The sequence below is a fragment of the Anolis carolinensis genome, chromosome 2, assembly GCF_035594765.1.
Source record: "Anolis carolinensis isolate JA03-04 chromosome 2, rAnoCar3.1.pri, whole genome shotgun sequence".
NCBI classification, from domain to species: Eukaryota; Metazoa; Chordata; class Lepidosauria; order Squamata; family Dactyloidae; genus Anolis; species Anolis carolinensis.
This window is the reverse complement of record NC_085842.1, coordinates 72070898-72215076: the sequence shown is the minus strand read 5'-3', so window position 1 is coordinate 72215076 and position 144179 is coordinate 72070898. Positions and strand designations below refer to the sequence as shown.

General features: G+C 40.9%; 1 protein-coding gene and 1 long non-coding RNA gene across 3 annotated transcripts; one reads left to right on the top strand and one right to left on the bottom strand.

Annotated features, from left to right (window-relative positions):
* Positions 1-60706: 60706 nt before the first annotated feature.
* Positions 60707-126681, bottom strand: wnt7a (Wnt family member 7A). 2 transcript variants are annotated; one of them, XM_003223969.3, is made up of 4 exons: positions 126127-126681; positions 122840-123066; positions 89625-89896; positions 60707-65119 (listed from the first exon to the last, which is right to left on the bottom strand). In XM_003223969.3, exons 1-4 carry the CDS (start codon positions 126195-126197, stop codon positions 64640-64642), a joined length of 1050 nt encoding a protein of 349 aa, XP_003224017.1. In that variant the 5' UTR covers positions 126198-126681; the 3' UTR covers positions 60707-64639. The 2 variants fall into 2 exon arrangements, with proteins under 2 accessions (XP_003224017.1, XP_062826033.1); XM_062969963.1 differs by lacking the exon at positions 126127-126681 and adding an exon at positions 124010-124142.
* On the top strand, positions 123055-128649 carry LOC134296063 (uncharacterized). The gene is made up of 2 exons (XR_010002633.1): positions 123055-123192; positions 128232-128649. It is a non-coding gene; the product is annotated as an uncharacterized LOC134296063 (long non-coding RNA).
* Positions 128650-144179: the final 15530 nt, after the last annotated feature.

Here is a 144179-nt window from a genome sequence, read left to right as displayed (position 1 = left end):
TTGCTCCTAGGCTGCAAGGATCAGGCCTTCTGTCTCCTTCTGCAGGGTCCCATTCATGAGCCAGAGCCAGGTCTTCTCCTTATCAGCTTTTCCTTCAATTTTGTCAAGGAACTTTCCATTGTTGTGCCACTTTTGTTGTGCCAGCTGTCAGCTCTAGTTTGTAGTGCGGCTTTCTTGTACTGGTTTTTTGTCTGCTGTGCTTTGAGGAGTTTCTGATTTTTGACTTCAATCAAAGCAGGTTCTTCACTTTGCTTTACATATTCTGCCAGGGCATGTTCTTCTTTTTTGACTGCTTGTTTTACTTGTAAGAGTCCTCTGCCACCTGATCTTCTAGGCAGATATAGCCAGTCAACATCACTGCGAGGGTGCAGTGAATGATGAATGGTCATGAGTTTTCTTGTTTTTCTGTCCAAATTGTCCAGTTCCGCCTGTGTCCAATTTATAATGCCAGCAGTATATCTTATGACAGGTATGGCCCAGGTGTTTATGGCCTTGATGGTGTTGCCTCCATTGAGCTTGCTTTTGAGCACCTAACCCATTAGCATTATGGAGAATCAAACCAAAATGAAGTCTATACTGGCTTGGTCGTCGCCCAGGATAAAAAGGACCACGGTGGATGCTGCTGATTCTGGACATCCATCGACAAGTGAGCTACGGAATCAAAATACAAACGAACAGTCACAGAAGAGGCAAAAATATACAGTGCCAGAAAACCGCACAATTATTATTATTATTATTATTATTATTATTATTATTATTATTATTATTATTAGGAGCCCCCAGATGGCGTACTGGACTAAGTGACTTGAAGGTTGGCTTGCTGACCTGAAAGCTGCCAGGTTCGAATCCCACCTGGGGAGAGTGTGGATGAGCTCCCTCTATCAGCTCCAGCTCCATGCGGGGACATGAGAGAAGCCTCCCACAAGGATGGTCAAAACATCAAAACATCCGGGCGTCCCCTGGGCATCGTCCTTGCAGACGGCCAATTCTCTCACTCCAGAAGCAACTCCGGTTGCTCCTGACACGAAAAAAATATATTATTATTATTATTATTATTATTATTATTATTATTATTATTATTATTATTATTATTTCTTGCCCACCTCTCCTCACGGTTCGAGGCAAATTACAACATTGCTAAAACACAAATTTACCTAAAAACATTTTAAAATACACATATTAAAACATATTTCCACAAAACACATATTAAAATACACAAAACAGAGATTCAACATGAGATGCAAGTATAACACAGACTCAGGTTTCTCATTACATTCCCGTGACACACTTACATACTGCAGACAACACACTAGCATGTTGTGACGCACAATTTGGAAAGTTCCAGTCTAATCATTTTGGCAGAGTGAATCAACAAATTTGGGACATCCTGAGAGGGCAACAAAGGGTAAATTGCTAAAAAAAATTGTTGCATCTTTACTGCAACAAATATTCACAGAGTCATTTGCTTCACATTGCATTACAAATGGGCTGGCTTTATGCTTTTTGCAACTTGACTTAGTTGAGATACCAGTCATGATCCTTGTCCTAAATTTTAAAAGGCTGTGTAAGATAATGCATGTCTTTGCAATGCTCAGTTACAACTTCATCAGATGGGGATAAGTTAGTGTCCTAGGAGGCTGACACCGAACATCACACAACATTGTGTGACTTCCGGGATAGGCCCCACCCCCAACCAGGATGAAAGCATCGGAGGCTTGCCGAGTTGTGTTGGCTCCAATAAAAGACAACACTTTCCCTATGTGACAGAGAATGTGTCATGAAAGGGGGATGCACGCGGGATGAGAGATTCACCCCACTGCTCCCTCTTTCCTCACCAGAAGCCCGGCAAAGTGGGATGCTTTACCTGGACTTTCTGATAGGGTTGCAAGGGTTGATGTGTGAAAACAATAAATCTGCTTACCAAAGTTTCCTTGATTTAAAATATTCTCTGAGAAGATTATTTTCATTGTGTGAGCAGTAGCAAGGACTCTTGTATAAATATATGTAGCATGCCATGAAGTCATCATCTTTGCTTATACCTCTGTTAATGGATTGGAATTTCATTAAGTTCAGTTGTTTCTCTTTCTAGTCTTCTTTGTCATTTCCTTATTTAAGAACTGTGACCAATAAATCCTGTATTGTATGTCCAGGCAGGCTTAAATGTCCTGCAACTAGTTTTTGGATATTGCCATTTTTAATGTCAGATTTCTGTGCATACATTTTCTTGTGGAGAAACTCTTCTGATTGTCCAATATGGAACATAGATAGGACTTTATCGCACAAAGATAGCAAACTAGCATTGAAGCATGATGCTTTGCATAATCCATTACTAGTCTGCCAACTCCCTGCAATACATCTGTCACTGGCTATTGACAGGAAAATCCCAGGTACAATAAGGCCATTTTGCTTCTATGCCACCATGGCAGCACTGATGTCAGGAGGTAGGATTCTCCTTGTTTCCCACTCTCCCACATTCCCTCATACAAGAATTCAGAGGTTTAATTTGTTTGTTTTTAAACTAACCTTTGCTGAAATTATGAACTTTAAAAAGATATGGAGCAGCAGAGCTCTGGAAGGGTGAAGTTGTGATGCTAACTGGTAAATAGTTGCAGAACCATGAATTGACAAATCATTGCATTTGTGGGACTAGTAAGTAGTAAAAGTGATAATCACAGTATGTTGATACTCTCTATAATTGCATGAATGTCCCAGGATAGCAGCTTTGTGCAATAAAGTCCATAGTGGGGCATTGTTGGCATAGGATATTTAGTCTTCTCACATGCTCTGGGAGGTAGTATTGTTTTGACCTAAAAAAAAAAAAACCTCCAAGTCTTAACCAACTACTCATAACAGAAAGGGGTACATAACATGGGACAAGACCCTGCCACAAACTCAGATGCCAACATTATTCCCACATCTATTCTGGGAATACATTTACAGGAGGCAATATACACCCACATGAACTAAGCCAGTATCAAGCCCAGCTTCTTTTTCATTTCTGTAAAGGGGAAAACAAAATAGAAGTGCCTCCATACAAATTTTGGTATGCTGTTTGTGAATAATTTGAAAGCATCATAATCAGAACTTGAAAAATTACTTTTTGGACTACATCTCTGTTCTGTTCTATTGTCTCTCTTCCCTTTGTTTCTTCTTGCAGACTGAGTTGAAAGTGCAAAATAGTTTGGTCTCGATTAATTCAGCAGGGCTAAACAAAACAGGGAAGAGCAAGAATATACCCTTCCCAGAAGGCTCAGACAAATGCTATCTCCTGCAAATACTATTCTTCCTCTTCCCCGTTCTTTAGCCCTGCTGAATTAATTGAGTCCAAACTATTTTGCACTTTTAACTCAGTCTGCAGGAAGAAACAAAGGGAAGAGAGAAAGCAGGGTAGAATAAAGATGTAGTCTAAAAAGTAATTTTCCTACCTTATATGTTCTACCTCATTTATTTGCCATCTTTACCATACTCTGATGTGGCTTAGGACAACTCCTAGTTTTTATCTGTGAAACGTTGGAGGATATGCATCTCCCAGAATCTCCAATAGGCTGGAGTGGGGCAGTTCTGAAAAAGAAAGCAGATTCACTCATATGAATACCCTCTACATCAGGGGTCCTCAAACTTTTTAAACAGGGGGCCAGTTCACGGTCCCTCAGACCATTGGAGGGCCGGACTATAGTTGGAAAAATACCTATAAACAAATTCCTATGCACACTGCACATCTCTTATTTTGAAGTAAAAAAAAAAAAAAGAGAAGAAATACAGCCTCAATGTTAATAATAATCATAATAAAAATAAAAGAGGGTTGGAAAGAGACACCTTGGGCCATCTAGTCAAAACCCCTACTATCTTTGTGCACCAAAAGCACAAGCAAACCACCCCTGACAGATGGCCACCATGCCTCAATGTTGTTAATAATTTTATTTGTTTATTTATTTTTCAAACTTATATGCCGCCACTCCTCTAGGGCTCGGAGCGGCTTACAAGAACCGGCTAAAATCAACAATTTAAAAAACATCTTAAAAACATCTTTAAAAAACATCTTAAAAAACATCTTAAAAAACATCCTAAAAGCACCTTTTAAAACATCAACAACAGAACTCAAAAGCCTGTCGAAACAGGTGTGTCTTACATGCCCTGCGGAAGGCCAACAAGTCCCGCAAGGCACGAACTTCAGGTGGCAAGGTGTTCCAGAGAGATGGCGCCACTACTGAAAAGGCTCTGCGTCTAGTTGCAGTTAATAATAATTATAATCATCATCATCATCATCATACATCACACAGTCCTAAAACACCGGGGAACTTGTGGTTTTGTCATACGAAATCCAGCATATATATCATTTTCTGTGTTATACTGTGTCTTTGAGTGAATAATAATAATAATAATAATAATAATAATAATAAAGGATTGGAAAAGACCCCTTGGGTCATTTAGTCCAACCCCCTTCTGCCTTTGTGCACCAAAAGCACTGGCAAAGCACCCCTTAATAAATTATTAATCAAACAATGATTAAAATACTATTATAAACAAGCAAAGCTTTGGAAGGCACGCAACAGGTGAGGGAGGAGGGGGGAACTGCCGTTGTGAGGGCCGGATAATTGACTTCAATGGGCCGCATGTGGCCCCCGGGCCTTAGTTTGGGGATCCCTGCTCTACATAATCTCACTTTATGAAGCCACAGACCATTGTACAGAAATGTACAGTGAGAAATTCCTCAGCAGCTAAATATATTATGACCAGAACTTTAAAAAAGCTTGTTTTTGAATAGCCCAAATTATTCAGTTGTGCTCACTGGAGGATATAAGGAAAAGTTGTCCAAAAACTTTTCCAAGTTCTAATCATGACCACTATTGCTCTGGTAAAATTTAGTTTCCCCAGAGGGAAAAGAGATAATTTTACTCCATCCTCTACCTTGTGCCAGCAGATGGCATACAGAAGATGCCATTTCCTTCAAAGGGGGGGGGGGGGGTTCCTTTCTCCCGAGATCACAGAAATTGAAGATCAAACAATTCTGAGGTGAAAATGCCATCTTGCTGAAAGGCTGGCTATCAATAATTCATCATGAGCAAGCAAAATGCTGTTTGCTTACTTCTCTGTCCAACAAAGTTTTAAATCACATTTCAAAAAACTCCTGAAAGTAATCCAAAGCCAGCCTGCATCTCATTTAAAAAAAAAAGTAAGAAAAGGCACATGCTGTCAAGGGTGCCTGGACCTTGGCCTTTTCGGGTGGTTTTGCTTCTTGACAGTGGTGCTCCACACACAAAGAGGAGGGAGAATGGCAGGAACTATAAGGCACTTTGTTATGGCTCTGCCATTCCAAATTTTTGTGTGACAACAGGTCAACAAGCTGACTGCCACTGGTAACTATGTGTGGATGAAAGAAGAAACTATCTGTTTTTGTTAGTAGCCTTATTACACATGTCTGGGTTTAAGAAACCTCTGCTTCTCCCACATTAGCACTCTAGACAAATCTTGAACCACCTTTGTGGCAAGCCCTAACAAACTCTGTCACTTTGACCTAATCCAGTTTTCTGCACAGCTGTGCTAAAGTCACCTTTAGTTTTATCACATTTTAATGCAAACAAGGCCGGAAGGGTTCTTGTTTGGATTGAAGAAGCTGTGACAATTCATCTGAATGGGAACTTCAGTAACTGGGAAGAAAAATGTGACAGGGAGCTTTATCACTGCATTGTACACAACAATCTGAAAATTATTGCTTCTTTGGGAGGCTATTCTTTTATTGAGGCCTCGCCTAGTCTATGCTAAGCAGCTAGACAGAACTCTGAATGGTTTTCCAGTCTTAAAGACAGATTTTTAATTCTATTGTTTGTGGGTATCCCTGACTTTCCTAAGAGGATTCAAAGGCAGAACAAGGCAGCTAACACAGGACTTTGCTGAGGTCCAGGCCATCCACTTTAGATTTTTTTTAAAGCAACCCAAAGCTATTTTCCTCAGGGCTTCTGTTGAAAAATATGAACTTTCTAAAATATAAAAATATGTGCATTTAGAAAACTGTTTTGAGCTACTAAAAAAGCCAGAAATAAGCAGAATAAACACTGCAGCCAAAGGAAATATTAGTCAACAATGATAAGGCAAGAAATGGACACATTATTATACAAAAAACATAGATTTCATTATGAATTTAGTCATAAAGCTGACTAATTAGTAATGGAAATTCCGTAATTCCATATTTGGATCGTGTAGCATTTACTATATTTCTTTTAAACAGCTGACCATGCAAATTATGTTTATGTGTAAGTGGAGTAGCTGCCAATCTATACATATTTATGTTATCTTGGGCAATTTGATAATGGTGATTATTTAATATCACAGCAGAGAGTCTTGCTTATTTAATCCAGGCAATGTATATCTTCATCATGTATTTATTTTATTTCATTTTTGTATTTTATCTTTCCTCACAAAGCTACAAGAACGAAGGGAGACATCCATATGTACACACATATGTGCAGGTACTAGAGGGTTAAGGGGACAAATTTATGGGGAGACAACAACATGTGTTTATGTGGATGACTGATTTGTTTGAATAGCTGGCTTGACCAGCTCATAGCAGTGAGCTAAATTATCCAGGCTGCTGGTAACTGGAACAATTTACTGTCTAATGTATTGGTATAAACTGCTGTGCTGGCACAATATCAGGCTGACCTACAGAGATGCTCAAAGACCATTGGTGCTGCTCTCTGCAATCAGGCCTATTCACTTGTGACCTGAATAGGGCAATAGGTGGGATTCTGCTCTGAGTCCTATTGCAAATTAGTCTTTTGGAACCAATGGCAGACACAGGACAACCCTGGGGTGGATTAAGGTTATTTATTCCTGGTTTTTAGGCTGGACTGTTTCATCCTGCCCTTGTTATATATGTTAGTGGAGTCATTTCAGTCATTTGAATTATTTTTATTGTGGGTTTGTGATTTGTTGTATTGAGTTTATTTTCTATAGAGTACCATGTATTTTAATGATAAATGCAATACCACTGCACTGTCCGTATAGTTCAAACCACATTCAAGACATAGTAAAAAACAAGAATTGGTTCAACCTTTAGATTAAACCTTATTATCAAGTCCCTAGTAAACATCCTTTGTGTATACTAAGGAACTTATCACACATACTTGTACACCATCCCTGGCACTCTTTGCCTACAAATGGCTATGGGTTCTATCACATAATGTAAGGTCCGTTTCATCGAAAACTCATAGGAACTCATAGGCAAAGAATTTGCCGTGACTCAGTGCTCTTTGTAAAATGGGAAGCAATTGATCTTTAATTTCTCAGCACACATCAGAAGTGTGTTTTTGTGTGTGTGGTGGTAGACCCGACTGCAGTCTGTTCTCTGTGCCAGTGATGTGTCTTTCAGGGTATGTTTGGGGGGGAGGGGGGGTTGTTTCCTCTTTTATTATTTTAATGTTGGAACTGCACAACTTTGAAGGAACAAAAATATGTTTATACATTGGGATGGAGGCTACAAATGTGCGTGATTGCACAAGGTCCACCAAAAAAAGGAAGGCAAAGACATAGGACAGGAATTCTTAAGCTTTCTCAACTCACAATTACTTTTTATTCAAGACATTTTTAAGGAGAGGCAAGAAGACACATGTGTGAGAGAAGGGAAGGTGACTCCAGCATAGACAATCCAACTGGGTCAAGATAACTATGGCCAGTTGGGACATCATCTTACTGTCCCCATTTCCAGACATCCCGTGTTGATATCAGCTAAGGTTCCTACACAATCACAGAGGAGTGCCAACCTTCCCTAGTCACAGGTACCTTTGCTGATGTCAACACAGGGTGCTCACGATGACTAGGGGCTCTCATACAGCTCTGCAGCCATCTGGCAGCAGCAATGATGACATGGACCTAATCTGTCTTCTTTTCCCTATTCTAATGAGTTCAAGGAAATGTGGATTGTGATGGTCCATGTGGCCAGCAGACTGGTCTGCATCAGACCCCGTTGTGCTGTCCATACTATACCCAAGCTCTAAGGTTACTCAAAGCTTCAGCCAAATTCTGACATATTCCCTGACTTAAAAAAAAGTCAGGTAATATGCCAGAATTTGGCTGAAGCTTTGAGACTAAAGTGGATTAACCTGGGATGTCCCGTAATAAGGACCAGAAGTCCCTGGACACCATGAAGACAGCCAGGAGTGACTTTACAGTCAATGTGGGCCATTCAATCAGTATAGAAAAGGCTTTCGTTACATTTCTATGGTAATAATCATCAATGTTTGTACCCTTTGAAATTCCTTTCCCCCACATCCAACTATCATCCACTTCATATATCCATATTCCCTGAAAATTCTGTTACCCTTTTTTTCCTTGTTGCAGTGTGCTTTCTTTAGGATCAAACTACTAATCTCTCATTTCTTTAAAATATCACATTTCCAAATATATATTATCTCAAAATGATAATTAAAAAATTAAGCTTGCCGATGAACGAGCAGAAGAAGAAATCAATGAAAGGTGATAAGTGTGGTCGAGACCTTACCTAAGACTGTCTAGATTGCAAAACTTTCTCCTTGATCTGCTGGTAGCTTTAGAGTGATTCTAATCTTAGATGCATCCACTTAAATTCAGTCGATTTTATTTAGTGGGAAGAGATCTGTATGTGTTGTGCCCACAGCTTTCTCAGTAATTATGTTAGGTGGACTATTAACTGCCTGAGCACTGGCATAGGTACCTCAGGTTTAGTGCTGTGTAACCTTAATAAATCAACAAGGTTTTTGTACACAAACCGCTGTTGGGGACTCTGGAGAAAGATAATTGACCACAAAATGAGTTATTCATCCCAAATTGAAAGTACTTATTGTGCAGCAGGAGACAAGGAGTCTCTTGGTAACGAGGCTGCTTTCTGACTGTAATCTTGTTTTAAAATTTGCTGTTTTCAACATTTGAAATTATGAAATGTTTATTAAAGGTAAGCTTAGAACCAGCATAATTTAACTGATTTTTAAAATTCATTGGGAGTTTCTATTTTTATCTGAATTTTTGATGAAGCTGAAAGAATGTTTGCAGTAAATGAAATTCCACCAGTCTGCAAACAGATAATATCCTGAGTGCATTGCTGAACAACAAATGATTATTGCTGTGCTATTTTTATTTGACTGCACTTTGTGCAAGCAACCCCAATAAATAGGAATGTGAGTGTATGTGATGGGGGAGACAGGGAGCTCTGGCGTGGACTGGTCCATGAGGTCACGAAGAGTCGGAGACGACTAAACAACTGAGCAGCAGCAGCAGTGATGGGGGAATCAAGATTGTGCATAGTAAACTGTAAATCAATGGATATTAGATAAGCTGAAACTGCCCTAACATCAGTGAAACTTGAAATTAAGACAGAGTTAATCACTTAAATAAATATAAATAATAAACAAACTTTATTTCTAGACTGCCTTCTCTCCCCAGAGGGACTCAAGGCAGTTTACATACATATAAAATGGAAAACATTCAATGCCACATCACTTAATATCAAAACATGAAAAATAATAATAAAATACTTAATACAATAAATGTTGAGATAACATAGTAACAATAAATTTTGAGATAACTGTTAAACCAATAAGAACATTATTGCACAGAGTACATACCTGGACCAATTAAAATGACCAGACTGCAGAGGGTGTCCGGCATTAGTTGTAATTCAACACTTGAGACTGTAAATTCTATAAAGCACTTACCTGAGGGTAAACCTTGGAGAAATATATGGGTATTATTTCTGACTAGTGCTAAGCAAATTAAGGTGATGTCTAAAATACATTGGTAAAGTGCCTTGAATAATTTAGGAAATTAAATGATGAGGATACATTTCCTTGAGAAAGCCTAGTACAATTTCCTTAGGAAATTGTATAACACTGAAACACTGGTTTTAAACAAATGCTCTGACTTCACAGTGATGTGAAATAGGCAGATATGAATCCTGCTAGAGCTCCTCATGCTATGATCAGCTTTGGCAAACTGGATCATTACTGTTGTGTTTTATAACAAAAAGGGAAGAGATTTCTTGCATTGAACAGAAATGCCTGGAGATTCTCAGACAATACCGTGAGGTATTGGCAATCCAGTAAAGCAAATGTGTCTTCAATTGTTCTCTTTCTGTGTCCACTGTCTGATGACACAACTATGAACCACAGACAGAATTAAGATGAGGAACAGAATTATGAGAGTTGGGGAAAAAAGCTGTAGTGGAGGGGAAGAGAGAGAGATATTTGTGTCATGGTTGTTGTGTGTTTTCCGGGCGGTATGGCCATGTTCCAGAAGTATTCTCTCCTGACTGTGCCCAATTCTGGGCACTGCAATTGAAGGGAGATGTTGACAAGCTGGAAAGTGTCCAGAGGAGGGCGATTAAAATGATCAAGGGTCTAGAGAACAAGCCCTATGAGGAGCAGCTTAAAGAGCTGGGCATGTTTAGCCTGCAGAAGAGAAGGCAGAGAGGAGACATGATAGCCATGTATAAATATGTGAGGGGAAGTCATAGGGAGGAGGGAGCAAGCTTGTTTTCTGCTGCCCTGGAGACTAGGACACAGAACAATGGCTTCAAAGGGAGATTCAACCTGAACATTAGGAAGAACTTCCTCACTGTGAGAGCTGTTCAGCAGTGGAACTCAATGCCGTGGAGTATGGTGGAGGCTCCTTCTTTGGAGGCTTTTAAGAAGAGTCTGGGTGGCCATCTGTCGGGGGTGCTTTGAATGTGATTTTCCTGCTTCTTAGTGAGGGGTTGGACTGGATGACCCATGAGGTCTCTTCCAACACTAGGATTCTAGGATTCTATGCTGTTTTGCCCACATCTATGCCAGGCATCCTCAGAGGTTGTGAGGTACAGTAGAGTCTCTCTTATCCAACATAAACGGGCCGGCAGAACGGATAAGCGAATATGTTGGATAATAAGGAGGGATTAAGGAAAAGACTATTACACATCAAATTAGGTTATGATTTTACAAATTAACCACCAAAACATCATGTTTAACAACAAATTTTACCGAAAAAGTAGTTCAATACGCAGTAACGTTATGTTGTAATTACTGTATTTACAAATGTAGCACCAAAATATCACAATGTATTGAAAACATTGACTACAAAAATGCGTTTGATAATCCAGAACTTTGGATAAGCGAGTGTTGGATAAGTGAGACTCTACTGTATATGGAGAAACTAAGAAAGGAAGGTTCATATATCTGTGGAAGATCCTGGGTGGGGAAAAGAACTCTTGTCAGTGTAAATGTTGTAATTAATCACCTCAATTAGCATTAAATGACCTTCCCAGCTTCACCTCCTGGCCTGGGGGGAATCCTTTGTTCAGAGTCGTTAGCTGTCCCTGATTGATTCATGTCTGGAATTCTTCTGTTTTTAGAGTGTTGCTCCTTATTTACTGTTCTGATTTTGGAGTTTTTTAATAATGGTAGCCAGATTTTGATCATTTTGTTCATTTCAGATTTTGAGAGAGATATATTTGTGCCATTCTTGCATCCCAAATTTCTTATGGGACCATGGAAGGTCATCTCTCCATTTCATTCTGCTACACATGAATCTCTAAAAGTGTGGAAATGCTTTTTACTGTATTTAATTTTGTAAGTTTGAGTCACATTATTAGAGAAAGAGAAAATATAAATGAAATAATAACAATTACAGACGTCTATATTTGGAAGGTCATCAGGTCTAACACCCACCATCCATACAACTTAAGCATTCCCAAATGATGTTCACTCAACCTCTGTTTAAACACCTCCAAGGAAAGAAAGTAATGGCATAAATGGGATAGTATGATCAAACATAGCTTGGCTACAATATTTTTTAAAAAATAATCTTTATTGAAAGTTTCTGAACCAGGTATAATTAAAAGGTAGGGGAGGTTGGAAAGGGGGGCGTTAGTATAAAAATAATATTTCAACAAATTGTATTATAGTCTTCTAAATTTATCTTAATGTAGACTGTAAAAATTGAGTGCAATGCAATTTTGTTCAAGTTTACTTTTAATTTCACTGAGACTTATTCCCATGTAGATACGTGTAGAATTTTAGTCTTTTGTTCCAAGACTGCTCATTGAAACACTATGAAAATGTTCACTGGCTATTGAATCACATTGAGAACATGTATCATCTGTTCACCAAATTACTACCTATAAATCTTTTTCTAGTTGCTAAAATTGTCCATGCCCTCCCTGAAAATCAGCAACTTTATCTGCAATTAAGCAATGGTTGATAAAAATGCTTAGGACTACTGAAATGGATACCTTTGCAGATAAGATTTATTCTCAGAATGACGGGCAGTGTTGACAACACAGAAACGAAACCCACTTACAGTCCATTATAACATAAATTGCAATGTTACAAAAAGATAGAGGAATACATTTCTCTAATCCTTTCTAGAATAATAAAACATTTGTTAGGGGTTTTCAGACATGTGTGCGATGCCACTTCATTCATTCCTTTCAAACCTCTCCTGAAAACCAACCTTTTTCCATGAAGATTTTGGCACAACCTCTTGTTTCCCATGTATGCTATGCCACAGTGTAAGTGAGCATGTAACCAAGACTGAGGATGTTGCATTGAAATGGATGGAGCGTCTTCCTCTTTAGTTCTGGTTTCAGTATCATCACCTTAATTCTAGGCCCTGCATTTTGTATCTTGAATACTGATGGAACTATATCAATCAATCAACAACAATTGAATATTGAAATATGAGTTTTCTTAGTCATAATAATTTACAAGGTGGCCCTGAAGTATGTATACTATTTAGTGGGTATCTGATCCACATCTAAGTATATATTGTTGTTATCTATTTTAGGCTGACTATAAGTGTAGTGCTGCAGTCCTTTTATGATGGATGCTGTTTTTCTTTCATGAAACTGCATATGGGAGAAATTGGAAACAAATTGATCCCACTATAAATGTTATCCTGTTTTATGATATAGGGTTCCATGTCAAGAGATAACGGCAAGATTATAGTACTCATGCACTCGCTCTTTGGCTTTCTTTCCCTGACATGGAGTATAATATATCATTCAACACCCATGTTTGGGGATTTTAACACATGTGCAGTGAAAGTTAAAATGCTCTCCTGATTAATATACAGCACTAGAGAGCAGCCTTTTCTTATCTTATCGCAGCTATCTGTCATATATATATTTGGCAAATATAAATTGTCAAATATTTTAGACCAGGAGCTTTGGAAAGTATATAGTTTGGCTGAGGTGCAGATATGTTAGACCTAACTGACAGATTTCCAAGATATTTTATCTAGACAATCTGCCAGATGAACTCTGTCTCTGTTTAAAACTCATATATTTCAAGCTCATCCTCTGAGCATCCCTCTATACTGAATTGTAACTGTCCTTGCAACTCATAATCCTCATATGTTTCCCTAACCAATTTGGCAAGCCGTGCTATTTTTCCAGACTCATGGTTTTAATTTAGTCACAGTTAATATTCTGTCTTTCTTCTGGAATAAATCCACCCTGTCCTTCTGTCAAAATCTCAACTCCGTTTATCAATTTGTGATAGCTCATGTGAGACACCAGGCTTTGCAACTGCCTTCCCAAGATGATCTGCCCTTCCTTCTCCTCATTGGCTCTCCATTGTGGTAGTTAAACATTTCTCTTTCAGAAAGTCTTTGGGTTTAAGACTCTGAAAGACTTTTACCCTTTCATTATTATATTGCACTTCATTAAATATTTTAAATCCTAAATCCAAGGAAACACAGTAGCACTTGGATTTTTATCCTCATCCCTCTGTAGTGTTCTCCACCAAAAGCTGATCCAGAGATGTTTCTGTGGTAAAAAGTTTAGGTTGTGGGAACCTTGCAACCCTCCTCCTCCACCCCCTGACACACACTGGATTTTGCTATTGCCTGAGTGGGAATTCAGCATTGGATATGGATACAGCTCCTTAAATTGCTCTGTCTGTTTTTTGTCAAGGTTATATATTCCAAGCCTGAAGTTTTATCCAAACCAAGCTTCTAGTACTCTACAAGTCAAAACAGTTCTTCTAAAGTGACCAGTGTTGAAGACTAACCGCTTCATTAGCATAATCCTTTGGAAAGACAAGTTCTTTGAATCTAGAAACAGTGTGTGTTTAGGTTTTGCTATGTAAAAATACAGAGAATAGAATTATGATGTAAAGGAGGGAGTGGGGGTGTATTAAATGACAGATCTACCTTTTAGTTGAGGCAAGTGATTTTCAAGTGTAAGCAAAAAGTATTTTTGGCGCCCCCCCCCCCCTCGCCAAACCAATCCCTGAAAAATAAAAGGTAGAAGATAGAGGTGAATAGAATATGTGTGTGTGTGTGTATGTAATGATATATATATATATATATATATATATATATATATATATATATATCCCCCCCCCGGATGGATTGTCACCTTGCTGTGGTGAGGGGGCTTGCGTGTTCCGATGAACCTGTGGGCACAACCACTGGAGTGATGCACTCCCAGGAGTGGTCGCAGGGGAGGTTCCAGACCAAGCACAATCCGAAGACCCAAAGACCTCAACGGCAGAGCAGGCGGAGGATAACATGGTACATGTTACAACGGCTGTGAAGGTGGAAGAAGGCTGCAACAGACTGAGAAGCCACTGTTGTTGTGTTAACCACACCACTGCTGGAACTTCACTCTGTGAAGACTGTGTGTTGACCGGCCGTGCACCGACCTCCACACATTTAAAAAAATCACGCACAGGCGTCTTCTAACAAAAATAAAAACAAACCTACAGAAGTCCCATGGCAATTAACGAGTGGCGACGGGGGCAGGACTGTGAAATATGGAAGCCCCTAGTCACAGACTGGCACATGGGCGGTGGATATGGACTCAGTCGTTCTACCTCAAGGACCGAGGCAGTTGAGTAGTCCGGCAGCTGTATCCATGACTGAGCAGCCCTTTTTAGGATCCGCGCTGCTCACCCCACACGGGGAAGGGGCTAGAAAAGGTGCCCTAAACATAGTCTGCCTCTCCTACCCTGACTGGACTGCCGCGTCCAGAGGGGTCACCACTCTGCGGCCAAAAAAGAAAAATGAACTTTGGAACATGGAACGTACGGACACTGTTGGATAACACTGACAGCGAACGCCCCAAACGCAGGACTGCTATCATTGCAAGGGAGCTGGGACGCTTTAAGATCGACATAGCAGCCCTTCAGGAGACCCGTAGAGCAGGAGAGGGGCAGCTGAAGGAAGAAAAGGGAGGCTACACCTTCTTCTGGAAGGGACTGCCTGAAGAAGAGCGAAGAATACATGGAGTTGGCTTTGCTATCAGAAACAACCTAGTGAAGCACCTGACTGAAGCACCCACCGGCATCAATGAACAACTTTCAACCCTCCGAATTAACCTTGCCAAAAACCAACAGGTAACCATCATATGCGCCTATGCACCAACTCTAGATACTGACGAAGACCTCAAGGAAAAATTTTACTGTCAGCTGGACACCATCCTATCGGAGATACCTAAGGAGGACAAAATCATCCTCCTGGGGGACTTTAATGCCAGAGTCGGAAGGGACTCCGACCTGTGGCCAGGAATCATAGGAAAAGACGGGGTCGGAAACAGCAACTCAAATGGCATCTTGCTTCTCACCAAATGCGGAGAGCACAACCTTGTCATCACCAACACGTTCTTCCACCAGAAAAACAAGCTCAAGACATCATGGAAGCACCCTCGGTCAAAGCATTGGCACCTCTTGGACTATGTTATCACACGTGCCAGAGAACGCCACGATGTGCTTCTCACAGGTGCCATGACAGGTGCTGATGACTGCTGGATGGACCACAGGTTAATCTGATCCACGATGGCTATCAAGATCGTCCCCAAACGCAGTCTCCAAAGAAGAAAAACAAGGCGCAAAATGAACACCCAAGCCCTTCAGGAGCCTTCCAAACGAGCCCTTCTCCAAACAACACTCAAGGATCATCTACCCACAGAACACGCCAAAAATGTTGAGGAACATTGGAACAAACTGAAGACCTCCATCATCACAGCCTGCGAAGAAACCATTGGATACCAAACTAAGAAACATCAAGACTGGTTTGATGATAACGACAAAGAGATCCAACAGCTAATTGATAAGAAAAGGAAAGCCTTCCAAACATGGCAGAGAGACACCAACTGTGCTGCCAAGAAAAAGATCTGTGCCAGTGCAAAAGCTGAGGTCCAAAGAAGGACCAGAGAACTCAAGAACAGCTGGTGGACAAAGAAGGCTGAAGAAATCCAACACCTTGCAGATACCCATGACGCTCAGGGATTTTTCAAAGCCACAAAGATCATCTACGGACCAAGAAACCATGGCATACAGCCTCTACACTCATCAGATGGAACCAAAATTCTGAAGGACAAAACATCAATTGCACTACGTTGGAAAGAGCACTACCAGAACCTGCTGAATCGCAGCTCCAATGTGGCCGAAGAGACCCTCTCACAAATCCCGCAACAACAAACCAGGGATGAGCTTGCAGCACTGCCTAGTTTGGAAGAAGTCAGCAATGCCATCAGCCAACTAAAAAACAACAAAGCCAGCGGACCTGATGGGATTCCTGCTGAAATCTTCAAAGAGGGTGGACCTGAGCTGATACAACAACTCCACCAGCTCATTGAAAAGGTGTGGATGACCGAGAAAATCCCAGCTGACTTCAAGGATGCCATCATCATCACCCTTTTCAAGAAAGGGGACAGAACAGACTGCGGGAACTATCGTGGTATCTTCCTTCTAACCTCTGCCGGGAAAATCCTCGCAAGAATCCTTGCAAACCGCCTTCTCCCTGTTTCAGAAGACACCCTCCCAGAATCCCAGAATGGCTTCCACCCCTCCAGAGGAACAGTGGACATGATCTTCACTGCACGACAGCTCCAAGAAAAATGCAGGGAACAAAACCAACCTCTGTACATGGCATTTATTGACCTTGCAAAGGCATTCGACACAGTGAATCGCAGCGCTCTCTGGACCATCCTCCAAAAAATCGGATGCCCTGACAAATTTATGAACATCCTGCGGCTCCTCCATGATGACATGATGGCAACAGTCTTGGACAGCAACGGCTCCCAAAGTGACCCATTTAAGGTGGAATCAGGTGTCAAGCAGGGATGTGTTATTGCCCCCACCTTATTTTCCATCTTCATCACTATGATACTTCACCTTGTTGATGGGAAGCTTCCCACCGGAGTGGAAATCATCTATTGGACAGATGGCAAGCTATTTAACCTCAGCAGACTGAAAGCCAAAACCAAGGTCACCACAACATCTGTTATAGAACTCCAGTATGCTGATGACAACGTAGTCTGTGCGCATTCAAAAGAAGACCTACAAGCCACTCTAAACACCTTCGCAGAAGCATACAAGAAGCTTGGCCTCTCACTGAACATCGAGAAAACCAAAGTGCTCTTCCAACAGGCACCAGCTAATCCCTCTGCAAAGCCAGGAATACAGCTTAACGGTGTAACATTAGAAAACGTTGACCATTTCCGCTACCTTGGCAGCCACCTCTCCACAAAAGTCAACATCGACACTGAAATACAACACCGCCTGAGCTCTGCGAGTGCAGCATTTTTCAGAATGAAGCAGAGAGTGTTTGATGACCGGGACATCCGCAGAGATACCAAGGTGCTTGTTTATAAAGCCATTGTCCTCCCAACTCTGCTCTACGCCTGCGAAACGCCTGCAAATCTCTTGGGAAGACCGGCGGACAAATGTCAGCGTGCTGGAAGAAGCAAAGACCACCAGCATAGAAGCGATGCTCCTACGCCATCAACTCCGCTGGACTGGCCATGTTGTCCGAATGCCCGATCACCATCTCCCAAAGCAGCTACTCTACTCCGAACTCAAGAATGGGAAACGGAATGTTGGTGGGCAGGAAAAGAGATTTAAAGATGGGCTCAAAGCCAACCTTAAAAACTGTGGCATAGACACTGAGAACTGGGAAGCCCTGGCCCTTGAGCGCTCTAATTGGAGGTCAGCTGTGACCAGCATTGCTGCGGAGTTCGAAGAGGCACGAACGGAGGGCCTAAGGGTGAAACGTGCCAAGAGGAAGGAGCATCAAGCTAACCCCGACCGGGACCGCCTTCCACCTGGAAACCGATGTCCTCACTGCGGGAGAATATGCAGATCAAGAATTGGTCTCTTCAGCCACATAAGAACCCACCCCCAAGATGGAAGACAATCGTCCTCGAGCTACGAGGGATCGCCTAAGATAAGATAAGAGATAAGATATATATATATATATATAGAGAGAGAGAGAGAGAGAGAGAGAGAGAGAGAGAGAGAGAGCGCACATATGGTCCCTGCATATATGTTTGTATGTGTGTGAGTGAATGTGTGTGTGTGTGTGTGTGTGTCTGTATCTTATATATACATAGACATACACACAATGTGGAGAATATGTGGCAAGGTAGAGCAAGGTAGGGAGCCACAGCGGAGGAACCTTCCCGGGAGCAAGGCCTAATAATAATAATAATCAGAACAAATGCAATTACGGCCAAGATCGAAAAATCAGCTGATGACCCAAAATGCAGACTGTGCAAGGAAGCTGATGAAACCATTGATCATATCCTCAGCTGCTGTAAAAAAATCGCACAGACAGACTACAAACAGAGGCACAACTATGTGGCCCAAATGATTCATTGGAACGTATGCCTCAAGTACCACCTCCCTGCAGTAAAGAACTGGTGAGATCACAAACCTGCAAAGGTTGTGAAAAATGAACATGCAAAGATACTGTGGGACTTTCGAATCCAGACTGACAAAGTTCTGGAACACAACACACCAGACATAACAGTTGTGGAAAAGAAAAAGGTTTGGATCATTGATGTCGCCATACCAGGTGACAGTTGAATTGATGAAAAACAACAGGAAAAACTCAGCCGCTATCAGGACCTCAAGATTGAACCTCAAAGACTCTGGCAGAAACCAGTACAGATGGTCCTGGTGGTGATCAGCACACTGTGTGCCATGCCAAAAGATCTCAGCCAGCATTTGGAAACAATAGACATTGACAAAATTACAATCTGCCAACTGCAAAAGGCCACCCTACTGAGATCTGCACGCATCATCCAAAAATACATCACACAATCCTAAACACTTGGGAAGTGTTCGACTTGTGGTTTCATGAAAACTCCACATTCATTTTATTATTTATTTTATTTACCATACTTATATCCTGCCTTTCTCAACCCCGGAGGGGACTCAAGGCGGCCTTACAACAGGCAGCAATTTAATGCCATACACATATATCAAAGAAATAATTACAATTAAAACCAATAATTAAAACATGAATTATTAAAACATCAGTTAAAATCACACCATCCAAAACATAATCCAGGGCCATTCCGTTCGTCAATCACATTGTTTCATAGTCATATATTGCACTGCTCCCAATTACTTGTTAAAAAGCTTGGTCCCAAAGCCACCTCTTGAGTTTTTTCCTGAAGGTCAGGAGAGAGAAGGCTGAGCTGATCTCACTGGGGAGGGAGTTCCATAGCCGAAGGACCACCACTAAGAAGGCTCTGTCTCTCATCCTCACCAATCGTGCCTGTGAAGGAGGTGGGACCGAGAGCAGGACCTCCCCAGATGATCTTAATTTCTGAGGTGGTTCATAGAGGGAGATACATTTGGACAGGTAAGCTGGGCCTGAACTGTTTAGGGCTTTATAGGCTAAAACCAGCACTTTAAATTGTGCTCGGTAGCAGATTGGCAGCCAGTGGAGCTGGTGTAACGGGAGAGGGGGTGCTCCCTGTACCCCACTTCAGTGAGAAATCTGGTTGCCACCTGCATCACACCAACACCACTATGATCAGGAACTTTATGGGGAGATCAACTCAAAGGTAGACAACTCTCAGGCTTGGAAGGAGGTCACCCATAGAAAGAGACACAGGACCAGGCAGCCTCCACAGAACTCCTCTGCTCAGCTGCATTTGCACAACAGATTCCAAATTCTCACACCATTAACAAACAATCAGGAAACACATCTTGTGGAGGACCACAGTTACTTAGATCAGTGGGCCACTCTTGATCAATGTGCAGGGGATAGCCCTGACGGGGACAATGCATCGCCACATTCAAACTTATGTAATCATGCAAATGCTCCATCCCCAATTGTAGACGAGGCACAGCAGGAACACCCTTGGGAGAGTGATCTTGGACGCATCTCAATGGATTGTCATTGATGAATGCACTGGGGATGTCGAGGAGGAGGGCAACACTTTACACCTACACAATTCACTCCAACAGGAACACACTTCAGGGGACATACACACTGTCTTGCACAAAAGGGACCCTGTCAATCCTCAAAGGAAACAGGTCTTGGTAGTAGGTGACTCCCTCCTTAGAGGAACGGAAGCCATTATTTCCAGACCAGATGGGATGGCTAGAGAAACATGCTGCCTCCCGGGGGCAAAAATACACCATATCACTCAGAGGCTCAGCAGGCTCCTAAAGCCCCATCACCCTCCCCACCTTATGTTGATTCATGTAGGTACCAATGACACCGCTAGGCATACTTTTCAAAAGATCACAAATGATTTTCGAGCCCTCGGAAGTAAGCTAAAACTGTGTAATGTACAGGTGATCTTTTCATCCCTCCTCCCCGTTGTAGGACACGGCTCTACAAGGGCCGGAAAAATAGTACAGGTCAATAACTGGCTCAGAAAATGGTGTCAAGAGGAGCATTTTGGCTTCCTTGACCATGGTCTACTCTTCCATGAGGATGGCCTACTGGCAAGTGATGGGGTGCATCTCACACAAGTAGGAAAACATCTTTTTGCACACAGACTCACAAACTTCATCAGGCGCACTTTAAACTAGATCCACTGGGGGAGGGGAACAACAGCCTGGCAAACACTATATTACCCACGACCACAGGGAACTGCCAAAAGGCTAAATGGAGGGCTGCACAAACACAGCAAGGACCAACTACCGAGAGCACAATAATCCCAAATAAACAGCTCAAGGGGAGGTCACAGGGGCTTACATGTCTTTACACTAATGCACAGAGCATGGGAAATAAGCAAGACGAACTCCAACTTTTAACACAGCACCACACGTACGACGTCATAGGCATCACTGAAACCTGGTGGGATGACTCCCATCACTGGAATGTAGCCATTGAGGGTTATAACCTCTTTCACAGAAATAGAACAAAGGGGAGAGGAGGGGGAGTAGCTTTATATGTCAAAAACAGTTACGTTGCAGAAGAAATGCAAGACTGTAATCTGGGAAACCAGCTTGAAAGCATCTGGATAAGAATCAAGGGAACCGGGACTCAAAAAGATCTCGTTGTGGGTGTCTACTACAGACCTCCGAACCAGGATATAGAACTTGATGAAGCCTTTTGTCAACAGCTGACCAAACAGGCACAAAGAAAAGATATAGTAGTCATGGGCGACTTCAACTATCCTGATATCTGCTGGAAAACAAACTCGGCCAAGAGCACAAAGTCCAACAAATTCCTCACTTGCCTTGCAGACAATTTTATGGTCCAGAAGGTAGAGGAGACAACAAGGGGATCAGCAACTCTTGATCTAATCTTAACAAATGTGGAAGACCTGATCAATACAGTAGAAGTCGTCGGATCCTTAGGGGCAAGTGACCATGTGCTCCTGCAGTTTGTGATACAATGGAAGGCTGAAACTAAGACAAGTCAAACACGCATTCTGGACTTTAAGAGAGCTGACTTCCAAAAAATGAAGGAAATACTGAGCAGCATTCCATGGATGCCAATATTAAAAGACAAGGGAGTTAACGATGGATGGGAATTTTTTAAAAGTGAAATACTCAAGGCGCAAATGCAAACAGTGCCAACAAAGAAAAAAAATATGGCACATGCGAAGAAGCCAGAATGGATGTCCAAAGAACTTCTAACTGAGCTAAAACTCAAAAGTGACATGCACAAGAAGTGGAAAAGGGGAGAAATCACCAAAGAAGAATTCAAACGTATAGCCAACTCCTGTAGGGAAAAGGTTCGCAAGGCTAAAGCGCAAAATGAGCTCAGGCTTGCCAGAGACATTAAAAACAACAAAAAAGGCTTTTTTGCTTACGTTGGTAGAAAAAGGAAGAAAAGGAGGCGATAGGGCCTCTGCGAGGAGAAGATGGGGTGATGGCGACAGGGGACAGGGAAAAGGCAGAACTGCTTAATACCTTCTTTGCCTCGGTCTTCTCACAAAAAGAAAGCCATCTTCAACCTCAGCAACATGAAATGGATGAAGGATTTGGGGAAATCCAACCCCAAATAGGGAAACAAGTTGTCCAGGAACACCTGGCCACTCTAAACGAATTCAAGTCGCCAGGGCCAGATCAACTACATCCAAGAGTACTGAAGGAACTAGCGGAAGTTATTTCAGAACCACTGGTGATCATATTTGAGAGTTCTTGGAGAACGGGAGAAGTCCCAGCAGATTGGAGGAGGGCAAATGTGGTCCCTATCTTCAAGAAGGGAAAAAAGAACGACCCAAACAATTACCGTCCGGTCAGCCTCACATCGATACCAGGCAAGATTCTGGAAAAGATCATTAAGGAAGTGGTCTGCAAACACTTAGAAACAGATGCAGTCATTGCTAATAGTCAACACGGATTTACCAAAAACAAGTCATGCCAGACTAATCTGATCTCTTTTTTTGACAGAGTTACGAGTTGGGTTGATACAGGGAATGCCGTAGATGTAGCGTACCTGGATTTCAGTAAGGCCTTCGACAAAGTCCCTCACAACCTTCTGGCAAACAAACTAGTAAAAGGTGGGCTAGACAAAACTACGGTTAGGTGGATCTGTAATTGGCTAAGCGAACGAACCCAAAGGGTGCTCAGCAATGCGTCGTCTTCATCTTGGAAAGAAGTCACGAGTGGAGTGCCGCAGGGTTCTGTCCTGGGCCCGGTTCTGTTCAACATCTTTATTAATGACTTAGATGAAGGGTTAGAAGGCACGATCATCAAGTTTGCAGATGACACCAAACTGGGAGGAATAGCCAACACTCCAGAAGAAAGGAGCAGAATTCAAAACGATCTTGACAGACTAGAGAGATGGGCCGAAACTAACAAAATGAAGTTCAACAGGGACAAATGCAAGATACTTCACTTCGGCAGAAAAAATGGAAATCAAAGATACAGAATGGGGGACACCTGGCTAGACAGCAGTACATGTGAAAAAGATCTTGGAGTCCTTGTGGACAACAAGTTAAACATGAGCCAGCAATGTGATGCGGCTGCTAAGAAAGCCAATGGGATTCTGGCCTGCATCCAGGGCCGGTCGGAGATAAATTTAAATATTAAGCGGGGGCGCTGAAAAGCGCCCCCCGCCGGCCCCGCCTCCTGCGCCCTGGCCCCGCCTCCCAACCAGCGTGCCCTGGCCCCGCCTCCCGCGCTGCGTGGGAGGCGGGGCCAGGGCACGCTGGGTGGAAGGCGGGGCCAGGGTTGGCCCCGCCTCCCATGCTATTCGCCCTGGCCCCGCCTCCCACGCAGCGTGGGAGGCGCGGCCAGGGTTGGAAAGAGGGAGGCTTCGCCGCCCGGGGAGGGGAGGAGGGATCGCCTCCTCCCCTCCCCGGGCGGCGAAAGAAGCAGGCTTCGCCGCCCGGGGAGGGAAGGAGGCGATCCCTCCTCCCCTCCCCGGGCGGCGAAAGAAGCAGGCTTCGCCGCCCGGGGAGGGAAGGAGGGATCGCCTCCTCCCCTCCCCGGGCGGCGAAAGAAGCAGGCTTCGCCGCCCGGGGAGGGAAGGAGGGATCGCCTCCTCCCCTCCCCGGGTGGCGAAAGAAGCAGGCTTCGCCGCCCGGGGAGGGAAGGAGGCGATCCCTCCTCCCCTCCCCGGGCGGCGAAAGAAGCAGGCTTCGCCGCCCGGGGAGGGAAGGAGGGATCGCCTCCTCCCCTCCCCGGGCGGCGAAAGAAGCAGGCTTCGCCGCCCGGGGAGGGGAGGAGGCGATCCCTCCTCCCCTCCCCGGGCGGCGAAAGAAGCAGGCTTCGCCGCCCGGGGAGGGAAGGAGGCGATCCCTCCTCCCCTCCCCGGGCAGCGAAAGAGGGAGCCACAAGGCCAGGGCGCACTGGTCGGGCGGCGGGGCACCGTCAGAGCGGTGCCCCGCCTCCCTCCTAGCCTGACGGCGCCCCCCGGGACCTGCGCCCGAGGCGGCGGCGTCACTGGCCTGTATGGTGGGGCCGGCCCTGCCTGCATCAATAGGGGAATAGCGTCTAGATCCAGGGAAGTCATGCTCCCCCTCTACTCTGCCTTGGTCAGACCACACCTGGAATACTGTGTCCAATTTTGGGCACCACAGTTGAAGGGAGATATTGACAAGCTGGAGAGCGTCCAGAGGAGGGCGACTAAAATGATCAAAGGTCTGGAGAACCAGCCCTATGAAGAGAGGCTTAAAGAACTGGGCATGTTTAGCCTGCAGAAGAGAAGGCTGAGAGGAGACATGATAGCCATGTACAAATATGTGAGGGGAAGCCATAGGGAGGGGGGAGCAAGCTTGTTTTCTGCTGCCCTGCAGACTAGGACACGGAAGAATGGCTTCAAACTACAGGAAAGGAGATTCCACCTGAACATCAGGAAGAACTTCCTCACTGTGAGGGCTGTTCGGCAGTGGAACTCTCTCCCCCAGACTGTGGTGGAGGCTCCTTCTTTGGAGGCTTTTAAACAGAGGCTGGATGGCCATCTGTCGGGGTGCTTTGAATGCGATTTCCTGCTTCTTGGCAGGGGGTTGGACTAGATGGCCCATGAGGTCTCTTCCAACTCTACTATTCTATGATTCTATGATTCTATGATTCTATGTTGGACCATTTTTAAAAACTCATTGCCATCTTTAATTAACCTGCTTTGGAAGTTGCATACTTTCCATGATAAAATGTTCCCAACCTCAGCTTCACAGAATCATACTGTAGTTCATGAATGCCAAAAGTATGAAAAGGTCTCTTCACATGGAAAACAGGATCAAGAAAGCAACAACAGAATCAAGAAAGACAGAAGAGACCCATGGCTTCAGACAGGGAAAACTCCAGAATAGCATAGGAGAACAACTGCTGATTCAGGGATGAATTTCTTGTATAATCAATAATTAGACTCCCGAAGACTGTTCCAATACCAGCACCAGAACCAGCCACTCCTATTGTGGCAGCACCAGCACCAATAAACTTGGCAGTAGTGTCAATGTCCTTGCTGATAGCACTTGCTTGAATTCATGATCACAGAGTCACCAAACCTAGGGCAAACTCCTATTGTTAGTCTTGAATAGAGTTGTTGTGTGCCTTCAAGTCATTTCAGACTCATGGCAACCCTACGTCAAACATATCATAAGGTTTTTAGAGGCTGTGAGTGTGTAACTCGCCAAGGTCTCCCATTGGGTTTCCATGGCACTGGTCTCCAGCACCATAATGCAATGCTCAAGCCACAATACAGCACTTTAGACCAGCTGAATCAATTAGACTTATATAAGTGTTGTCTTACAGTTCAGCAATTAATTCACTGAGTCTATTCTAGACAAAATTAATGAATATGATGCCAGCCACAGTGCTTTTAATGCAGAGTTTCTCCAACTATGCTCCTCCAGATGTTTTGCACTTCAGCTCCCACAATTCCTAACAGCTGGCTGGGATTTCTGAGCTGGAGGAGCACAGTTTTAAAAACACTGGGCTAGTGCTTCTAGTGCTTTTATGGTTTTAACCTGATTTTTTTTAAAAAAAAAATTAATGAAATTTAATACTGTTTATATTTGTATGTTTGTATATTTTAAGTTGTATTGTAATGCTTTTAGTTGAGACTTTGTTTCTCCATATGGAGAGAAAAAGCGGGATATAAATAATCATAATAAATAAACTAAATAGTGGAACTAAAATAAAAGCCATAGTAAGGTTTTAGACATTGAAATTCTTCATTTTTAAAATCATGATTGCACTTTTTCCTCTGAAGCTTTCTGATTCTATTTCACATGGATTTTTGTGTAAGACAGATTTTAAGGACTGTAATTGCTACTACTCAGATTTTAACCATTTTAGTATTAGGTGCCATCTCAGGGATCAGAAAGCAAAACGATAGTCATATGGAATAATAACATAACAAATTAAATAATTTAATTCATATTAACTAAGGTCATTTAGTGAATTCACGAACCTAGGCAATACATATGAAATTTCCTAGTGCCATATACAATAAAAACAATATAGCAATTGCAACAGGAAAAGTCAGTAAGTTTAGTTAAAACGATATTTTCAACCAAACTTCTTCAGATGAACCAGCTTAAAATTTATTTTAGGGTTGGGGAAAAGTTCCTGTTTCCATCTGAAGAACACTACATTCAATATCTAGTTGTGATACCATTGTAGCACAGGCAGCTTTCAATCATTATCACTCTGAACTTTGGATGGCTTCTATCACTCAAGCAATCCTTCTTACTGCTTCATTTTCACAGCCAAAAAATGATCCTTACAGGATAATGTTACTTGCAGTTCTATATCCAGCGAGTAAAATTAGGATTTTCTAAACTCTCTAAATTGAAACTACAGAATGGATGTCTACCAAGCAAAATGGAAGGATGCCACATTCCCTCCTGCTGCACATTTTTATTCTTGAAAACATTCTAGTTTCCAAAATAACAACTTTAAGGCATAAGCAGAAACAAAGAATCTTACTCCTTTTAAGCAGCTTTTCATGTCACCAAGTATTATTTATTTATTTATTTATTTATTTGCAGCATTTCTACACCGCCTTTTTCACCCGAGGGGATTCAAGGCAGTTTACAAAATCTGGCAAAATTCAATGCCAATAACAAAATAAAATAAAATAAAATATAACACATTTAAAACAGTTAAGCATTACATAATAAAATCAGTATACAAGCTTAAAACATAAATACTTAAATCCATTCATCCAGGAACCTTATTCATTAAATGCTTGTGCACACAACCATGTTTGTAAGTTCTTCCTGAAGCCCAAAAGAGATGGGGCCTGCTGAATATTGCTAGGGAGGGTGTTCCACAGCCGAGGAGCCACCACTGAGAAGGCCCAGTCCCTCGTTCCCACCAGTCATGCTTGCAAGGCAGGTGGGACAGAGAGCAGGGCCTCCCTGGATGATCTTAAAGTTCTTGATGGCTCATAGGAGGAGATATGTTCGGACAGGTAAGTTGGACCAGAACCGTTTAGAGTTTTATAGGTCAAAACCAGCACTTTGAATTGGGCTTGGTAGCATAATATAGGCAGCCAGTGGAGCGGGTGTAACAGAGGGGTAGTACGCTCCCTGTATGCTGCCCCAGTTATTTATTTATTTATTATTCAGACTTATATGCCGCCACTCCCCTGGGGCTCGGGGCACCTTACAAGAACAGGCTAAAATCAATAGTTTAAAAACATCTTTAAAACATCTTTAAAAACATCTTAAAAACATCCTAAAAGCACCTTTTAAAACATCAATAACAGAACTCAAAAGCCTGCCAAAACAGGTATGTCTTACATGCCCTGCGGAAGGCTGACAAGTCCCGCAAGGCACAAACTTCAGGTGGCAAGGTGTTCCAGAGAGATGGCGCCACTGCTGAAAAGGCTCTGCGTCTAGTTGCTCTTAGACGCAAGGTCTTAAAACTGGGGACTTCCAACAGGTCTTGGTCCTCAGAACGGAGGGATCTCTGGGGTTTGTAGGGGGTGAGGCGGTCCCTCAGGTACATTGGCCCTAGACCATGTAAGGCTTTAAAGGTAAGCACCATCACTTTGAAAGTGATCCAGTGCTCAATTGGTAACCAGTGCAGCTGCAGTAAGATTGGTGTTATGTGGCATCTCATCGGGACTCCCGCAAGGAGCTGGGCAGCTGCATTTTGCACCAATTTGAGCTTCCGGATCACCAACACAGGAAGGCCAATGTAAAGAGCATTACAGTAGTCCAGTCTTGAGATGACCGTAGCCTGGATCACCGTAGCCAGGTTGTCCCTAGACAGATAGGGGGCTAGCCGTCTAGCCTGCTGAAGATGAAAAAAGGCGGTTTTGCTAACGGCGGAGACCTGGGCCTCCATCATCAGTGAAGGGTTCAAGAGGACTCCCAGATTCTTTACCAGTGAAGACAGGCGTAGCGCTTCGCCATCCAGGGTTGGCAACTGGATATCTCCGCTGCCTGGTCGACCTAGCCATAGGATCTCTGTCTTTGCTGGATTCGCCCTCAACCTACTGGAACGCAACCATCCAATAACGGCCTTGAGGCACTGATGAAAATTGTCAGGTATAGAATCCGGTCGGCCTTCCATCTTTAACACAAGCTGAGTGTCATCAGCATATTGATAACACTCGAGCCCGAAATCTCGGACCAGCTGAGCAAGTGGTCGCATATAGATGTTAAACAACAGAGGGGAGAGAATGGCCCCCTGAGGAACCCCACAAAGTAGAAGGGACCTCTCAGAGACCAGGCCTCCTCTCTCCACTCACTGTCCACATTTGTGGACAGCCAATTTAAAGCTGTCCCTCTGACTTCAGCAATGGCAAGGCAGTGGGTCAGAAGATTGTAATCGACTGTGTCAAATGCTGCTGTGAGATCCAATAACACAAGCAGCACCGACCCGCCCTGGTCAAGCTGGCATCGAAGATGATCCCTGATGGAAACCAATACATTCTCTGTCCCATGCCCCACACGGAAGCAGGACTGGAAAGGATCCAGTCTGGCTGTGTCATCTAGGAACTGCTGCAGCTGCACCGCTACTGCCCTGTCAATCACCTTGCCCAGAAACAAAAGATTCGAAACTGGGCAGTAGCTGGAGGGAACCAAGCAACCTAAATCTGTTTTTTTCAGCAGAGGGGAGACCACCACCTCTTTTAAGCTCTCTGGAAATACTCCTTGCTCAAGGGAGCTGTTTATTATCTTCAGCAGCGGGTCACGTAATCCCTCCAGGCAGGATTTCACCAACCAAGGGGGACACGGATCAAGGGAGTTATCAATCTGGCTGCCACCCATTGTACTAATTGTAGCTTCCAGGCCATCTTCATCATCATCTTCCTCCCATCCCTGGCAGAAGACCAAGTCAAGTGTGTGCCCCACTCTGTGGCTGGGACCAGATAGTAGTTGGGACAGCCCCATAGTTACCATGGTGGCCATGAAGTCCTGAGCCACTCTGTAAGGATGGTCTCAGCATGGACATTGAAGTCTACCAACACAATAAGCTGTTGGGACTCCAACGCCAGGCCCGAGACCACTCCCACTAGCTCAGGCAGGGAGACTGTAGTGCAGCGGGGTGGTCGGTACACTAACAGAATCCCTAATCTGTCCCGGTCACCTACCCTCTGGTGAACACATTCAAACAAGGTTGACTTCAGGATGGAGTGCCTGTTCAGGGGGATAGAATCCTTATAGACCACTGTGACACCACTTCCCCACCCTCCAGATCTTGGTTGGTGCTGCACAGCATAACCTGGCAGACAAAGCTGGGTGAGATTGCCCCCCCCCCCCAGCCTCATCCAGCCAGGTATCCGTTATACATGCCAGGTCTGCCCACTCAGCCAGGATGAGGTCCTGGATAATCACCAATTATCCATTTATAGACCTGGTGTTCAACAGAACCACCTTTAGTCCGCAGGGACCACCAACCTGGGTATCCAAGTTTACCATGTCAAGAGGCCATTTTAAATCTACAAGAACTCTTTTCCTTTCCCTAGGCCGAATGAATTTAGACCTCCCTTTCCCCTGAATTACTTCTATGCGGGCTCCTCGGCTAATGGAAGACCACCCTCCCTCTAGATGGTCCATCATAGAGTTAATGTTCCATGAGGCCTCTTTATATGTGATTTGACATGAAGTAGATCCTTCATGTCAAGTCACATATGTTTCGTCAGAAGACAACTGATTTTGTCTTGGTGTACATGCTCTATATCACCTGTCTTGTGTAAGGAAAATAATATCTAATATGTCATTTTCTGATAATAAAGGGGTAGAATTGTATGCAGTTTATTAGTCTTGAACCATTATGTCTTGAACTTGCCAATTACAGTGGTATTTGGTGGCATTGCAATCATTTTTCAATGTATTGTCACTCAATTTGGGAAGTAATTGAGACAGTCATCTAGCCTATATAATAACTATATATTTTCTCTCTTTTGTATTATAGTTTTGTGCCATTAGAAGCTACTCTCATTGGCCTGAGATACAAAATAAACATAAGCAATTAGGCAATATATCACCCATAACTACAAAAGAAAGTAAACAGTTAAATTATAAAACGAGTGCAGTCATCCCTCTCTGCATAACAATCTATGTCACTTAGTTATATCTCAGTTATTACAAAAATGAATTTCAAGTAACTGATGTGCAATGAGTTACTTCTGAGCTGTGTGCTGTAGTAATCGGGCCCTTCTCTGTAGCTTTGCATTTTAGGCACTGCTTTTCAGATATTTTTCCCTTCTCCAGAAAGATTGCCTTGGCATCTATGCTCAGTGTCAGCCCAGTAGCTGCAACAGTGTAACCAGAGATTAATATTCTAGAAAACCACAATTTATGATAGCTAGGATCGCACAAGTATCAGTTGACAATACTGTGTCACATTTTATTTCAAAGAAGTAGCATTAACAATGGCTTATAGTAATAACAGTAATGCTTCTTCCCCTCAGGGAAAGGCAGAGAATGCTATCTCGCCACATGATCTCATTTCTTTTAAGCTTTGCACTAACCGCTGACATATCACATAAATGCCTCCTTTATTACCTGCCAGTGATTGTCTTCTGTGTTGGGAATAGCCCCTGGAACCTATGTCCACATGCCAGCAAAGTGCTTCACTTACTCCATGTGAATTTCTCTCTGTTTAGTGTTCCGTGAGGCCTCTTTATACACCTGACCATTCTTGCTCACTCAGGTAGCCTAAATTACACTGACTATGAAAGGCCTTTGTTCCACTGCCTCAGTAAAACTGGGTCTGGGAGCTGGCAGAGACTTGGGTTATGTTTCTGTATTTGCCAAGTAAGTAATTTGCCATTTCAGTCCATTTTTTTCTGTGTCCAGTAATGCAGCCTGGACACAGATTTCTATAGGATTTCAAACCTTATCATTTCAATTGCTTTTGAGACAATGACACCTTTCAGTTTGGGGACTGCACTTATCAGTTTCTGGTGGAGAAAATGACAGACATGTCAAATTGGCTGTATACCTCTTTCCACTTTTGATGTATCTATATATAGTTGCATTCCATTTACTCTTCTGCTATTCTTTGCTCATGCAAGTTAATCTATGTGATGCAATGATCAGTATAAGATGCATCTGACAAAGAGCAATGGTGATTATTTAATAGTAATCCCATGTTTTATTGGTAAAGTTTGAAATGCAGGCAGTTGTCATTATGAATTGTAAGAACTGCAATCCTTAAAATTTGTCTCACTCCCAGTTCCATGTAAAATGAACACAACAAGCTTCAGGGGGTGCGGGGGAACAGTTTCTCATAAGTCACAAAAACACACAAAAATGCTCACAATGTCAACCTGAGTCCACATATCAAATTCAGTCAAAATCAGTTAATAACAGTGCATTCAAGATTTAAAAGACCCTGCAAACACACAGGAGCCATGATAAAAAAAACCACTACCAATCATGGAGGAAACACAGAAACTTGAGTGGGGAGGCTAACCAACCAAAAAGCTGTACCAAATATTCAACAGTGGAATGCATTGCCTTATGGATTCTCTGTCTTTGGACGTCTTTCAACTTTGTGTGGAAGGACATCTTTCAGGAATTCTTTCGTTGTGTAATCCTGCAAGCCAGAGAGCTGGAAACAGGTGGCCCCTGTGGTCTCTTCCAACTCTAGGATTCCATGGTTCTATGAAACTGACTTGTTATCATAACAAGACAGATAGCTAGGAAAGATGTCAGCTCGGCAGAGAACAAGCTGGACATGGCAAAACATACAACCCTGTTATAAATCAATATATTTGAATTGTGCCATGTGTCTTAAAATTAAACTGGATGACTCCACTTCTTATATCTTGCACTGCACTGTAAACTGTCAGGCTTGCCAGTGGAAATGCCACACATTCCCTAAAATACAGTGACAGGAAATCCTCGATGCAGGATTTCTTTGATGCTCCTATAAGCCCTGCCAGCTTGGTAAATGATGGTGAGGGGTTGCAGACTCTGTAATACAAAGCATCTGGAGGAGCCCTGTTACAATGCAAAACTAGCATGGCCACAGAGGGCAAGAGACCCCTTTCACTGTTGGTTCATATTGCTGACCCATTTCAGAAATAAAGAGACCAAATACAGAGTGTGGGATGATGGATAAGGACCACTTTTTGTAAATTTAATCCATCATTTCAAAAGGGGACACCTAATGTGGAGTATAATGAGGCTGGACCTCAGCCTCAGACCTCCTCCTTAACCACGCTTCAATGAAGCACTTGAGCATCAGGAGCATTTCATGAGACTGGATTCTTCCCAGCCTTCACTGGCTGAAGAAAGACCAACCAAAGGTATCCTCACCCTTATGTTACACAATATTTAAGCAAGGCCAAACTTCATGCTAGCCCAAAAGAAGTCTCTTTCTCATTCGTTGGATCCCGTGGCCAGAAGAGACCATTCCAGAGACCTGCCCTTTTTCCAAGTGGTGCCTATTGGTGCTCACTGGGTTCAGCAGCATAACAATAACAGCTAGAAATGGTTGCGTTCACATGCACACAGTTTTTACTGCAATTTTACCATAGATTTCCATCACAATAGAATAAAACAGGCAGGCCTATCTCATTCCTTTATGCTACTGTCAATCTACATCGCTGGATACAGTTTTAAATGTCTTTAATGAACATTATTTTTGAACAAGAAGGATTTTCCTAAGCCTTATTAGAAAGTATAATAAGAATATATTAATGACCAAATCTGGAATATTTTATGCAGAAATAGTGGAAGCGATATGGTTTGTTCCCTTGTCCTTTTCCCTTTGGGGGTTGTTTACTTGGCTCCAGTCATGACTCACGTTTTCTCTGCAACTCTCTGTTCAATGAATCTGTACTCTGCTCCATCCACACTCCTGGGCAGCAGCTCTTAGTGGCCAAAAAGGAAATGGGAGATACTTTTGGCCTCCATCTTGTTCCATTGGCAGTTATACCACTGGCCTCAGGAGACAAGGATCAGTTTCCATTTCCCTCTTCTACTGTTTTTGGCTGTTGTGGCTGATAAACAGCAATGCCACAAAACCTGTGCTCTTTACTATTATTATGGGATATGAAAACCTTGTTATTCTAAATTGAAAATGTTGGTGTTGTTGTGCACCTTCAAGTCATCTCCAACTTATGGTGATCCTAAGGTGGACCTATCATAAGGCCTTGTTCAGATCTATTATAAGGCCTTGTTCAAGATTTGTTCAGGGTATTACCCTGTCCTTTAAATATTCTACCATCAAGCAGTTGCTTTTGAACTAAAATGTATTTTAATTATTTGAAATAGATTATTCATAAGTAGGGTGACAAATCTGGGGTTTTTAATTTCTATAATGACACGTTTTTCCAAGCACAAATTTCTGTTTCAGTTTGCAATGTTTAACATACACATGAAAATTCATGTACATTGTCAAGTCCATCAGTCCAAACACACACAAAAAGAGTATGAATATTTATATGCAGGATTTCCTAACATTCCCCTTTTTGAAAAACTTTATGATATTATAGGCTTTTGTGCACATTTTATTCAATTGCATTTTGGTTCCATTGGTTTACTACTTTCTACTTAAAGAATGACATTACGACATTTAGAAAAATGGGGGGGGGGGGGAACCCAAAGGATAATTGTGTTCTGCTTTGTGTGTTCATTTGGGACAAGATCAATTTGTATTAAAATAAAATAACCCACCCCTGTTTATAATATAGATTAAATATGAAACCTGCCAAATTTTAACACATGAGCACATGCAAGTGACACTACAGTTACTATAATCATAAATCTATAGTTATAAATGCATCTATTTAAAAGTGGTTCTGTTGATTATACTTTGGAGACTATATCTAAGCATGTGTGGTTGTGATTTTATCTTTTGACTTTTTAATTTTGCTATAATAATCCTGGCACTGAAAGCATTTTAGGAAGATATTATATTTGCTTTAAAATATTTGCTGAAATGCTGAAGTGACACAGAATGTGTAGTGACTGCCAGAACCAAATGTTACTTTTGTGGAATGCATCTCATTTTCTTCAGTTTTGTATATTAGAACAATAGACACAAGATGCATTTTATGTGACATTTTGAATGCAAAAATACCACTGCCCTGCAAGCTGTCTAAACAATCATTGGGAAGGACAGTAACTACTAAAATGGAATATCCCTGGGAAAGTGGAATAACGCAAACTTAGAATGGGAGATGAGGGGAATTGCCTTATTTTCTTTGCTCCAGAAATATGAACTTAGCTCCCCCATTTGTTTGCTTTAGTTTGCAGATTTGCCAGGTGCAATGAGACACTAGGACAGGATGCATTCAAGATATTTGTCTGGGTGATTTTCTTTCCCTTTCTATTTTCCTTCGAATCCTGTTGCATATATTAACACATCCTCTTTTCCACATCTGGCCATAAATTACTGCAGTGGCTACTTTCATTGAATGCTTCTGTTGATTCACAATGTTCTGAAGGCAGGGAACTCAAATGCGGTAAATGTTTATATGCCAATAACAACATTCTCTTCATTGTACAATAAAGCATAATTTTCTTATTGACTTACGATTGCATAGGTAACCCTATGTGTTACAAAATTCTTATTTTTCTTTAAGCAATTTCTGTTTGTTTGTTTGTTTGTTTGTCTGTCTGTCTGTCTGTCTGTCTGACTGTTTAAATAATTATATGTCCCCTCACATGCATGGATCTCTGGGTGGTATACAATATCACTTTAACAGCTTACTACAATTGAAAACAGTGAGTGATTTACATTAAGAGATACTAAGCAATATGACAAGTTAAAGCAAAACATTTTAAAGTCAATTAAAACAGTTTAAGGCAATTTCAAACCATGCACATGTGCAGATTCGGAATGAATCAATTGGACCAAAAGACCAAAAAAGGGGCTTTAATAAAATATATGTTTTCTTTCTGCATTAAGAATACCAATTTTGACAACTTGCGAAGGATTTTGGGATACTTCTGTGAGGACAGATCCATGTTTTCAGCTATTATGATGACTGTATTTAATACAAAATTAGTTTCGAACCTCATTTGACACTAATAATAATGACCCCCACAACTAACCAAAAACAGCCCTTAGCAATAGAAATAGTAAGCTGTAGAGGTGACCATGGGTGTCTCTCCACAGAACTGCTTTTCCTGGCAGTTCTCCAAAATTTACCAGAAGTAATGTTCAATAAGTAGTTTGTCTCAAGTGGTATTTGTTAATCTTTGTATAGATAGAAAGATCTGTTTTATTATATATTTCTGTTTCTATATTCAGGTTGATTATGTCTTATTTGAAATGTTTTGGACCAGCAATGTTTTGTATTTTTTTCCCAAATTTTGAAATGTCTATATTTATATATAGGTAGGTACATAATGAGGTATCCTGGCAAAATAATCAAAAATCATGCAGGAGATGAAAAAATGGCAATTTTTAGAGTCACAGGCCTATATTTTCATTTCATGTTGTTCATTAAGATGCTTTTGAGGGATATCAATTCAGGCAAAGGCCACTTCCCCTTTTTTTGCCCATTTAGAAACCATGAAACAAGGATCAGTAAAATCAACGTAATCAAATTTCAACTTTTCTGTTGCTAATGTAGTTGAAATTTGATTACAGGCAGTCCCCAAGTTATGAACAAGATAGGTTCTGTAGATCTGTTTTTTAATATTTCTTTTCATTAATATTTTTCCAAAGGTTATGGTAGGATATGGGGAAGGGTAGGTGTGTTAAGATTAGTGTTAGGAAGTTAATACATCTTAACAAAATCTAATTCATCATCAAGAGAGAGGAGAGTGATATGGAGGGGAAGGGAAAAACATTATATAATAAAACATCCAGGTTTTTTTTAAAAAAACAACAACTAGGTTTCTTCTTTAAATTGAATTTGTATGCAAGTTGGAACAGGTACATTTTTAAATGTAATTCCAGCCTACATACACACACACACACACACACACACACACATGCTTTGGATAGCACAAGGAAGGGAATTAAATACATAAATCAATCAGGGGCAGCTAACACCTCAGAACAAAGGATTCCCCCAGACAGGAATGAAGCTTGCAAGGCCATTAATGCTAATTAAGGTGATTAATTACAACACTCACACTGGCCTCCAACAAACAAGAGTTTTTTCTCCTACTCTGGACCTTCCACAGATATATAAACCTCCCTTGCTTAGTTCTCCAATATACCTCACATCCTCTAAGGATGCCTGCCATAGAAGTGGGTGAAACATCAGGAGAGAATGCTTCTGCGACATGGTCATACAGCCTGGAAAATGCACAACCACCCAGTGATTGTGGTCATGAAAGACTTCAACAACACATAGAATTCTCCTCACGCTCTTTACTGCGATGCTTTTGTGGTGGGGAATGGATAACTGGTAGCTTTTTCAGTTTAAAGCTTTCAAAGATATTTGTACTTCATCTATTCATAGCGTTCTCAGTTTTTCACCTTTTGACAGAAGCATATTTCCAGATTAGTGAATAACAACAGTTAAAGTAGCGTAGGTTTTCACTGGGTTGAATTTATTTTCTTATTGGAAGGAAAAGGAAGAAAGATACAGAAAGGCTAGTCCTGCTCATTAAGTACTGAAACTCTATGCAACTCATGTCTGAAAGCAAGTGGGGAAAGAATGATGAGATTTGATACTGCTTTGGCTTTTTGGGGGGGGGGGGGGGGAAATCACAGCATGGCCCTAAAAGGCCAAGAACAGCTCATCTAATTGCTATGAATTTATCTTCCTGTTCAGATCACCCGGGTAGACATTTAACATTCACACGCATTTTTTTGCCAAGCATGCTTTCTAATCTGACCTCATTTTTATTTTGTTGGTAAATTTGTGGAGTTTCACACTGATCACCATTGGCTGCCACATCACTGGTAGCAATGATTCACGCTGCAATTTTTCTCCTTGCCAAATAAAAGATGGCAATAAAGGCCACTTCCTGTTTAGAAATTAAATCTTTAAGATGTAATAGTCTGCATTGTGAGGTTTGGGGCGACTGATAATACAATAAAACGTGATTGTTTCATTTGGGGCCAATAAAATAGTATGAGGTCTTCCTGATTATTTCTGTTTTTAAACAAGGCTGACAGAATTTTGTTAGAAACGTTTATGTCTTTGCTGGTAAGACTGTATCAGATTTTCTCCAAGCAACATTTTGGGATAAAAACGAGGGCTCCAGGGGCTTAAAATTTCCCAAAAGTACTCAAATTATATTCTTTCTTTTGTCTCTGTGTGTCTGTTGCCACTGAGTTGCCATTTCATCTTAATTTTTACAATAGGAGTTGCTTCTTACTCACTATCCAATAATGGAAGCCATGTTGCAGATATGATGATGTCACAACACCATGGAGTCAATCAGAATGCTTACATGGCAGCATTGATGAAAGAGCAAAGAGCATCCCATGAGTCACACTTCCTCCCAATCACTATTTATGTATATGTCAAGTTTTACTAAAATTGTAAACTTGAGCCCAAAGACTGATGAATTGACTATTTATGCACTGCTATGAGATCCACTGTGATGTAGTAGTTTGAATATTGGATCATAACTCTGGAGGGTTTAAATTCACACTTGGCCATGGGTACCCACTGAGTGATCATGGGCAAGTCATATTCTCTCAGCCTCAAAGGAAGGCAAAAGTAGACCCACTTTGAAAAAATTAGCCAAGAACCCTCTATGATAGGTTTGTATTAGGGTCAACATAAGTCATAAATGACATGAAGTCACACAACAACAACACAGTTTAAATATATTTTTGAGAGATACATAAATATTTCGAGTGCATATTGATGTATTTCTAACTACATTCGCTCTACAGTATAGATGTACCCTGAATAGAATTATTTTGGTTTTCATCCAGGATCTCCTGTTTATCTGGGTTGTAGATCTGGGACTTCCCTTCATTTGGCTTAGAAAAACTCATTGATGTATTCAAGCATAGAGCTCAACCTTTTTAAATGACAGGCTCAACTCAGACATTCTGGACCACAGCTCTCAGAATAGGTTATTGCCTATACTGTAGTCCAAAAAAAAGAGAACCTTTCCAAGCTCTTAATTAAATGAGTAAGAATGTGAGATGCAAAGGAAAAGACACTTCCGGTGAGGTGGGCCATTGAGGGTCGCAGTAGGTATGGCAACTGGAGAGGAAAGGAGAGCCAGGGGCATTGAGAGCGACCCCTTCCTTTCAGGCCGACTCAGTCACACAGCCCAATTAATCTGAAGTGACTGGCTTGGAGCCAGGCTCAGCATCAGTGGTCAGCATTGTTAGGCACCTGCTGGGGCTCACAGACTGGCAGAGGGCCCAAACCTGTGCAAAGGCAATATACAACACTGCTTCTTCCTCCTCCTCCTCCTCCTCCTCCTCCTCCTCCTCCTCCTCCTCCTCCTCCTCCCCATTGCCGGGGCTTCACTCCTTCTCCCCCACCTGAAACCACAAGACTTCCATCCATAATGTGCATGTGTCCTGACTGCCTTGGCAACCAGGCCCAAACTTTTTCCTTGTCTGTATTACAACTGCTCCTCCTGACTTACCCTGGCAACCACAGAGGAAGGTCCATTCCAAATTTGTAAGATTACTGCCATGGCATTTTTTAAAAAAGAAATCTACTTTCTATAGTTTTTTTAACTATCTTATATACCATGTCAACAGAAGAGAGACAACAGGAAGTGAGAGAAATCTGCCCCTGAGAAGAGAAATTCACTCCTGAAAGAATTATCATGGGGAAAAGGTGTCTCAGCTGAAACTTTATCACCAATCATTGTTTCCACAATAGGCCAAATTTTTCAAAATCCATAGTTGGAGTTACATTTCAAAATGTACCTGTTACGATTTACATACAAATTATTATTCATAACTTGGAGTCTGCTTGTAGATATTCAGTTTCACTTATATGTATATGGTTTCACACATATAAGTGGCAGAGGGTTCTTGCATGGCAGGAGGTTGAACTAGATGGTCCATGTGGTCTCTTCCAACTATTATTTTATTATTCTATTCTTCTATATGCAGGTATTCACTTAAGATCTCCTAGCTGTGGTATCTCCATTGAAGATAAAAGGGTTCATTATTATCCATAGTTTCATGAACCCACGCAAAGTCCAGTAACATATTCCTTGTGAATACAAGGATCATACTGTACTTAATTTACCAAAATGGTATTATCCATATGTTATGATTTCAGCTAGGAATGCAGTTAAAGGGCTTGTGTATGGTGTGCGTACACAAAACCCAATTAGCCAGGACAGAGAAACAGACTCAACAGGTTGAAGGTAAGCCACAGAGGTTTAATACAATTTGGCCAAAAAGGATGCAAGTACAAGCAATTTTCTTCCAAAGGTACAAGCATAAACAGAGAAATGCAAGACATCTTATACAGTTTTGACAGCTATTTAGACTTCCCACTCTCTCCCCTGATTGGCTGGAAAAGAAACTGGCTAGGATCTGTGCCAAAATTGGCTGGGAGTTCCTTCGATATCACAGCCTACAGGTGGGGATTGCCATGGTGGGAAGAATGCCAGCCAGGGATTGGTCTATTGAATGAGTCAATCTGCTGAAGATACACCCCTTGGGAGGGCACAGGCTAGGAGGAAACAATGGTTTAGATATAATGATGGGTTTCTGATTAAATCAAGTGTCCAGTTCTATACAAGACAAAAGTGTAATACTCTAAAGACAAATATGTTTTCTCCAGATAATCAAAGGCTTGACTGCTGGCACTGAGAAGTAAATGAATCATTATCTATGAAGCCCCCTCTTCTGTGGGAGCAGCAGACTCTCACCTTTAGTTTAAATGAACAAACATACTGAGCTTATTCTGTTGTTAAAGAGAATCATCTATCTACATATATACAATGCTTCTGATGGTTATCCGTCTTGGGAAAAAGCTGGGAGGCCCTTGGCTATGGTCCCCTTTCCTAAGGGATTATGCAAACTGAGTCATGAAGAGATGGCTGCCTTCAGGTTATATTTTGATACATATAGTCAGAGCCAGCCCTAGGTATTTTTCAAGTGTAGGCGAACAGAATATTGGCATCCCTCCCCCAAACCAATCACTGAAAAATAAAGTGTTGGATAAGCGAAAATGTTTGATAATAAGGAGGGATTAAGGAAAAGCCTATTAAACATCAAAATACATTAAGATTTTACAAATTAAGCACTAAAACATCATGTTTTACAACAAATCAACAAAAAACAGTTCAATACCTTGCGGAGGCAGGCCCCAGGAGATAGGAGTTGCCTCGATGGTGCCCCCAATAAGATGGTGCCACAGGCAACTGCCTAGTTGGCCTGGTGGTTGAACCGTCTCTGCATACAGTTAGAAACAGTTTATACAATTCATATAAGGAATTGACACAGTACACAGAATATAAAAGATACAAGTTACACATAATTATCAAATTGATACAGTTTATTAAAGGGTTTAGAATTGATAGAGTTTGTAGGATACAGCTGCTGCTAGATCCGCCCCAAAACCTCTAAAGCCTCAGAATTTCACAACTCCAAACCTCTGGAAAAAGTTTTTTTAATAAAATGATATATTTGCTCGTAGTCTCTTAATAATCTATAAATCTTTTGGCGGGTTTCACAGTTTGATAACATTTGCACAAGAGGAAGGTATTAGTTGGTTTAAGTGAAGGTAAACCTGAGAATTTGTAGCAGTAGAAGAAATGTAGGAGGCAAGGACAGGGGCAGACAATTTCCACATTTCTATCCCCCAGGACTATAGAGAACTATGCTCATGTTGAACCCCAGCTCACCTGATCATCCCCACAATTCTCTACATTGGCAAATAGCATACACAGAGTTCCTGTAGACATTATGGTCCAGGCTAGCCTATTTGTGCACCCTTTGATTTGCCCAACCCTGCCATAATCAGGCAAATGAGCTCTGAACATATCCAAGAGCCATGGAGCACTGACTGGTTGTTATAGAGAGGGACTGGGAGCTGGAATGGAGTATCCAGAAAGAAAACATGGGTAATTGGCAGGATCCCAGAAAAAGAACATTCTGTTGCAGGTCCTCTTTGATTAATATGAGCCATGAAAATCACCAACCAACAATGTACAGTTCAGGCATCACCATGGCTTGGGCATAGTAGAAAAGAATGTGACACAAAAACTGCATTGATCTTGTTCTGTTACTTGGAAGAAGGAACATTTTATTCTTAGTGAACTGGATTTAACAGATCATTCTGTTTTGCATAGACACCACAGAAAGTATGTCATTAAACTCAGTTGAAACAAGTCTGACTCTCAATTGGTAATTTTGAACAAGGAAATGATATTTAAGTTGTTGCTGTTGTTATTGTTTTCACTGTTGTTCTTTTAACCAATAGCGGAACTCAAAGGAACTTTAAGAAAAATAAGGAAAAAGCATTTACAGTGTCACAAATGAAGACAAATAAAATGCTATTATAGAAAAACCATTACATTTCCCATAACGTGAACAAATTTAAAAGAAATCTATTAATAACAACCCAAAACAAAACAAAACACAACAAGGATTGGATTGGTTGGTGAGACAATAGCACTCTGTAAAACTACAACTTCCATGATTCCCTAGCATTGAGCCATGACAGTTAGTGATATCAAACCACATTAATTCTATAGTGTAGATGCACCCCAAAGTGTCATATCATTAAAATCCCTAAGAATCAGCTCCTCACTTGCCTTTTTTTGTGTCAGGATGTTGCCCAGGGGACCCCTGGATGTTTTGATGTTTTTACCATCCTTGTAATTGATAACTAGCAAATAGAGGGAGAAAATGTGGAGGCAGTGACAGACTCTATATTTCTAGGTGCGAAGATCACTGCAGATGCAGACTGCAGCCAGAAAATCAGAAGATGTTTACTTCTTCTGATTAACCTTGATAAAATAGTGAAGAGTAGAGACATCACACTGGCAATGAAAGTCTGCATAGTTAAAGCAATGGTATTCCCCGTAGTAACCTATGGATGTGAGAGCTGGACCATAAGAAGGGCTAAGTGAAGGAAGATAGATGCTTTTGAACTGTGGTGTTGGAGGAAAATTCTGGGAGTGCCTTGAACCACAAGAAGATCCAGCCAGTTCATGAACTAATGCCTGACTGCAGGGAAGGATATTAGAGGCAAAGATGAAGTACTTTGGCCACATAATGAGGAGAGAGGAAAGCTTGGAGAAGAGAATGATGCTGGGGAAAATGGAAGGAAAAAGGAAGAGGGGCCAACCAAGGGCAAGATGGATGGATGGCATCCTTAAAGTGACTGGTTTGACCTTGAAGGAGCTGGGGGTGGCGACGGCCGACAGGAAGCTCTGGCGTAGGCTGGTCCCTGAGGTCATGAAGAGTCGGAAGAGACTGAATGAATAAACAACACCATCCTTGTGCATGTCTCCACACGGAGCTAGAGCTGATAGAGGAAGCTCATCCACACCCTCCCCAGGTTGTATTTGAACTGGCAACCTTCAGGTCAGCAACCCAACCTTCAAGTCATCAGTCCTGCCAGCACAAGGGTTTAACCCACCACACCCCACTTGCCATTGAAAGAACAGAAAGGAGAAAGCCATCTAACCTCTCTGGGCAAAGACTTCCAAAGCCTGGAAGCAGACGCCAAAAAGGACCCATCTCATGTTCCCAATAAACATGCATGGGAAGACAGTGTGGCCAGAGAAGGGGCATCCCAAGAGATCTTAGAGCCCAGGCACACTTATATTGTAAGTCAAAGTCAACATTTGACATTATGGAACACAGGGGTTTGTTTTTGGAAGGGATTTTTGCAAGATTTGTTCAGGATGAGTTGCCAATTGCTCATGAAAGTATAACTTGCCCAAGGTAAGTGGGTTTCCATGGCTGAGTGGGGATTCATACTTTGGTTTCCTTCAGTCCTAGCCTAACACTCAGAGCACTAAACCATGACCTCTGTAATATATTCCTTTATTGTTTTTCATTTGTCTCTCCAAGTATGGAAACTGACAACAAATTCCAACAACCAGTTGACCATCAAATTGTGTTGCCTTCATTTTAATGTACTGTGGTCTGGAAGTCTTCAATTTTTTTTCAGTTCTCCTTACTTTTAGTAATATATCAGCTACCAGCCTTCCACCTGGGCTCTCATCAAGCCTTCTTTCCTGTTCCCACCTTAATCTCTTACCTGTGTAGTAGATCAGGTACCTTTCAATGGAAATTGTTTTTCTTTGACAGTCAATTTAAGAGCTAATAATTTATTACACTTTCCATCATGAGTTTCCCCCTCACTAAACTTGAGCCAACTTATTTCTCTTTAGATCTCTTTCCCAACAGCCAGTTCAACTTCCAGCATTCTTCCTTCCTCACCCTGAAATATTCTATATTTGATGCTTCAGCATGCATAGAGCTCTTACAGACTTATGTGAATGAATTGAAGACAAAGAAGTGTTTGCCCATGATGGCATTTTGGAATGTTTGCACAGATTTCTCTCAAACCCTCTCCCTCCCCTGCCTTCCATATCCCTCTCTCTCCACACACCCCCTCTCTCATTACCAGATTCTGTATTGCGTTTAAGATCTGAGTTGAGATAGTGGCCTCATGCAGTCATTAACACAAATTTATAAGGTTTAAAAGTATGGATTGAAGATGAGGAGGTGCATGTGTTATTTTTTCTGCCCCCACCATCCTTATATATGCTGTCTCCATTGTTCAGCAGCAACCTGATCATATTTAGTGTGAGCATCAAAAGAGGGTTTCTACACATGTTCTGGTAAATAAGCTTAGATGCTCATCTGTGATTTTGAACTCTCAAGAAAAGGAATCCCTGATGATATTATGGAGCCCTTCCACTCCAATTATAGCATTATGATATGACCTTCTTGCAAACTAGTCAAATGTGGGCTAGGCAATGCTACTATTAAGTGGATCTGTAACTGGTTAAGCAACCAGACCTAAAAGATGCTCACCAATGGTTCCACTTCAGCCTGGAAATAAGTGATTAGTGAAATGCCACAGGGTTAGGTCCTGGGTCCAGTACTGTTCAAAAATTTTATTAATGACTTGGATGAAGGTTTCGAGGGCATGCTTAACAAGTTTGTAGATGACACCAAATTAGGAGGGATAACTAATACTCCAGAGTAGAGGTTCTCAAACTGTGCTGATGCATATGTTTTGGACTTCAGCTCCCAGAAATCCCAGCCAGCTTACCAGATGTTAGGAATTGTGGGAGCTGAAGTCCAAAATATCTGGAGGAGCACAGTTTGAGAACCTCTACTCCAGTGGGCAGGATCGAAATTAAAAAAGACCTTAACAAATTAGAGAGTTGGAACAAAACTAACAAAAATGAATTTGAACAAGGACAAATCTAAGATACTACATTTAGGCAGGAAAAAAATGAAATGCACAAACACAGGATGGGTAATGCCTGGCTCGACAACAGTACATGTGAAAAAGATCTAGGAGTGTTGTCGAAGGCTTTCATGGCCGGGATCACAGGGTTGTTGTATGTCTTTCAGGCTGTGTGGCCATGTTCCAGAAGTATTCTCTCCTGACATTTCGCCCACATCTATGGCAGGCATCCTCAGAGGTTGTGAGGTATGGATAAACTAAGTAAGGAAAGGAAAGAATATATATCTGTGTAGAGTCCAGGGTGTGGCAAGAGTCCTTTGTCACTGGGAAGCCAGCATTAGATCTAGGAGCCTTCATGGACAACGTTGAACATGAGCCAACAGTGTGATGCACCAGCTAAAAAGCCCAATGGGATTTTGGGTTACATCAAAAGGAGTATAGTGTCTAGATAGAGGGAAGTCATGGTGCCCCTTTATTCTGCTCTGGTCAGACCTCACCTGGAATACTGTGTCCAATTCTGGGCACCACAGTTCAAAAGAGATATTGGCAAGATGGAAGGTGTCCAGAGAAGGGCAATGAAAATGATCAAAAGTCTGGAGACCATGCCATATGAGGAGCATCTTAAAGAGCTTGGGATATTTAGCATGAATAACAGCCTGCAGAAGAGAAGGTTGAGAGGAGACATGATAGCCATGTATAAATATGTGAAAGGATGTCATAAGGAAGAGGGAGCAGGCTTGATTTCTTCTGCTCTAGAAACTAGAACTTGGAGTAATGGGTTCAAATTACAGAAAAGGAGATTCCACCTGAACATTAGGAAGAACTGCTTGACGGTAAGAGTTGTTCAGCAGTGGAACTCTGCCTTGGAGTGTGGTGGAAGCTCCTTCCTTGGAAGCTTTTAAACAGAGGCTCGATGGCCATCTGTTGAGGATACTTTGTGATTTTCCTGCATGGCAGGGGGTTGGACTAGATGGTCCATGTGGTCTCTTCCAACTCCATTATTCTATGATTCTATTATTCCATTTTAATTGCTAAGGATGGATTCTGTAGGATCCTGGAACTTTTAACTTGGTGAGGTACTAATACTCTCTGACAGAGACTTCTAAATACTCCTCCCTAAACTGCAAATCCCAGGAGGCCACAGTATGTTGTTGTAACACTCCTGGGCGGCGCGAACACTGGGAACCAACACAGAAGCCAATAACAATATAATATCTTTATTAAAGCAAACAAAGTTCCAAATGGAAATAAGCAGCAAAGTAAAAGTAGCAATTGACCTTCCAGGAAAGATCAATTTTAGTCCAATAAGATAAAGTCTTATGTCCAGTATTAGAGTTCAAAATCCAGAAACCGAAACACACTCAAACTCTGTCTGAGTTTTGAGTGGGGAAAAGAGCAGGGAGCAAGAAGAGTCCTCTAGAATAAATGTCCAAATCAGGATTTCAGGGCAAGGCAAAACTAGATGTTCAGGAGCTGAAATGCAGTCCCAACTTGGCAAGAAGGTAAACCGACACCCGGTCTATTCCAGAGTAAGTGCACCTGCTTGGAGCTCAGGATCAAGAGACGACGATGCTTCCCAGTCAGAAGTTAAGTTGACACCGCACCGAAGGTTTTCAGCGCAAAACTTTTATGGAAGTTCATAAGCTCCCCCAGAGCAGGTGCTGGACTCCCCAATTCTTCCCAAGAGAACTGGTCCGCCAACGACATCGCACCAGGTGCCTGCCTCCCTAATTCTTCCCAAGAGAACTGGGCTAGCCATAATCACCTCGCTCCGCTAATCTGGCGCTTCATCGCAAACTTTGCTTCTGAAAACGGTCTGTTTTTAGAAAAGCCCTTCGATCAAACAGTAAACCATCCGGAGAACCCGGGAGAGGCGGCACTGTCTCAAGGGCATCCTTAATTGGCTCTGGCATGGAAATGTCAACAGTAGGCATCTGGAAAGGAATTGAATCTTGCTGACTTGGGAAAAAACCCAAGTCTTCTTCAGTTTGGTCAGCAATGGCCGCAGGGTCAGGGGCCAAAGATGCCTGAGACATCACAGTTGTCTTGACAGTTAAAATGGAATCACACCACTATAATTGTGTAGTGTCAAACAGTCAAGCACATCCACAATGAAGTTTATTAGGCACAATTATATAGTCCCCCACAGGTCTTGAAATGGATTGGAAAAGGATAAGGAGGTTAGAATAATCTGTTGTATGAGCAGCTACCTACTTTATTTGTTTTAGTCCCTGCAGATTCATGACAATGCCTAAACTCGCATTATCTTGATAAGTGTCTTAGAATAAGAACCTGGAAATGCCTGGAATTAAGCCCTATTGGGCATGAGTTGTTGTGTGCCTTCAAGTCATTTCTAACTTATGGTGGCCATAAAGGGAAACTTTTATGGGGTTTTCTTGCCAAGATTTGTTCAAAGGTTGTCTATTGAACATAGGATGGATTACTTCTGAATAGACATGTATAAGGTTGTGTGATTAGTGTTGTGTCAATCAAGAAACATTTCATCCTCACAGTTCATTTAAACCTATGTAATCTGATAAGTTTGAAGGGCATTTGAAGATCTGAAGTGTAATACATACTCCGATTCTCTCTTTCCACACCAATTTGTTGGATTTGGCTCTCTTCCATTCTCCATGTACTGCCTAAAACAGAGCTTTCCAAACATTTCATATTGGTGACAGACATTTTAGACATGCATCATTTTGCAACACAGTAATGGAGTTTTACAAGCAAACTGGAGGTTAACCAACCCCTTATAAGAGATACAGACACATACATAAACTGTAATAATGAAATGTATGAAGACACAACATAGAATCATAGAATCATAGAGTTGGAAAAGACCTCACGGGCCATCCAGTCCAACCACCTGCCAAGAAGTAGGAGAATCACATTCAAATCTCATGAAAACATTTCATTTATATATTTGAAATTATATGCTATATTCATATTTCACGTAGACTTAGAGGTTTGTCATTAGGTTCAGGTGACACACGTACACACTATAGCCAATACACACAGTTTGGAAAGCTCAGTCCTAGAGGATTACCAGTTAACCTTGTCCAGGGCTGCTGCACAGTAGAGAGACATGCATCGTTTTTACCACAACCTCATGCTTTTGAAAGACTTCACAGGTGACATAGAATATCATCTTACAATCTTTAAATTAAGGTATGTAACTTTGATTTCAGTACCCAATGATAGGTGATTTTATTGCAATGGGATCAGAGAAATTGTAATATTGATAATGTTGGCCTACCCTATACACAGCTATTGTTTGAATCCAGACAATGTTAATACTTTGGGAAGAAAACATGAAGGATGACAATTGATGATGTAATGGAATGTTGACTCAAGGAAGTAATCACATATATCTCTTAAAAATAAATTTAAGTGCTAAATAATATACTTAAGTTGCTCACTTGACTGATGTGTTGTCTTGACCCGACAGGGCATAGGAGCAGACACTGATTTAGGCAACAAAAGCAGCAATCATCTGTATCCAACATAAATCATTAACTCCTGTCTTGTTCCAGGTGTACACAGGTACTGTTAAAAATAGGTAAGGAGATTTATGTTTGTAAATGTAACTGTCAAAACTAATCCCGTGACCTGTAAATTAAGCTGTTATCCATAGTTTCTGTGTAAGGGAATACATGTATTTTCATAAAATAATGCAGAAGGTATGTAATTAGTTTAAAATAGCAAACTACCAAATGTGACATCCATTGTGCTTGACATTGTCTAATCATAAAAAAGCAGAAGAAATCAGGGCTGTTAGAAGTCAATGGACAGATAATGAAAGCAAATTTGCTTTGGTGGGAGTCCAATATCTTGAAAGACATTGGGAGATTCTACCATCTCTAGACTTTCCTTTCATCCTTGTAAAATGTATCATGACAAATGCTAGCCTTCTTCAAATACTGTTGAAATTCCTACCTTGTGATCTACCCTATGTTTAGGCACCAGATTAAATTTCATAACAGTGCAATACTCCAAGTAAAGCTCTCCAAGTATATGCAAGGTTTTAGATTTGAGAGCATTCTTAACTTGCAGGATATGCTGTAAACAACAATGTGCTAATATTTATTTATTTATTGCTCATTGAGGTACATAACTAGCTGCATTCACTCTGAGAAGTGCATAAACACCAGAATGGTGGGACAAAAATCTTTGTACTGATTGTACACATTACACATCAATTCTATGGTTCATGTCCAAAATTGTAGAAGGAGCTCCAACCTTTAAAAAGTGGAAGGAGCCATTGTTCTTAATGCTCCAATGATGAAACTGATAAAAGTGGGGGCAAAGATCTCCCAGTATTCAAAGCAGGGAAGTTAAGTGGCTCCAGTCTTGATAGATCAGTGAAACTACTCCAGGTTTTAGTTGTAATTTTGAAGAAGTTATCTCAAGTGCTACCTCTAAATTAGGTTCTGCACTTTGAACAGCCCCTTTACAGTTCAAACTAAAACCTGAGGGAGCATCACCATCCTACTGACATCAGAGACACTCATTTCCACTATGTTCTGGAGATTCTGGAGAACACTAGACCTGTTCTGGAAAAATACGCTTAAAAAAACAGAAGTAAAAGATTGTCAAAAATCTTTCTTTCTTTCCATCCTGGTGGCAGGAGACAAACAGGGCACGGGAAAGATGTGAATATACTAACAATGCAGCATTATCTTTCAGCAATAGGATTCTAGACCTCTAGTAATAGACTTTTTATATTATTCCCATTGTAGCTGAGAAGATAATTTTGGGAAAATAGAATGCAAAGAATGTTCACATGCATATAAGATAAGAGTCATTATGAGAAGTAATGTTAGTATTTTCATATTGGTTAAATAGGGTTATTAGACAGGCAATTTGTTTTGTTGAAATGTTTAACATTTATCTAAAGTAGTACTGGACAACATAGACAGACTTGGTATGAACTATGCCCAACTCCCAACCATTGTTGCCCCTTTTGCAGGCAATATGATTCTATATGGTCATTGGCTTTGAAAAATTGTTGTTGTTTTTAACAAAATTGGCTCCTTAAATTTTTAATGTATTTTTACAATATTTTAATATTTATGAGCTCTGGCTGTAAGTAATCACTGCAAAGTTTTCCAAGCATATATTTACGAGTATGAAGGCAACAAATGTGTTCATGGGAACAAACTGCATGCAAGGTGGTAAACAAAGCCAGTTGGCAGAGAAGGGGGGCATCTGATCTGACTATCAGATCAAACTATTTATTATTTTCAGGGCACAGAAATGTCTCATTTAATGTACATGTGCCATATTATTATGTTTATTGGATTATCAGGTATTGTCAACTGAAATTTTGGATCTTCGGCTATATTGATTCTACCTAAGAATCCAGGAGCCAGTGAAGTACTATTGGAAACAGTGCTGTTCTAGCTTTTTGATATTGCTGTTGTGATACATCTATGTGATTTACACGTTTTGTTGGTCTGTTTGATATTGCTCCCATAATACCTATCATGTCTGGAAACAGAATTGCTCACTTTTCTCAGAGGGTCTCAGTTTGTAGGTTTCAGTATCTCTTGATTTTTTAATTCTCTTTGTCTTTGATTAAAAGAGGAGGAGAACGGATGGGTGGAGGAATCAGTGCCTAGAGATCTTCCCCCAGACACTCTTATGTTTCATCCACTTCCTAATATGGCTCCTGCTCCCATACCACCTCTTGTTTATACCAATTCTCATGGTATTTCATTGTAATTGATCATGGCTATAAGACCGCAGTCTGAAAAGATGCTATGAGCAAATGACAAAAGTAGTTCTATGGCAGCCACATAACTTTTCCCACATAACTTTTTGTCAAATTACAAATCTGAAAATTGTCAAAAAAGCAAAGGAAAACTTATTATCAAAGAGCTGCAAAAACAAGGTCCCAATAAAAATTGGGGGAAGAGTCCTTGGCCTCTCCTGCTGTAGACAAGAAGCTCCTCCCTGGAAGATTTTCTTGTTCTTTCTGTTTTAATCATCTTATATCTTTTCTCTTCTTCCCTGACCTTTCTAATGAATTCTAGGGGAGTATTTTTGAATCATGGCAATATCATGGGTTAACTCTGCTCCCTTTACTTTTTGAATGTAAATTCTTCTCTTTTTTTCCTTTTTTTTTCTTCCCCCTCAACATTCTTACTTATTGCCCAGCATTGACCCCCTCCTCCTTTGACAACAAAAACCAAACACTCTTTGGTTATGCATAGTTAACATTTTGCTAATGGGAAGCCAAGATTCTCTCAGCAGCTCAACAACATTTTCTAAAGCACACTGGCGTTGTTGTAGCAACTGGTGGCTGATCTGTGAATAAAGCAGATGTCATTGTGGCCGGATAAAGAGAGAACAATCTATCACCCAGATACTGCCACACCTCCTGCCCAAACAAGTCATCAAAATGACAACGTTGGTGCCACAGTCATCAATTAGGAGCTGTGCATCACCTTTACTCTTCTCGTTATGAAATAAATTGGTGTTATGCGACTAATCTGAAGAATGCATCAGCCGGCTGCCAGTAGCTTTTCCCATGGAGGAGGCAGCCGACTTGCTAAGGCACTGACTTTTTGCCAGCTTCCTTTAGGCTTTGATTGATTTTGTACTTTCATTCAAATGGCTTTGGCCTAAATAAACACAATATATATTCTAAGAAGTTTTCCTCTCCAGCCTTAAATCTGAATTCAGTTCATTAAACATGCAATTAGACATGGACAAGCATTGAAATAATCTGACTGGTGCCCATACTTTGTACAAAAGGAATGAGAATAGTGAGATAAAATGCCTTTCTAACTCTCCCTGTGCCCCCACTACTACTAAGAAAGTTCGATTTATTTGGCAATTCTTTTGCTCTGAGACTCTCAGTGCTTGTCCTTAGATCAGGCATAGTTACCCTGAATGAATTACCCCATTGTGTTTCTCTATTTTGTACTGTGGCCATGTCACACTGAAAAATATTTAAATACTTCCTGAAAACAATCTGTCATTGCTCCACTGAAGAACTTTCCATGGAGAATGAGCCCCAAAATGTAAGGATGGAGAAGACCCAATAATCTCAAAGCCTCAGGAGCACAGTAAACTATAAACAGGTGGAGGCAGTTTAGCACTGGGCTCAGAAGAAAAAGCTTGATCCATTTTCAGTTTCTAGGGACAGGAAGATATGGATTTGGCTGAAGCTCCTAGGTGAGGGGTTGGGCTCCTCCTGTTGATGATGGAAGTTTTCTCACCAGAAGTGGCTCCCTTGTGAAAAATGGAAAAAAAATCATCTTCCCAAGAAGACCAACTGCCAAAATGGCTGCCAAATAGAAGCTCAATGTGCTGTTTGGCCCTGCAAGTGCAACAAAATATATAAGACTCTAAGGTTGTTGGAAATGAAGGCCAGAGTTGGCAGAATTATATTTATTTATTTACACTATTTATATTCTACCATTCTCACCCCGAAGGAGACTCAGGGTGGATTACAATGTACATATAAATGGCAAACATTCAATGCCATTAAATATGCGACATATAGACAGACATAGAGGCAATTTAACATTTTCCAGCTTCTGGCTTCATGAGGGTATGCTCGATTCTGGCCACAGGGGGAGCTGTTGCTTCACTGTCCACTTGTGACATCGATAGTAGTACTTCATCATTCCTTTCCGCTCACTGTTGGCAGTTTTATGGTGTTCTAAATTAGTTAAATTAGCCTCCCTGCATAAAGCGGTACCTAAATTTTCTACTTGACAGATGCAACTGTCTTTCGAGCGGCTTAGGTCAACAGCAAGCTAGGCTATTAATGGTCGGGAGCTTAATCTGACCTGAGCTTCGATCCCATGACCTCTTGGTCAGTAGTGATTTATTGCAACTGGCTACTAACCAGCTGCGCCATAGCCCGGCTCTTATAGTTGGGAAGTACTGTAAAACCTGTATCTATTTAAGGGCTGCAATTACATTACTACATAGGAGAGGCAGCAAAATGACCAATGTTCAAAATGGTTAGTGGGCATCGGAAATGATGCTCATGGAAGTGCTGATGCAAATCAGGACACTCTTTCTAATGTCCTATTACACATATACACAACTGACTAACAGAGTTTCTTAGTGTCTCTGCTGCAGCCTAGTTATATGTAAAGTTAGTTTCACCGTGATAGAAGATTCCAGCCAATGAGATTTCGGATCACCAAATGCTATCTATTATTTATTGGCTCGTGTGTTGATAGTGCCTGACCTTGGCTTGCCTTGACTTCGTCGCTTGTGTGTTTTCATGTATTAGACTAGCTAAACACTGTCAATGTTACTTGACTTTGGTTTTGGGTCCTCTTTACTTAGAGTTTGGCAGTACTCTGAGTTTGGGGTTTAGTCTTTCCCTTGGCTCTGTTCTCTGATTCTGCTTTCCAATTATTCTTGCCGAGTTCTTCTAGTTTTGTTGCAGGTCTTTATAGGTGTTTTATCTTACTACAAAACCCCACCTATCCAGGTGCAGGATACACTCCCTGCATGAAGATAAATTCAAAACAACTTGTGGAGTGATTATGTTGATGTTGTATGACAATTTCCTAGTTAGAGGCAAGAGGAAGTGGGATACTGATAAGAGTATAAGACACAGCCTTAGGGCATGATTTCTAACTTTGAGATAGCACCTGGCAAACCACTTATTTTGACTTTCAGTTCCCTTCTTCACCTATGTAGCAAAAATCCTTGATGCTAAAATTAAACCAGCTAGAAACAAAGAATTAACTATTAGGTGCATTTAACCTCCACTAAAATCAGTGGATATGAGTTATCTAGTTAAGTGATCATGTCCAATGGATTTAAACAGAATACAAGCAACCTTAAATTCCTGCACATTTTAGAGGAAACTGCAAAAATATCTCAAATTCTGTGGTAAGTTTGGGAGAACTGATGAAGTGTGTGTGTGTGTGTGTGTGTACACACACATACATATACACGTGTGCATGAATGTTCCATCAAATCACCTGTTATGGTAATTCCATGAATTTCATAGAGAGCATGCATACATATAATGCATGCATTGTACAGTAAGGCTCCTGTAATTGTGGAATTTATATCTACAATGTCATTTGTCTGGCCTGGGTGGAAATGATTTCCCTAGGAATTTGCTATGCCCTCCAGATGATTATATGATGTACTTCCCCTGAAAGTTACCATGGAAATGCCAAGTTAGGATAAAGTTGCATTGGAAGTCCAAGGAAACACTAAGTCCTCCAACACAACTCTACAGCATGCTAGAATTAGAAGTGAGACAATTTAATGTGCTGATCCCTATCTGTGATTTCACATAACTGCAGTCTGGTCAGGAACATATCTCCCATGATAGATAGATAGATAGATAGATAGATAGATAGATAGATAGATCGATCTAAGTCTGCATTATATAATATAGTAAGTACTATTTCTCGTATATATGTTATTTGTTGTATTCCATTGGCCAAAAAGTTGTGCATATTTTGAGCATGAGTGAGATATAAAATTAGAGGATGAAGTTCTTCTCTTCTGGGGAGAGAATATCAATGGTTGGCCATAAGTGTAATAATACTTAACAAAACTATGAGTGAGATACCATTGAATAGTCTGTCATTGATACATTACAGTGATTAGCTTTCTTCTTCTTCTTCTTCTTCTTCTTCTTCTCCTCCTCCTCCTCCTCCTCCTCCTCCTCCTCCTCCTTCTTCTTCTTCCTCTTCTTCTTCACAACATTCCAGTTAGGCTGTTTTCAGGAGTACATAGTGTACAGAAGCTCCTGTTTTCTCAAAGGTGGAGGTTTCCTCACCAGCCATAAAGTTGCTGGTCAAAAAGAATCTTTTCTGGAATGATAAGGGTGAGAGAATTGGCAGGCATAGAGGCTTTGGCAACTTTTCTAGACAACACAACCCCCATCTGCTTGAAACAACAAAAACATGCATGGTTACACTGAAGCTAATTTGCTGCAAGCCATTCACTTTTGTTTCTAAAATGTTCTGCTTTATTTCTGCTTTGATATTATATGCATGGAATGTGAGGGAACACCATACTTTGCCTTGAAGTAAACATTCCTTAGTTGCCAATTAAGACTCTCTGTGTTGAGATTTTTTAGGCTAACTCTGTGCCAAGAGGGTCATAAGGTTTGATAAAACCCAAGTACAGGGATAAATAATGTAAGCTACCCATTGGCATGTGTTGCATATAAATACTGGCTAGTAAACCTAGGGCCAGCACAAATAGCATGTAGAATCTGCCTTCCTTATTCAGACTACTGTAGATTATGTGAATCCGTCTCTAAGATTAGCTCTGCTTTTTAAAGCAGTAGGCTTTGAATACCCTTAAATGAATATTCATAGCTGGTGTTGAAAGATGCTGCTTTTTAAAAGGTTCACAAACTGCAAAATCAAAAGACTGCATTCACCCAAGTAACTGGTCCTTCAAATTCACACTACTGTGTTATTCACAGTGTTGTTGAGCATACAAACTATCTTAACTGGATTATAAATGAATTATGCTGAATGGTATTGTTTATTAAACAGAAGGGTTAGGAGTCATTGTGTTAAGAGTACGAATTTAGTTTCCATAGGTTGATGATATCAATTTTAATCTGTTGTGTTTGATGGATTTTTCAGAATGACTCATTAACTTTTCTATTGGAATGAGGAAGAATTCTCATAGTTGTATTCAGATTCTAAACTTGTGGGGAGCAAAGAATTTGACCAAAATTAACAAAATGAATTTCAACTGTCATAAATGAACGGTTCTGTATTTGTGTTTGGGCAGACATTTTCCCCAGTATGATGAAATGCACATGATCACTAAGCAAAGAATGGAAACAAAATGGGGTTTTGTGTACCAGTTCTCTCTTGCATTGTGTTGCTTATATCATCCAGACAAACTGAGGCCTCATTATTCCACTTTTATGAAATAATCCACCTTTGCCACTAACTAGGAATAGGTTGTATTGGCATGAGTCTTTGCCATTCCACTTGAAGGAATAATGCAATAAAGTGGTGCTACCTATTATAGTGACATCCTGAGGAGCGAGGTTGAATGGGCCTTAAGAAGCATTGCTAATAACAAGGCAGCAGGAGACGATGGGATCCCAGCTGAGTTGTTTAAAATCTTGAAAGATGATGCTGTCAAGGTGATGCATGCCATATGCCAGCAAATATGGAAAACACAAGAATGGCCATCAGATTGGAAAAAAATCCATTTATATCTCCATACCAAAAAAGGGAAACACTAAAGAATGCTCAAACTTCCATACAGTGGCACTTATTTCACATGCCAGTAAGGTAATGCTCAAGATCCTGCAAGGCAGACTCCAGCAATACATGGAGCGAGAGTTGCCAGATGTCCAAGCTGGGTTCAGAAAAGGCAGAGGAACAAGAGACCATATTGCCAATATCTGCTAGATAATGAAGGAAGCCAGGGAGTTTCAGAAAACATCTATTTCTGCTTTATTGACTACTCTAAAGCCTTCGACTGTGTGGATCATAATAAACTATGGCATGTTCTTGGTGGTATGGGGATACCAAGTCACCTTGTCTGTCTCCTGAGAAATATGTATAAAGATCAAGTAGCCACAGTAAGAACAGACCATGTAACAACAGACTGGTTCAAGATTGGGAAAGGAGTGTGGCAGGGCTGTATACTTTCACCCTACCTATTCAACTTGTATGCAGAACACATCATGCGACGTGCAGTGCTTGACAAATCCAAGGCCGCAGTTAAAATTGCTGGAAGAAACATTAACAACCTTAGATATGCAGATGATACCACTCTGATAGCTGAAAGTGAGGAGAAGCTGAGGAGCTTTATCACCAAGGTGGAAGAAGAAAGTGCAAAAGCCGGGCTGCAGTTAAACATCAAGAAAACCAAGATCATGGCAACCACACCTATTGATAACTGGCAAATAGAGGGAGAAAATGTGGAGGCAGTGACAGACTTTATATTTCTAGGCATGAAGATCACTGCAGACGCAGACTGCAGCCAGGAAATCAGATGTTTACTTCTTGGGAGGAGGGCAATGGCCAACCTCGATAAGATAGTGAAAAGCAGAGATATCACACTGGCAACGAAGGTCTTCATAGTTAAAGCAATGATATTCCCCATAGTAACCTATGGATGCGAGAGCTGGACCATAAGGAAGGCTGAGCGAAGGAAGATAGATGCTTTTGAACTTTGGTGCTGGAGGAAAATCCTGAGAGTGCCTTGGACCACAAGAAGATCCAACCAGTCCATCCTCCAGGAAATAATGCCCAACTGCCCACTGGAGGGAAGGATATTAGAGGCAAAGATGAAGTATTTTGGCCACATCATGAGAAGACAGGAAAGCTTGGAGAAGATCATGATGCTGGAGAAAATGGAAGGAAAAAGGAAGAGAGGCCGACCAAGGGCGAGATGGATGGACAGTATTCTTAAAGTGACTGGCATGAACTTGAAGGAACTGGGAGCAGGGACGGCCAACAGGGAGCTCTGGCGTGGACTGGTCCATGAGGTCACAAAGAGTCGGAAATGACTGTGTGAATGAAGAAGACTTATTATAGCAAAAACAAAAGAACAAGGCCACATGAATATTTACTGCTCTTATTCTGAGAAAGCAATTTATGCTTCTTCAAAGGCTCTCGGATACTAATAAAATGAACAGATTGCAAAATAGATTGCTGTTCTCACTCAGCAATAAGTTTCACCTAACATAGATCACCAAAAATCTGATCAGCATGGTGAGAATTGGCAAAATTAATCACATGTCCTATACTTTCTTCCTCAGATGGACTCAGGAATGGAATGAGTGTAGACATAAGTGCCTACATATTTGCCACCTTGTCAGCAATAATAATTAACCCAGTTGAGTTAGTGGGAGGAAAGCACAAAAGGACAACAGCAGGTGCTCTTGTGAATTTCAGGAATGAGGTCCAAGTTGTCATAGGAGCATCTGAATCATAGTTCTTGATGTCATTGCAAATAACAGACATCCTGGTAGTAGGGTAAATCACAACCATACAAAACATAACTGAATACATGCTGGTACAAGCTTATCTGTTGGCATTTTCAGCCAGTGCCATGTGTATCTTTAGAACTAAATTCCTCCCCACGTTCTATTTACTCTTATTTTTTCCTGTTCAGGGTTACAACTAAAACACAGACTGTATTTTGTATGTTTGACAAAGCATTTCTCTGTCTGGTACCTATCAGGTACCTTTTCCTAGTTTTTCTTTGAAAAAGAATATCAGTGATACAATAATGCACCATATTGTTTATTTTGTGTGTAGTGGCAGTGGTGGTGAATCTCTATGGTACTGCAGTTCCCTATGGTACTGAAAATCCTATGTATATTCACAAATGTGTCCTAGGCAAAGGTTTTTTTAGGATTGCAGCATTAATTTGTACTTCATCAATCTTTATCAAGGAACTGTTAAGGTATGCTTAAAGAATGTGTAGACCTTCTGACATTGTGGAACTACAGCTCCCATCAAGTCTTACCATTCATACTCCCATAACTAATGCTGGGAATTGTAATCTTGAAGAGCCACTAATTCACCATTCTGTGCTCAGACACAGAGCCGGTCCAACAATGAGGCGAATTAAGCAGTCGTTTGGGCGCAAAACATACGGGGACGCAGTCGAGGCTTCTTTTTCTGTTGATTTGTTGTAAAACAGAATGTTTTGGTGCTTAATTTGTAAAATCTTATTTAATTTGATGTTTAATAGGCTTTTCCTTAATCCCTCCATATTATCCAACATTTTTGCTTATCCAACGCTTTTATTTTTCAGTGATTGGTTTGGGGGGGGGGGCAAAATTCTGTTCGCCTACACTTGAAAAATACCTAGAGCTGGCTCTGCTCAGACACGTGAAGAATCAGCTGGAGCAAGAGAAGAGTCAACAAAACCATAACCAGTACCTCTTCTTCCTGATTATTCTTCATCCCATTCAGAATTCCAGATTCAGGGATTGGATTGGATTGGCTTTCATAAAATGTAGTGCATTCTCCTTATTGCATAATTAATAGGAGTACTTATTGTAAACCAGTTAAAATATAAAAAGCAAGTGAGGCAATAGTCAGATATAAGAGAGATGTAGGTACAATTTAAAACCATACTTTTCAAAGAGTTACTCAAATTCAAACATATTTTTGAAAAATTGAAATTAATGCAAAATTTATGTAGCAAACTATTCATTTTCCTAATCCACTATAATTTTTCTCAAAATGCCTTTTGTTTGTACATCAATTTCTTTATTGTTGCAAATAAATCTGCCTAAAAATAGTAGATCTTTGTTAGTGTGCTAGTTGTACCCTGTGTATCAGCAATACGTTAAGAAATTCAGAAAGCAGTCATTTTACAGGATGTTTTTGTAGACTAAAACATACTGCAAACATAACACTCAGAATTCTATAAAGTCCATGAATAACAGCAAAACTCTTGAATGTGATGGATTCATTTTATCAAGTCCATGGCATATTTTACATAACAATCAATCCACAGTTAATTAATTGCCCATATTATTAAGCCTTACGTTGTCCACCGCTCAGTACATGTTTCACTAATGGCAATTCATGGAATATAGCAAATTTTCAGTTTTTTAAAAAAATTATTTATTTATTTATTTATTTATTAGACTTGTATACCGCTACTCCCAGTTTGGCTCGGAGCAGTTTACAGAATAGATTAAAACCATACACTTAGCTTTAAAATAAATTGTTCATTGCTATTAACACAGCAACTATAGAAGTATGAGGGCTATATATTTCTCAATTTATAGTTTGTTCAAGAACTGTAAACTTGTCAATTCCCTCAATATTTAGCATTCCAAAGTGAGGTCCTTCTCTGTGCTTCTGGGACCACACACTGGAAACTGAAGAGGATGTGTTAAGTATTATAATTTTATAACATGTAACACTATTGACCCAATCCACTCAGGTATCTTTATACTGAGGAAATTGAGTCTGTTCCATGTCTGCTACAGTATATAAGCCACATCTTCCAATGATGAGGAATAGCATATTCCAGGAAGAGAAAATGTTATATCTCTTAAAAACTTTTAGCATGATGGGTTAAAATTCCCTTGGATTTTGATTTGCTGTTGGCTGTCTTGCTTTGGTCAACTCCCTTCCTGCTTTCTTGGTCATAGAAAAGTCTACGTTCAGTTGTTCAAAAGTGAAGACCCTTGTCCCTTTGATGATGGTGCTGTTCTGTCCTTTCTAATCTCTTTCCCTTGTCTTTACGTAGTTTAGAATAACTCCATGTGTCTTGTCTCCTTTTGCGCCATGGCGGTCATGGCATGAATCCCGTCTTGATTAGGGTTCCCAGATCTCAAGGACTGACCTTGACCTTTCTTCCCCTGTCCACAGTCAAGGAGAGACTTAAAATGTGTTTTTGGAATGTATAATGTTTGAAAGGATAAATTCCACAAATGAGACAGATGATCTCATACCCATACCTTGTTTCTCCGCTGTAGACATGCTATTGATTAATAGTTTTCAAAGAAGTGACCATATAATTCACTTCTAGCATAAAAAAGAAGCAGCAAAGGAAGGAAGGGGGAAAAGGAATGTGGCATCACTTTTAAGGCTAACTGTATTTTATTTTAGCATGAACTTTTATAAGTATAAGCCCACTTCTTCAGATGCATTATGAAGCCTTATGCCATATACATGTAGCAACAAGGACTCCTGCATTAATATATATAGTGTTCCACGAAGCCATTATCTTTGTTCATACCTCTGCTAATGGACTGGAATTGATAGTTATAATTCAGTTCAGTTGTTTCTTTTTTTTTAGTCTTCTTTTGTAATTTCCTTGTTTAAGGACTGTGTCTGGCAAATCTTATACTGTATGTCCAGGAAGACTGAAAGGTGAGATTCCTGTCCATTTATCTTCTTGCACAGATGCTCACAACATGATACTATCATAGATGGTAATACAGGGACAAGACTCTGCATAGACATATATTAAGAGCTAAAAATCTGAAGACAGATTGTTATATATCAAAACTCATGTTAATGTTATATATGTAAACTCATGTTAATATTTTAAAAACAGTTCAGTTTAATTGTGCTGCCACTTTCTCTTTTTTCTCCCCTTCGCTTCCTCCTTTTTACAGTGATTATAATGAAACTTATTTTGTGTCATTTGGATATAACTTATCACATCTGAAGAGTGAATGTATTTCACAGATGAAGTGAATTATTTCACATGTGTGGCCAGCAACATTTCAGTGCAGTTAAGATGGCAAGGGTTATGAATGAGGAATAAGAAGCCATTTAGGACAGGCTGCAGTACCCTGCTTTTGTCTGATATATCTGAACAGGGAAAGATCCTGCCTCTCCTCTGATTTGAGTGGAAACCACTTTTCAACAATAGAAGACAAAGGGGGGAGAAGAGAGAGAAATTGGGACATTTAATTGGAAAAAAATGGAGCAACAGAAAATCACTTGGAACAGTCACTTTCAAAACAGAGCATTTGGAAGGTGTGTGAAACATCTCGTGAAGTGCATAATGTGATTATCTATTTATTGTTGTTTTATAGATATAGATATTATCTATTGATTGAACTACCCAACTTTTCTTATATCCTTGGGATGCATCATAACAGTTCACATCTGTCACCAACTGCCAGGCCCTGTCTTTTTAATACAGAAATGCAAAACAGGCAATCCATGTTTTAAAATGCACCATGTGGAACAACAAGGCTCTTCCCTTTCCCCACAAAAATGCCTTGAAAGCTAGAGACCCAATATAGCAGGATTCAGTGTGACTTGAGAAGCTATTGTCAGAAAAGGACATTGCCAGGGCAGCCTCTTCACATGCACAGACAAGTGCCGTAGAGTTGGGATTCAGCAGCCTAAATCCAGTTCTTAGTCCCAAATAGAATAGATACAATAGAGTCTCACTTATCCAACATAAACGGGCCGGCAGAACATTGAATAAGTGAAAATGTTGGATAACAAGGAGGGATTAAGAAAAGCCTATTAAATGTCTATTTATGTTATGATTTTACAAATTAAGCACCAAAACATCATGCTTTACAACAAATCGACAAAAAAAAGCAGTTCAATACATGGTAACGTTATGTAGTAATTACTGTATTTACGAATTTAGCACCAAAACATCACAATGTATTGAAAACATTGACCAAAAAACATTGACTACTAACAAATTGACTACAAATAAAGATAGAATTGCATAAAATGAACTTATAGTAACAACATTGTTGGAAATTAAATCCATTAAAAGTTCAATCCCTGCTTCTGTGGATCCAGACAGAAGGCAAACTGTGTTGGATAATCCAGAACGTTGGATAAGCGAATGTTGGATAAGTGAGACTCTACTGTATACAGACTCAATTGCTGGAGTCAGTACCTAGACAAATCTCAATGAGTCAAGATGTATCCTCTTGCTGGAACTAGTTGTTGGATCAGAGATACATCTACAGAAGTAATACTTTTTTGACCTCATCAGATGGATTGATTTACCCGTCGTACGCCACTTTTTCTCCTCTTTCAGCACAGAGACCATCTTACAATGAACATCAACTTCCGACCAGGCTCCATGATGAAAGAGAAGAGGAAGTGGCGCACACCGCCATGGCGGCAACACAGGAGGCTTCCCATGTTGCCTTAGGAACAATGCAATGGGGGTCCAGAGAAGGCTAAAGATTTTTTTAAACTACAACTCCCAGATTCTATAGCTTTGAACCATATGTGTTAAAGTGGTGTTAAACTGCATTGATTCTACAAAGGAGATTTAGAATCATAGAATCCGAGAATAAAAGAGCTGGAAGAGACCACATGGGCCATTTAGTCCAACCCCCTGCCATGCAGAACAAGCACAATCAATTTACCCTAGGTGTCTGGATCACTGCAAGAGGGTACATGTATAAGACCAAAAAAGATTTCCTTTTTTCTACATAAGGAATGTATGGACATTCAAGTCTTCATTTAAATAAAAGAGCTCACACCCACGAGATAATGTAGGTTTGAGACCTCATCACACTAGAGTATGGATCCACTTTAAATCCAGTTTCTGTCTCCTGCAGAATTACGGAGCCAGTAGTTTAGGGGAGGGGCCTTTAAACTGATCAGCCAGGCAGGTCCTGGGCCTCACCAAATTACAAATCCCAGAATTCTGCAAAAGGCAGAAACCTGATTTAAAGTGGATCCATGCTCTGGTGTGATGAGGCTGTCTGCAAGCAGCTGGTAAAGCAATGTAAATGTTGTCCATGGGATAGAAGTTTCCTGCACTATTGTGCATATAGTGTGGAAGCTTGGTTTCAGGGCGTGGCACAGCCTGGGCAGAAATTGTAATAGTAAATGTGGGGATCAAAACCTAACAATCCTGGCAGAATGATCACAGTGATTCCACAAAAGCAAACTATTTAATTGAACATAATTGCAGGATAAATTCTTAGGGATAAGAAAGGAAATGCCAAAGTGTAGAAACTGAATGGTACAAAAGAAGGAAGGAAAAATGGATTATTGAAAGCTTGTCTAAATATGAGTTGATCTTTTCAGCTAAAGGGTTTTTGGCAAGGGGAAGGGGAAGGCAAATGGCAAAACTAGTTGGACAAAACCCATAAGCATTGTGTCTTATCTATGAGAATCAAACTCTGCATGTCATGCTAGTTTTTACAGTCATAGTCTACAGTCTTGCAGTGATAAAATCAAATTTGACAGTAGCACAATATAGAGGTTTAACTGACAGCACACACAGCACATTTGCTAGTCATAATGCCACAGTTTAATGACTAACGCATATGGGAAGCTAATTCAGATTTTTTCCTGAATGGGATAAAGGAGCATCCAGTTAATTCCAACTATGAATTCAAGCCATGTGACAACACTGATGCTGCATACCCTGTTCTTATTCTGCATATTCTGCAAATTGAACTGCAGGAAAAAAGCCACTTTGTACATACATCCGGGGAGAAAATTCACTCTGTATTTTGTACATCCACCAGTATCTTGCTACTTTCGTTTCAACAAAGCAATCAGCCTTTACCTGTTAAATAGCCTAAGAATTACAAACCATGTGCCTGTTTTGAGAAAAAGTACAAGTTATAGAATTATACAAGCAGTTATAGTATAAATAAAATATTCATATAAAAATAGTCTTTTAGAAAATATATTCTTTTATCCTATGGTTCATTTTTCCAAAGAGGGAAACTTGTCTGGAGTTTTGCATTTATATGTCGTGATACATTATTCCCAGCTGGATTTTTCTAATATTCCTTTTATTTTTTTTAAAAAAAGAGGGGGAGATTATGTACTGATAACTATGCAGAGATGAATATCAGTTTGAGATTCCAGACAACTAGCAGCAAAGAGCCAAGAAAATTATAAAAAAGATGCCTGCTTTTGTACTTAACGTCTATTACTGCAGAAAAATATCCTGCAGTTATAACTAGTAGAAATATCTGAGTAAACAACAATATATACAACTCAAGGGTTTCTTTACCCTTCCACAGTTTCCATATCTACAAATTTATTCCACAAAAAGCAGGTATATTTTCACTTGCAGAGTGGTTCCCAAAAATGTTGGTAGAGTTGTTTTTTTATTAAATAAATTAATATTAGCTTTATCTGGATAAATTGTTAAATATTGCTATTATTATTATGCCCAGACAACCCAAACCCCTGTGCTAAAATCTGCAGCACGACAAAAAGGCAGATAAACCAGTGTTTATATGGAAAACACAACAATTCTACTCACAGTAGCACACTGACTGGGGGAAAAATGGAAAGACAAGAAACAACCAGCAGAAGCTTTTCAAAAGTGTAGGAATCCCTAAATCTGCATAATCCACACTCTTTAAATTGAAATTCACACTGGCCATTGTCACCCTTTCCTGTGCAAAGATTGTGTTAAAGTATTGTTTGTTTCCCCCAGACCTCTTGTTATGCATGATAGCCTGTGTATTTCAGTCTCTTTCATCCAGTGCCAAAGACCCCCATTGACCAATGTCTTGATGTGTACTCCCCTCCTCCATTCGCATAAGGCAGTCAATAAATTATATTTTTGAAAGCCCAAATTATTTGAGAACATTTCCCCCATTTATATTTTGAATGAGATGATGTTTCCTTTTTCCCCTTAAGGAGTCTGCTGTAAATTTTGGACTATTCCTCTAAGTCTTTGATGGATATCCACAAAAATGATGAAAGGTTAGAGGGACAGATGGGGTCCATTTGCTGGCTTTTCTTTTGGGAAGAAGTGTGGATCTTTACTACAGTCTTGTATAGGTACAGTGAGGTTATGTGCAAAACAAAAATTTGTTTATTCCAGGGCTGTTGGCTCCCCCTCCCAAGCCACACTTTCATTTACAGGTGTATACTTCTGTTCGTTCACTGCATGTATTACACTTAACATAACAGCACCAGTGAAATTTACAGTTGCACTGCCACACTCGTGAATATTGGTGAGTATTATAACCTCGTCCACAACACATCAGGTCGCAACCATTGGTCTGTTGGGCTGTTTTGTTGCACATTCGACCCTGTGTTCCAACACTGCCAGTCACAGGGTCCTCTTCACAGTAGTTAGGCGATTTCTCTATATACACTAAATCCGTATCCATAGGTTTACGGTAGGAGAGTGGCTTCTTTATCTTCAGAAATGTTGGGCGCTTATTACGACTCGCCCTCACTGGTTCCACTTGAACAGCTTCATTATATTTGTCCTTAAGAATGTAGCCCAGCTCCCTGAATTTAGGAAGAGTTGTCCAGCAGGTTTTAGTGGTACAGGATCCTGACACACCATGGCACTTGCATTCCAACTTCATGTTGTCTTCAAGGATCTACAGAGAAAGGAAGAGAAGATTTTATATGTAAAATGAGTCAAAGCAGAAACAATAGGGACACTTGCATTATATAATAATCTGCTATTCATCATCATCACCATCATCATCGTCATCTTCATCATCATCATCATCAGGCAGCCTGTATTTCAGTCACAGATTGTAACCCAGAGTCACCCATTCATAACTGTTCTGTATTCACTATTACTATGCATTCACAACTGTGGCAGTATTGTATTGTAAAGACCACCCCAAAATCTACTTTGCTGCCCATAACCAAACATTGGAGGTCTGTTCTGCTATTGCTTGACATTTCAAGCCCACTCCTATCAGCAATCTGTGGCGTGATGAGGAATTATGCTTTTGATTGTTGCAGCCTTGCTTGCTGGGAGAAGGAAAGTGGAAATGTCACTTTGCTGTACCACAAATGGCAGGAGAACAGACCTCCATTGCAACTTCTGGCTGTTAACATAGGTTTAGCTCAGACCTGGACTTGTGCATGTACACAATAGAATTAATGCTGTTTGACACAACTTTAACTACTGTGGCTTAATACATTGGAATTCAGAGGCACCAGCACCCTTTGGCAGAGAAAGCCCTTATAAAACAACAACTCTTGTGAATCCATCACATTGAGCCACGCTGTTAATGTAGTGTCAGACTACATTAATTCTAAAGTATAGATGCACCCTTAGTTACGTAGTAATGATGAAGTAGGCAATGTAGGTTCTTGGCCATTGTCATAATGATGAGTTTCAAAGTCAACCAGATGTTACTGGTGGGAATTTTAGTTCATCAGTGAATCTATCTAAAAATCTAGTAAGCAGTGAAGTATCATTGGATAATGTAACACATTCTTATTCTTAATTCTTATATCGTTTTATTTATATCTCACCTTGTCCCAAAAAACTGGGATTCGCACTGACTAACAAAAATTAACACAAATAGAAAGAAAAATACAGACCTAAGGAATAAAACATACAAAAAGGTTATTGCAAAAATATGAATTGAAGAATCCATAGAATTAAAACATTTTAATCTAATCTGTTAAAACAGTGAAAGATAAACACTAATAAGACCGCATTTTTTTTTAAAAAAAAAATCACTTCCCTAAACCCTGTCAGAATATCCAAGTTTTCATTTGCTGAAGAAAGGACAGCTAGTGGAGGGAGGCATCCTCACCTATTTAGGAAAAGAGTTCTAAGGCGTAGGAATGGCTACCAAGAAGATCCTCTCCCCAGATTAAATAAAATTTGACCCGGCATGCCATCCAGCTCCCCTCCAGCCCCCAATTTCGCCCGTAAGAGTTACAAGAGATGGCCTGGCAGCCACGGAGCCTCTCCAGAGAGTCCTCCTAAGTGGAAGAAATGGAGCCTCAGGAGATGGGAGGGGTGAGGAGGAAAATCCCTATTTTGCACCCCATGCCATTTCCCCCGTCAGAAGGACTCTTTAGAGAGGCTCTGTGGCTCCCAGGCTGTCTATTGTAAGTTTTGGGGCCCAAATGGGGGGCTGGGGGTGGGTGTCCTCTAGCACCTTTGGGTTCCAGAAGCCCCAAAATCTGAGATGCCTGTGTAGATTGACCCTCAAGATCACATGACGTGGTCCTGAAAGTCAATCCACACAGGGCAAACAGCTGGTAAGATTCAGATCTTAGCTTAAGGTCTGAATCTTATCAGGTGTTTAATTAATGTGGAGTAAACTAATAAATCCCAGTTTACCCCACATTAATTCGCTTTTACCGGAGGTGTCATTTGGGCACCTCCTGTAAAAGTGAGACAGGTCTCACATTAAAGGCCTGTATGGAAGGGCCCTCAGCTTTTTAGATAACCTGGCTCCAAGCTGTAAATGCCTTTATATGTAACTAGCTTTGCACGGCCACACGTTGCTGTGGTTTAAGTGGAATAGCAGTGAATAGCATTGCAGCCTCAAAGCCTGGCCGTTTTCTTTGTAAGGGAATTCTACTTTGGTGAGCTGGAATACAATAAATTGTCTTGGTGTGGCAGGTATGGATGCTGTTATTAGTCACCTTGATTAGCATGTAATGGCCTTGCAGCTTCAAAGCCTTCCCCCCCCCCCCCTGGGGAGATCCTTTGTATGGAGGCATTAGCTGCCCCTGATTGTTTTATTTGTGGAATTCCCTTGTTTTCTGATGGTTGTCCTGTTTTTATACATTGTGACTGATTAAAAGAAAATAAGTTTTTAAAAGCAGGAAAAGTGGAAAGCTTCCCTTAACCTTTTTCTCCTCTGCCTCCTCCACCTCCACAACCAAGCACTTCTCTGACAAAATGGGCCCCCATATGGACATCAACTCCCACAATCCCAAACCAGCTATTTGGGATTATGGGAGTTGAAGTATCAAACCCCAGGACAGTCCAACAACATGGCTCAAGGGCCAGCTAACACCTCCCAACACTGAATTCCACCACCCAGGAAGAAAGCAAAGAAATGGCCTCGCAGTGCTTCGGAGCAGGGCTGGTTAGAAAACTGAGGAGTTACTGAAGTAATGGCAGTGTTGGCTCTGTCCTTTTCGGATGGGTCTGGCTGGAGGGAAGGTGGGAGGGAGGGTGGAAGAGCCGCTGAAGGGGGGGTATTTTGTGAGAGATGCGCTTGATTGAGGTAAAAGAAACAGCCACAGAGCCCATCGGAGCATGCCTGGTTAGAAATTGAGGCATTACTGAAGTAATGGTGGTGTTGGTTATCCCTTCCCGGCTCTTTCATCCTCCCTCCCTCCCTCATCCCACCAGTGTTCGCACTCTGCCCTTTTCAGATGTGTCCAGCCGGAGGGAGGGCAGGAGGGAGGGTGGAAGAGCCACTGAAGGGGTAGGGGGGCTCATTTTGTGAGAGAAGTCCCTGACCGAATTAAAAGAAAATAATTTTTTAAAAGCAGGAAAAGGGGAAAGCTTCCCTTCACCCTGTTCTCCTCTGCCTCGTTCACCTCCACACTCTGGAGGACTTGCCTGATGTGGTTGAGTAGGCCTAATGTCCTCCTCCCTCGCATTACGTAATCCGCCAGCCCCGGCCAGTGCAGTAATGCTTATCAAAGTTCGGTTGGGATGCACGCGCTGCTGCCTGTCAGTGACGTAGGTATTCCAAGGGTGGGGGCTCCTCCACGAGTGCATAGAGAGCAGTATTCGTTTTTTGAGTGTTTTAAGTGATTTCCAAATTGAATTTTTTTTTTGTTTTTTGATGTCTAAACACAGTCCGGATGACCTGTCTTTTATGGACAAATTTTGTGTGTTTTGGTTGTTTAGTTTTGCTGTTTACCTTAAAGCAGAAACGGTCAAAACATTATATATACAGTAGAGTCTCACTTATCCAAGCTAAACGGGCCGGCAGAAGCTTGGATAAGCGAATATCTTGGATAATAAGGAGGGCTTAAGGAAAAGCCTATTCAACATCAAATTAGGTTATGATTTTACAAATTAAGCACCAAAACATCATGTTATACAACAAATTTGACAGAAAAAATAGTTCAATACGCAGTAATGTTAGGTTGTAATTACTGTATTTACGAATGTAGCACCAAAATACCATGCTATATTGAAAACATTGACTACAAAAATGGCTTGGATTATCCAGAAGCTTGGATATGCGAGGCTTGGATAAGTGAGACTCTACTGTATATAGATAACCAGCACTTCGAAATAATCTGGTAGTCAGCAAAAAAAAAAAAAGTTCGAGGATGATATAAATTACACTGAGAGGTAAATGCCAGCCTTATCCAGCAGTTTTGTACTCTAGCTAGCCATGTGGCTTTATTCAAAGCAGTCTACATTTTGAGAGTGTCCAAGCTCCAGTTTAGTCTATGGACAGACAGTAAGCAAGAAAGGAATAAACAGCTTCATTGGAAAGAGCTGAGTAAGCTATTGCAATGGATCAACAGCTGAAAGGATTTGAGACTTGTGTTGAGCTTGCAATTCTCTGTGATGTATCTGGGATGCCAGTTGGAACTAGCTTTGAGTCCTGTCTTGTCTAAATCAGGGCTGAACACAAATATCTATTTGGGTTTTTTTTTCATATTGGTCAATTATTCTGACTTTCATGTGGGCAAATTGTAGATTACTGGATGCCTGTTTTGTATCTAGGATTTCCAGTTAAAGGATCCCACCTGAGTAATGAAGTATTTTTTTTAATATAGTTTTTATTAAAACTTTTTATGAGTTACATTGGTGGCCCTATGGGAAAGTTGGGGAAGGGTTGTCCAAAGGAAAGATAATGAGGGGCGAAATATGGGATGGGGGGGGGGGGGGGTGAGAGGATGTAATAGTTCTGTAGCAAGTAATGGGGAGGGAAAGAAAGGGGAAAGGGGTTAGGGAAGGGTAATTTCTAATGGAAGGGGGGGGGGATGGATGACTTCCGATCTTCTTTCTTTCAGTTTTCTGGTTTTCCTTTAAGCATAATTTTCTTTGAGGTATTCTTCTAGGTCTGTCCAGTCCGTTTCTTTCATTTTGTTGTCCATGTTTTTTTTAACTAGAAAGGTTAATCTATCCATATCTCTTATCTCAATAATTTTATCTATCCACAGTTCTTTTGTAGGTGGTGTTTCTGATTTCCAATACTTAGCTATTATAATCCTCGCAGCAGTAATGAAATAAGTGAAAAGTTTATCTTTATTTGCATCTAAATTTTCTTTTGGGTCTGAGAGGCCTAATAAAAAAATTTCTGGTTTCAACTCGAATTTTAATTTTAATATTTTATTACATTCTGTTTGTACTACTTTCCAATAGCTAATTAGCTTTTTGCATTTCCACCACATATGGAAGTAGGACCCTACTTGTTCCTTACACCTCCAGCAGTGGTTGTTCACATTTTTCCACATTAATCCTTTTTTTTTTTTTGGTGTCAAATACCACCTGTGGATTACTTTTAACCAATGTGATCAGGGGAGACACCACGATCACTGTAATGAAGTATTTACTGAAATCCTGGAGATCTATGACCACTGAAATGGCTTTAGAATACATTCTTCCACATCCCAATACACTTCTTCCTCTTATTGCTCCTCCATCCTTGGAGAAAACAATCCTCTTTTCCTATATCTTTCTAATATGAAAAAGATTAGAAGGAAAATAACTAATAATATTTCTGCCTTCCAGGCATGCTTGTCTTCACATTTAGCAATGGGAAAATATCACTCTAGACTTCTGAAAAGTCTCCTCCTTCTCCTCCTCCTCAGTATTATTTTTAACCTTTGAGTACTGTTTTCCAGTGCTTTTAAAAATAATTCTGTGACCAAGAATGAAAAGGCTTTTTAAAGACTACCGTGCTGGCTGGAGGATTCTTGGAGTAATAGTCCCCAAAAGTAACATTTTCAAAAACACCTAAAATCAGATAGGGGGGACATTGGAAGTAGGCAGAAGTCCACTTCTAGTTTTGAAAAATAACATATATATAAAGTTTATATTGTTTAAGTTTTATATTCTGAATCTTTTACGAGACCTCCAGAAGAGGCAATAAGCTACATTTTGATGGGCTCCAGGACCAGATTTGGCCACCCATACAGTAGTTTAGGATAAAATGGTGACAACAGCACAATCATACACATATTTATTTGGAGGTACGTCATCCTGTCTCAAACAGGGATTAGTTTCAGTGATGTGTGGATTTAGGACTGCAAACCAACTAAGCAGGAATATCAAACTACATTTTGATCCAAATGCACAGCCAGTACAATACAGCTGCTGCCTGCAGGGTCCCATCAGAGCCTGAATGACCTGACTCTTTTGCCACAGGTATAATAATCCCAAAGTTCAAAGCATACCAGCATGTAACAATCACAATGAAATATGGCATTCCCCATCCTCACTGTGCACGTAGCAGCAACAAAATTGGGAGTGGAAAAGAAATGGTCTCTAATATTCAAAATGCTGACAAAATTCTGTCTTTTATCCATCCTTATATACTCTTTAGAACAATCTGAAAACATTAAAGGTATCAGATCTAAAAGCTAAGCAGGAGCAATTCTAGCCAGAACGTAGATGGGAGACTACCAAAGAATAATAAATGCTACCGGCTATACTTAGGAGAAAACTACTTTTGAATATTCATCGCCTAAGAAAAACTCTATGAAGTGTATGAGGTTACCAAAAGTTAACAGGTGAATCAGAGACACACACATATATTCTCCATGTGCTAAAAAAGAATTGATGATACCATACTTGCTGGTCTTTCTAATTAAGTCTGCATTTTTCTTTGCAGCCTTTCATTAGCAGGCATTAAAAACTATATGGGGATTATAAGAATTGTAATTCAACCCAAAATTGTAACCTGGGCCCAGGACAAAACCCTACTGATATGACATAATATGAGAAAAAGAATGACTTCCAATTTGCAAGGCAAGAATGCAAGTCTACATATTATCACCCTATTAGCTTGTCTTTCACACTAAATTTGTCATCTGTAAAGGAGGATTAAACTCAGAGGAATGGGGCATGGGAACTGGAGGAAAGAACATCCACAATTAAAGATATACAGACTATACCATACTACTAACAAAAATGCCAAAGTCATTGGACAATTACTGAAGAAAGTTAAGGAAGAAAGTGCAAAGGCAAGATTACAGTTTAATAATAAGAAAACAATATGTATTAACTGCATCAATTCATGCTCTTTGCAGCCTCCATAGAACAATAGGAGATTATAGACTGACCCTTTGGACCTCATCCCACAATTGGGTGGGGGGAATCTTCTTTGTGTGGGGAAGACTCACCTCATCACACAGGATTGCCTCCTCCCTTTTCTAGCTCAACCCTTTCAATGATACCAGTGCACTTTTAAAAATAGGCATCCTTTTTTGAAAAACCACTTTCCATTGGGTCATTCCTCTTAAGCCCCTACACTAAAGGAGACATGCATACTTTTAAAAACACTTCTTTCAATGGGATCCACACTTTTAAACCACTAATGGAAACAGAAGGAGCATTAGCAGGCTGTCCACATGAACGCCCACACTGAAACATCACAAAGTAATCAGATAAATCCACCACTTCCCATCACAAGGAAAAATATCCATTTTAAGTGTTTCTATGCACAGGGAGAGGAGTGGAGTCGATTTCTACCCATCTTTGAAATCTTCCAGTTTCTACACGCTGTGGAGACGAAGTCCCACAACCAACCACTAGAAGCAGTCCTGCATCATTTGATGGACTCCATGGGAGGCTGTCTCTGAAGTGTGTAGAAACAAGTCAATATGATGAGGGCCTTTGTCTCCGGATAGCACCTGTTTGAGTGACACCAATCACGCAACCACAAATGCATAGTAGATCTGGGTTATACCACACTCCACATCTTTACTATTGTTTTGTTTTGTTTGACATCAATTTGGTGTGTGTTTTTGATATCACGTTATTACTACTTCCCAATAAAAGTGAGTATTTAAAAAAAAGAAGAAGAAGAAGAAGAAGAAGAAGAAGAAGAAGAAGAAGAAGAAGAAGAAGAAGGATTACTGATTAAGATCTTGAAGTAGTTAAAAAGAGTTTTAACAACTTGGCTCAGTTATTGATCACAATAGTGACTGTAGTCAAGAAATCAGAAGAAGCCATTATTTGCAAGCAGCTATATTTTTATCCTAGCTTTAGTGAAGGCAGACTGCACACATTGGGATAACTCTCCAGGACTGTTCTTTCATATTTTAAAAATATCCAAGAGAAATGTGAAAATATATTATTGTCATGTTCTAATTGGCAAAGCCCATGCAAGGGACACTGATCTACAACATGCTAAATATCAATGCATGACTATGCTTATAAATGGTTTTATCTCTTCTATAAACTGCCTTAAATTCCATGCTTGGAGAGAAGGAAACTGAGATATAAATAAAAGGATGAATGGATGGATGAATGGGAAGTCATGCCAAACCAGAACTTTGACATTTTAATTTTTGACTGTGATCATGTTAGTAAGGGAATTCAGGAAGCTACAATCCGAAAGAATGACTTATTCAAAGTCTGAGTCACAAACATGTCCATTGCATAACACTGCAGAACACCTGAGTGAGGATTTCCAGTTTTCTCTAAAAGGAAGTTCAGAAGAGACAAGACAAGGAAAGAATGATAATTCCATGCTAATCTATACTAACTTGCAATATTCGGTCTATATAGACTACATGCTCTGATATGGTACTTGAATCCCTCTGTTTTGATGTAAGCTTGCATCTTATCTGTTTATGGTTGCCAAATTGAGAAAGAGCTACACCTGTACTTCCCTTGGGCTATATAACTCTTTCAAGTGCCAAAGTCAATGCCAACAAGTAACACACTGCCACTCATTCGTAACAATAGAAAGTCTAAGAGACTCTGATTTTCTGTGTTACATGAAACATCTGCTCTGACACCACCCCTTTTCAGAAGACACTAGCCTTCCACCCATTTTTATTATACTGAATACAACTTTTTTAAAATGACAGGGAATCATTATTCTGATGAAAAATAGTTGATCAAACTGTGGAGTGAATTTTTCATCTGGAAGAACTTCTTGTTTAAGGCAAGCTATAATCACCATATTTTTGTCAGCATAGCTCAGTGGTTCTCATCCTGTGGGCCACGGCCTAGCAGTGGACTGTGAGAACAAAAATCTGGTCCACAAACCTCCTTCCCCTTTTTTATTTCTGATCCTTTCCGTAGAGCTGATCATTGCATTGGATAGGCCACATCAGCTCTAAATATGGTTTTCCGTGGGTGAGCAGATGGCAACTACTGGATGACACATGTTCTGTATCAGAAACTAGAGATGATGTAGTGTATCCAATGCAATTTTCTGAATCAGCACCCCCAATAACCAAACCAAATCTAAATTGATCAAAAACTGATTCAGAACCCTTTTGGTACTGAAGTTGGAGAGTGGTTCCTGTTCAAGTGTTCCCTGTTCAAAGTGGTCCCTGGTCAAGTGGTCCCTGGTCAAAGTGGCCGCTGGTCAAGTGGGCCCTAGTCAAGTGGACCCTGATCAAAGTGGCCCCTGGTCAAGTGGGCCCTAGTCAAGTGGACCCTGATCAAAGTGGCCCCTGGTCAAGTGGGCCCTAGTCAAATGGGCCCTAGTCAAATGGACCCTGATAAAGTGGTCTGATCCCTGGTCAAAGTGGCCCCTGGTCAAGTGGGCTCTAGTCAAGTGGACCCTGATCAAGTGATCCCTGGTCAAAGTGGCCCCTAGTCAAGTGGACCCTGATCAAGTGGTCCCTGGTCAAAGTGGGCCCTGGTCAAGTGGACCCTAGTCAAGTGGCCCCTGGTCAAGTGGACCCTGATCAAAGTGGCCCCTGGTCAAGTGGACCCTGGTCAAAGTGGACCCCGATCAAGTGGTCCCTGGTCAAAGTGGCCCCTAGTCAAGTGGACCCTGATCAAGTGGTCCCTGGTCAAAGTGGCCCCTGGTCAAGTGGGCCCTAGTCAAGTGGCCCCTGGTCAAGTGAACCCTGATCAAAGTAGCCCCTGGTCAAGTGGGCCCTAGCCAAGTGGGCCCTGGTCAAGTGGACCCTGATCAAAGTGGTCCCTGGTCAAAGTGGACCCTGATCAAGTGGACCCTGATCAAGTGGGCCCTGGTCAAAGTGGCCCCTGGTCAAGTGGGCCCTAGTCAAGTGGACCCTAGTCAAGTGGCCCCTGGTCAAGTGGACCCTGATCAAAGTGGCTCCTGGTCAAGTGGACCCTGGTCAAGTGGTCCCTGCTCAAAGTGGGCCCTGGTAAAAAAAAAAAAAGGTTGTAAACCACTGGCATCGATGGTAGGGATAAAGGACAAGTCTGACAGCAAATTTGATCATCATGACAGTTGTCATTCTGGCTAAGGTTGATTGAACTTGTAGTTCAAAAACTTCTGGAGGGCTCAAACATTCCCCAGCACTGTTAAATAGTGTTCCCCAAAAACCTGAATTGCCACAGTGTAGAAGCATGCTGGTTTCTAATCATGGTGTTTAGACTGAGGCCTTTTGACACTGTTCATTTATAGTGCTGCTTTTCTACTTTAATAGCATCTCATGGTAATTTTCCCAATTTAGGGAAGCACATTTAGAATCCTCAGCAAGAGAGCTCCTATTGTGCCTCTGACCAAACTAGAAACCTCAGGATCCCATAGGATGCTGCAATGGGAATTAAAGTGGAATCATAATGCTGTAATTGTATCATGTGAAAGAGCCTCAAGCCATTGTTCAATGGTTCAGAAGAAATGGCATGTGACAGTTTAGTGCAATCTAGGAAGAAGGAAGGTGGGGAAGGAAAGTGGGGAGAGATGTATTAAGAGGGCAGAAATGGAATGGGTTATCTGGAGTATACAAAGCTATAGTTTGTTGGGGGCTCATTCACATACCAACAAACTATAGTCTGGCATTGGTCCTGACATCCCATTGGCTATTCAGAATATTGTAGAGACATTAGCAGTTAAGGAAAAGCACATTGGAAATCAGTTCAAGATGCACTGCTTTTTAAAAATTCCATTTTAAAATAAAGTTTGAAGAAGACTTGTTCAAGTCATTTTAATCTATCCAAACAACCTTATACAAATGTTTAATGCATAGCAATTCTATGCCACTTCTGATCACCATTCAAATAAACAGCTTTCATATGCTTAAGAACTCCTTGTTTTCTTTACTTCAGTGACATTCTACAATATTACACATCCCCTAAGGAAAAAATGTTTTGAAAATATTTTTAGGAGCTGTCATTTCTTACAGCAAGTACCAACAAAACATTAACTTATATCAGGTTGCTGTTAACTTGTTACGTTAAATTGGGATTCTTATCATCAACACATATTGCAGACATATTGGCTTGGATCCAGAGTTCCAGTGAGTGAAATTCAACTCATAGGACATTCCAGAGGGATATGGAGGTGGGATTTAATTTCTACCTATTCCTTCTTCTTATAGCAGCTCCCTGAAAAAGTATCCTCAAGAGCCAAGGTGATCTTCAAAAATAGTATGGGACATAACATAGGATTTTTTGTGGTTGGAAGAGGTGAAATTGGTAAAAGAAAATACCTCTTATTTCCCTTCCTTTCTTCTCATAGGGCCCATTCCTACCTCTTTCATGAAAAAATGAGTTCTTCCACTTGTGGAAGTGACTCTCATGGCCAAACTATTTTTTATCCCTCTACCCCACCCCCAAGAGACTCCTAAGTGAGGGTATTGATATCTCTCTGTCCCAGAAATAGTCAGAATGTCAGTTTTCTAGATTTTTGTAGGGAAGTAATGCATCTGTGGTTGTTATATGCCTTTGATTCAGACTCTTATTCATGTTGATTCTATCTTGGTAAGGTTTATGACATCATCAGTTGGACAAAATTACCCATCCTACAATAGTTGGACTTCACATCAAGCATGAAGCCCACCAGCTCCCATCACACAACTTCAGTCTACATCTGACAGGGCTCCTTGCCTCAAGTGAAGTTGAAGTGCTATTGTCGCTATTATTGTTGTTATATTTATTTATACCCCACTTCATCTACCCAAAGGGGACTCAAAGGAGACTCAAAGTGTCATAAGAGGCAGCACAGAAAATATGGAAGACTTCCCATGTTAACTAGGAAACAACAGGAGAAAGCTGGGTGGTAATGCTTTCCCCCGTGAAATGAAATGAGGGGCAAAGTGGATGATGTGGGGTGTGAAGCTACAGGTGCCTGATGCCAGACCCTGCCGGATTCATCATGATCCATGGCAAATCCCCCTTCAATGTGATGAGGTCCTTATTCAGAGGGGATTTGCTGTTGCCTTCCTCTACAGGTGAAAGAGTCGGATTTTCCCCAAGCCACCCAGTGAATTTCCATGGCTGCCCAGGGCTTTAAACCCAAGTCTCTCAGAGTCCTACCCCAATGAACAAATCACTCAAACAATACTGGCTCCCAAAAAATAATGTAACATGTATGACCGCAATAGTGACAGGACCGCCACTGTAAGAGTGGCCATCCAACAGCACTGAACAATGGCAGGACCGCCGAGGTAAGGGTGGTCATCCATCTGGGCCCAAAGTCAGGACTCTGTTCCACAGCTGTGGCAGGCTGTAACCACCCATCCACTCCCCACCCACCCCAGGACTGATGCAGAGCACTGCACTCCACATCAACCCCAGGGTTTCTTGTCCATGTAGATGTATCTTCAGACTCTGCCATTTGGCCTTGGTCTCTTCAGCAAGAGCAATGGCTGCATGGGAGACTCTGGAATAAACCTCTGGCACTTCTCCCCACACAATTGTGCTTCTTCATTGGACAGTGGCCAAAAACCTGAAGGCTTTCAAGCAAAGATCAGCAATGTTAATCAAACAGCAGCCAAGCCAGAAAGCATTTTAAATGGCACAATTAACACCTGAGCTTCAAGGCCTAGGTGGCTTTGCTGCTGATACCATAATAGGACTTGATTCCTGGGGTATCAGAGCAGCCTCAGTCAGTTTTTAATTATTCAACAGGAGGATGTTCTTCTAGACTTCCTGGAGTCTATGGCAATTTTCAAAAATTTCAGACACGTGAGGGCATTTAAAGTTTTTGTTTGTTTTCTTTTTCTCTTTCTGGCATAACTTGCAATAGCTACACGCTGTAGCACATATTTTTGGTTACCAACTTGTACATCAGATTTTCTCTGTTCTAAGCTTCCTGATTTCAAGGCTACGTTGGAGCTTACTCGAGTACAAAATGAACTTTCTCCCTTGCTGCGCCATCGCCACATATATATTCCAGCATAACATTTATATTTTGCCAATTCACTTCCAAGGATTCCAAAATTAATTATTTTCAAGTATTAAAATTATAGACCCCCACCTCACCTGCAATCAATTTGCATGACTCTAAAAAGAAATGTGGGAGGGAAAAATATTCATAGTCTCATTTCTGGAGAAGGTAACTTGTATGTACTAAGTTTTTAAAAAGACAATAAATGTGAAGGCCACAGTAACAGATCTACTAAACACAGATTCCCTTGATCTACTTAACACTTTTTATTATTATTCCAGGAACAAAATTTATAAATGCAGGAGGAACCATGGCAAGACCCATTTGGAGATCCTTTGAAAGGTTAACTACGTGTCTGACTTTTTGGTTTACCTTCAGCCAACTTCTGTTCTTTTCACTGACTTGTTCTGCTGCTGCTTAGAAGACTGGCACAACTGAGTTGCAAACAAGCCCTTGTCACATAATCTTGTATCAGGAATAAGGAACCTCTTTCAGCCTGACTGTCAAATTCAATGTCAGAAAAGTCCTCAGAAGCTGCACCATAATGAGACCATGAATGCCAGCATGTTTCACCTTCGAGCGGTCACTGCCAGTAACTAATAGGCTTGATCGATCCACGAAAAATTTGATTCTAAACTCGTTGCAAAAGTAGAGGGGGGCAGCGTTTCGTTTTTGAAGGTATTTCCGAATTTTGCCCCCCAAACATTTTGAAATTAATGAAAATTCGTTATTTTCTAAATTAATTCGTTAATGGCGGACGCGCATGCGCAATTCCCAAAAGCAGCACAGAGGGAGAGGACTTTACAGGACTCTCCCACCCTCATTTTTTGAGTGATCTTCTTCAAACTTGGTACAGTGGTAGAACACATTTAACACTGATAGCTCACCAAAATTTGGAACATTTCCCTTATCCTCTGATTTTTGGCGAATTTTCATAGCTTTTATAATAAACCATTTTTTAATAATTGCAGAAATCTGTTCCTGGTTTGAAAGTCTTATTTCCTGTTAAATTTGGTTGTCTTTACTGTGAAAGTCATTGTTCTACTTCAGAAACTTTGTTTTTGTGGCTGAAACTTTGTTAAATTGGTGTGTGTGTGATATATACTGTGTATATATATATAGTCCCTGCATATGTGTGTGTGTGTTTGTGTGTGTGTGTGTATAGGTAAAGGTAAAGGTATCCCTTGACGTTAAGTTCAGTCATATCTGACTCTGGGGGTTGGTGCTCATCTCCATTTCTAAGCCCAAGAGCCAGTGTTGTCCATAGACACCTCCAAGGTCATGTGGCCGGCATGACTACATGGAGTGCCATTACCTTCCCGCCAGAGCGGGTACCTATTGATCTACTCACATTGGCATGTTTTCAAGCTGCTAGGTTAGCAGAAGCTGGAGCTAACAGCGGGCACTCACTCTGCTCCCGGGATTTGAACCTGGGACCTTTCGGTCTGCAAGTTCAGCAGCTCAGTGCTTTAACACACTTCGCCATCGGGGCTCATGTATATATAATATACATACACATACACACAATGTGGAGAATATGTGGAAAGGTAGATACAGATAGATAAGTTGGGAGCCACAGCGAAGGCACCTTCCTGGGAGCAAGGTCTAATAATAATAATAATAATAATAATAATAATAATAATAATAATAATAATAATAATAATAATCCCTTACAATATCCAAGATGGGTACCATTATTGGCAGAGAAAGCCAAGCTGTAGGAGTTGAAATCCAATCATTTATCCTCCCTATAGAATCAATTTTATATGCATTTTTAGCTACAGAAAAGCTAAAATCAGGACAGTAAAAGAACAACACCCAGAAAATGGGAATTCCAGACAGGAAACAATCAGGGCCAGCTAATACCTCCCAACAAAGGATTCCCCCAGGTAGGAAGCAGCCAGGCTTTGAAGCTGCAAGGCTATTCAATGCTAATCAAGGTGACCAATTGCAACATTCACTGCCTCCCACAGACAAGAGTTCTTTCTCCCACCCTGGACCTTCCACAGATATATAAACCCCACTTGCCTAGCTTCGCACAGACGTCAAAACCTCACCGCCGGGCCCCTCTCTGTCTCTCTCGGTCTCTCCATTCCCGGCTCCATCGGCCGCCTTCCCGCCTCACAGAGAGACACCAGGCCTGAGCTGAGGCGAGGCCGCGGCGGCCATTTCCCCCCTCCGTCTTCCTCCTCCTCCTCGGCCTCCTTCCCCCTCGCCCCCTCCCATTGGCTGAGCCCGTGACACCCCTTTTGCTGAGGGGCAAAAGGAAAGGGCCTGAATGGTGGGAGTTTGGGTGATTTGCAAAAGCTTTTTTTTCCTAACGAAAAAAACGACGAAATAAGAAAAAACGGCCTCTCGCGATTCGAAACCGCGATATCCAGACGTGTGGACAATCAAGGCCATATATTGCTTCAAAACAAACAAAAATAACGAATTAATAACGGGTAACGGGGAAATCGAATTATTTGAGCAAGCCTAGTAACTAAGCCATGGAATACGCATTTCAATTGTTTGTAGTATGTCTCAGTTGTTTTAAACTCATGACATCCCTAAGGCATGATTTGTTGGGGGGGGGGGTTGCTTTTGCCTTTCTCTGAGGCTGCGAGAGTGTGACTTGCTCATGATCACCCAATGGGTTTCCATGGACCAGTGGGGATTCCTAGTATCTTAGTCCTCACTGTACCACACTGGCTAAACTCACTCTATATGGAAATAGGAAAGTCATCAAATAATGGTATCATAGAAAAAGGGTGTGTCACTTTGGGAACTCCAGATGGCTGGGTTGGGAAGCTCCCTCAGAGTGATTTATAGACAATTTATAGATTTAGAATACCAAATACATTTATAAATAAAATATAGATTTGTAATCTGCTTTATAAAACAGGTTGAGACCAAACAGGTCCAAACCAGATACTAAAAATTCTTCCTACAAATATGGTAATTAGATATCAATGATCAGGGTTGCCAAAGTGAAAGCTGGAGAGGGATGCTGTGCGTTTAATCATTGTGTAGAAAAAGGTATTTCAGCAGGTGTTGCTTGTTAATTTGTTGCATGACAAGCACCATCTTTTGAAATGCCCTCTTCTAAATCAACATTAAAGCTAAAGGGTCATTCTATAGTTTTCAGTTTGTAGACCTAATGACAGACATTTTAGATTAATTTTTTTTGAACAAAAAAATCAACAATCAAAGCATGAAAAGAGAAGAGAGGAAAGACTGTAGCTTAGTTACAGAACTTTACTTGCACAAGGTCTTCATAGGGATTGGAAATGACCCTATCTGAAATACTAAAACTCTTCTGCCAATCACTATAGACAACTTTGAGATAGGTGGACCCTTAGCGCAATATACAGACATCACTACACAATAGTTTGGAAAGTGCAGATACTTCTACTGATCTTAGTTTTTTCCATCTCCTTTATAATCAGTGTATTCATTTTCTAAGTTATGACCTCATCTCTGATAGCTACACAAGACATTCTTTGTTGTATTTGTTCTGCTCTGCTTCATACCTCAGATTTCAACTCAAGTGCTGAAGGAAAAGTAAAGTGCTCCCTTATGCAGGACATGATAGGATTACTAAGTCAGCACACCTATGTTCCTCTGTGAAGAGACACATCAAATAAAAAGCCACCTTGAGATGCCCTTGGTTGCGAGAGCCTTCTAATGCAGGCTGTGTCATGATTTATAAGAATGACTCATAATGTGGCGTTATACTTAATATGATGTAATGCTGATGCAAAATGCCATTCAGTGAAATTCAATGTCACTAAAGGGAAAGCAGGAGAAAGTACAATTCAATAATTTCTTTCCACTCACAATCAAAAGGTTGTTCCTTGAAAGGTTTCAGCTCTTTTACACACCATTTCTTATTTACTCCCTGAAAATGCATTGCTATTTTTTCATGTAAGTCATAAACAACAGGCTTCCCTTGCTATAATTGTAGGGCTTTGGGGGGGGGGGGGGGAGTGGGAGAAAAGATAGAAGCTGGCTTTTCTAAGGGCCAATACAGGAGCATTTCTCAACCACAAAGTGACTTTCAAGCAGCCACCTTGTGGCAGAGGATTGCACTATGTCATGCCCTCTTAACTATAAGTGTGAGTTTCAAATGGTTTGTCCTAGGTGGGACCTGGTAAGGGCAGGGGAAAAGAGGAGAAAGAAAAACCTGAAAGAGAAGGCATCCTAAGTCCCAAAAAGATTCTATGAGAAATACCAGAATTACATTCTTGTGTAGGAAAGGTCAGACACTAAACAAATAGCAACAAAGAATGGGATACCTTATCATGCAACAGTCACCATGGGAACCAGTGTGCCAATTCACAAAAGAAGTCCCACATGGGACTGTGAAGAGGTCCTTTTTCATTGCTAGAAAAATATGTAAATAGCCACCAAAAGGTGTTAAGAAGATAGAAAACCAACTGAGCTGTGAGAATAGTTATCCAATGTATTACACATAGTATGGCATGAACAACAATTTGCCAGCTTGGTTGAAGCCATAGTAGCCAAAAAAAACTTTACAATGCTATCTAACTCATACTATTGGTCCATTTAGCCCATTACTAACTGTGGCTCTCAAGGAGTATGCATTTTTCTAAACATACTTGGAGATGAACCCAGGACCTTCAGTATGAATAGCATGTTACTCAACCAGCTTCTTCTCATTTTCTTGATGCAATTTTCTCCTTGTTCTCAAGGAACAAGTTGATTACTTTGACACCTGTGTAATGACATAGAGGCACTGTATGATATAGAGGTTTGTAATAGAGCCCTCAAGACATGATGCCAACATTCCATTTCCAATGTTATACAATCCTTTGGTTCTAAAAAGTGTCATCCATATGGGTGATGGTGAAAGTAGTTCTGATTATCCTCATGAAGGTGACCTGGGACATCACAGCCAAGAGGCCCAGAAGACTCCAAGGTGGGATGCACATGCTAAAGGCATTCTAAGTGGGACATCTTGTACTTGTGTTTAAGTGCTAAAGCTAAATACCCCCAATCCAATAAGGAAGTTCACATGATCATAACAGAAACATCAACCATAGAGTGGAAAAACTGGAAACATTGACTGATTCAGAAAACCAATGAGGCACATTCATTTAAGTATATAAACTCTATAGAGATGGCAGTGAAAGGTATACTATGCATACTGTAGTTCTGTATATCAAGTGTGGCATACAGACAAATAAACTGGAACCCCATCCCACCCCCTGAAATTAACACATCCTTCTTCACTGAATTACTGTTGCTGGTAGTATCAGGCCCTGGCAATTAAACTCTGACATAGGTTCATCTTTTTTTTACCATAATGGTCATTATGAGCTTGAGATGGATAATGATTTCAGCCTCCCTCACAAGAACTGAAAACATTCCAGTCCTTTCAATGAGGTTGAGTTTCCACAGGCCCTAATCTTTCAGTTTGGACTGCAATTCTAAGTCTGTGTCACCATGGCCAACAATCATGGTTGCCTTCCTATACCAAATGACTGTCCCATTTAGAACAGCTGGTCATGAGGCTGACCAGAGGGGAAATGATCGTGGATTCAGTTTATGCACTCCGTTTAGGTGTAAGTCATTCTTTGGTCAAGCCTGCCTTAAGTTGCTTAGACATTTAATGATGCTGATGATTATGATGCATTGCAACAAAAAAGAGCCTTGAGTTCACACAAACTTCCTGCTCTGTCCCCGACACACCTACTACTACTACCCTCACAATGACAGCTAGTATCTTCCATACCAATGAGGTTGTGAATCCAGTTTTTAGTAGGGACTTTAAATAAATTACTCAAAACAGGTGCAGCACCTTAGATAGCTCTTTTAATGCTTGGACTAAAACCCAGAACAGATTTATGACTTCATTGTCTTGAAGCCACTGACTGCCTAACTTACTTAAAGAGTCACTTCATGTTTGTTGCCATACCAAAGACAGTTGAATAAAGTAGAAGCTGAATAGTAGTAAGAATACCAAGAATAACAAAAGTCCATGAAATTCTATGGAAACTGGACTAAGGGCATCTCATAATACTACACTCTTTCTAGTAATGAACTCCCATAATATTTACACTAATGCAGAACTCAGGTGTTTCTGCAAATGCTGGATCAAATGCTTTTTAAAAGAATTAGCTAGACAATGTTATAGGATATTGGTCTTGTAACAAAACTCATGAGAATTCTTATCCTGAAGTTTTATGATATATAAGGAAACATGTATATGGTGACTCCTTTCAAAAGTCTACATTCAGTAAGAATATATCAGAAATAACAGCCACATTCAAACTTTTCATTTATTCCTCTGCCTATCTAAATACCTTTGGTAATATCACCTGGCCTTGTGTTAAACTATAGAGTCAATAGACTGACAGCAACCCCAAATGCAGTTCACCAGTTCTACATTGGGCAGACAACTAAGGATCTCTGCATCAAAATAGCTTCTATGCCTGTTAGGGAAATGGCAGGGGTCCAAATACAGCACTCGCACTCCGTCCCACTAATACCCCCAATAAAGTGAAAGCTTTCATGGCTAGATTATTAGTGTTGAGTGCATACCATGGGCCTTAGAGCAAGTTCTGTCATCATGTTGTGCATCTGCATGATGTCTTTGGAGTGAATGCCAAGCCAACATGAACACTTTTCCAGAAGAATGGGGTGACTCTGCAATATGCTCAGAGGTTACATTGTGACCTGGAGCTGATTTTTTTCTTTCTTCCAAAATTCACTTAATCTCTTAGCATGTTATACAAATACTCCACTCCAATCTCAAGATACATCAGAAACCATCTGAATCATTGCATCAACTATATTAGAAGTTCAAAATATTATGTTAAGACTTGCATTGACTAATAAACAGTAAAGTAGGCATGTCTCCACTGCTGATTACTCTCTCTTTCTCTCTCTCTCTCGCGCACACACACACACACACACATACATGTACATCCAGGAAACAAATGACAAGATAGTGAGACTGTATTTCTTGACTGTGACCCATTATGTTGATGTGCCTGCTGCTTAATAGCTGTTGCATGTCAGTATTTATCCTAGGTGTTCCTAATTGTGCATTTCACACAGGTAGTTCCATACTAGTTTCACATTAAGAAGAATCAGTGTACTGTAGTAGTGAAAACTGTTGGACTAGGATTCAGGAGACCTGAAAGATCTTGGGCCTGGCATTCACTCTCAGTCTAGTAGGGCTGTACGAAGATAAAAATCTACATTGCCCTGAGCTCTTCAGAAGAAAAGAAAGTTATAAATGTCATTTATAAAAGAGAAAGAGTGAGTAGAAAAAAACAGCAGGAGCAAAGGCAGCTGGTGAAATCCTGCTACCACTTTAGATATTCAGTCTCCAGGAATTGGGGGAAGGAGCATATGTTTTATATGCAGACACTTTATGATGACTGCTATGAAGAATTGAGAGCCAGTGTGGTATACTGATTTCAGCACAAGATATGATTTTGGAGACCAGGGTTCAAAGCTCCACTCAGCCATGGAAATCCACTCTCTCAGTCTCAGAGGAAAGCAAAGGCAAAGATCCTTTGAAGAAATCTCACCCAAAAAACCCTGTGATAGGTTTGCCTTAGAGTCACCATATGTTGGAAACAACTTTAGGGTGTACAACATACTTGAACTTCTTACACATCAAGGCCAATGGCATAGTGGCACAGTCAATTATATTCATGGCCTTCTCATTCACTTCCATGAAGGAAAGCACTTTTTATCTTTGTCAAGTGAAGCAGTGCATTTCTCATCACACTTCTGCCATATTCCTCAACTCATATAAGAATGTTTATGTGCATAATATATAGTATATGCACAATAGAGTTCTCATACCATCATTGAAACCACCATCATATAACCATTATTGAAACAGGATCCCTTTCTTCAAAACTGATAACAAGATGTAAGGGAGAAATAGCTCCTGGCAGGATTTACATGTGTATGCCATGACACCTATAATGCCTCAGTTGCACAGTTTCATAACTAGTAGATAAATGAGATCCAATACAGCTGCCTGTTTGCACAAAAGGCTGCATAACTGATTCTGCCACAGTTATACAACCACTGTTTACAACCAGATGCACAATTGCTTGTGCAGCTCAATGTATTTTACAAGCGATTGCCAATTGTGCATATGCTTTGTACAATCACTTGCGCAAAGATATAACCTGGAGCAATTCCACTAGCAAAGATTTCACCTTGCTGGCATTAAATTGGATTTAGGCCATGGTTGGTTTCCAAGTATATGAAGACAGATAAGTTTTTCTTTTACATCCTTAACCCCCATTGTTCAGGATGATCTGAAACTCTCACAAGACAAGCTTTTACTTGTTACCAAGGCACAATGGAATATGAATGACATACAATACATATGAAATACATGCAATGTTAAATTCAAAAGATATTTCCAGTAATAGAAGGGAGTACTGGGTAAGAAAAGATACACAGATATTGTTTTGTGTTCTTGAATCTCCATCTTATCCCAAATGCAATGGTGTATGCTCCTACCCTGAGAGATAAACATTGGGAACCAAGTTACACATAACCAGATATGGTTGGTGGGTAAGATGGTGAAAAAGTTAGACTTGCAGATACTGTGGGCCCTTGATATTCACTCAGGGTTGACTGCAGCACCCCTTATAGATAACCAAATCTATGGATATTCAATGATATTGTAATATGGCATCCCCTACATAAAATGACAATCTCAAGTGGTTTTGAGAGAGGGGTAGAATCTGGGGGTTCCAAATCTGTGGATGTAGAAGACTGACTGTAATACAGAGATGAAAAAGAACAGAAAATCAAAAGTGTGACAGATTGCTTCAATTGTATTTTTGCATGTTCAATTATATGAGTGCAATGAAGCTCGTCATAGTGTGCTGATATTTCAGAAGTGAAATGGCATAAGTATAGGCAGTATTATCCATGCTGTGAATGTATCCTTCAGTCCAGAGATCTGAGCAATTTATTAGACATGCCAATGTAGCTTGCATGTGATAGTCCAGCAGGTAACAAAGCTCTAAGGAAGGAGGACTCCTTACCAGACCAGAAAAGAGAGAGAATTGGAAGAAAGAGGAACTGTGTTTTTCCAGAATAAAAAATTAAGCCCTTATTAGTTTGAATCAGGTGGTAAGATTTTGATGTAGAGCTTTAGGAGGGAATGAAAAAAGAAGAACTTCCCTGGAGTGGATTGTGGATTTTGTATTTGTATGTTTTATATTTTTATTTAGGATTTTGAGGCCGATTCAAATATTTTTTAAACAGCAAGATCTTTTGTAAGGAAGTCCTGCTTTCATACACTGTAGGGTTCCTGGAACTTTTGATGACTACAGTTACTGGGTTCTGCATCTGCATATAAAATACGTAGTATTTGTTGCTGAGCTTTTCACATAAAAATTATATTATAATGCTCATTGTTTGGAATGTTATTATTGCATTCATTTATAACATGGCTGCATAAAACTCAGGGAAATGGTATACCAAACCAGTTTTAAGTAAGCTACACAATGTATTATGCATTTTTTTTTGTTTTATGTGAAACAAAAACCTTACTCATACATCACAAAGAGATAACATATTCACGATCTAATTACTGCCTATAATTTTGTTTAATTGATATAACAGACACGGGCTTTCAAATTGGAAGAAGATACAGATGGAGTATAATTCATTCCCACTTCAAAAAGCCTGAATTCAGGCTATTGATCCAAAGTATGGAAGCAGCATTACAGTTATTAAAATGGTCTTTGAATCAAGTCACAACAGAAGCTCAAAAACATTAATATTTTGTTTTTGGAAACAGCTATTAGAAGCATCATCTCTGTATATAAAGGTCAGTCCAAGATTGTCCAAGACTGTAAAAATAAGACATAAAGACTTCACCAGCAAGACCTGTACTGTGTTTCCACAGGAATAAGGTTCAATGCTAACTGGCCCACTGTCTACATGGGCCACTGCTGCCATTCCCTTTTCCCTGTGCTCATCAGAGGAAAGAGGGTGGATCAGGCCCCTGGTGTCACTACCAGATCACAGATTCCCTGGTGTGATTTCCCTGGTCACATGGGCACACCTCTCCTGATGTCAGCATGAGGCACCTGACACAGCAAGGAGTTCTCATGGCACTCTGAAACTATCTGGCAGTGATGATGGTGACAGGAGTGGTAAGGGGACAGTTCAATATTGCCAAAGCAGTTTCAGCAAAGCAAAACTGGAGTGTGGTTGCCTCCATGGCCAGCCAGAATTATTTCTGCTCTCACCTGGCTTCAGAGTAAGTGGGCAGTGTAGATGAGACCTTAGACACCCTACAGAGATTTGTGGGTGCAGGGGTCTACTGGATCTCAGAGATAGGGAAACAAATGTCCCATCACATTATCTAAGGTCTACTAATGAATCTACATGGATTGAAGCCAAAATAGTATATTGCAAACAGAAGGCCTAAGAGATTCAGGGGTGTAGTAAGGCTAGACAGGACAGGATGATACTATCTGGACTGCAAGCTATCTGGACTGCACCAACTATCCTGCCCCAATTTCTACCCAGCTACACTCTGGCATTGTTCATCTACGTTTAGTGTTGGAAATGTGTTTGAAGCCCTGTATTCTTTGTTTTGCCACATTACATAGGAATAGGTATTTCTACTAAGGGTTTCGTTTTTAATCTTTCCCTAGATGAAACTAGGAAAAAAACACCACAGAAAAATTGTTCACAATGAAGGTGAAAGCAAAATTCAATGAAGAGAGAAGTTGTTCTTGAGCAATAATTTAGCTCCCAAACATGTATTAAATGCATTCAGAACCTATTACACAGCAATATCTATCATCAGTATAACTGTTTATCTATCTAAACATGACCCCTGCAATATGGCTCCAGCAGATATCAGAATGGCAATACTTTTAAAATAAAAGGAAAATGGTACCTACTTCCATCTATGTGGTCATTTGACAATAGTAAATGGTTTATAGGCTTGCTGAATTTCAAAATGTGCTGGAGCTTTTGGTTCCTGAGAACTACATAACCATATTTTTGAATCACTACCAGAAGCCACCACCCGATCCTTACAATCATACCCTGGCAAAGTAATCTTTCTATTTACACATAGTCAGAAAAGGCATTCTTGTAAGAAAATGGCATTGCAGTAGCTAACAATTTGGGGTATTTATTCTTTGTTTTTAAAAGTTGCCTAACTAAGATTTCTGACTTATAAAGGAAGCCTGAGATAATATATTGCCTCCCATTTTTTGTTAATGCTGATGAGATATGTTTGTTGATGTTTAACTACAAAAACTCAAGATGCTTAAAGTCCTGCAAAAGAGTGCTGGGGGGGATATTGGGATAGAAAATAACTATAATTATTTCTAAATGATCTTTTGAAGGTTTACACTTTAGCAAGGCAGAAGAATTTTAAAAGCCAATATCTGCCACATTGTACATATAAAGACTAATTCAAGGTGTGAATTAGCATGCACTTTGTAACCTAGATCAGTGCTAGTCCAAAGTGGTGGATGGTAAATTGGCATCATTCAGTGAGCTATTGGCTGCAGTCCATGGTGAGTTTCCAGGAAATAAACAATGGGAACAAATATGGTGCCAATATTTGCAACATTGGTGGGGGGAAACCCTGGCGGTCCTAAATACCAGATAGATTAAGATGCACTGATCTAAATAACAGGAACCCCAGTCCCAACTATTTAACCATAAAATAGTTACTTGTGCCCTCTTTGCTTTCTGTTTTATAATTGTGAGGTGCTGACGCAAGACATGTTATTTGCCAGAAATATGGTCCTGATCTGTCCAAATGTGCATGTTCAAGAGCTGAGAAGTTCTGTTACCATCAAAGTAAGATATGGGGTGGCCACCTGAAGAGGTGAGCACAAGTGCCTACCTTTCGCCCCGCCTCATTGTTGTGTAAGTTCATGAGCGTCCTGGCGTTCTGTTTAATCTCCCTTGCATCCACAAACACTTTGGCGAATCCTATTCCGTACCGGATATCTGCAGAGCAGCCTCCCCATTTCCATCCTTCGTCTTTGTGGTACTGTCCCTGTTTTTCCTTGTCACAGCCACAGTCGCTGAGGTTTCCCTGGGTGCAGGCCGCAGTGATCGCATGTGCTACTCCAGCAGCAATAATGGCATAGGTGAATGCTGCTTCTCTGCTCCCTGAAATTAGGACACATTTCTCAGTCAAGGATAGGGTATTTGGGGGGAAAGGGTGGGGATGGCAAGGGGAACCGAAATTCTGTGCATGTCTGTTCAATGGCAATGCTGCAAGGTTATTCATACACATGCTATTGTTAGGTAGGCATTAGCATTTCATGACATTTTGAAGCACAAATCTTTTGTTGATGCTCAGGCACTCCCCAAAGAATCAATATACATGCGGCAGTGGCGCATTTTGCTATGTCCACAAACTTGAAATTTAGCAAACTACAAGTGAATTAGTCAGCTCTTAATGATGCAAACAAGACTGCTCTTACCATACTGCAAGCTTTAGTTCAACACAGGGTGGCCACTTAAGCAGTACCAAAAAAGAGGACAAAAAGGACATAAATTGGATACAGTTTGCATGTGCTAATCATTCTCTTTAAATGTACACTGAGCTCCACAGAATCCGGCCCCAGACAAGTTTGTTTGGCATTCAAGTTTCAAGCATTGTATCTTCAGCAGAATCACTCCCCACAAGTGATCTATATTTTAATGCTTGCCTCTTAGTGGTTATTTTACTGAAAATGTTTACTTCCTTATCAAATGCCACAAATAGCCTGTAGCATAATGGATTCAAGGATGACATCAACAAAATCAGCTAATAGATACCTTCATGGCCACTTAGCTGCAGGATATGTATTAATAGAATTGTATACTCTTCTTAATGTTTAATATTCATCATATAACTGCATATAGATAAAATAATCTTGGCTTTCTGAAATTTATAGGAACTTCAGTAGTATTAAACTTTCCAGGAGTTTCTTTGGTGTAAATTTGATATAAGTGTAATTTAAACGACAGTAAATGAAAAAGCTCTAAATGTATGAATTTTTAATTGCCATATTTCATCTCATCAGGATGCCTTACAGACTATGTAGGTTATGACTTAGAAGAGACTGAAGGTTTTGCCACTTACATTGGCATTGACTGTAGCATATTCATATTATTCATAGCTTTCAACACTAACAAGAGTCTGTGTTATTTAATATCCTGTTTATTATATCCTGTTTATTCTTCTTCCCACCACATAATATGAGACCACATTTCTGTTTTATTGCTAACTACCCAGAAAAATGTTCCACTCCTATCGGGTACTCTGAACAACCTTTACACCCTACAGAATAGAGAAGTTAGCTCGGGAAACCGGGAATTTTGGGTACTGTACTTCAGAGTTAAGCAGGCTGATTATTACCCCAATTGCCTTCACCAACCTACAGCCCTCCAGGTATGTTGGACTTTCTCATCATCCCCACTCAAGGTGGCCTAGAAAAGACACAGAGGGCAAAGGCTGCTTAACATATTTGGATAGTCTGATTCTAATTGCTGCAATGGTGACAACTGAAGCCATGAATTTAAGAATCAGGACTTCTGAATCCCTATGAATCCCCACTTAGCCCTAGAAACCCATTGGGTGACCTTGAGAAACCTTCATTCTTTCAGATAAAGGCAATTGCAAACCTCCTCTGAATAAACCTTGCCAGAAAGCCATATACAGTAATAGGATTGCCATTAATTAAAGTCAGTCTGAATGCACGTAACAACCACAAAACCACCTATCAAATTAAGAACTGAGAAGTTCTTAAAAGCAATAATGTTGGTTCACAAACCTATGAAATGTCAAACAATAAATATAAAATAACAATGAGAAAGAATGGGAGGGGGGATTCCCAGCCCTAATAGATTAATTGCATGAAATTTGTAAGTAATTAGCAGCAAATTAATTGTTTCTGTAATTGCAACCTTTTCCCAATATCTAAGCTATAATTAAATTATATTATGATTTAACTTTACCTGAGATCATTCCATTCCTTTTGAGGTGTAACTGCTGTTTTTACTTTTATAGCTATGGGGATGGGACCACATCTTTTGTTGAAGAAATGTTGACATGCTAATGAAGTAGACAGGAAGAAAATGTGTTTTGTATGCAGGCAAGTGGCTTGCAGTGGTGGCTGGTAGTTCCAGTATCAGCGAGGCAGTAAATCTGCTGCAGATTTTAGTCTGAATTTTAAAGGAACTATTCGGATTGCTAATTTGATTCTGTCAATAAGATTCAGTACTCTGGAAAGTTTCTTTAATGTCTGACTCTGCTTAATGACCCTATTGTTGCAGGCATTTTCAAATGAATCTCTTTTAGACACTGAACTTCTCTGTAGTTCCAATAGTATGGATAATATTTTGAAAGTTTGACTCTGCCTTGAGAGGAAGCCTCACTGAACAGAATGGAACATGTTTTTGAGCACATGTGAACAGACTTGAGCCATAAAGTCTTCCAACCAGTATTTCTTGATGAGATGACCACCGCAAGTCCTTCCATGTGTTTTCTGTTCCCACCAATCTCACAGTTCTAATTCCACTATTTTGAGTTGCATTATCTGGAATTTTAGCTCAAGGGCAATGCAGGCTATATTAGCATGAAAGAAGAAAACGGTCTGCCTTTATCTGTCAGTATTTATCACTACTTAGTTGAGTGTTGCCTCTTTACCAATCATCCAAAGACAAAGGGAGATTTCAGAGGTCCTAATTATTTTATGGGGAACTAAGAGATTCAATCAGGACAGTCCATAGCCAGGGGGACTCATTAAGATCACAAGACCAAAACACCAAGAAAGAGAAATGATTTAAACTGTCTGCCACCACTCTGCAAAACCTCCCTGTTTCTTCTGACCTTCTTTCATTTCAGTTTCAAATTATTTTGAGGTAGCTTGGTTGTAAATGACCAATGAAAAACCAGTAGTTTAACAGTAGTTTACTTCTCCAGTAAAAGAGATGAAAAAAATATAGAACTTATTTATTGAAATGTATCTTGACACAAGTATCCTACATATATTTTTGTAATTTCCTTCATGGTTTCAAATGGAAACTCTTTTCCTGTAATTTGAACCCATTGCTCCTAGTTTCCAAGGCACCAGAAAATAAGCCTGCTCCCCCTTCCTCATGACATCCTTTCAAATATTGAAACATGGTAATGTCTCCTCTCAATCTTCTCTTCTGCAGCTTTTAAAGCTATTGTCCTCCCAACCCTGTTATATGCCTGTGAAATGTGGACCGTCTATTCTCAAGTTCTGGAATGATTTTATCAGCGTTGCCTCTGAAAAATCATGCAAATCTCTTGGGAAAACAGGTGGACAAATGTCAGCATTCTGAAAGAAGCAAAGACCACCAGCATTGAGGTGATGTTCCGCTGTCATCAACTTCGCTGGACTGACCATGTTGTCCGAATGCCCGATTACTGTCTCCCAAAGCAGTTACTCTACTCTCAACTCAAGAACAGAAAACAACGTATTTGTGGACAGCAAAAGAGATTTAAATATGGACTTAAAGCTAACTTTAAAAACTGTGGCATAGATACCAAGAACCGGAAAGCCCTGGCCCTTAAGCACTGTAACTGGAGGTCAGCTGTTACCAACAGTGTTGTGGAGTCCGAAGAGGCACAAATGGAGGGCAAGAGGGAGAAATGTGTCAAGAGGAAGGTGCATCAAGCCAACACTTGCCAGGACTGCTTCCATCTGGAAGTCAATGTGTTCACTGTGAAAGAATATGCAGATCAAGAATAGGCCTCTACAGTCTTCTATGGACCCACCACCAAGACCCTACACTTGGAAGGCAATCATACTTGGCCACAAGTGATAGCCTATGATGATGGTCTCTTCTGCAGGTTAAACATACCCAGCTCTTTAAAATGCTCCTCATAGGACATAGTCTCCAGACCTTTGATAATTTTAGTTGCCCTCCTCTGGACATGTTCCAGATTGTCAATATCTCTTTTAAATTGTGGTACCCAAAAAATTGACACAGTATTCCAGGTGAGGTCTATCCAAGGCTGAATACAGAGGCACCATGACTTCCCTCGATCTAAACACTATACTCCTTTTGATGCAGCCCCAAATCCCATTGACCTTTTTAGCTGCTGCATCACACTGTTGGCTCATATTCAACTTGTTGTTCACTAAGACTCCTAGATATTTTTCACATGTACTACTGTTCTATATCTGTGCATTTATTTTTCTTTTTTTGCCTAAGTGAAGTATCCTTGACTTTAACTTCCTGAACTTTAGCTTCACTTTAGGTACCTTTAGTTTCCTGAACATGCTTGGCCGTAGTCTTTGATCAGAGTAGAAGTAAAGAAGTTGGAGATGGAGTAGGAGTGCTCTAGCGTAGGTTTCCATTTATACTCTTCACATTCATTAATCCCACAAAAGAGTATAATATGATGTGTACCAACAGAGCAAAGGTGACTTTTCTGATCCTGGATTACCAATTGAGGATGCCTTTACACTGTTCTGCATCAAATGATGGTCCATAAACACAGAAAGAGCCATATGTCTTCTTCTTTAGTGAAAAGCTTTTGTGAAAACTCTCCAGTATTGAAGGACAAAGGAAAGGACAGTGAAAAGACAAGAATCCAAGGCAATTTACCACCCCAGAGTTATAAAAAGCTTGATACCCTATTGATCAAACATCATACTCTTGCCTCATTAAATTTAAAAACATGGTGACTCATGATCTAGAGCACAATCGCATTTGTTCTTTAGAATGTAAATGAAGTAGAAAATCATCAGGCATTGAGACTTTAAATTCGGCTTTCTTATTACATTAGACACTCTCTTCTAACAGATTAGTTTTATCCTTGAAAACATTATTTACCCTGAAATATAAACTGTGAATTAGAGCATTTTGCAGCTACAACATCTACTGTCAGTTATAGCAGACAGAATAAGAGGGTAATGAGGAGAAAATACAAGTGTGGAAGAAATTATGGGAAGCAACAGCAAATCTTGTTATTTTATCCTGCTTGGCCACGAAAAACCACTTGATGACCTTGACTGCATCACACACTCTCAGTCCAGCAAAACCCATGATGTGTGGCCTTAGGTAAAGTCTAATTGTGTCCAACTCAGGGGGTTGGTGCCCATCTCAATTTCTAAGCCGAAGAGATGACGTTGTCTGTAGATACCTTCAAGGCCATGTAGACAGCATGACTGCATGGAGTGCCGTTACCTTCCTGCTGGAACGGTACCTATTAATCTACTCACATTTTCATGTTTTCAAACTGCTAGATTGGCAGAAGCTGGGGCTAACAGCAGGGGCTAACAGCAGGAGCTCACCCTGCTCCCCAGATTTGAACCACCGACCTTTCGGTCAGCAAGTTCGGCAGCTCAGCAGTATAACCCGCTGAGCCTCTAGGGCTTCCTGGGTGGCCTTAGGATCATCATAAGTTGGAAATGGGTGAACACACCCAACAACAACTATTATTGTTGTTGTGTATTGTTATTCATCATTGTTAATATGATATATTTATTTATTGCTACTATCAAAGTAAACCTAATCTGACTTCAAATTTTGATTTTACTATAGCTCAAATCCAATTGCTAGTCAAACTACATCAGATCCATTAAATCAATAATAATTACACAAATGTTGCTTTATCGTGTAATTAAATGAGTTTACTGTACCTCAGACTATCTTGGAGCATGAGGGAGTCTCCTTCTTTGGAGGACTTGAAACAGAGGTTGGATGGCCATTTTGCATTTTCCTGCATGGCAGTGGCTTGGACTAGATGGCTCTTGTGACCCATTCCACCTCTGAGATGCTATGATTGAATGATTCTATTAATTTAGCTGGGATGTGCTATTGTATTTGGGCCTGTATGTTTTAAAATACAAGTGAGGCATTTCTTGTTTAAACTATAGCTGCCGCATTCCTTCCAAAAATGTCCATAATCTGAGTGGTTAGATCTTCAAGGGAGTTTTAAATGAGAAACAATCACCAGGAAGACGCCATTCTGCCTACACTCACTGTTTACACCTGACAAGAAAAATGCATTACAAAAGTTAAATTTCCATTAACAATGTAAGTCACAATTATACAAAAATTATTTTTAGGAACATCCATCTGAAATGATTTTAGGCTGCCAGTTAAACCAAATGATTCTGCTCTCACTATTATTTGATTGATTGATGTCCTATCTTTCTTGCAATATGGGAGCCAAAGGAATGTACAATCTAGGGACCTTATTACACACACCTCTGTAGGCAACCATCATTTAAGACTGCTAAATGGGGACTGGATACCTACTCACCTCATCTCACATGCTTCTCTTCTTGCCATATTAAATAAGGCACATCTGACTTATCACACAGCTGAGGGATAACTCCTCCCAATCTGTCAGATGTTACTCTGCATCACTGTCTTCTTTTTTTCAAAGTGGATCTTGCACAACCATGCAAGTTTGTTCCTAATGAGCTGCACAATTCCAATTTTTTAAAGGATCCAAAAATGGGAAAGTGGAAAACATTTGTGGCTTAAATCACAGTCATTCACTGACTCACTGGAAATATACTCCTGTCATTTGGGCAAAGGAGAATTGAGTGGAGTAAAAAGACTGCCACCAAAACATGCCACAGAAGACACATTACTGGCACAGAGGATGAGCTGCAAATGGATCTACTCATCACACACACACACAAATGCATTTTTGTGGTGCATAGCAAATTAAGAGCAATGGAAATTGATGGTTTCCTGGTTTTTGAAAAGTACTCACTGCACATTCTTTGTCTGCCAGTGCCTACACGTTACTAATGAAATGGGCCTTGTGTCATGTGATAGGACCCATAAGCACCAGTAGGAAAAGAGTGTCAGAGACAGGGTATGTGTATGTGATGCGGTCCTATGTTAAAACAAAATGGTTGAATATTATGAGCACAAAGGTTTTTAAAAGCATTAAATAATCAACTGAATTGAAACATTAATTAAAAATTAAAAACTATGCATTTTCAGGGGAAAAGACTAGGAATATCAGTCTGCAGAAGTAAAATGGATCTTCATTTTACATCTAATAAATGTATATTACTTATTTGTTCATCACATTTACATCCCACCTTTCCTTTCATGAGCATGCTGCTCTAATCTCAACCTTAGCCTCACTTCTAATTGGTCTTTGAATTTCATGACACAATAAAAGCTGGATCTTTCATCCCTTGGTCCAATACTTTGGCCACTGCATCATACTGGTGTTATAACTGCAGCAACAATTGCAAACTCACTCTCAGTATTATGACTGCTCCTCCTGTAACTGCTTTTGGAAGTACAAGAGCATTGAATTGCGGAACATCTATCAGGAACATCGTCCAGCACCTGAATGGCTCCCACACAACACAGAGCAGCTGGAAGAAGAGTGACCACACAAGTACCAGCACCTACTTGATTCATCGGGAACAGTCCCACAAAATGTGCTGAAGATTTTACTGTCATACTCCATTCCTCTAACCATGCAGCTGGCTAAAAGTCCAACTGAACTCACTGACACATACTTCCAAGTAGACAGGTATTGGATTGCATGGTTAGTTAAAGATGTTGACATATGTATGTAAAATTGTGTTATTGATTTTTGTTGATCTGTGTTTTCAAGCTGTTTATGACTTTTGGTAACCCTAAGGCAAACCTATCATGGGATTTTCTTGGCAAGGTTTGTTCAGAGGGGATTTGCCAGGGTCTTCCTCTGAGACTGAAAGAGTGTGACTTGCCCAGGATCATCCAGTGGGTTTTCCCAGTCAAGTATGAATTTAAGTTATGATCTTCTGAAGCCTTAATCCAGAGCTCAAAAGTACTATCCCACACTGACTCATAGTCGTATAACAAAGTCAATAAAGCAAGAGTTAATATTTTGCATTCTTGTACATTCCGGACAAGCATTCTTTATCCTGAGAAGTTGTTCACTAATTGTCTGCCTTTCCTTAGACAGGTGGTCAGTTTCACCATAGTGGTTGGGTCTCCTGTTATTAAAAATTTCACATCCCGCTTTATCTGAGTGCTCAAGGCAGCAAGCAGATAAAATGCTTAAATGTCATAAAGATGTCAGAGAAGCCCCCCCCCCAAATTAAAAACAGCAAGAGCCCCAAGGCTATGATCTAAAAGAAGTTTCCAAGAGGTGGAAAGGGTAAGGACTGCAATAAATTCCTATTTTGTGTATCATCCACAATCAATCTCCTTTCCCCCAGGACACTTTTACAAAAAGAAAATCCACAACAATATTCAGGAATGAGCTCAGCATTAAGCTATAAACCTGTTTTTTAAAAAAAGCTGTAATAATTAAACAAACTCTAATTCACCCAGAGTTTGAAATCATTTTTAATTTTTTTCTAGTTTTCATGTTGGGAGTTTTGAGGAATTTTAATCTAAAAGCAAGACTTTTCAAATAACATGAATTTTATACATTAAATATTCCAAATTTCAAAGACTGAATGTCATTCTCCCTCACAGAATCATGGAATAATAGAGTTGGAAGAGACCTCATGGGCCATCCAATCCAACCCCCTGCCAAGAAGCAAGAAAATCACATTCAAAGCACTCCGACAGATGGCCATCCAGCCTCTGCTTAAAAGCCTCCAAAGAAGGAACGTCCACCACACTCCGGGGAAAGAGAGTTCCACTGCTAAACAGCTCTCCCAGTCAGAACGTTCTTCCTAATATTCAGGTGAAATCTCCTTTCCTGCAGTTTGAAGCCATTGTTCCGCGTCCTGGTCTCTAGAGAAGCAGAAAACAAGCTTGCTCGCTCCTCCCTATGATTTCCCCTCACATATTTATATCATGTCTACTCTCAGCCTTCTCTTCTGCAGGCTAAACATGCCCAGTTCTTTAAGCCACTCCTCATAGGGCTTGTTCTCCAGACCCTTGATCATTTTAGTCGCCCTCCTCTGGACACTTTCCAGCTTGTCAATATCTCCCTTCAATTGCCGTGTCCAGAACTGGACACAGTATTCCAGGTGTGGTCTGACCAAGGCAGAATAGAGGGGTAGCATGACTTCCCTGGATCTAGACACTATACTCCTATTGATGCAGGCCAAAATCCCATTGGCTTTTTTAGCTGCTGCATCACATCATTGGCTCATGTTTAACTTATTGTTCATGAGGACTCCAAGATTTTTTTTCACATGTACTGCTGTCAAGCCATGCGTCCCCCATCTTGTATCTTTGCATTTCATTTTTTCTGCCTAAGTGGAGTACCTTGCATTTGTCCCTGTTGAATTTCATTTTGTTAATTTTGGCCCATTTCTCTAATCTATTAAGATCGTATAGAATTCTGCTCCTGTCTTTTGGAGTTTTAGCTATCCCTCCCAATTTGGTGTCGTCTGCAAACTTCATGATCATGCCTTCTAACCCTTCATCTAAGTCATTAATGAAGATGTTGAACAGAACCAGGCCCTCCCCTGGCATACCTTCACTACTTATTTTGCCCATTAATAGCAGGCAGAAGAGAGAGGAGAAGAAGAAAATGTTGGCGGAAGAGGGTTGCTATAACCTGCCTCTTTGTCTGGGACCATTTAACACTACAAGTATCATATCAAGATGATGATATGGTGTCTGAAAAAAAACTACATCTGATCCAACCTAAGCTCTTGTTTGTCCATCATCCCAGGACTACATGGAGATTCCAAATGGTTCAAGCTGTGTGAAACATTCCTTAAATAACCGTGCAACTTCTTGGAAAGGCAGGTAAAACTTCACCATTGTGGACTAGATTTTCATTATTTAACAATGGGACCAAAAGGAGGAGCAGAGCAGGGAATAGCATGTATATGATTATGATTACCACAGCTACTACTTCTGCCGCTACATATAGATTCTATCATTCATCTAAGAAGAACAAGGCAGCACATCAGCCTACAGAATTTAATTCTCTATTTTTGTCCTCACAACTACATTGACAGATGGGTTAGGCTAATGAGTCACTTAATGAGTTTCATGGCCAGATGGGGACTTGAAGTTCAACACTACACTTGGTCTCCGAGTTCAACACTACACCATTTTCCTCAGTTCTTTTCAAATAATTTTAACTTTTTAAATGAATATTTATAGGAAATTCTGAACTACTAATAAAATCTAATGACAAGTTGAAATAGAGATTCCCAGAAAAATTTGATTCATATCCATTTTAAACAAATCCTACTGATTTCAGTCAGGCCAGCAAGGGTTGCTTTGGATGTAACTGAAAAAAAAATTGGGCAGCCCAGATGTTTGCTCATTTTCACAAAGTCTGCACCACAATTGCATTAGGGAAAGTGGGAGTACAATCAGTGCTACCACAACTAATACATTCCCCACCAATCACTTGGTTGATACCACTCCTTGACCTGCAGCTCAGACTGCTCCTGCCATGTCACATATGCCTTGGTGACAGAAAAAGGACTTTCAGGGATTGCTCTGAGATGCTTTCTCCTCTTTCTTCCTTCAGGCATCTGAGGCCACACTGGGATGATGTCCTTTGACTCTATGTTTCCAACTTCCACCATCACTTTTGGATTCTCTTACTTGTGGATTCTTCTGATGTGCCCCCCAAGACATCCCTTGTGTTTCTATGCTGTCGTCTTTTGCTAACCTCTAGTCTCCTTTCCCTTACTGAAGCCCCATCCATTTTCTCTCTTGCAACAAGGGAAGACAATCTAAAAACATAATGTTACAAATACAGAATTCTGTATAAAGCTCTGTTCTGATTTACCTATGGCTATAATCCACAAATACTGAAAAAGCATAAAAATATGCAACTTAGGCCCCTTTCCAGGCTCCTGGGCCCCAGTAGTTTGTATTGGTTCCCCACCCCTCCCTTTTGCCCAAATTTCAGGGAGAGTTAGGAATGAGTCCTACTGGATATTCAGACATCCAAAAAAGGCATACCTTGGATTGACTGGGAAATAGCCTCACTGGGGCCTTGTACAGACAAGTCTCAGTTATGGAAAGAGAAATGAAAGGAGGGGAAAATATTGTTGCTAAGTAGCAGAACTTCTATCACGCTAGACATGGAGCTTTGAAAATGTTCTGCATCACAGAACCAGCTGTGTCATAGATGAGGTATTCTGGGAATTTTCTAAAAAGAAAGAGACAAATTTGTAATTATCTCCCTGGAAAACATGTGTTGTATTTTCTGCTCTTTAAAGCCAAGGGGTCAGGGAGGGAGTTATCTAAAGAGACATGTGCTGAATTATACATTGATTGTGAAAATAGAAAGATGGAAAATCCAGCAGACCTTGCCAGTTATGTGCCATAAGCTACATTATTTCACATCTCTACAGAAGTCATAATTCATAGAGAGCACACTGGAGATGAAAACTTTTCTTTTCCCACATTATCTGAATCTGTTTCCTTCTTTTCCATCATCCAGTCCAGACATAGCCATTAAACAAAGCCAGCACAGTAAAGCAAAAAAAAAAAAAAGTGGCCTCGGAAGTTATACAAAATGCCCGTGGCTCTGATAAATAGATAGTGCAAAGTGCAAACCACTTATTACAAGATTTCACTAAAGAGGCTTTGCATCTTGCAGAATCAAACAGGAGAACAGCTCTAGGTGAGACATGCTGCCTTTCAAAATCTTAGCCATGCAACAGTTTCCGGCTTTGTGAATCTAAATGAACAAATGAGAATTTTGCCATCTTTCTGTAAAAATGGGAACAAGGCAAAACCAGAAGGAAAACATGAGATGCAGTTTCAAAGATAATGATCACAACCCAGCATACAGTTTTGAATGTTTATACCCATTCATTTCAATGTGAAATTCTAAAGAGTAGAATCATAGAATCATAGAGTTGGAAGAGACCTCATGGGCCATCCAGTCCAACCCCCTGCAAGAAGCAGGAAAATCTCACTCAAAGCACAGATGGCCATCCAGCCTTTGCTTAAAAGCCTCCAAAGAAGGAGCCTCCACCACACTCCGGGGCAGAGAGTTCTACTACTGAACAGCTCTCACAGTGAGGAAGTTCTTCCTCATGTTCAGGTGGAATCTTCTTTCCTGTAGTTTGAAGCTGTTGTTCCATGTCCTAGTCTCCAGGGCAGCAAAAATCAAGCTTGCTCCACCCTCCCTATGACTTCCCCTCACATATTTATACATGGCCATCATGTCTTCTCTCAGTCTCCTTTTCTGCCAGCTAAGTATGTCCAGCTCTTTAAGCTGCTCCTCATAGGGCTTGTTTCCCAGACCCTTGATCATTTTAGTGCCTTCCTCTGGACACTTTCCAGCCTGTCAATATCTCTCTTCAATTGCGGTGCCCAGAATTGGACACAGTAAATCCTATTCAACACAATGGAATTTGCTGCTCAACCAATAGGCTGTCGTACTTGTTGTTGTTCTGTGCCTCCAAGTTGATTCCAACTTTCAAGAACCCTATTGAGGAGTTGTATTGGCACAGTTTGTTCAAAGGAGGTTTGCCATAGACATCTCCCTTTTAGGCTAAAAGAGAGTATCCTGGTCAGGGTCAACTAGTAGGTTTCCATGGCCTAACAGGTGTTGAAACCCTGGTCTCCCAGAGTTGTAATCCAACAGTCAAACCACTTCACCACCACTCACTCTCACCATTGTAATATAAGAGTAACTAATGAGTGCTAAATTGTGGTCTACAAACTTAAGCTTTTTAAAGAAAAAAGCTGTTCTGTGTTTCTAAACTATGATCACAACAACATCCTCACTTTTTTGCCAAACTATTATTCCATGCTTCAGGAAAATAGCTTCTCCAGTAAACTATTGGATGTCTCCATCATATTGTGCCAGAATTATGCCATTGCTGTTGTTTTTATTTGTACTTTCCTTTCCTTTAAAAGAAAGCTGTAAGTAGAACTGTAGCAGGCATGAAAGAGATCTCCTAACCCCTCTAACATACTGTAATGTAATCTTTTTGTTTCTCTAAAACATGTACTCACAAGATACATTTGAAGGCAGGTATGAAATGAGAATTCCAGCAAAAGTGACCTTAGGGCAATGTTTTTATCTGACTATGACAGTCACTGCCTGGGAAGATTGACTCTTTGGCATAAAGCATCATGTTGGCTTTTAGATATTCGGTGCCAGATTTCCAACCTGGTCTCTGGTTTTACAAGAAAACGTTCCTAGATTCCCCAAAAAGGAATCAAAACTACAAAGAAAAACAACAAACTTTCTGCACCTCTATTTTTGTAGTTGCAAAAGATGATGTATACAAATTATTTTCATACATATACTGGTTCCACTGAAATTTTTGAGACTAAAACTCCCAGAATTAAATGGTCATACAAAAGAGATTTCTGAGAGATGTTGCTTGAAAAAGTAACTTAAAAAAAAGTTCTAGTCAAAATATAATTGGTATTATTTTTCTAAGAGCAACACTGTTTTATTCTGAAAGATAAATTCATACAGCGTGAGCTCGTTATACTTAAGCGAGAATTCATATAACCAGTTTTCCTAGTACAGGTGCATCTACACTGTAGAATTAATTCAGTTTGACACTACTTTAACTGTCATGGCCCCATGCTATACGATCATGGAAGTTGTCGTTTTAAAATGCCTTTGGCTTACTCTGCCAAATATCTCGTAGTGCTGGAGCATCACCAAACTATGATTACCAGGATTCCCATAGCATTGAGCCATGCCAGTTAAAGTGGTGTCAGATTCTACTGTGTACATGCACTCCAAGTTACATCTTCTTATAGTCCTGTTATAGCAAAATGCCAGTGGAAATTTGATTTTGTTTTATTTTTTATTTCATGTATATATTGTTTGTTCCCTAATTAGCCTCATAACTCATAGATCCCATGGGGAGATAGGGCAGGATATAAATAAAGTTTAATGATAATGATAATAATAATAATAATATCAGGACCTCAAGATTGAACTTCAAAGACTCTGACAGAAACCAGTGCAGGTGGTCCCGGTGGTGATGGGCACACTGGGTGCCATGCCAAAAGATCTCAGCCGGCATTTGGAAACAATAGACATTGTCAACTGCAAAAGGCCACCCTAATGGGATCTGCACGCATCATCCGAAAATACATCACACAGTCCTAGACACTTGGGAAGTGTTCGACTTGTGATTTTGTAAAACGAAATCCAGCATATCTATCTTGTTTGCTGTGTCATACAATAAAATAATAATAATAATAATAATAATAATAATAATAATAATAATAATAATAATAGAAACACATTTGGCCTTTCACACCGTACTCTGTTCTGGTGGGAGTTATCATACTTTCTACTACTTGCTGTTGTGTGACTTCAGGTTGTTTTCAACTTATGGCAAGCCTAAGGTAAACCAATCATGAAGTTTTCTGGGACCGAAAGTAGGTTTCCATGGCTGAATAGGAAATCAAACCCTGGTTTCCAGAATGGTAGTACAATGTTCAAACCACTAAATCAGGGGTCCCCAAACTAAGGCCCGGGGGCCGGATGCGGCCCTCCAAGGTCATTTACCTGGCCCCCGCCCTCAGTTTTATAATATAATATTTTATATCAGTCTTAATAATATAATATATTGTATATACATATAATATTGATAATAATATTATGTTATACAATATAATACTAATAGTAATACCATATAATATTAATATGTTATATATTACATATTATATAATAGTATAGTGGTATAGTTCAATATAGTAATATATAATGCTAATATTGTGTTATGCTAATATTATATTGTATGTACATACAGCTGCTCTGAGTCCCCTTCGGGGTGAGAAGGGTGGGATATAAATGTAGTAAATAAATGCAGTAAATAAATAATTAATTTTAGACTTAGGCTCGGCCAAAGTCTGAAATGACTTGAAGGCACACAACAACAACAATCCTAATTAACTTGACTATCTCATTGGCCAGTAGCAGGCCCACATTTTCTATTAAAATCCTGATAGGTTTATGTTGGTTAAAATTGTTTTCATTTTTAAATATTGTATTGGTCTTTCGTTGTTGTTGTTGTTGCACTACAAATAAGACATGTGCAGTATGCATAGGAATTTGTTTTGGTTTTTTTTCAAATGATAATTCGGCCCCTCAACAGTCTGAAGGATTGTGGACCAGCCCTCTGCTTCAAAAGTTTGGGGACCCCTGCACTAAATCATAGAATCATATAATAATAGAGTTTGAAGAGACCTCACTGGCCATCCAGTCCAACCCCCTGCCAAGAAGCAGGAAATCGCATTCAAAGCACCCTGACAGATGGCCGTCCAGCCTCTGCTTACACCACATTCATTCTATAGTTCTGCTATTACAGTGCTCAAATTATGGGGGAAAGATAGGCAAGGTCTTTCTGAAATACACATAATTGACTTTTCTTGAGCGAAAAGTCTAGGAATACCCCAGCTAGAATATTCAAGGAGATCTGGCCAATTTTAGTCTTTAAAAGGCAATTTCTCCATGCTTCAGAAATGTATGTGCCTCCCACTGCACAGACTACTTGGAAGCCTTCCTAAAACTATTAAAACTGTGGATTTTTAAAAAAGGCTCACCCCCCTCCCCATAATTTAAAAACACAAATAACACAATTTCAGGGCAATTCATGTACTTCTAACTTGTTCTGTTTGAGTGAAGCACAGCTAGGTATATCATCATTGAAAGCTGATTGTATAAAAGTCACAGTGGTCAAGAAAAGCTAATGATGGGGCATGATTGCATCTCAGTGGTCATGTTTTTATCAGATGTAAGACAGAAAGACAAAGTAGATGGGCCCAAGAGACAAAGTACATGCCTTTGTGCATAAAATGATGTTAAAATGAAGATCCAGCTTCCCATTTCATGTCTGCTGCTATTGTATGATCACTTTCAGGGAGTAAGTCTATAAAAGCAATATGGTTCTTTTTTAAAGTTTGTAATTTTAGAGTGCATTCTTAAAATGATGGATAGTGGCGTCATCTTTCCCATATGAACTAAAATCTTTTTCCTTCATCTTTAAAAAATATAAAGTGTATTCAAAATGCATGGGAACTGAATATTAAAATTTTCAACCTGAGTCCTGTATCATAATTGTATCTCTTAGATATGTAGGAATTAGAATTTGGTAGTTTTATAACATCTGTAATCAATAGAAGGCTGTTGTTACATTACTGTGTAGCTGAGACAGCAAAGTGCATGATGCCAATGCAGACCATGTACCAATATGCATTGCTCACCAATGCACATCACACACTATGCATGTCCCAATACACATCTTTATAATTCACTAACATGGCTTCTCAGCAGTTGTGTTACTTAAACAAGTATGCATAAAGTTACACTAAGTAAACGGTGCTTATTTTTTACTATATTGTCAAACAGAAGGAACAGAAGACATTGAAATGCCCTTTGAGCTATCCAAAGTGCTGAAACTATTTTGTAGGTAGGGTTCAGAACCTTCAACAACTCCTCTTAAGGTAGGTCTAAATCCCAGGGCAAAATCACTGTGCCCACTAACATGGAAGCTAGCTACCGCTCTAATTCCCAGAACCTATCTCATTTTTGTAATGCAATATTGTACTCCATTCCTCTGGTGACATTTACCCTCTGTAAGGATGGCTTGGCCCCAAGAACTCTATTTCACCTTGTTTAGTGTAGGTTTAGATTCATACCTTCAATTCACGCCTTTCCTCATTCCTTTCCTAATGCATATGAATTGTATTAGGAGCCATGAGGACAGTGACTGTTTGTGTATGTAACATAAGATACAGGATAATTATTTCCATGCCAATCTTCTTTCAGTGAGCAACTTTATGAATCATCCCAAAGTGGAGTACAATCCTGGGGTGATGATTGACAGTTATAATTCCCACAATAAATTACTCATCCAACCACATTATTGGTCAACACTTCTAATAAAATTAGTTCCCTGTGCTTATGCAAATTGTAATGGGATTATCATATAGTATTCTACTGAAAGAATCCCATTCTGTAAATTAATTTCCATTTATAATATCATCAGAATCACTTCTAATTAATTGGTCAAAATCTCCAGATGCCCCATAGTTCTTTAAGGGATATAGAATAATTTACCGCAGTAAACATTCAAAGCCACCATTTTGACTAATGTGCACCTTTCTCTCAGAGTGGGACCCAAGGCAGGACATCAGAGCTGTACGGATTTTGAGTGAAGGCTACACCATGGTGCACTCCTATAATTGAGAGACACCTAGTGACACTTACATCATTAGGGTGGTAATTCTGCTCTGGGATTTAGACGTAACTCCAAAGCTGCTATCCAAAGTGCCAAATGCCATCTTTCCAGATAGGCAAAACACATGGAATACTTCCTTTGAAGTTCAGAGTAAAACCCAGAACAGGTTCACCACCTGACCAACATAAAAAGCGACCAGTCTCCACAGCTATGTCCATATCTATTCCAGTATTAGGGGAAGGGGCATCACTACTAAAACTTGTCAGACTGAAGGACAAGTTTTAGTAGGGATGCCCCTACTAAACTTCCCCTGGTTTAAAACTGTTGACTGCAAATGTGTATACTACTTAACGTAGTGTACCATCTAGTGACTGAAGATGATACTGCAAGTTTCAAATATGCACACATATTTAAATTAAATTAAAGATATATAGATAGACATATGGATAGATATAACAATTCCTGCTACACAAGTCTAGAGTTGTAGTAGTACGTTTCACCCAATACCTTTTTAAAATTGGAGATGGCAGAAATGTGACAATAGTTACAAACATCTGACCTACAAACAACTCATAGTTAAGAATGGGGATGAGACAACAGGAAGTGAGGGAAATTTATCCCTCAGAAGTGCAATTCACTCCTGAAAGAGTTATCAAGGGGGAAAGATGTCTCCAATGAAGTTTTGTCACCAATCCTTGTTTCCATAGCAAGCCAATTTTTTCAAAATCCAATGATCACACGGACAGGAAGTGAGGTGAAATCTTCTGAACAGATTTTGGCAAAGCAAACACCACAGAGGTGTTACCCTTTCCCTATGCTGTCCAAAAGCTAGATATTAGACTTACAAACAAATTCAACTTAAGAACAAAACTACAAACTTATCATGTTCATAACTTGGGGACTGTCTGTATAAACCATATGCTCAATCACTCAGCTATGGTTCCTTCCTTATAGAGGGTAGATAGTCTAAAACAAAATGTTTACATTAGAGAATACCTAACTTGTTTACCCTCTTTGTTTCTTTTTCTTTTTTCTTTATGTACAGTGGGCCCTCAGTATCTGCTGGGATTTGATTCCAACCAGTGTCCATCCCATTTTGTTTTAAGAACATGAGCTAGCTTCCTAGTGATCGTGACAGGTAGTTATTGTCAGATTTCTTGTCCTGAATCCAACTCATGAAACCACTCCATATGGCATAAACATAGTACAATTGTTCCACTTTAGCCAGCACGTCGGCTCCACCCTGTTGAATCCTGTGCTTGATAGTTTGATGAATGAGAGCTCTTTGAGTGAAATGTCTAGGTATCCCTCCCTCTAAACTGCAAATCCCAAGATCCCAATGAATGTTGACATGTAACCATAGTGCTATAATTGTGCAGTGTAGAAGGACACTGTTGTTAAAAACATCACTATAACCAGCATTTCTGGTTAATTACTTAATTTAACTATTTCCCCTACAGTACTTTTTAACTGCAGGCGGGTTTTTTTAAAAGTTCCTTTTTGGACTATAACCATTCTCTAACTCCTCCAGGTATAGCCCAAATCACACTACCTATGTGTAAAAAAGATGCAACCCCAATGTATTCAAATAAATGAAAAGCCTGTGTTCGCAGGCTGTTGAGCAACCAGCTGCAGCCAGCTGCAACAAATCACTCTGACCAAGAGGTCATGAGTTCAAAGCCAGCTCGGAGCCCCGCGTTTGTCTTGTCTTTGTTCTATGTTAAGGCATTGAATGTTTGCCTTATACGTGTAATGTGATCCGCCCTGAGTCCCCTTTGGGGTGAGAAGGGCGGAATATAAATACTGTAAATAAATAATAAAAAACGAAATGAGTGTTTCTCTAAATTAGTCCAAATGTACTCAAGGTATTCAAGGTGTGAAATACAAAATGGCATGGGGAAGGGATCCAATCGGAAAACAGATGGGAGGAGAATGCAGTGGACCACCCCAAAAGATAGTGCTAGGCAAAAACCATCTGTGCTGCAATACTTAGCTCACATCCCACTTGTTGTGCGTATTTTTTTTCTGTCTGTTTTGAACCTACTGCCAAGGAGCAGCATGAGTGAACCTGAGTTATTATAAGTGGGGGAACATTTTTCTCTTTTCTTTCTAAGTCCTGTTCTTACTTTTATGATAAAATAAATTGTGTTGAAACCAATGGGATCTGCTTTCAAGGAAATATGCTTAGGAGTCATGTAGCATTAGTATTCAAGGTTACCTGCCCTTGAAGATACAAAGAGAGAGAGAATGAGAGAACTTCTACATATAACTTCCATTAGCATATAAGTTATGTAGGTGAATTTTCACAAACCAAGAACAAAATACCCTTCAATGTGATTAGCATACCTTCACCATAATGTTGCAAAATAGCTATGATCCACTGCAGGAAAGTAATTTTTGTTGTATCCTGGCTTCAACAGGATAGTATATTAAACTCTCACTGAAATTGTTAACCATATGCTAGTCATATTTGTGACCTAATGGCTTATGAGAAATTGGACTGATGGACCTGGTTTTCTATATTTTCCCAAGATAGCAAGACTAAGAAATACAATCTGTGTTTTCCAGAATTTTTCTGGACTATAACTCCCATGTAGCTTGGGATTTTTTTTTTGGGGGGGGGGGGGGTTGCCATACTACCTAGGCAAAGCATTTTTAAAGTAATGGTTTTGTGTCCAAGACACCTAGCCCTAGTTTTTGGACACCAATTTAATCAAAGAAACTAAAACATATTCAGATTGGCAGTTACAGTGGCTAATGCTAAGTAAGATCTGATGAAGTGGACTGAGTGCATTTTCACTCTTACTTTCAAATGTATTTATATGCTAGAATATGATTTCTGTAAATGTATTTACAAACTTGCTATTTCTTGTTTCAGTAGTATGTAGCAGAGAAGCTTATGAACCATTTAAGTGAGAAAAATGAAAATCCCAAAAACAACTTCTCTGAAAATACTTTGTACCTGGATTAGATAAGAGGTTTCCTTCTATATCTAGAAAGATCCAAGTTAGGAGATATTGCTGGTGATATTCAAGCAATAGAGGGTACCTTCCCAGTGGGAAGTTCTTCTCATTTAATCCTAATGAAATCAATGGGTGTACAAAACTGACTATACTCATCAACAGTGAGTCAGAGTGATTTGTTGCAGCTGGCTGCAGCTGGCTGGCTGCTCACCAGCCTGCACCACAGCCCAGGCTTTCCAGTTTTTACTCTAGTTAACTTTTATATCAGTTCACTGATTAAAAGGTTAATGGGCACCAGCTTTCACAATCCCTTAATTAGCTAATAACCCACATCAATTCTCCTTTACGCAGATGATGCAGTGCTTCTATCTCACTCAGTTATAGGCCTAAGGAAATTCTCAAGAGAGCTTGCCAGCTACTGTAACAATAGATCTGCAACAATAAGTTACAATAAAACACATGTGATTGTTTTTACCAGAAAGAAGGTAGTTTATAAATATCAAATAAGGTGGGACTCCTATTGAAGAGGCTACAAAGTTTAGGTATCTTGGCATAATTTCTCCCTCTTTGTGTTAACAGAAAAACAGAGATGAAGACAACAGTAGAGAATACCCAGATGAGATTGTCCATTATGCTTAGATATTTTTTTAAAGAAGGTGGGGGAGGTGACATATTCCTTCTATTACCCAAAGTATTTACAGCCAAGATTGTATCTCGGTTTTTCTTCAGTTTCTCTGAAGAGTATTTGCTATCCCTTGCAATGTTTCTAATTGCAGCCTTGCATCTTGAGGCTGGCTTGGTCTCTACTGAGGCACATGCCAGAACTCTAAAGATCAACTAACTCCAAAATTAATTTTCCCAATTGGACTATGTCAACTAACCAACAATTTTCATCCTACATGGGAAGAGTTGCTAAAAAAAGAAACTAACATTCAGGTTTGCACCTAATGCATTTATAGCACTTGGCTATAATAATATTAAATCTGCCATTAAACAAGGAATAAGGAACACAGTTGCAAAATTACTTGAGGACCCTTCCAGACAGGCCCTATAGGCCAGGATCTGATCCTAGGTTTTCTGCTTCTAAGTTTTCCACACTGCCAGATAATCTGGGATAAACAGAAAACCTGGGGTCAGATCCTGGGATATAGGGCCTGTCTGGAAGGGCCCTGAATTACCAAATAGCCCACACTTGGAATTACGAAGGAACCTTTCAGCTGCCCCTATTACTGACAAATCTAACAATGGCTAGGTATAGGAAAGCTTCTACATTAGTGCAGTAGAAAAACTCAGCTACATCTTTTGATACTACATTTTTTACCAAATGAGACTTCTTGCTTTAATTTCACCTATTTCAGTTATATAACAGGATTTTCCTGGCAAGATGGAAGCATTCTGGCTTCCCCTTCTGCTCGTCAATCAGGATACATAGATTAGAGATAAAATTGCTAGATTTTGTATTAGTGCCATTGTGACTCATAGTCAAGTAATATATCACCAGTAAGTAAGGACAAGAAAGAGCTCTTTTGGAAGTTTTCAGGTAGCTATATGAACCATATGGGGCTTATTTGTTTATTTATTTTGTGACAAAAGCATTGCATAATAAGTTTAAAAGTGATGAAATAAAGAAATAACAAGCAGCTAAATAGTTTTAGACCAAAAGCAGGCAACAGCAACCGCATTGTCCATAGCCTTAAACAACTCCTCCTCCATACATGAGGCAGGACATTGTGGGCAAGCATACATATGTGGAGTTACTTGTTATGTTCCACAGTCACGCGAGGTGGGGATTCCTCCAGGTAGTGCCATCTTAGGGCTAAGTATTATGAACAACCATTGGGTTGACAGAGTGTTGTGACTTGTTTTTTGCATTATTGTTGTTGCTGCTGCTGTTTGTAAATTGTATGTATTTGTGTAATTTATGCCACCTTGTCTTATGTACTTCATGGTAAAAATTATCTTCTTTCAGATTCATCTATAACCATAATAAATTACTAAATATCTCTGCTGCCTGCACAGTTGCTATGGCCCTGCCTGCCAGAAAATCAGCTTGGCCAAACAGGCTCTGTCTACAGTGATTCTGCTTCCAAGCACCTTTCAAAACAGTCCATCCAATTATCCAGTCTCAGGGTAAGGCACTGATTGATGTCAAACCTGAGAAGCTGAACTACTAGAGTTTAGTCAAACTTTTCAACCTTTTTAGGGCTGAAAAAGCCCCCCTCAGCTTATACTCGAGCGAGGGTCCTGGCTGGTTTATATTTGGGTCAGCTTATACTCATGTATATACGGTAATCAGAGTTGGACAGTCTTATCTTAAATTACAGTTTTGTGTAAATATTCAAAACCATTTAACCTACTGATGCCTCAATTAATGTAATTTTATTGGTATCTATTTTTATTTTTGAAATTTACCAGTATCTGCTACATTTCCCATCCATGTCTTATACTTGAATCAATAAGTTTTCCTACTTTTTTGTTGTAAAATTAGGTGCCTCGGCTTATATTCAGTTCGGCCTATTCTCGAGTATATACGGTACTTTGTGATGCCACCATCTATATGACCTGGATGCCCAAAACCTAATTATGATCAACAATTAAGATGGAAACACAGCAGAGATTTAGGAAGGTTCTAAAGAGTTTAAAATTGAAACATCTGGTCATCCAGGTGATTGGAGTTCAAGTCCCAAAGCCCCATACAGCGCAGCCAATACTAAGGGATTTTGGGAGTTGTAGCCTAAACCTTCTGGGGAGAGGGGACAGCTTTCCCTTGCCTTGGTTTAAAGAAATTCAGAAAAGAAATCCCTGCACGCACACACTATACATCCTCATTCCATCTTTGCTTCTGGCCAAAAGATTTTGCATGCTTTGTGTTGTTTCAAACCTGTGAGACTAGAAATGACAAATCGGATAAAGAAAAATCATTCCCAACCCCTGTGAAACACCTCCTTCCACATGCACTACATTGTTTTCATTTTACCCAGATTCAATTTAATCACATCAAAGATCTCAAACGATCTTGCTAAAGAACTTAAACTGGAGACAGAAACACTAGTATAGAAGAATCCTAAAGAGTGATAGCTTTCAGCCGTTTGTCTATTTCAGATTCATTTTCAAAATCACACTGGGTTTTCCTTAAACACTAACAAATTCAGACCTACTTTTTCAATGGCTGCTCCAGCATTCAATTTTTTAAATGTATTTCGCAGTCCAGCATACAAAACAACTAAAGAGGCGTGACTGGAGAAACTCACCCATGCAAATGCCATTGTTTGCATACAGCTACAACCGTCTTCTATACATTTGCTAATAATTCCCATGTAACCCCCAGTGGTTCAGCAGATTAAACCACTGAGCTGCTGAACTTGCTGACTGAAAGATCAGTGGTTCAAATCTGGGGAGCGGGGTGAGCTCCCGCTATTAGCCCCAGCGGCTGCCAACTAGTAGTTTGAAAACATGCAAATGTGAGTAGATCAATAGATACCGCAGGAAGGTAACAGCACTCCATGAAGTCATGCCGGCACATGACCTTGGAGGTGTCTATGGACAACACTGGCTCCTGGGCTTAGAAATGAAGACGAGCACCAACCCCTAGAGTCGGACACGACTAGACTCAATGTCAGGGAGATGTACATGTTGTACAGGCAGAATAGCTCCCGAAGGGGTATGGAATTTTATTTCATTTAAAAGGTAATGTGTAGTTTTTAGGAATTCTGAAGATCCCATGCTTTTGCTTTTCTCATTCTGCTTTTAAATGCTATCTGCTTGTTATACTTTTTTTAAAGTAAGAAGTAGAAACAGCCAAAATCTTTTTCTTTCTTTCCTTTTCACTGCTCAAAACTGTTTTCAAGTGCACTGAGTCCATAATTATTTTAGATCCGCCATCTACTGACTTTGATTCACATTTAAGTACAGACAGTTTTAAACAAGATGGCTCTCTGGGTAACTACTTTCAACAAATCAAGGCGCCCTGCCCAGATGTGCCTTGGGCACACCTGTCTCTCAGTGTCATTTTCTCATTCAGTCCCCGAGGCTACCAGAGGACTCTGACAAGGCCCCTTCTCTCCTGAAGAGGCTTTGAACTTGCCTTGGCTCCCTTCCAAAGAATCCTCAGGTCTGGAGTTAGAGATGCAATGCATTCCACACCTCTGAAAGTGGAATTTGTGCCATTATACACCACCGTTCTGAGGGTAGATTAAAAAGTACCATATGACCTGGCACACTGCCCTTAACATGTCTTGTTGTGTTGAGAAATGGCAACAAATACCTCTACAGAAAATCTTTTGGAAGTGCGAACCACGCAATGACTGGGCATTAAGATTTTGTAATGCCATTGCTCAGTGTAATGGCATTATAAAATCATGTTACTTGGAAGGTGAAGGTAGATTAAGGTACAACCAATGTCTGTATATCTATATACCCTATACCTTCATGTATATGTCTATAATTTTTTTAATCAACTCAAGAAACCTAGGTTGACTGATCTACAGGTCATTGTGAGCACAATACCTTAACTCTTTCTCCACAGTAATGCCACTTCTGGCCTCTGTGGATGCCTGGACAGGAAAATGGCGGCAGCAGCCAAAGGCAACTGCCTCCCTGAGGCAACACTGGCCCTTTCCCCTCTCCATGGAATGACCCTCAACTTATCCATGCATCTCCTTGAAATCAATAATTTTGGCCCAAAAATGGATCCTTAACTTTATACATGAGGTCAACTTATACACATGTATATATAGTAATTAATAATGTAATGTTATTGACATCCATTGATTAAAAACAATACAGTCTCTCTGGGTTTCTCTCTAGACAATGGTGATATCCCTCCTCCCCAAATTAATTTAGGATCTTTGGGCTCATTTCAAAATCCCAACTAGAAAACTAAGCTTTGATATTTTGTGCTGCATGGAACCTCAAGTCTCTTTTTGGTTCCTCGTAAAGCATACAATATATTTACACACAAAGCTTCTGCAGCCCTTTAGTGAACCCATGCTGCTGACTTTTCAGCATGTTCAGACATGAAACAGTTATAGCAGCTGAATGCCTGCCATGGCTCCATCCTAAGGGACCCTGGGATTTGTAGCTTAGTGAGGCATACTCTGGTTAGAATGTTATGCGGGCGAGCTCTAGTCTATTCCCTTAAACAAGTCACTAGAGCACTGTGGCAGATAAACTATTTCACCAAACTTCCCAAGATTCTGTGGAATTGAACTATGACAATTAAAATGACCTCAGAATGCTATATCGTGTAAATAAACTCTTGGTTTTGGACTTTAGGAACAAAGCTTCTTAAGTAAAAGGCAACAGCCATAGTCTTATGTCAATTTAGAAAACCTCTTCTGCAAGAATAGGGCTGACCAAAACATCTCCAAAACAGTAGCAACAAGCTCAGTGAGTTGATGTATTGATCCTTTCTTATATCAAGCAGAAATGATCATATCACGGTATAGCATGACAATCCAAAATCAGTATTGCCAAGCAAATTCATCCTTTTGCCATGTTTCTTCTTCAGTTTTGTACCTACCTAAAATACTGGGTTTTGCATAGAGTTTCAAGTACCAGCTGGCTTTAGTGTGTGTGTGTGTGTGTGTGTGTGTGTGTGTGTGTGTGATCACCCATTCTTTTCTTTTTTTTCTAGGATATCTGAGGTGAGTCCTAGGGGTAACCTGACAGCACTACTGTACCTGGTACAGCCCTGCTTGACTGTCTGCAATCCTTTCCCACATTCTTTCTTATGATTCTGACCCTGAAGACATCATGATTTCATCAGCATTGGGCCTCTTTACCTTCCTTACAATGTGCTATTCTTGCAATATCTATTATCTTGTCTCATGGAGAGATCTAAGAATCATGAAACGATGCACGTTATTCTAGAAATGTCAAATCATTGTGGTGCTTAGGGTAATGCCTTTAAGTCATTTCCAAATTATGGCTACCCTAAGGCAAAGATCTACTATTGGGTTTTCTTGACAAGATTTGTTCAAAAGGTGTTTGTTTTTTGCCCTTCTCTGAAGTTGAGAAGGTGTGATTTGCCCAAGGTCACCCAGTGGCTTTCCATAGCTGAGCCTTGGTCTCCAGAATCCAATGCTCAAACTGAAATATACCCTATCATAGAGACTGATTAAAATGTGGTAAAAAGCAAGCCATCCACTTTTAATGTCCAAGAATTCTGAAGTATTTTACATGGGATGTTTAAACCAATCCTGGTACTCTTTGTATCTGCTGTTCTCACAAAGAACAGTAATTATTCCACTGGCTAGAAAGAAGTTTTGGTTTAAAAATTGTTCTCTTCCATATTCACTGTGTACCCAGAAAAAAGGTGGCTCAAGCATACCACCATTGCCATTATCTGACTTCGGTAGGGTAGCTGAGCCTACCCTTAAAGGAAGACAAATGTTCAGGCAAAATGGGACCACCAAGACTCCTTTGTAGTTGAGCCCTCTTAAGAAAAATCAGTCAACAGTGCATTAAATGAACAAGCATAAAAATTAATTAATACTATATGCAGTCTATGCTGTGCCCACTGGTTGAATATCTCTTATCAAAAATTTCTGGAACAGAAGTGTTTTGGATTCTGGATTATATCAGTTTTTGAAACCTGTATTTGCATGTGCATAATATAATATTTTGGAGATAGGACCCAAGTCAACATGAAATTCATGTATATTTCATACACACTTTATACATGACTGAAGGCATTTTTAATAACTGTGTGGATGAAACCAAGTTTATGTACATAAATCTTCAGAAACAAAAGGTATAACTAACTATCTCAACTACACAGATGAAGAACGATTTCAGATTTTGGAGTATTTCAGATTTTGGAATTCCAAATAAGAGATACACAACCTGTACAGTAAAAACTTGGGTGAGACTTCAAGGTAGGCATTGTGCTTAATTACAGTATTCATAGTGAAGGCTGACTGAATAATAGATTGGGCACCTTGATAGTGCCCTCAGGTGCCAAGGAAGCTATTATAATGGCCTGCCTGGAGATTTTTAGAGCAGGGGTAATCTTTAGAGTTGTTTCACTGAGCCAAGGGTAGACTTATTTCATAGAATAGGACAAGGGGAACAGCAGCCATTTGTATACCAGAGAGAAATAGGAAGAAGAAAGTACCTTGCACCACAGTGATTCTGACTCAACTTTGGGTAGACTTATTTCATAGAATAGGACAAGGGGAACAGCAGCCATTTGTATACTAGAGAAAAAATAGGAAGAAGGAAGTACCATAGCAGTTCTGACTCAACTTTGCATAAACAGCATTTAAAAAGTATGATGGGGTTTGTTACAATTTCTGTTTGCATTCTGTATATGCTCTAAAGCTAGTTTATCTCAGCTTTGGGACACTGCTAATTTAGAATGCTTATATGCAATGTAGAGAGACTGCATTTCTGAATTAATATATTAGGCATAACCCTTAGTCTCACTCAAATTTAAATTTTACTTTTGTTCCATAGTCATAGTAACATAATCAATCAGCTTTCATCTGGAATAAATTACTAATATCACCAATAAAAGGGGACCAAAAGGGATTTTTGGGAAATTGAATGATATAGGGGCCTTATACGAAGAAAGAAGCCAAATATAAGAGTGCCAGTTTTATTAAGATTGATTGGCTTGGTTTTGGATTTGCAGAACTTTTAGACAAATAGTTTCCTGTACCCTTTTTAAAATTGGCTGTAAATTGGTTCCTGTACACAAAGAAAGATGGAATATAAATTAAATTAATTAATATGACCTTGGAACACTACATATATCCAGACAAGAAGAAATCCATCTATTTCTCCTTTCTGCCTAGACCCAGGAGGAGGCCTTTACACTCTCGAAGTTGTGTTTCTGCATAAATGGACTTTTGAAATGCATTTTCTTGATTCCAACCCCCGCCTAAAATTTTTTAAAACATTACAATGTTTATTGAGTTTTCTATCTGTGAACTGGTTTAAGGACAGCTCTGCTAAATCCGTTCAAATTCCCATCCATACAGCATTCTCTTAACACAATGGCCAACCAGAAGTCTAAGGGAATCTCTCAAGCAGAACATAAATGAGTTGGACCATCCATCTCACATTACATAGAGGCGTCTTGGCTTTGATTCTGGTAATCATAATTAGGCATCCTAGTAACCAATGATCACTCTAACTTCAATGAATTCATCTAATTCCCCCTTTAAAGCTGTCCAAGTTGACAGTGATCACTACATTGTATGTCAGCAAGCATGGTTGTTTAGTGTTACTGAATGGAGAAGAATTCCTTTTGTCTACTCTGCACTTTCTAACATGCAGTTTCAATGGATGACTCTGGTTCTAATATGATTTTTTTATCATGTCAGAAGCGAATTGGGAACATACTGCAAGTCACTTCTGGTGTGAGAGAATCAGTCGTCTACATAGACGTTCCCAGTGTTACCATCCTGCTGGGAGGCTTCTCTCATGTCCCCACATGGGAAGCTAGGGCTGACAGTCAAGAGCTCACCCCTTCTCGTGGATTTGAACTGCCAACCTTCAGGTCAGTAGTTCAGCCAGCACAAGAGTTTAACCCATTGCACTACCACATCCTCTTTCTAATATGATGAAAGAGGCACACTTTTGTATATCTCTTATTTTCTTCTTTTCCCCTTCTTTCTTTTCCCTAAACTAAACAGTCCTGAACACTGCAACCTGCCCTCATAGCCCTCATTCCCTTGATCATTTTCATCACCATTTCTGGCACATTTTCCAGATCTACAATATCCTTTTCTAGGAACTGTGACCAGAACTCTATACAGTATTCCATGTGCGATGACAGCATGAAGGATAAAAGGAAGAAGGAAGGGAGATGGAGGGGGAAAGAAATGTGGCAACACCTTTCAGACTAACTGGCTGTTATTTTCTCATGAACTTTTGTGGATACAGTAGAAAATGATAATAAATTGCCTGCTCCTGACATTCATATTTTACACTTTCTTTTGAGGGGCCTATCTGCAGTCTTTTACATGCTCACATATTTCCACAGTTTTTGCTCTTACATTAGTATGCTGCTGGAGGGCAGGGTGTGTCAGGAGACAACATAGTCATCTATGCAATCACTCAGTAGGATTTTACACATAGCTTGATATGTTAATTTTATTCTTAGAGCACCTTAGTTACATTTAATTGATTATTTTGTGATTGTCTTCATAGTAATCACATTACTAACTATTCAGTTGTCTCAGAATGTGTCTGCACTGCAGAATTATACACTTTGACTGCACTTTAATTGCCCTGGCTCAATGCTATCGAATCCTGGGAGTTGTAGCTTGGTGAGATCCCTGCACTCTTTGGCAGAGAAGGCTAAAGACCTTGGAACACTACAATACCCATGATTTCACAGCACTGAGTCAAGGCAATTAAAGGGATGTCAAACTGCATTAATTCTACAGTGTAGATCAATGGTTCCCAACCTGGGGTTCCCAGATATTTTTGGCCTTCAACTCCCAGAAATCCTAACAGCTGGTAAACTGGATGGGATTTCTGGGAGTTGTGGGCCAAAAACATCTGGGGACCCCAGGTTGAGAACCACTGGTGTAGATGCTTTCCATATCTTTCTTTAATATATCTGCGTAAGCCATTTGCTTCCTTCTTACCTGAAGATTTCACTTCCCTCTATTCTCAAGAAGCTAGTTAGTCCCTTTGGGTTCCTTTGCCCGAGAAGGAGCATCCATGAGGCTCCAACCCCAACAATGGATGCTAGCCTACATCCACACAGGGGAGCCAGCTTTTATGGCCGCTTGTTACCAAGCACGGGTCAGTTTCTCTTTTCTATCTCCTTTCCTATCTTAAGATGGATTTTCTGAGATACTAAATGCATGCCTTTATTTATTTTTAACCTGACAAGACTTTACAGAGTAATTTCTCCTGTTTCTACTGCAAGCTCATGTTACACTAGCCTCACTGCAATTTGCTTAAAATAAACACACTAATATTGCCTCAGTGTTCTCCTATGAGCATCACACATGTCTGCAGTATTGCACTGGAGAATTTTTCTAGGCCTAAGGACCAGATTTGTGTTCATAGGATCCTGGGACTACCTAAAATCCTGTCTCCACTTTTTTTAAAAAAACTGGAAGTGGCTGGAAGTCATTTCATCAGGACAGGTAATTAACCCTTTTATGGATGAGAAAAAAAAGAAGTCTACAGAATCTGGAAAGGTTGGCCACAAAAACAACCTTGAGAGTTACAAGCAACTCCAGAGCCATACTTTGCCCACCTCCACCTGACACAACCTGAAGCTGGCCCACAATGTGCTTGTAGAAGCTTTACTGACTGGATTTCTTGTTGATATTTTGTGATTTATTCTATTCCATGGTTTCCTGTCAAGATTGATTGAGAAGATGGTTGTTCTTGCCTTTTTCTTAGTCTCAGAGACTGCAACTTGCCAAAGGTCAGACAAGGGGTTTTCCATGCTCAAACAAGGATTCAATGTCATCTTCCAACATTACACCACACTGGCTCTTTCACGTAGTCAGTGTGTTTCACTACATGTTATTTTTTTATTGTCATAGTGGTAATGGGCCTTCAAGTCAACTCCAGTTTATCATGACCTTCTCTCAGGGTTTTCTGAGCAAGATTGACTCCTGAGGAGGAGTGAGTGTGACTTGCTCGAGGTCACACAGTGGGTCTTCATGGTTGAGCAAGGATTCCAAGCCTGACCTCTCGGAGTCCTACTCCAACACTTCAAATCATTGCATCATACTGTCTTTATTGTTGAAAATAGATGTCTATCCTACATATGGGTTGTTAAAATGCTCAAATAGCAGGATTTATGAATTTACTCAAAAATTAATCTTGCTGAGTTTAATCAAACTAACTTCTTAGCAATCTGACTATTGAATGCAGCTTTATCGTTGGCCAATCAGAAGTCCAATCAGAAATCCCACAGATTTTAATGAGACATCTACCAGGCAGTGTGTTGAGCATTGCCTTGAATCACTACTATAGAAATATAGTTGTGTCAAGAACTTGAGTTTTTTTGTTTGTTTGCTTTTAATCAGACTTACACTTAAGTTTGATGGAAAACAACAGTAAACTCTAGACACAATTATTTTTACTGCAGTGTTGTAAGGATTCAAGTCCACTTATATTTAAAGCTGAACCATCATGGTATAGTGGCTTAAGCATTATGACTGCAACTAGGGTTTGAATCCCCACTCAGCCATGAAACCACTGGGTGGGCTTGTGCAGGTCACACTCTCTCAGAAGACAATGGCAAACTTGTTCTGGACAAATCTTGCCAAGAAGACCCTGTGATAGGTTTGCCTTAAGGCAGTAGTTCTCAACCTGTGGGTCCCCAGATGTTTTGACCTTCCACTCCCTGAAATCCTAACGGCTGGTAAACTGGTTGAGATTTCTGGGAATTGTAGGTCAAACCACCTGGGGACCCACAGGTTGAGAACCAATGCCTTAAGATGACATTTTGAACACTATAATGACAATATTAAAGGTCACCACTATACATTAAAGACAAAGCCACATGGCTTTCTGTATTTTGAAGGGAAATAGATTTGTGCATAAAAGACTGTCTTGGACTTCCACTAAGCCTGCAAGAGTGGTTAAGCCTCAGATGGGCAAATGTGGTGAATCCAAGGGTAGGTTTTTTGCCTCTGGGAGCTTCCAACATCAATAATGCTCACAAAAAAGCAGAAAATAATACTTGTAAGTGTTGGGTTTCATCCCTGAACTGCACAAGTCTCTTGTGTCATCAGGTTTCCAGTCCTCAATGAGTAGCTAGGCTAGAGACAGGGCTAAGCTGAGGGACTCCTTTCTCCACATTCCTATGCATGTTTTCCCAAAAAGGGCTTTGTCTTTCTTCCTCCTGCTAGCCACTGACTCCTCCCCCCCCCCCCCCTTTGATGATCTATCAATGGAATTCTATGAGGGAACTTCCTTTTACGTTTTATTGCCCTGGGCTGGCCATGTGGCCATTCTCCATTTTCAACCTGTTGCTTTTCTTTCTACCTATAAGGATGCACATTTTGCATCTCTCTAGGCAAAATGTAGCTACATTGACTTTTTACCCTTTTACACCTCTTTAGAAGATGAAACTTAGTAAGCTAGTTAGCTCCAAGACCCTTTCTATCCAGAATGTATTTCTTTTACTTCAATAAATATTTTTGAACCTAAAGTTCTGATTCTGCAATCCTAAACCATCCTGAGGATTAAAAGCTTATACTAGCTCACCACAGGAAAGTTTCTGCTGGCTGTAGGGGGGGGGGGGGGGGGGGCGGGGTTAGGGGTTAAATTTTTAATTTTTTCAGATTTAAAAAAAACCCAATTTACTCATGAATTTTGACTGATTAACCAAATCCCCATGAGTTTCCACTGAAGTTTATCTGTCTTGAGTGTCCACCGAAGTTTATAGATGGAGTCTGATTTCTAAATTATTTTGTATTATGGAACTACTCTTCATGATTCACAAAAAAAAAACTTTCAACCCACCCCCAATTTTTTTTTCTGGCTATGGTCCTGGGTACTCTGCTATATTTATGATCAAATCAGCCCCAACTGAGGGTCATTTTGAGCCTAACAGCTCAGATTCCCCAACAAAAAGTGCACTTTTGGTTTTGAAAACAGGTTTTTTAAATAAAAAAATATTGAATGGTGCAAAGCTTCTGGAATGGGCAATGCATCCTTCTTCTTGGCCAGAGTAAGGACAGTCTGGGGAGCCTTGAGAGGTTGAAGCAAGGTGACCCAGGAATACAATTTGCCCATTCCTGGATTAGACAGTTGTACTAGGAATGGTTGGGCCCGGCTTAAAACCCTCCCATCATAAAGCTCACTGGGTGACCTCACTGTCTCTCAGCCTTCCCTTGCTTGGAAGGTAGCTGTAATGATAACTTGGAAAGAAGGCCAAGTATCACAGCTTGGGCTATAAAAACGGGGCAAATAGATGGTTCTCTGCAATATCTCATAGATGCCCTGGCATCCCTTTGCTCACTGAGTCCTCTCTCTTCTTTTGGAAACTTCCCTGGAGGTCTGGCTCCCAACCCTTGGGGACAGCAGCAGCAGCAACCGCGAAGAGTTAAGAGGTAACATACCCACTTTCAGCTCTTTTCCAAAGACTGTCCTCTCTCCCAAGGCGGAGCAATTCCAGCGCCCATTGCGGAACTGGAACTGGCACTCATTGAGGCCCATTTGGGAGCCTTCTCCGATCACGATGATGGCATCGGGCCTGCTCTGACAGATCGCCCTCTGCCGAGGAGCCAAGCCCGGGATCTTGTTGCAGATGATGCTGGCGCCCAGAGCCACCACGGAGGAGAAGCCCCTGTCAGGAGGAAGCAAGCAAGGAAGGAGGCACGTTGGAAGGCAACAACAACAAGCAACCCACGAAAGAGACCGGCATCTCACAACCCATGGGACAAAAACAAGGAAACAACTCCCAGCACGTAGGGTATCGAAAACATCTCCTGGGCAAAGGGCCTACGTTTTGAGTCACTTCGGAGCGGGGGGGGGGGGGGGGGTGGCAGGTGAATGTGGGCTTCAAAGGACACAGAGATGCCGTTTGGGCCCTTCTGGACTTCTGATCTGCCCATCAAGGGGCCCTTCCACACAGCCTTATATCCCAGAATATTAAGGCAGAAAATCCCACAATATCTGCTTTGAATTGGGTTATCTGAGTCCATACTCTGATAATGTGGGATTTTCTGCCTTGATATCCTGGGATATCGGGCTGTCTGGAAGGGCCCCCATTTGATAGAAACGTATTTTCGAGTCTACACAGCGTCAACTTTCACCAAGAGAAAAGGGTCGCCCCAGAAGCCTGACTGGAAACTTTTCCCTTTCTTTCCTTCCCATCTTCCCAGGAGTTAAGCCAAAAGGTGAACGATTAGGTCCGGGAGAACTTTGGAAAGTTCCTTCTGAAGACTTCGGGCCTTTCCTCACAGAATATCAGGCAGGAAATCCCACAATATCTGCTTTGAACTGGGTTGTCTGCGTCCGGACTGCCATATATGCCAGTTCAAAGCAGATACTGTGGGATTTCCTGCCTTGATATGCTGGGTTATAGGGCTGTGTTGACTCCCTGAGTTCCCCAACCCAGCGTGGTCCCGAAGGAGGTGTAGCTAACGAGATCAGCTTCCCTGCGCTCTGCCTTTTCTCTCTGTCTCTTTCTTTCTTTCGCCCCCCCCCCCCCCAACATTATCACGCTCCTGGCCCCCTCTCCTGGAGGCGCAGTTTGCCAATGTCATCCGGCAGGTTGCGGCACATACTCGAGCAGAACCAAAAACATCATTTTGTTCCCCCAGCCAGGCAGAGAGAGAGAGAGAGACCCAGGAGACGCGGTCCTGCCCGGCTGCCTCTTCTGCCCGCCGGCAGCTCCTCCGGGAACCGGGTGGGTGGGTGGGGATAAAAAGAGGAGAAAGGAGAGCCCCCCGGAGCGGGTTGGGCCCGCCCCTTCCTTTCTTCCTCCCTTTCTCTCCAGCCGGCCCCCAACAGACCCGCTCGGGACGCCCCTGGAATCAAAACAGACTCGCTTTGGCTTCGGTGCATGGTCTACTGCAGGCATGGGCCAACTTGGGCCCTCTCTCCAGGTGTTTTGGACTTCCACTCCCACCATTCCTCACAGTCTCGGGCCCTTTCCTTTTCCCTTAAGCGGCTGTGAGGGGAAAGGAAGGGGCCTGAGGCTGTCAGGAATGGTGGGAGTTGAAGTCCAAAACACCTGGAGGGAAGGCCCAAGTTGGACTATGCCTGCTCCACAGGGTCGGATCACACCTGTAGGATTGTGAGGCAGTAAGACACCACCTTCCCCCAGAGAGAGAGAGAGAGAGGGAGGGAGGGAGGGAGGGAGGGAGGGAGGGAGGGAGGGAGAGAAGCAAGCAGACACTCGCCCCCCCCCCTCTCTCTCTCCCTGGCAGACGAGGCGCCCGTGCCAGCATCCAAACACACCTTGCACGTGCCTTCCCCAAAGCCTTTCGGGCATCCACCCCGCCACGCGTTTGGGGCTGAGAGACAGATGGAAAGAGAGTCTTCCTTCACAGCACCCATTCCCAAAGAGGCTGGGAATGAAGCCTCCCCGTGGAGTGGGACGCGAGTGCTTTTGGGTGGACATTCTCACACACCGAAGGCAGAGCGAGAGAGAGGCGCACAGTCTGAAGGCGCTCGGTCTGATCTGAGTGAGCAGCATCCTAGGAAAGGCGTGCGAACAACCGGAGACCCCTTTGCTGCAGAGGAGAGGCAAGAATGAATGCAAAGCCTCGAAAATTGGGAGGCAGGGCTGTAGCCAAGGGGGGAGGTAGGGATTCAAACCCCCCCCCCCGAAATTTTTCAGGTTTCAAAAAATCCTGGTTTACTGGTTAAACAAATCCCCATGAGTGTCCACTGAAGTTTATCTGCCTTGAATCTCCACTGAGGTTTATCTGCCTTGAGTCTCCACTGAAGTTTATCAATGGAGCTTGCTTTCTAAATTATTTCACGTTATGGAACTACTCTTCATGATTCGCTAAAAAAAAGTTTCAACCCCCCCCCCCCCCCCAATATTTTCTGGCTATGGCCCTGGGTGGTCCGCTTTGCTCCAGCCGGCACAAGGGTTTAACCCATTGCACCACCGGGGTCTGGTGTCCAACGAGTCGGTGGCTGCCCTTCTCCCCCCCCCCCCCCAAAAAAAAAAGAAGAAGAAGAAGAAGAAGAAGGAGAAGGAGAAGGAGAAGAAGAGGCCTCTCCGGTTTGTCCTCTGGCGGCGCCTCCTCTCCTCCAGCCTGGCTGCGAGCATGTGCAGAGCGCGCTTGCCACTCCCACCTCCCGAGCCGGCAGCCAGAGCTTTCATGCCTTCTCCTCAACTCCATCACCTTTGGAAGGGAAGCCTGTCTCCTTTGCAGACCCCTTTGGAAAAGGGAGGGAAGAACAGTGGGTCGTTGTGCGTTTTCCGGGCTGTATGGCCATGTTCCAGAAGCATTCTCTCCTGACGTATCGCCCACAGAAGAGAATGCTTCTGGAACATGGCCATACAGCCCGGAAAATGCACAACGACCCAGGGATTCTGGCCATGAAAGCCTTCGACAACACAAAAGAAGAACAGCCTGTTTCCGACCCCCTGCTTGCCCTCCTCACCCCACCCACCCCACTCGAGTCCGGCCTCCCGTGGAGCCCAGGGCTTTCACCTTTCCTCCCCAACGTGCCCAACTCCCTCGTTTTCAGATTCAATGGGAGATCAGCAGCCAGGAACCCGGGGAGGGGGCTACTCTGAGTCAGGCTACTCTGAGTCGAAGCCCCTCTGCCAGACTTTCCCCCCAAAGTTGATAAACGCTCACAGGTCCGGACAGGTTGGCCGCAGCGCGAGAGAAAGGCAAAAAGAGAGAGGCAACGTGAGAGAGGAGGGAAAGCGACTTACCCAATTTTGATATAGACAATCCCTAGGCTCAGAAAGATGTGGAATATCCAGCGCCTGGTTTTCCTGTTCATATTCCTCTCTGGTGGTGGGGTTTCAGATCCACATGAGAAATAGCGTCTTTTGTTTTGGTTTGGTTTTAAAAAATAGAGGGGGGGATGAAAATCGACTCCCAGAAATAGAGTAGGTCTGGTTATTTCTGAGCGTGTGGTCGTCGTCCTTTTTGCGCCGGCCAAGGGGTGCAAGGGGTGCAAGGGCAGGAGGCACCAGAGGCGAGGATCCGAAGCCCGGAGCGGGCGCCCGACTCCTCGTCCACCCTCCCTGCCTCCCTCCCTCTCGCTGGGTTTGTAAATCCCGAGAGAGAGAGACAATCCCAGGAGCCCTCCGCTGGGTCTGCCTCTGCCTCTCTAGTCCGGATTGGTATGCCTGTCACACGCCAGCCTTGCACGAGAGAGAGAGAAAGAAAGAGAGAGAGAGAGAAAGAAAGCGCTGCTGAGGGGGATGTTTGGGGCTCTCCAATAATCTGGCGTGCGCGCTCCCTCCCTCCCTCCCTCCTTTCCTCAGGTTCAATGTTACTCTCCGTCTCTTCTTCCCTCCTTCTCTCTCTCTCTCTCTCTCTCTGGCTCCTTCTTGGGCGTGTTCTCTCTCTAGGCACGGAGAGGGGACGGGGGACTGGGGGGGGGGGGGATGGGTCGAGGGACGCACCGGTCACCTGCGAGGAGGAAAGGGAGCAGCCCAGCCCCGGAGACGCCCCCTCCCCGCCCGGAGTGCCACTCCATCCCGAGCAAGGGATCCATTGCGGATCCATTCCCACTTCAAGGAGGAGCAGGAGGAGAATCGTGTTTACGGGGAGTCCTCTCTCTCCCTTGGTCTCGGAACTTGTTTTCCCTCACAACCTCACAACCTCTGAGGATGCCTGCCACAGATGTGGGCGAAACGTCAGGAGAGAATACTTCTAGAACATGGCCATACAGCCCGGAATACATACAACAACGCTGTTTTCCCTCTCCTTCAGGTTGCCCTGACTTTTGGGCCCTCCAGGCACACACAGGAATCTCCCACCTCCTTTTTTATTTCCCAGGACCTCATCCCACTAGAGCTTGGATCCACTTTAAATCCACTTCAGGGAGGGAGCTTTAAACAGCTCAGCCAGACAGGTCCTGGGCCTCACCAAACTACAAACCCCAGGAGGCAGGAACCGGATTTAAAGTGGATTCATGATCCAGTGTGATGAGTCTGGCAGAGGCGACCACCTTCGCACCAGTGCCTCAGGACAGGCATGAATGGGTTACTGTGAGTTTTCCGGACTATATGGCCATAAACTGTGCCATATTCTCTCCTGACCTCACAACCTCTGAGGATGCCTGCTATAGATGTGGGTGAAACGTCATGAGAGAATGCTTCTGGAACGTGGCTATACAGCCCAGAAAATGCACAACCCATTCTCTCCTGACGTTTCGCCCCCATCTATGGCAGGCATCCTCAGAGGTTGTGAAGTCTGTTGGAAACTAGGCAAGTGAATGCCCAGGGCGGGAGAAAGAACTCTTGTCTGTTGGAGGCAGGTGTGAATGTTGCAACTGATCGCCTTAATTAGCATTGAAAAGCCTGGCTTGAATGCCCTTTGGCACCCTTTGAGTCGCCATGGCTCCCTTCTATGGAGACCTGGGAAATGCTGTTTTACAAGGTCTAGGGCAGTGGTTCCCAACCTTTGGGCCTCCAGGTGATTTGGACTTCCCAGCCAGTTTACCAGCTGCTACGAACTGTGGGAGCTGAAGACCAAAACACCTGGAGGCCCAAACGTTGGAAACCACTGGTCTAGGGCCTTCTCTGCCAAAGAGCCATGGGGCGACAACTCCAGCTCCCATGGTTCCGCAGCCTCGGGGTCTGGCGGCGGCCCATTGCTGAGGTGTCAAAATGCATTCATTCTCCACCTTTCCGTTTTCCCTTCTCATTTTTGGTGATTTTTTTTTAAAGAAGGGAGGGTGCCACTCTATGAGGCAGGCATGGTCAACCTTCGGCCCTCCAGGTGGGTTGCTGTGAGTTTTCAGGGCTGTATGGCCATGTTCTAGAAGCATTCTCTCCTGACGTTTTGCCCACATCTATGACAGGCATCATCAGAGGTAAGATCTACAGAGATACTCGCAGGAACATCACCCGGAACCTCAACCCATGGCTGATTCCAAATGAGAGCACACAAGACTGGACGACTTGGAAGACGTTGAACACAGAGAGCTCTGGCACCAGGAGATGAAAAGCCAACCTTAGGAAATGGAGCTACTGAGTGGAGTCTACTACGACATGCGAGTGTGGAGAAGAGCCAACCACAGGCCACCTACTACAATGCAGCCTGAGCCCAGCCACAGGCACAATGGAGGACCTTCTTATTGCCACACCAGAGGCACTCCATGTGGCCAGCTACTGGTCAAAGGACATTTAGTATCATGCCAAGTTTTTAATTTTGTGTTTTTAGATACAACTGTACCCACGGTTCTCTTCTGACACGATAAATAAATAATCCTCAGAGGTTGTGAGTTCTGTTGGAAACTAGGCAAATTCCTACTAGTTGTTAGGAATTGTGGGAGTTAAAGTCCAAAACACCTGGAAGGCCAAGGTTTGCCCAGGCCTGCTCTAGAGTGTTGGGAGGGAGTTCGGGGAGGCACCAGCCCTCTATAGCAGAGAAGGCTCAAGACCTTGGAAAACTACAACTCCCGGGGTTCGCCGTGGCAGTTCAGGGGTTCCAGACTGCATTCCTTCTCCAGTGGTCCCTCCGCACCCCACAGCCCCCCTTTGCCCGCTCCCCTCCCGGTGCCGCCTGAGCCGGGCGTGGTTTCGGGCCCAGACCCTGCTTTGGCGGCGGTGTTTATTATTGTTGTTCTGGCCGCGACGCCGCCCGCTTATCGCCTGCGCAGAGAAAGGGAGGATTCCTCCAATGATAACAACCGCGGGTGGGGTGGCGTCGGAAACGGCGCGGCTTCGGAGGTTGAAAGAGATTTGGGGTAAAATAAATAAAAGAAATAAAAAAGACCCCCATCCGGCGAGAGGAGTGTCGTCTCCGGGTGTCCCTGAGCCAACAGGTGATCCCGGCTCTCTCCCCGTTGGGGCGCTTGACAGAGTTATGGGTAGAAAAGCAATTTGGAAATACTTTTAATTCCACTCATCTGACAAAACGCCCGAGCAGAGCTCTGAGCCTGTATCCCTCGAGGGCAGAGAGAGCTGTTGACTACGGGAGGAAGCCGCATTCCTCCACACCGGGCCTTATGAAACGGCAGGCTCCCCTCTCCCCGCCCTTGTCTTCTCGCGGAGGCCCAGTTAGTTCCACACACACAAATGCCTCTTCCACACGCTAGCATGGATGCAGCTCGACACCGCTTCAGCTACCAAAGCTCAATGCTATGGGTTCATGCGAGTTGGAAATGGACGAGATCTGGGTTGCTGTGAGTTTTCCAGGCCATGTTCCAGAAGCATTCTCTCCTGACGTTTCACCCACATCTATGGCAGGCATCCTCAGAGGTTGTGAGGTATATTAGAAACTAGGCAAGTGGGGAAGGTGGAAGGTCCAGGGTGGGAGAAAGAACTCTTGTCTGTTGGAGGCAGGTGTGAATGTTCCAATTGGCAACCTTGATTAGCATTGAATAGCCTTGTAGCTTCAAGGTCTGGCTGCATACTGCCTTTATTGGACAGAGCAATGGACGACATCTTTCCCTTCTTTGCCAAAGAGTTTCCAAATGGCAACTGGTTCAGTTCAAGGAAATACTTTTAGCAGAGTTTGCAGCAAAATGTGCAGAGTCTTGTCTCGCTCTCTCTTTCTCTCATTAACTTAGGGCCCTTCCACACAGCCATATAACCCAGAATATCCCACAATATCTGAACTGGGTTATCTAAGTCCATATATGGCAATATATCCAAGTTGAAAGCAGAAAATGTGGGATTTTATTCAGCTCTGTGGAAGGGGCCTTAGATAAAATCGCATGGAGCCCAGGCACTTAAAACGGTGTCTAACTGCATTCATTCTACACAGTGCCCCATACAGGGGCATTTATGATTTAGCTATGCTTCTGAGGTGCATCTTTCTGTATGTGTGTGTGTGTGTTAACTTATTCAATTTTATTTCACCTAGGAAAAATAACTTCAATTTTTCAAAAACCTTCCAGTAATTCTGCATGAACATAGTTTCAGCATTGGATTATGACTCTGGACACTGGAATTCAAATCCCCTCTCAGACATGGAAATTTAGGATATATCCACACTGTAGAATGAAGGCAGTTTGACACCATTTTGACTGACATGGCTCAATAATGCGATAGAATTATTGAAGTTATGATTTCACAGGGTCTTTAGCCCTTTCTGCCAAAGAGAGCTGGTTGCCTCGCCAAACTCACAGAATTCCATAGCATTGAGCCATGGTTGTTAAAGTGGTGCTAAGCCCCATTCATTCTACAGTGCAGAAGCCCCTTTGGGCAGGTCAGGCTCTCTCAGATTCAGAAGAGGGACTAGGCAAACTCACTTCCAACAAATCTTGCTAAGGCAGTGGTTCTCAACCTGTGGGTCCCCCAGATGTCTTGGCCTTCAACTCCCAGAAATCCTAACAGCTGGTAAACTGACTGGGATTTCTGGGAGTTGTAGGCCAAAACACCTGGGGACCCACAGGTTGAGAACCACTATGCTAAGGTGACCCTGCCATAAGAAAGGCTCACTGTCACCATAGTTCAGACATAGTTCCAGGGCGCACACAAATATTTACTTATAGAGTGTTTATTTATTTTCTATCCATCCCATCCTATACATCCCAGAATTACTAACTCATTTCAATATAGTGAAGACATCACTTTTTTGCTGGAATTTGAGAAGCAGAACACGATGTCTATAGCCTTTTTGATCATACCTGGAACTAAAAGACAAGGTAGTCAAAGGAGGACAGAGATGCCCATAATAATAAGCCTGATCTGGCACCTCGAAGAAATCGGTTTTCTTTGTCAATGCGCCATCTGGTGGAATGAAAGAGCTTCGGCAGCAGGTGAGGATTACAGTCAGCCCTCTGTATCCACGGATGCAACCCTCCAGTTCTTGAAAATATTCCCAGACCACCAAAAGAAATTACAAAAAGCACACCTTGCTTTTGACATTATATATAAGGGACTCCATTGCTCTACACCATTGTATATAATGGGACTGAGCATCCATGGATTTGGGTATCTATGGGAGTCCTAAAACTCTAATAATAATAATAGACGCAAATTATGTTTTCATAGAAATGGGGTGTGCCATTTCTGCTCTGTATTACTAAATTTAAATACTTTAAACTAACAAAATTTCCCATTTTTGCTAAATGTTGTAAATGCACAATTGTCTATTCTCAGCCATTAAAATTAATGATGGTTAAATAGCTGAGCTGTTGAACTTGCTGATTAAAACGTAGGTGGTTCAAATCCAGATGAGCTCCTGCTGTTAGCCCCAGCTTCTGCCAACCTAGCAGTTTGAAAATGTGCAAATGTGAGTAGATCAATAGGTACTGCTCCGGTGGGCAGGTAACAATGCTCCATGCAGTCATGCCAGCCACATGACCTTGGAGGTGTCTATGGATAACTCCAGCTTAGAAATGGAGATGAGCACCAACCCCCACAGTTGGACATTACTAGACTTAATGTCAGGAGAAAACCTTTACCTTTACCAATAATTAATAAACAGAAATGTGAACTCCTGGCTGTTGTTGCAGCTTGAAAAGGTTATCTTATTTTGAACATATTTTGTACTACAATTCCCAGAATTTTTCCTAGGTAGTAGTCCTATTGTCTGGGATCACACTGGATAACCTACAGTTGCACTAGAGGACATAGAGATTTCTAGATGGACAGTATGAATTAAATATATGAATAATCAAATCCACACAAGTTAAACCTAGAAATATGGAAAGCCAACTGTACAGCATTCCAGCCATTTGTACCCATTTCAAAGGGGCTTATATGAAAGACTAGAAACCAAATTATGAGACGTACATGGAATTTGTTAGAAAATACTCCTCTAGTCATGCATTCTCTTCACACAAACTCTCCCAGCTACTATAAGAGAAATTATGTGACCTAGAAACTCTCACAGGTCTCTGGCTAATGCTATATAAAGACCCCTACCTCTCTTTTCTGTCTCATCCTTTGTCAAGTTAGTTTAATTCTTTCTCTTTTTTGTACAGGGAGAGGGCTTCCCATTACATGCTTCCAAAGTACTGAAGGTACCAAATTAAATGGAGGAAACTGAGGAAACGGATTCAGTGCACAACCATAGTGTATATGTGTTCAGAACATATGCTTCAATGTAATCATAGTCAATCCTCTGTATCTATGGATTCTGTACCTGCAGATTCAACCATTCACAGCTCAAAAATATCCCCCAAAATTTCAAAAAGCAAAGCTTGATTTCTCCCTTTTAGATAAAAGGATACTATTATATATAATGGGACTAAAACATCCACAGATTTTGGTATCTATGCCAAACCAAATACCAGTGGACACCGAGAGCCCACTATAGCAATCTTTCCAGCTATACAGGCTGAATTATTCATTTTACCTAAGTTAATGAGAGAGAGAGAGAGAGAGAGAGAGAGAGAGAGAGAGAGAGAGAGAGAGCATTCTGCAACATTTTGCTGCAAACTCTACTAAAAGAGGTTGTCCCTGAACTGAACCAGTCTTCAACTTTACCCCAAAGGGGCTAATGTCCCAGGAAAGAACCCCATATCTAACAAAACTCTTGGAGTTGATAGACAACTTGAAGACACATACTTTAAAATACTTTGCAGGCTACCTGAATGTCAAAACCCAAAACATTTCAGTGCTGTTTTCAGGCTGTTGCAAATCTCATCTGCCATATTCATATCCAAATCGAACACTTTAAAGAACCATTGACTTCACCAGAGGAGCATCCATTAATATAATCACTCATTCATTTAGTAAGAGTTGAAAGAAATTTGTTGCCACTTTATTGTGTCTAATTGTTCCTGAGGGGCATTTGCTTAGGCAAGACTTTAGCCAGGCCTTTGAACATTACGCACCACTCATTACTCTTTCCCTTTTTAAAAAGTTTTCCTGTTTTCGTCCATTGTTTGTTATTTAACACATTAGATAACACACCATAACATATTTTGTGGTTCAGAATTAATTAAATGACTCCCAATCTCCTGAAATCATTTAGAAATGTTCCATGTAGCCTTTTAAACTAAAAAGTGAATACTACTCATTGCAGCAAAAATGGAACAATATTACATGTTATTATTCTACTTTTTAAAATAATTACTGCAAGTTATGAAAAAAGAAAAGAGAAGGAAGGAAAAGTATTGTCTGTGTCTGTCCAAGCCTTCAAGTTGCCTGTTGATTTATGGCAACCCCATGCATTTCATAGGGTTTTCTTAGGCAAGAAATTCTGGGAGGTGGATTTGCCAGCTCCTTCCTCTGAAATTCTGCCTAGTATCTGGTATTATTTGACAGTGTCCCATCCAAGTACAGCCAGTTCCTGAGGTACAAACATCCAACTTGCAGATGACTCTACAAATGGGGGTGAGACAACAGAAAGTGAGAGAAATCTACCCCTCAAAAGGGAAATTCACTCCTGGAAGAGTGATCATGGGGAAAAAGTGTCTCAACTGAAGCTTTATCTCACATCCTTATTTCCAAAATCCAATTCTCACAGGGACAGAAAGTGAGGTGAAATCTTCTGAATGGACACAGACAGCAAAACAAACACCACAAGGCTGTTGACCCTTCCCTATGCTATTCAAAGCACGTGTGTGTGTGTGTGTGTGTGTGTGGCTGAAGTTACACTTAAAAATGTACCTGCTCCGACTTTCATACAAATTCAACTGAAGAACAAACCTACAGAACCTTGACCTGTTTCATGTTCCGGCTTTCGGTGGGGAGCCTTGATTAGTCTTTTGGGAGCCTCCCAAATTTGGGAGGGCAGATATCTGTTTTTGCTCTGGGGCACCAAAAGATCTGTTTTCTATTGGCCAATTGTGGGGAGGGGGCTTCTCAGGCTCCGCTTCCAGTGCACATTAAGGAGGCTTATTCTTACTTGCTGTTTCTTGCAGACAAGTGCATCCTCTAGAGTAAGAAATTCTTATGCTAGATGAGGCCCTCAGCTGCAGGCACTGGCAGGTGTGTGTGCTTTTGGGTCATCACACCACTCTCTCCTTGGAAAGAGACTGTGTGTGTGGCGTACAGACCCAGAAAGCATGCTGCCTGCCAGTGTCTACAGCCAAGGAAATGGGAGAAACGAATTCCACGCACAACTCTATTGGTGTGATGTAGCCCGGGCCTGCAACCAAGAAGAATTTGTCTCCTTGCCTTGAAAAGAGAGAGTGTGTGTGACACTCTTTCCATTCCAAGGCATTTTAAGGAAGTTTCCCATTTCCAGGTAAGGACAGGTGATGACTTCCTGGAAAAGGAGGGTAGTTTTCAGGGAATGAGGCTTTACTTTTTGTTTGCTGGGGAATTAATAAAAAAGACTAAACTGTGATGCCGAAAAGCAGGCTTGGAGCTGGGATCGGCTCTCACTTGCTTTCATGGTGAGCTGCTTTTCGTATTGGGAGGGGGAGTCCCGTTACGTGCTCCTGAATTACTGAAATGAAGAAAATGGAAGAAACTAATTCAGTGCACAACTCTACTAGTTATATGCATTGAATCTAGTATATGCATTGAATCAATTTTTAGTTTTCAATACATATACTCTAGTTCAGGGGTCCCCAAACTAAGGCCCGGGGGCCGGATGCGGCCCTCCAAGGTCATTTACCTGGCCCCTGCCCTCAGTTTTATAATATAATATTTTATATCATTTTTAATAATATATTGTATTTACATATAATATTGATAATAATATTATAATGTTATACAATATAATACTAATACCATATAATAATATTAATTATATGTTATATATTACATATAATATTTCAGTATAGTGCAGGGGTCCCCAAACTAAGGCCTGGGGGCCAGATGCAGCCCTCCAAGGTCATTTACCTGGCCCCTGCACTCAGTTTTATAATATTTTATATCATTTTTAATAATATAATATATTGTATATACATATAATATTGATAATAATATTATAATTTTATACAATATAACATTAATAATAATACCATATAATAATATTAATTATATGTTATATATTACATATAATATTACAATATAGTGGTATAGTTCAATATAGTAATATATAATGCTAATATTGTGCTATATTAATAATATAATATATTGTATGTACATACAGTTGCTCTGAGTCCCCTTCAGGGTGAGAAGGGCAGGATATAAATGTAATAAATAAATGTAGTAAATGAATAAATAGATAATTTTAGACTTAGGCTCGCCCAAAGTCTGAAATGACTTGAAGGCACACAACAACAACAATCCTAATTCACTTGACTATCTCATTGGGCAGAAGCAGGCCCACACTTCCCATTGAAATCCTGATAGGTTTATGCTGGTTACAAATGTTTTCATTTTTAAATATTGTATTGTTTTTTCATTGTTGTTGTTTTGCACTACAAATAAGACATGTGCAGTGTGCATAGGAATTTGTCCGTTTTTTCCCCCCCAAATGATAATTCGGCCCCTCCACAGTCTGAAGGATTGTGGACAGGCCCTCTGCTTTAAAAGTTTGAGGACCCCTGCTCTAGTTGGTCTATATAGGTAAATTAGTGGGTCTAGCCTAATTAGGATTATCAGTAGAATTTTGCCCATTACTGGTGCATCTACAATGTACAAATAATGCAGTTTGATACACTTTAACTGCCATGCTCAATGCTATGGAATCCTGGGATTTATAGTTTGGTGAGGTACCAGCAGTCTTTGACAGAGAAAACTAAAGATTTCATAATACTACAGCTTCTATAATTCCATATAATTGTGCCATGGCAGTTAAAGTGGTTTCAAGCTGCATTAATTCTACACTGCAGATACACCCTGAGTTCCACTTCCAATTTCTTACAAAATCTAGTTCCTAGTGAGGAGCTATTGTGTAAAATGTTAGAAAAAATTACATTTTCAACCAGATGTGTTTTTTAAAAAAACCTCTTATTTCATTTGTCCACCCTGAAAGATATTTATTTTCCAGAAAAAAAGGCAAGCATACAGCAGGGGCAACAGCTTTCATCCTATGTGATCTGTTCCTTCTCATTAGATACTATGCTGAGACTGCCTTTCCATCTCTTTATTTAGCAGCAACAATCTTCTCCCAAACAAAGATAGCAGGGTGAAGCTACACCCAAAACCCATTTATCATGTGTTTCCACATTTGTATCCCTATTGTTAATTGTCTATCAGGGCTGCCTTTGGGGGGAGGCTATGTAACCATCTAATACATTGTTGGGTCAGCAGCATGTACTCCAATAGAAAAAGGAGTGATACCAGCAGTCACAAAAAAGGTTGTTCTATCTCAGTAATGTCCATCTCAAAACCCAGGGAAAGCCAACTAACAAGGTGACGGCTGTTTTGCCTTAGTGTAGATTCAGCTGTGTTTTCAGCATCAAGACTGAAAATCATTGGCCAGACTAACCAAGGAAACTTGCACAATGACTCCTTACACAATGGCTGGCTCTGGTCAGGGTTATTAATATCTCATTTTTCATACACCGTATATAAAGAGTTAGTCAAGCAACAGCAACAACAGAAAGAGAGAGAGCTATTGAGGTGATTTAGGAAGGTTGGTTTTTCACAGTTTGAATCCAAGAAAGAAGATAGTTAAAAGCCCTTTGTATAATAAGACCCTAGGCATGAATCCTATCAATAGACTTTATTTTTATTGAGCTAAACTCATAGATGCTTCCCTTTGTTGTCAAAACACCTTCTTAGCACTGAAATGTTTTTCAGTGACAGGTTCTGGGAAATGGTCACAGCCGCTGTCATGTGTTGAAATGACCTCAGTTTCTCATTTTCAAAAACCCTAAAGAAATACCAGCAATTGAACCAGCTTTGTTGACATATTAAGTCACACAACATATACATTCTGAGTTAAGAAATGTTACTTTTTTGGACTCCCCCCCCCCCCCCCAAATTCCCCAACCATTCTAGCCAATGACCATATTGGCTCGAGAATTCTGACAGCTGTTGTTCAGAACTAGATATTTTCTAAGCTTTGGAAAAATGCTAGAAAAACATGGAAAACATGCTGTAGATTACTATAACTCAAGCACTGAAACCAGAGATGGGACTTGTGTGGCCGTTCAGATATTGTATTCTAACCTCCAGCATTCCTGATCCTTGGCTATACTGGCTAAGCCTATTGGGAGTTATCATTCAGCAATGTCTATCTGGCCCCACAATTCCAACTCTTGATTTAGAAGATGAATCTTTTTTTAGTTTGCAATCTTTGATAGGTAAAATGAGAAGAACAAATCTTACCAGTCAGGTTACTCAGGGGCTGAGACTTGACCTCTACCACACTGTAACAGTATATATGGATTTTATTTCATTCCATGAGACTGGAAAGGAAGATCTTTCTCTGGACAGCAGCCTGAAGATTCAGTTGTTTTTCCCAGCTAGGTTTCAGAGCTGTCTCAGGTAGGTACTTCCAGCTCTCATCTAATTAATGCTACTGAGTGTACGGATAGACTCTGAGCCTTGGAGGAGTTGGGTTACTCCTCAGGGGAGAGAGAGGCAGGCAGTTTTGCTGATCGCCAGCCAAGAATAAAAATACTGACTTTCAGTTTGGAGCTCATTCACAGCCTTGACCAGAAGAAACACTCCCTTCAACTGGCAAAGTGTGTCTACTATAAACTCCAGGTGATCTTTCTAGAGGATTACAGCTCAAGTCGGCATTCTCTAATTTCATCCTAGAAGATCCAGATTGCATTTAATGCTAAATATCCACCTGCCCTCCTTAGAAAAGTTTTACCAGTTTCATTGTCTCAGTTCATTTTAGAAATTGTAACTCAATTCCATATTTTGCAACACCACCACTTTTCTTCTTCTCCTCATCCCACCCAAAGCATCTTACAATAGCTTTAAAAATCTCAGAGTTAACATAACACAAAATATAATTTTTAAGTAATTAAACTATAAAAATTCTGCACTGTGTCTCAAAAGAGCATAGTAAAGGTAAAGGTTTCCCCTTGATGTTAAGTCTAGTCGTGTCCAACGTTATGCGGTAGTACTCATCTCTATTTCTAAGATGAAGAGCTGTCTGTAAACGCCACCAAGGTCATGTGGCTGCAATGACTGCATTGAGCACCGTTACCTTCCTGCCGGAGTGGTACCTATTGATCTACTCACATTTGCATGTTTTTTAACTGCTAGGTTGCCAGAAGCTGGGGCTAACAGTGGGAGCTCACCCTGCTGCCCAGATTCGAACGGCTGACCTTTCAATCAGCAAGTTCAGCAGCTCAGCAGTTTAATCTGCTGCGCCACTGAGGGCTCCCAAACGAGCATAGGATGGTTATAATGTTTGTGGTTTAAATTTCATCATATCCACTTTTTTAAATAAGAACCAGCACTTTTCTTAATGATTTAGACATGTCAAAGCAAGACATAAATCTTGAACTGAAAAAAGTACAAAAACAAAGGCTGCTGCAGTCCATATTTGCCCCATAATCTGGATAACTTGTCTTTAATTTAGAGGGAGAGAATTGCCCTGCTTCAATATTCTGAGACTGGGATTCTTTGCCTTGGGATTAGAAAGTTACTGATGTAAAACAAGCAAACAAATAACAACAAAAACTCAAAGAAAATATGCTTAAAACAGACCACTAATTGATAGGAATATGGCTTTGATTCAAGATAAACCAGCAGGTTAAACTTTCATTTGAATACTTGTTACAGTGTTCTTTTGTTTTAAGAACTTTTATCTAATTGTCTCTTTGAAGCATGGCTCTTTGCAATGGTTGCTCATTCTTTAACTCAGTCAAGTAGTCAGGAGTTGAAGGAAAATTTCTGTTCATTTCCGTACCCAAGCTTAATGTACCTGCTGTGGGACAACCCAAAATATTTTATTACAGCAAACCCTGGGGCATGCAAGTTCATGATTCTTTTGAAGTCCAGCTCTCTGCTACATTGACCAAGATTTTCTGGAGCTTTGCTGGGCATGTCTTCCAAGCACCTTCAAACTCCACTGCAGAGAGTTCCACTGTCACAAACAGCTCTCACAGTTAGGAAGACCTTCCTAATGTTCAGGTGGAATCCTCTTTCCTGTAGTTTAAAACCATTGTTCCACATCCTAGTCTCCAGGGCAGTAGAAAACAAGCTTGCTCCCTCCTCCCTATGACTTCCCCTCACCTATTTATACATGGCCATTATGTCTCCTCTCAACCTTCTCTTCTGCAGCTAAACATGCCCAGCTCTTTAAGCTGCTCCTCATAGGGCTTGTTTTCCAGACCCTTGATCATTTTAGTCGCCCTCCTCTGGACACATTCCAGCTTGTCAACGTCTCCCTTCAATTGCAGTGCCCAGAACTGGACACAGTATTCCAGGTGTGATCTGACCAAGGCAGAATAGAAGGGTAGCATGACTTTTCTGGATCTAAACATTATACTTCTGTTTATGCAGGCCAAAATCCCATTGATATTTTTTGCCACCGCATCATATTGTTGGCTCATGTTTAACTGGTTATCTACAAAGACTCCAAGATCTTTTTCACATGTACTGCTGTAAAGCCACGCGTTCTCCATTCTGTATCTTTGCATTTCATTTTTTCTGCCTGAGCCCCCCATTTTCAGGCTCAGAATATCCCTTTTAGCTTGTTCCACCATGTAGCTGTGGTAGCTCAGGTAGACCTTATTAGACTGTATGTTTGGCTCACTGCTTCACATTTTACAAACAGAAGAGCAAGCTATCATCCTCAGCTGTCATGAAGCATTCTTTGTGGTCCTGATGTCATCACATCACATCCACTGCAGGAAGTGGTCAACCTATACTGGGAGTACTGTTATCTGGCATTAGACGTACAGGAGATATTGCCCTTGTGCGCAATATCTCAGGGCTCTATATTGTGGTGATCAGAACTGTCCCCTTTGACACACAGAGCACCCTTCCTCCTGCTAGACCCATCTCATTCTAAGCATTGCAGGGTGATGGTGCATCGTTTACCCAGTGCATAACCAAGCTAAAACTGATGTGCATTGAATAAGGCATTTGTGAAGTCAGAACATGCACTGGTCCAAGTTTTTATTCAGCTAGCTTTCCTTTCTGGCTGGCTTTTTTTTTAGGGTTCCCTTTCTTCTTTGTCCTTGTTCACTGCTTTTTTCTGGATTGTTCAAGGCCCAAGAAAAGACATTCCATTCTAAATTCTATTTTTGCAGCCCAGTATTTTGATTCCAGGTTTTCTAATAAAGATTCAGCCACTCATGCAGTGTCAACATAATCATGTATCTAAAACCCTGTCCCTTGGCTGTTTATGGATAATTTAGTGCATCTTGCTGTCAATTGTAAATGACCTGCTGTCAGTAGAGATGAAAGTAGCCATGGCCCTCTGGGGGTTTCCAGATATTCACAACCAACCAGGAAATAGATTCATGTGTGTTTTCCTTGTACTAAAATGAATGATCAAATCAGCGAGGCAGTGAGTTTGCTCTGAGTTTAAATATGTACAGTACTTTATAGGAAATATCCAAAGTGTTGAACTTATTTGGGGCGGGGGGGGGGGGGGTGAGAGTTGAGCACCTTAGTATCTTCTATAAAGACTGAACTCACACCAAGAAGGGGCTTAAATTTCAACTGACAAGGAAATCAATAGCTCCTATTAATATACAGCCACATGAACATTACTTCCCCTTTTACTTGAGCTGGATCTACACTGCCATATAATCCAGTTTCAGAATGCAGATTAATATTGTTGAACTGGATTATGTGAGTCTACACTGCCATATAATCCAGTTCAATGCAGTTAATCTTCATTCTGAAACTGGATTATATGACAGTGTAGATCCAGCCCTGATCTTTCTGATTTCTTCCTATGATTTCTGTTTCTCCTGTGAAGATGCAAGCCTTCTCCAGAGTTTCTGGATATATTATTCATGATCTATCAGGAAGTCAGTTGCTTTAGGCATTTTTTAGTCTGAAAAGAATGTCTCCTCTTTCTCATAAAACCTCTCTATTTACAGTGTTCACTTAGTATCTGTTGGGTTTTTTTTTTCTAGGGTGTTTTAGTTTGATGAATCACAAGCACCCTTTGACAGAGAAGGCTAAAGACCTTGTAAAGCTACAGCTCCCATGATTCCAAAGTATTGAGCCATAGAAATTAAAGTGGTAAAGATAAGGTAAAGATTTCCCCTTGATGTTAAGTCTAGTTGTGTCTGACTCTAGGGTGTGATCCTCATCTCCATTTCTAAGCCGAAAAGCCGGCATTGTCTATAAACGTCTCCAAGGTCATGTGGCCAGCATGACTGCATGGAGTGCCATTACCTTCCTGCCGGAGTGATACTCACATTTGCATGTTTTCGAACTGCTAGGTTGGCAGAAGTTGGGGCTAACAGCAGGAGCTCACCCCGCTCCCCAATTCAAACTGCTGACCTTTTGGTCAGCAAGCTCAGCAGCTTGGCAGTTTAACCTGCTGCACCACCAGACTGTATTAATTCTACAGTGTAGACGTGTCCACGGTCATTGCAGATTTACTCGTTTGGATTATTTCCACACAATTCTGAATTATTTAACACAGATTGTGGATGAAGTAAATATCCATCTTTGATCTAATTCCCTCTTCAAAATATTTTGGTACAAATATGCTGATACAATACAATTCTAGGCATTCTTAAGATCAACCAAATCCTGTCAACATAAGTTTGTATCAGTGTGATTTATATAAAGAGAGCACTTGGTATTTTTGTACATTTGAAGGTGTGCAATCTCATGTTGAATAAATAAGCTGCTTGGTTTAAAGGAGGCAGACAAACCTGCTGAGTCATCAAAGCATGTGTTTCGTGGAAAAGCTGGGCCAAACCACGAAGCTAATTTTTGTTTATGCCAAGTGTGACTTGGGTAGACGCTAAGTTTGCATATGTTTGCAAGAGCTATATTTCTAGACAATAATTTAGGAGTAAATGAAAGGAAGGCATCATACCTATCATTGTGAATGCTGTCAACCTAATGCCATATTTAGAAGAGGAAAACAGAAGACCAAGTACTGACATGTCCCTTTGTACTTCAGAGAACGAAAGCATGATTAACCAGTTATCAGCAGGCAAAGATATCACCTTGAGATGCCTGATGTCAATATTTTCAAACAGAAAACTGCTGGCATATACTGTATCTGCTGACATCAGCACTGGGGAGCTTTTTCAGATGTCATGTTTTCTACCATTGCAACAATGTCCAAGAAGACAGGTATATTACATGAGAATAGCCTGTGTTCCCTTATCCTTTGGGACAAACTCTCAAATGGGAATTCAAAGGAATTACTTCTCAAAATAACTCATGCTGAATGTTCCAAACATCCTTTCGTCCTCCACACTTCTGCCTGGGAACCTCCATCTTATGAGAAACACTGAGGATGACATTGAGAGAAAGAATGAGAACGGGATGAATGAATCACAATGAAGGCTAGTGCTGTCAAGAACCATCTTTCTTTTACCAATTTACTGAAAAATGTACAATGTAGTTGCATCCTCCATTAACCTGCCAGACAACCTCAAGTTCCAGTTTTATGAGGACCACATTTCTCTTCCAACACAGCATTGTGGTTCTGAACCTTGTATTATGACTCTGGAGATCAGGGTTCGATTCCCCGCAACCCCACCATGGAAACCTATTAGCCGAACTTGGGCAAGTCACACACTCTCAGCTCAGAAACCCCCAAGATAGTGTTAGGATAAACATGTCAGAAATGACTTCAAGATACACAATAACATTCCTTTTCGATCATAAATCCCATTTTCAGACTAAAAATTACCTAGCCTCAGAGGAATCCACCCACAGTGTTTCAGCATGAATCAACTCTAGGTATGTCTCCCTCCAGGACAGGTAGGTCTACAGAATAATCTTCATCACAAGGGACTGAGTGATCCAGTCATATCACACCTGACACAGTCACATCACAAAATGACTCATCCCAGAGTAGCTGACTGGAAAGAAACAAGACCAGAGCAGTGAGTCATCCTAAGGACCAGCCTCAGGTGCAAGCTCCCAAGATCTCCTGTTTATTTAATTTCTCTTGGCACTGTTTGGGGCATATAAGCACACACCTTGGAAATAATAACATTAAGGCTAGAAAAATGCCCACAGCCCACTAGTGCTTTGCATTAAAAGGGAGTGGTTGTTGAAGGAACAAACAGTGCTTACCTTCCATGTAATGCTGCTTTGGCTACTATGTCTATTCTTTCATCTTGGCAGCTAAAGCAGAAAACGGACTGGGAGAGCCCATTAAAACAATTTTATGCCTCTCCAAAAATAGAACTCCAGAAGCACAATAGTCATATTTCAAACCCTCCAATATTTTACAGATGAAAACCAGGACATATGTGATCCACAGAATGTTGGTGCCTCACCAAAATGCAATTCCCAGGATTCCATAACATTGAGGCATGGCAGTTAAAGCAGCCCCAATTTGCATCTATTCTACACTGTAGATTCATATTTCATCTTCCACTTCTTTCTTCTTTGCTAAGTACAATTGAGTGCAAACTACCTTTGCACTTTGAACTCAGTTTGTTGCAGCTGAAGAATGCTAAGGACAAAAAGAGAAGTAAGAGGAGGTCAGAGAAACAAGGACATATAAGAAGTAGCTGAACAAACTGGGATAAAAGCGGGTTTATAAAAATTTAACTACCCTGTTTCCCCTAAAATAAGACATCCCCAGAAAATAAGACCTAGTAGAGGTTTTGCTGAATTGCTAAATATAAGGCCTCCCCTGAAAGTAAGACCTAGCAAAGTTTTTGTTTGGAAGCATGCCTGCCGAACAGAACACCAGAGCATGCAGGATCGGTAAATGTACGTACCATAGAGTGTTATACATGGAAATAATGGTAGTAACAAGAAATTCTTGATATGATTCACAGTTTGTCTGGTTATGCTGGTTCATTTTTTTGTTCAACAATAAATGTGAATTCTTCTTCATGGAAAAATAAGACATCCCCTGAAAATAAGACCTA

What these genes read in the sequence shown, in the direction of transcription:
- wnt7a (XM_003223969.3), bottom strand. Translation starts at nt 126,197, where the DNA reads ATGAACAGGAAAACCAGGCGCTGGATATTCCACATCTTTCTGAGCCTA. An exon ending in TGGAAAAGAGCTGAAAGTGG is followed by an intron (nt 89,897 to 122,839) that starts GTATGTTACCTC and finishes TCCTAATTTCAG; the next exon opens with GGAGCAGAGAAGCAGCATTC. An exon ending in ACAATGAGGCGGGGCGAAAG is followed by an intron (nt 65,120 to 89,624) that starts GTAGGCACTTGT and finishes CTTTCTCTGTAG; the next exon opens with ATCCTTGAAGACAACATGAA.